The 144,179-nt window shown below is 41.4% G+C and overlaps 1 protein-coding gene and 2 long non-coding RNA genes across 4 annotated transcripts; all 3 read right to left on the reverse strand.

Annotated features, from left to right (window-relative positions):
* Positions 1 to 1,279: 1,279 nt before the first annotated feature.
* LOC119736962 (homeobox protein caupolican-like) lies at positions 1,280 to 8,197 on the reverse strand. 2 transcript variants are annotated; one of them, XM_038211009.1, is made up of 7 exons: positions 7,899 to 8,197; positions 7,102 to 7,350; positions 6,418 to 6,485; positions 5,660 to 6,006; positions 3,320 to 3,967; positions 2,531 to 2,621; positions 1,280 to 2,000 (listed from the first exon to the last, which is right to left on the reverse strand). In XM_038211009.1, exons 1-6 carry the CDS (start codon positions 7,947 to 7,949, stop codon positions 2,599 to 2,601), a joined length of 1,386 nt encoding a protein of 461 aa, XP_038066937.1. In that variant the 5' UTR covers positions 7,950 to 8,197; the 3' UTR covers positions 1,280 to 2,000; positions 2,531 to 2,598. The 2 variants fall into 2 exon arrangements, with proteins under 2 accessions (XP_038066937.1, XP_038066938.1); XM_038211010.1 differs by lacking the exon at positions 7,899 to 8,197 and adding an exon at positions 7,753 to 7,775.
* A 9,211-nt stretch (positions 8,198 to 17,408) lies between these two features.
* On the reverse strand, positions 17,409 to 98,329 carry LOC119736963. The gene is made up of 6 exons (XR_005272326.1): positions 98,163 to 98,329; positions 76,456 to 76,628; positions 68,582 to 68,659; positions 44,233 to 44,314; positions 18,547 to 21,092; positions 17,409 to 18,188 (listed from the first exon to the last, which is right to left on the reverse strand). It is a non-coding gene; the product is annotated as an uncharacterized LOC119736963 (long non-coding RNA).
* Positions 98,330 to 106,798: 8,469 nt separating this feature from the next.
* Positions 106,799 to 133,453, reverse strand: LOC119736964. Its single transcript, XR_005272327.1, has 3 exons — positions 133,311 to 133,453; positions 118,548 to 118,644; positions 106,799 to 107,010 (listed from the first exon to the last, which is right to left on the reverse strand). It is a non-coding gene; the product is annotated as an uncharacterized LOC119736964 (long non-coding RNA).
* Between the last annotated feature and the right edge of the window lie 10,726 nt (positions 133,454 to 144,179).

Raw genomic sequence — 144,179 nt, forward strand, 5'->3', positions numbered from 1 at the left:
GTATATTTATAAACCAATCCGATCACGCTCTGACGGAGGCCCCCTATAATGGAGAAAACACTGTGCCAGCTACCGTTCAGATAACCCATCAAACAGGGCCGTTGCTTGGTACTATAGCTGGCACAATGCTTTCGCCATTGAAGGGGGCCTCATCGTGTACAAAATGTACAGTGATTGCGTGCTCTGAATACATGTAGTCTAAATCCCAATAATCTTGTTAAAAGTTTCGATGTGTGTTGTGAAAAGCCCGCCATCATCTACGCCAACCAATGCCTCCCTTCAATTTTCGTTGTTGCAACTGAATGTACGTAATGGTGTGTTCTTTCTAATTGTGAGGATGACCCATGTATAAATGCATATGTAATTTTTTTTAATGCAACCCTTGAAAATGCACCTTTGTGTTTCATTTTAACCTTATTTTCAATTTTCACTTTTCCGTTCTTCAGGTAATTTTGGCGCCTTTTATGTTTTTATGCTAATGCGAATTTCCATGTTCATGAGCAAAAGTGTGATGTTGTTTTAGACAGAAACTTCAATTTGCGGCTATTTCAGCACCAAACGTTGCCAGAATTTTGAATATTTTGCTGTCGTCAATTTTCTTTTCTTTGGTGATTCGTTGTTGTGTCAGTACATGACAGTCAGTCAATAATTATGAGCAACCTTTTCTCACAAATGTCTTCGACGAGCACATTATTGGGTTCACATTTTAACAGAAAACCCCTAAACTGAACAGTGCCTTCCTAGAATGATATCACAGCAAAAGCGCCCTCAGTGTTGTCAGGAAAAGCATCGAAAATTTCAATAAAATTAACCAAAACGGGATGTCAAATAGTTTGACTAGCTGCACAAAATTTGTTCCTCAGTAAAAATTCGTTCAACAATTTGAAGATTTATCCATTCTTCTACCGAAAGTCCGTTGCGCCCTTCCTTCACCAACTTGTGATTTTCGCAGCGCACAACAGAAATGAAGTACAAACCAGTCTTTTCATGGCAAACCATGATTCTTAAACTATCAGAAACACATATCATGCATGAGTTATATTCCATTACATGTTTTTCCATACGGCATGCCAGTTGCCCCATATTGTTAAACATGAATGTATTGCACACACATAACTACTGGCGAAATTGGTGTTAAGGAATAAGGGTCCGTCTTATACCGTAACCAATGCAGGACGACGCAGCACACATTTCACTTTTCATATGCCACGATAAGGTCAAGATGTTAATTGAAAAATACTGTAAGAATATGATAAATTAATTCAAAATAAGACACAAATTTTTTCAACGATACTATAATACTTTTAATATAATTTATGAATCAAAATATTCAACAATGACTTTTAAAAGACATAATTTAACACTGAAAACATGAATCTTTCTGCAATAAACAAAACTATTTTTCCACAAAGTACATTTTACATAAGTTTGTATTTCTCCAAAGGAAACAAGCGTCAAGGTTTAGGTTCCTAATTTCAAAATAACAACTACCCACAGATTAACGTTCCTTTCAATTCAATATCATATGACGATAAACTTACAAGAACAGTCAACAGAAAGCCGGATAAAACTTAATAGACCCTCACCCAAGAAAGAAATAAACACTTCTGAACAACATTTTAGAGCGAAAGTTTTTTTTTTTTGGGGGGGGGGGATGAGCTTTGTTAGTCTGCCACTTATTTTTATGTAATCTGAACTATCAGTTCATATCGTTTTATGTTGTAAAACATTGCGGGTCGCAGTTCTTTTCCGAGAGACTGAAACTCCATTTTTATTTCATCAGTTAATACTGCACTTATTCCTTCCACGAAGTTTTGAAATTTGAAACATTTTGAAAATGTTTTAAGGCATTAATTTTCCTGCAAAGTTTGTTGGTGTCAGCGTAATATCAACGGCTATTTCATGTACACCTGATCGTTGTATCTAAGGCGGTAGTTCGTTTCAATGTCAACCACGGGTGAGGTCAATCCACGTTCGTCTATCACATGTCCGAGGCATATCTAAATGACAGGGGAAAAAGCGAGTACAAAAACATTAAGTAAAGAAATCAGCACATTAAATCTAATATCACACTGAAAACATCATCAACATTTCGCTATTTTTTTCAACTCTTCATCTTGTGTATTTGCAACTGCAATGTGTGCAAATTGTGGTTACATTGTGTTGGGATAGTACTAGATAAACGCACTAAAGTGCACAGCAAAAGGTCAGTCACAAATGACTAATACATGTAGTACGAACTTCACGGAAGACGTCAAATAAACAAAATATTCTCCCGCAAAATTTCACAGGTTGTAAAAGCTCTTAACCAATAAATTTGCCACTTGAATTCATACACTAAACACCAAATTGGTTAAGTTGCATCTGCCCCCTATTTCGGGACATCAGTCATTCTTTTTGAGGGGTGACGGGTCTGTCTTAGAGGGGTGCGAAGCCGCTTTGTTCCAGTCACGAGAGAGGTGCTTTGGCACGGTACCGCTGCAGGTGTGCCTGGAGTACGGGAGTGAAATGGGAGGGAAATCAGCCTTACCTCTTATCGCCTCGACACCGGCTAGGAAGCTGCCCCTTATCGGCCCGTCAGCCTCTCATCGACCGCCGTTATGTCGCGCTGAACCTGGCCGCTGGAGAGGTGAATAAAAAGCCAAACAGACAAGGGGTAAACTTTTATTTTAACAGAAGTAACAGCTCAGGGTGACAGCAGCTGAAATTGACTTCACGCTGAAGCCGGCATTTTCATCAAAATGAGTAAAAAGAAGCGCAATGGACGCGACGCTTCAAGTTTTATTTCCCTTGGTGTTCGAATCACCGGACGCCAGGGAGAACTGCGAAGGGTGATTTCGGCTCTAGCGCCCGGCCAACACCCCGCTTGGAAAACAGGTGTTTTTATCGTTCCAGCAGGAACTTTCAGCGTTAAGTTTTATTAGTGTTTCTTTTAAGCGGTGTGAACTTCAACAAGGTATATCTTTTGACTGGTTGTGTGCGCGTGGGGACTGATAGTCGTTGAGCAATTGCAGCAAGTGTCACTGTGATTAACGATCGTTTGATTCGCAGTGAGAAACTAAGACCTGAACTGTTGATACCCGAGCGACCGAAAGTAAACTTCTCGGACGGCGCCCTTGCCTCGCACCCTAAGGGACTGATTTCTCGGAGAAAACATCATAGGTAAATTTCGCTAAATGTGAATGTTGCCAAGTCCACAATTTTTGTGGACAATTATTATTTTATCATAAATGACCAAGACATAGCCCCGTTTGGACTACAAAACTGAAAGGTTTTAAGAGAATGAAGAAGTAAATGCCGTGTTGAAAAATGAACCTACCTTTTTCTTGGCGGAGATCGACAGTTGCAAAGCTTGGGTGAATGAAAGACGGCAATGTGCTGGCAGTCTGGCCGACGGGTCGTGCTTGGCTGATGTACGGAGATTGGTGATGTTGTGCAACGGCCGTAAGGCGCTTCATGGCAAGCCCTGCAGCAGAGTCCATGGGGGAGTTGTAGGGTGCGTACCGGCTCGTGATGCTGTTGTAACACGGTACTCGCACGAACCGCTCGGGGTTTTCCTTGGACAGCGCCGTTTCCGCCAGCGACCAGATCTTGGGTTTCTCGGCCTGCCGGGGCGGCGAGGCCGGCAGCGGTTTCTCGCACGGTGGGGATCTGGAGGTAGGTCGGCAGGTTGCTCGGATCATTGAGGGCGCCAGAGGGGCGGGGCTAGGACTCCTCCGGTGGCAGAGGGGGCTACTACAAAGTTCCCTGGACCGATGAGGATGATGGTTATGATGATGGCTGTTCTCCTCATCGTCCACCGTGATACTCACAGAGTCTCTGTCCGGGTTGGTACCCACAAACCCAGCCGGTACCCTCGGCTCAATACGCGCTAAACCTACATGGCTACTGCTGCTACAGTCTACAGGAAAGTCTCCATCTTTCAATTCTTCTGAAACTTTGTCTGGCGTTTCCTCCAAATCTGATACTAAAAATTTGGAAAAAAATGGGGGAAAAATTAATGAAATCCAAGTACATGTACTAAGAATCCTTATCCAATTCTGTTTTAACATAAGAAAGACATAATTTTCCACTCAACAGTCATAAGGCGAAGTAAAAAAACAAACATGTTTCTCGTCCCCGCCCGCTTCCTTTTTGGAGGCCGCCTGGATTTCTTATTATTTTTTTATTTTTGAAAAATGCAGTAAAAATACACCGAAAAGTCTACAAATTCATCGGAAAATAAATTGTAGACCAAAACAAGTCTAAATGACACTGTAAATATGTTCAGTTCTCTTGTCCAACTTATCTTTCATTTTAAAAGTGTCTTTGAACAGTGGAACACCAACGGTTGCAGGAAATTTTTAAATGGCGGTCATCTTGAAACAAATAAAAAATAAAAAGCCCCGCTTCCTCCTTTTTTCAAAAACCCGGACGAGAAACATGTTTTTTTATTCGGCCTCATGACCGCGGTAAGAAACAAACAAGCAAACAAACAACCCAACCATAACAAAACAACCAAAGCAAAAGGCCGCGCGTTTTCAGTGCTTCGTCTGAGTAACCATGAGTCACTCAAAATTATTGGTAGTCTATAAACAATGTGTCACCACGTTAATTACTTTCACGAAGTGTATAGCGTCATCCCGTTTATGTTGTCATTAAGGTGGCGTTGTTGATATATTGTTGCATTAAAACAGACCATTATTATATCGGAACGAATCAATAGGTCCAGGGCTGCCGGTGTAATGATTTATCGTTTCCCTTTTCGGGTAAATGAAAACTATTGTGTCGTCTCCGCTACTGAAACACACGTTGCGATACCTCACATTGCAACACAAACACCGTCATCTATACCGGTCCATTTTTTAGGTGACTTTTCAAGCCCTATAAACGCAGTCCACTCGAGAAAAATCTCATTCTATTATCGGCACACGCTGGGGAGGGAATAATCCGAGACGATTTTGGTCAGGAAATCCTCACTCGTGATGGCAATAAATATTGACCGTGCCATTGAAAATTGCAGCTACTTGGGCCGAGCTGGCCTCGGGGGTTCACGCGGGCCGCCAGCCACGGCCAAGGAAGCCCAGCCGAGCGGAAGCAAGCCTTCCGCCCGTCGCCCGGATCAGACCCCTACTCAAGTGCGGCTTATTTGACACGCTCTCATGCTAACGAAAAATTTATTTTCGCAAATTCTGCCCAATTGAGACTTTATGGTCATGAGACACAAAAAAACACGGGAGTTTTTTTTTTCAAAACCGGTAAAGTGCACTTTGCGATGCGGTCATACTACAGGCAGGAAGAACAAAATTATCTCTGATGTCCGAGAATATTAATAACTTTCATCATTTATTTGCAGAGATAAAACAAAGCATTGCTGATGCTTGGTACCAGGCGGTTGTTATTATTATAGAAACGTCTAAACATATCATTTTTCTCAACAACAGAAAGGACAAATTTGGGATACCAAAACTATCGAAGTGACGTAATTGAATATACCTTAAAATATTGATGTAATAGTTCGGGTTGAGAGATCCCTGGATATTTTAAACACGAAATTTCTCTGCATGTCTGTGTAAATTATAATACTGTTCCAAATCTGAAGAGGTTGGCGATATAAAGATCTGAAAAGTTTTGTCGGAGGAAACTAGACAACGAATTGAGAGAAAACTAAGGAACTTACATTGGTCATTGTGGCTACTCTCCAGGTCTGATCCAAGACCGTCGTCTCTATCGTCACGATCCTCGCCGTCCCCGGACTCGTAGCCTTCCTTCCGGTCGTCATCATCGACGCCACCGCTGCGGGGCGACCAGGTCATCTTATTGTCCTTCTTGAGGCGTCGGCGGGCGTTGGCGAACCAGGTGGAGACCTGGGTCAGTGTCATCTTGGTGATGATGGCCAGCATGATCTTCTCGCCTTTGGTCGGGTACGGGTTCTTGCGGTGCTCGTACAGCCAGGCCTTCAGCGTGCTGGTCGTCTCGCGGGTGGCGTTCTTGCGCCTGGCGCCGTTCAGATCCATCGCGCCATAACTGCATAATACCACAAAAATGTGTTCGGGTGATAATCACTACTAAGTATGTTTGTTGTTACGGGAATAATAACTGGAATAAAACCTACAAAATTGAGTAAAATTTCCTTCCGACAATGGCATAAATGTGTTATAAAAGGTAAGAAAATCAAGTTGGGTAAACATTAAAAAAAAACACCTCAAAAACCGAACAATCAACTTTGTGAGCTATAGACAATTACAATGTTAACGTGGCCGTACAGACGGCGTCTCCACCACATGAAATCGTTGGATTCGAGACAAGTTCAGATCAATAATAAATTTTCAACAAGTTAACATTACATTTAACATTGTAGTTTTACAATCTTTACATTACATTAAGATTAAATCATGATAAAATGTTCTAACATAATAAAAACGAATCACAACTTACCCATCGCCGTAGTATGGATATTGGGCCGGCAACAGGTCGTACGGATAACACATAGCCCTACCGCTTGCCTGTGAGTAAAATTACAAAGACAAGTTTGAAAATTACAAACATCGTTCACCAAGTTGACAAAACTTCGTGGTAAATTGTACCATAGGAAAAAAAGTTCGATTTTATCTCATTTCTAAAAAATACGTGGGTATGTCGTTCCAGCGTGATTCGACAATCGTTTATACACTTTCATGATTATGAATCTTATATGTCAATATCTAATATTAATAATGTGCAAATTTAGACAGATTTAAGTTTCTAGCAAAGATTTAGCACATGTACATGTGTTGCTCTAATGGTTTCACGAATTTTAGCACCGTCAAAAATGCACTATATTATTTTACATAAAAATGTTGGCACTTTTAGTACACTAGGAATATTGCAGTTTTGTGGCGCTACTTGTTTCATCATAACATAATCAAATACAACAAATTTGGACTGAAAGATCATGTGAAAAAAACCCAGTATTTAATACTGTTTTTTTTTTAATTGGGACCGACTGAGAACTATTTTTGCAATTTCGGCCAGAAAAAAATACAGGTAGAGAAAAACAACGTCTGTCTTTAAACCTGTATACCATAATTGCCAATTCTTATCTTTTTATTTTCCACCAAATTATGAGTGACATAATCGTACCATTGCTTGTGGGTAGAACATCGGCGAATCGGCCCCGTACGGGACCGAGTTTGCCTCGGTAGAGTACATTCCTGCGGGGACTCCGTGATGCGAGGCCGCCATCACGGTTGGGTGAAGCAGCGTGGCTGGGCGACTCTCCGCCGGGGCACAACACACCGATTGCCCGGTACGGGGATCCAGCATCACCGGTCGACCTGTCTCGGGGCACTGCCGTGCGCTCACAGGTGCAGTTGCAGTCAACGGAGAAAGCTGTACCGGACATCAAAAACAGTAGCTGTACGTTTTCTTTGTTGTTGCGTATGTTTTGACAATTTATTATAGAAATTGAGGGGGAAACCTTGCTTGAAGTTTCCACACGCTACCCAGAACAAAACCAATATTTCCGATATTTTGAAGCGGTAGTCGGAACTTGACAAAAAATTTACATACAGGAATCGATGTGCCACGAAACACTGAAACAGATTCGGAAAACACTTGATGTACACACGTGTACTTTCGCATGCTTAAACAAGACCCACAAATACCGCCAAAGCAGGCTTGCAATCATTGCGTCAAATGTTATATTTGGCAAAAGTTAGGACATGTCTAATACATCTGCTCCATTTTACATTGGAGGCAAATCAAAAATGCATATCACATCTATATTCCTACCTTCATGATCTACACAACCAGGTTTTTTGAAGTGCATCAAACCCCACTTCACTTCGACACTAGTCTTTTTTAGCATGGACCTGTGCTCTTGAACTGTTTCGAATCATTGACTGCACTTTCGGTCTGTAAACAATGTAAACACTCACCTGACTGCCAAGTTGGTGTGAAATGCCAACAAACTGCGTCAATGTTGACATAACGATCCTCAGTTTTATTTATAATTTGTAGAATAGACAGAGAGCAGCATCAAAGAAAAGCTCCGGTTTCTTGTTTTATTTCTTGGACTGGACGCAGTAATGGTTGACTGCCAAACTGACCACCGGTAGTTAAAGTCCGTCACGAATATTTAGAGAGACGTCCAGCGCAACCGCTTCGAAGAGTGTAATTGATTGGATTGCTGAGGTATAGTAACCGATTTTCACTACTATCCAGCTTTAATTGGTGTGCACACACCGACACACGGTATGAGGTCAGCTGGCCAGCGCACTCAGCCAATCATTAATGCATGAGGTCGGGAAATGGGCGGGGCCTGTCCGGCAGGGAGCCAATCACAACTCACACGGTCTTCGTGACTGACAAGCTGTACCAGCAAGTTGATGACGCCCCTGCCGATTTATGAATGGATTATCCAACTCATTTTGGCGGTGATTGTCAACTCGATGTCCTAAGTCCTTTCTTTTTGTTCACAAGCGCGCCAGGAGTTGGCTTCAAGACTCGGAATTTCTCTGAAAAGCCTTTGACGACTGCATTTTTCTCACTGCTTAGCCACACAATTAAATAAAGCCCTACAGAAACATGCCTTTGGGTTTTTCACAGCTCGGAACAAATAATGCCCGACTGCATCTTCGCGTTTAGGTCAATCGTGTCTTGTGCACTTTTTATTTCCTAATAATCGCAGCGCGAATGCCACGGGCATTAATGCCTGGCTGGACGGCCGACTGTTGTCTGGAAAGCCCGCCACCAAACGATGGGCTTTAAAACACTGGCACTCGCAGGAGTCGCAGCGATCGGAGTGATGTAGTTTTGCTTTCAGTCCGGAAAAAATGACCCTTTTTACCGAAGAAAAAACATGAATTTGAGTAATAGCAGGTACGGAAACCCAGAGATGTCATAACAAAATGTCATCACGTCAATTTTAACCAAGTCTAAAATGTTGAACCAGTTCTTCATTCTTTTGAATTAGGAATCCTTGTTCAATAGATTTTCTTGTTTTCGTTTGTATGATTTGGGAAGTGAACAAACCAAACCCCACCTCACACCCCTCCCTCAAAAACAGGGGAGGGAATGCTGGAAAAAATGATTTGCACGGACAATAATCCATCTCGAAACAGTTTGAAAAACGGGATTGGGATTTATGTTAATTTCGGAGGTGAAAGTACGTCTGATAATTATTAATTAAAATACATTTTACAGTCATTTGTGTTTTGTTTTCTGACCACAAAAGTTTATCAGGAGGTTCTCCTAGCAAGCGAGTAACTATCTTTTTTTAATGTAAGCGATCTCAGGTCGAATGGTTGTATGACCCTGTGTATATCACCCGAGGAAACTTATCGGTTGTCTTCCCGTAGACATCAGCCCAGCAAAATCCCTATTAAAAAAACATCAATTAATCAAACAAAATATCATATAAATCTCGAGGCGAGATTTGAAATATGGCTTTTTCATTCCCCAGTTCGAGAGCTGCCGCCGCGGTTTGCAGAATTGATGAACCCAAACTCCGAGTTTCGTCCAGAATGCCGCGGAGCCGTCAAGAGGTTCTAGCGAGCGGCGACGGTGGGTTAAAGCCGCGCCGGCCGGTGCGGTGCCGGCTCCTGTCGTGCTATCCACTCGAAAAACAAACCCTTCGTAATAACGGTCTCAATGACCGGTTCGTTTTTCACTTGACAGCTGCGGAGAGCAGTTCAAAACCTCGTTAATCTACCTTGATGAAGTGGATTGGAATACGAGACTGTGTTCAAATACGTCCAGACTAATACTATATCTAATACCCAATTGTTTTCAGCATTTTGTTACTCCTGCGTAAATTAAGTCTGTGGTTTTCAACCGTGGTAATTATTGGTAATTATCCATGTTCCGAGACCCGTCTTAATCCTGCATATTTTTTGTTCATCTTTCTTTTGGGAGATTCAACTCTCCTGTCTTGTCTGTCAGTATGACTGCATGTCCAGGGACGTCTGATTCCACCGTAAACCACAAGATAATTCAACGGGCCGCCAGGCGCTATCGTCCCGTTGTGCTTTTAGCTTTCCACCCGTCAGGCAGTCTCTACGTCTCCGGACTATCTCCGCTCATCATTAGCTCCTTACGTCGCTTGTCTAGTCGTACCATTATATCCCCGCCACCGTCCTGTCTGCATCATATGCACCTATCTCAGCCCAAAACTGAGACAGGTGCTTTTACTCCATAAAGCAGAATGACTAGTTTCTTTCATGTATAATAAGTCGTACTTTCCCAAATAGCAGGCTTTATTCTCTTCCCTGTATACCGAATTTCTGAATCAAACGAAATTTCGAACTCTCAATATCTGATGCTTGTCACTTCAGTATATAAACCACTTTCCTTTGGAAAATATTTAAAGAGTCCGCTGAGATATCAACTCCTGTGAAATGGCATCGACACGCTGTGTCTTTTGTTAATCCCATACAGCAAGGCATTTTTGACCCATAGTGTCTTAAGAATTTTCAAACATACAGAGCGATTCGAGCACTTTTACAACTCGCATATCTCTATACAACGTCCAGTCATCAATTCAACGGTTGGTACCGATTTTTCGGGTTGCCACATTTCAAAATAAAGGAATAGTAGGCCTAAGGTCTTTTGTTTTGTCTTCGATCAAATCAGAGATAACAAGCGTGAGGAAAAACGTAAAAAGAGAGCATCATACATGAAAGAATGGTCTAATAAAAAAAAATAGAAACACATACACGTCATAAACCCTTCGCAGACAACTCGTTGTTTTTTCAAAGAACAAAAAGTAGTTAAATCACTTTTTCATTCGATTCTCAAAGCGAAAGGTTAACTGCACTCCTTTGAAATATTAATAGACTTTCCAAAGAGGATTGTTTATCCTTTGGATTCCCCGGCCAAAATAATGGAGTGGGGGAATTTATGCGATAACTGAAGCGATATTTTCCCCTCAATACAACCGCGGACTTTATATCTAATAGTCACTTACGGACCGAGATTTATGGCGCGAGGGCCGCGCCGTTTCGTTTACCTAGCTCTCAAGGAATGAAAACACTCTACCTACGGCGCAAATTGATTGGAGTTATGAGCGGCGGTCGGTCGGTATAAGGGGTCGGTATAAGGGGTCCGTTATAGCATAGAGCAAGGACCCTTGCTATATGGTTATAGCCGGTGTGTTGGGGAGATTGGAGCTCATAGCTTCAAGTTGGTTCCATATTGCTCGGCGCGGGTAGGGATGGCCACTGCCACGGATATCGAACTGTTTCATGGTACATAAGATCATTTGCTTTCTGTGCACTGTCTGGCTCAAAAACTTAACTAGGGTGCCAAAATAAAACACCTTGTGGCGTTCAGCTCTGTGGATACCACAGGGTAGTATATGGAATAGCAAGGCTTGGTTGTGGAGCTAGCGTGCGGGCTCCGTTGAACAACATGGTTGAGAAAACAGAGAAAAGCTGTGCACAAATTTTGGGTCTCGCAAATGCCAGTTGCTATAGCACTTCATATCCAATTGCTGCTGTTGCATAATCGCCCCTCTCGTTTAGATTCCATTAATTAGCACAACGGACACTATTCTCAATCAGCCAGTTTAGGTACGTGTCGTCGAGGTCACAGTGGATGGGTAATCGCAGTATCTAATCACAGTATTTAACGATTAACGTCCAATGAAAAAAAAACAGTGCTCGCCAACACTTAAAAAACCGACCTTGTTTTCTTCCAAACGACACCATTTCAGGATACATGGCATCAGTCCCATCTTATACTTTGAAACAAGGTTTTTCTCATATAGGTTCATTTCCATGTTCCTACCTGCTTTTAATTTGAAATGCCAGCAGGGGGCATCTTACAGCCGGATGAGGGGCGGGGCAGATTCCACCTCCTTCTACGGTTCCCTCAGTGATTGAGCGCATTCCCCCCTCTACACGGCCGCTGCATGTGGAAAACCAACAGATTCCTCCCGCGTCGAAAATGTCGCATTTTAGCGCGAATACGGTTCAATTTTAAGGAAATTGGTGTTAAAAATTTGCTCTCGAAAACTCGGAAAGTTCCCCCGCCAAAAAAAAAAGAAAAAAAGAAGCGCGGATGTTTCAAAATGTAGGGGGGGGGAGTATTCTGCCCCAACCCTTTCGAAAGGTACATTCGATCATTTGCTTCTTGTTCCACATTTTTTTTCGTTTGAAGCATAGCAGCAAAACTACTCAAAATCTTAAGTATAGGCCTAAGTTTCAGCCCAGTGGATAATATACATATTGAGAAAACAGAGGACATTTTGTTTGCGCAATGTTCCGAGTCGGGTATTACTGGAATCCGATGCTAACGAACGTAAAAGAAGTGTGTCCATACGTGAAGGCACCTTATTTTAAAACCACCTTAAAAGTTACTTTTCTTCCAAACAATACCATTTCAGGCGGAATATAACTTCCCAGGGTATTTGGTACCAGTCACTCTGATCATGGATTTGCTCGTTAAATCGGTAGCCTTTTCCGGGTAATTGCAAAAAGCCTACCGGTGGCTAAATAGTACAACCTGATGGTAAAACGTGGTATGGCCTGTAAGGGCCAAGTCGCACTCGGCAATTTTCCACAAACAAGGAAACCGAATTCACAGCAGGCTGGCGGCGAGAGGGGGGGGGTCACGGGAGCACGTGCCCCTCGTTTAAAATAATTTTATTGAATTGAACACTGCACTGTTAAAATATGCCTCCAGTGTCCCCCTTTGAAAAAAATTGTGCATGCCCAGGTACGTGCCCCCCCCCCCCCGAAGTTTTACCCTTGCTACGCCACTGCTTAAGATGAGACAAAATACCTAGGTTTTTTTTCAGCAGATTTCTCAGTATTAAAGGTTCCTCCTGAAACCAAGATTGTTACTCCACGCATTTTGAGAGACAACCACTCATCCTCATTATTTTATTAGCTCCTTTCAAAAGTTGCTCTTTCTGTAACTTTGGATCGTCCAGTGTGGCACCATTTTAACCATGGCGGAATATGACGAGAGAAAAAAGACCGACACAATTTTTAAACCCGACGAAAATGTCAAACATGCCCGTGCAGTAAAGCTCTTGTTTACGGGCCAACCGGACGCGCCGTCTCACCCTGCCTATTCATCAGTGTGGCCATCTCCCTGTTGTCTCTTGTTTGTCGCCTAGGCTCGGGCAAGATGCGAGGTGACAGTGGTATGCGATTATTGAGCGGATTTGTGCCCGCAACATGTGTCTATCCTTTAGTTGTCCATTGTGGTCCGTCCAAACAAAGCCCAAAACAGATCGATGTGGATTAACACGGAGTCCTGGGTTTGAATCGGGGAAGGTTACACCACACACAAACAGACTGGACTAAGGATTACGACACTTCACCCCATTCGGCACCGCGCACTGGGGCTTAAACCGGCCCCAGATCGGCTACAGACGCCCGTCGGTGGCCGCTGAATTCCCCCGGTGTAACTGCCGTGGCGACGGCTCGCCGCGCCGGCTGGCCGCGTCACAACGACTTCTACCAATCACCCTGACTGCAAACAAACTAAGTTTTGATTGAGAAACGATTTGGGAAAGCTTCGGACGCAAATCATGAATTCTGCTGCATGGGATAAAGTCGGCTTTTTTTAACGACAGGAAACAAACAATAAAGACAGCTATTTGGCGTAGTCGGTGGGATTATGTGGTTTGATATTGCCAACCAGATTAATCCGATTCTCAAATTTAAAAGGGATATAAAAAATTGGCAGAACCTTGGAGGAATAAAAACACGTGGCAGAATATGACTTCCCCGAGGCAAAGTTTCACACTTCCTGTAGCCTAAAAAGAATACCGTACTGCCTTTTTGCGACCTATTTCAGAGTAGAACTGACGAAAAACGGTTTACTTAACAAAGGAGTCCTTCATTAATATTCTTACTAAATCAATACGATCCTCATTCATTCCAAATCAATAATGACGTTTTAATTCTCACTATAAAACTTTCCCCTCATTTCCAATTCTTTCCTGATTTCAACCTAATTCCATTCGCTAAGCCACATGTTGCACCTGCAACACGTATCTAGAGGGCCAACAACAACGCATCACGCTACTCTGACCAATGACGAGTCCCCTTTTCTTCCCCCAACATCCGGCCGTCTCGGCCCCACCAAGCAGTGATCGATAAACGCGGTGGCAGGAAACCATCTCGGTCTTTTCCCCCATTCAAATCCCTCTGACATATCCTCCCGAATTGTAAAGAAGGGTTTTAATTCGGCGAGTAATAAACACGATTAGCCTCCAACTCCTTTTGTCCCCAACCGAATAAAATCAAGATGTTCTGGACAATAAGTTGGGGCTTGTGTGTTTTTTTGTCAATGCGAAACAGGCATCTGTCGCCTTGATAATCTAATCCCCATTATGCTCCAGATTATCTTTTTCCCTACTTCAAAATGATGGCAATTTGTAATGCGCTTTTAAATTGCGTATACATCAAACATACGCCAACGCAGATCCATATAAAGCGCACATGGAGGAGGAGAATTCTTGATCCATTTCCGACTACTCGACACTTCACAACTTTAACGACGCCCGCGTTGCAATTTCGGAAGCGAATAACACGGAACACAAAGTATCGATCCCGCTTTCTGATATTGAATTACAGTGTTGATGGTGTTGCCTACGAGTAATGAAAGGAAGTTTTTAATAAGGGTAACAAAATGTTCACACAAACAAGAATGAATTGATGTATAATAAATGTTTAATCCAAAATAAATATTACTTTACCGTTCTGGAAGAGACTAGTGTGGCTTCCGACAGCGAGTTAAAAACCGAGTAGTATAAGAGGCCCATACCACAATGAAATTCCCGACCAAACACAATCATTGAAATTTGTGAAGAGCTAGCAAATACGTTTGAATTTACATGAAGTTTGACCAAGTTTTGTGGGTTTTTTTTAGTTCGGTGGTGTTGAAACATTTTACGGCAGTCCGCTGCATCACACATTTTCTTTTCAAGTGTCGACAACGCTCATGGCGCGATGTACATGTAACGTGTTCATGTTGTTTCCGTGACGAATTTGTTCACAATATAATTACGCATGCGCCCGAATGTCTTCTAACCATTTTAATTCATGAAAATTCATCGCGAGGGCAATCTTAGCACAACCCGCAGCGGGAGTCAATGCACATTTGTTTCCTAGGACATTCTGTTCGGTTACTGATGATGCTCGTAAGGCAAACCACTACGACACGTGTTTTTCTAATCATGAAAATGTGTTACATTGGCATTTTTTTCAAGAGCGCATTCGCAACATGGTAAACAACTTAACTAGCCACTGTTGTATTTAATAAAGGCATCCCCAGGAATTAATGACGTCAACATATCGGGTTTTTTTTGGGGGGGGGCGATCTGACGGCTTCAAGTTTGTGACCAAATTGTAGTTTGGTACGATTTATCTCCTGTCGGTGTTCTGCTGAAAAATTCTACTAATTTGATTTCGGACTGAGAAAACTGCTTTTCCACCCCTCCCCCAAAAGAAACCCACCCACTCCATTCGGCCCTCCAAAAATATCTGTAGGCCCTACAGAGTTCCCGGCACTTTTATGAAAACAAATTTCCCGGAGTTTTCCCTGATATTTCCCTGAGAAATTTCCAAAATTCAATGAGAAATATTAATTTATTTTTAGCGAGGCTGCGGGGAAGTCAAGAGCGGTTGCAGCAACACAACTAAGATACTTCACACTGTATCAACACTAAAAGCCACCACAGTCAATGCGCACAACTTGGACACATAGCACAAGACGCACATACGCCAAATTGACGGAAACCAAATTTCCTTTCAGGGTCACTGTCAAATTCCCTGAGTTTTCCCAGATTTTTTTTGGTGTTTTCCCGAACTGGAAATATGGAAACTCTCTTTCACGGTTTTCCTCTGATATCCAGATTCGCTGTGAACCGTGTAGGCCCATGTATTACGTGAAGATTGATTTACTGTTGGAATGAGGAATGCCTAATTCTTAAAACATATTTGATACCGTTCATAATGATGAGACCGTTTTGGCACCATGGTTCAATGGAAAGTTAATAACACGTCTATCCTTTTTTATCCTTTGCTGATAAAAAAATCTAAGGCTTGGAACACCTGCAAATGAGCCACTAACGAGGTCATTATTCTAGCTGTTAATTCATAACATATCTTGGCAGGTCGCCTTATGGTTGGATGCGGTTTATACTGTCTCGTATCGCCACATGTAGTGTATATCACTGTATCTTGTGTGTCTCATGGCTAGAGTGTGAAACGTCATGAATACTTGATGTCAATGATAGGGACTCATGGGTTGATAAGGGTAGTCCCCTGAGGAGGTAGGGGAAGGGGTCCTCCCCTGGGGTGGGGCAGAGGTGTTCCTGGCTCCTTGAGCTGTGTTTGAACATCATTACAGGGGCTATATGCGGACCTGTGTTTTTCTTTCATCATTTTTTAGGGGGTAGCTTTTGGGGTTTCCTACAAGGTGCGAACTTGATGTTGTATTGATGGCTTAATGTTTGATCGTTTCCTAGGATTCGTGTGTTTACATGAACGGCTTGCAATATGCTAAAGGGGTTCTCTTTTTTTTCTGAAAGAAATCTTATGTTAGCCCCTTTAAGCTCTAGAGCCTTTGTCGGCCTTTTGTAAGAAAAAAAGTGGATGAAGATATGCCGCTCATGATCAAAATGTAAACATCTGTTTAAATGAAGCAGTCTTGTTCATGAAGTACGATAGGTCATCCAATTCGTAACGCTTTCTTGTGGTTTGCATGGGCGTCCCCAGTTTTTTTTTTCTAGAGGGGGGTAAAGCACATTAATAAAAAAAATCCATGTACTCTCTCTAGCATATTCTCAATTTAGCATTTTTTCGAGGGTTGGCGGGGGGGGGGGGACTTTTGTCCACCCCACCCCATTGACACACCTGCGGACGCCCATATTGTTAAATGTGTAATAAATTAACAGCAATATCACTTCGCACTTCGTCGTCTTCTGTTTTTCCTCCTTCTTCCTCTTCTTTTTATGCTTTTCCGGGGGGGGGGGGGGGGGGGGGGGGGCGCCCCTTGCCCCATCCTGGCAACGCGCATGGTGATGGGAGAGTTTGTGGTAATTTCAAACACATAAAAAGACAGCAGTTTATTAAATGGTCCAGGGATTTCATTTAGGCACTAATAGCCTTGTTCACACACATAAAAACAATATTTTATTCTATTTCCAGTGCAATAATAAACACTTCTGCCAGAGGAACAAATAAACCATAATGTGTTGTGGCAATTTAACATTTAAAATAACTGAAACTCAATAAATAAAAGGATACTCATAGCTTCCAATTGACAAGATGAAATGACCTATCATTCATTATGGCATTTATACAGGGATGTGTGGAGTCAAATATTACATTCACTTCAACTAGTGAAAGTCTGTGGTCCACATCAACCTTGGAATAAAATAAACATTTTGATCACTCCAGTCCACCCCCCACTCGACACACCCCACTCGACACACCCCTCCCCCTCTCCCATTAGGCTCCACCATACCGCTACATATCTTCAATTACTCAACAGGTGGCAGCCTAACTGACTCCATATTAAAATAAAATACCGTACCAATAATGCAAGAATACCGAAACGTGAAAACAACAAAAAACAAGAGGTTTAGGGTCGGTCTGTTTTTCAATCAACTGTTTACCTAACCACGCTGCAAGCTAAACAGTTTGTGGATGTTTGTGCAGTGTTATGAGCACTACCACTCCCAAAATAATTAATTATTCAAGAAGGTAGAACTGGTGTTTGCTCCATTATTCATCAGCTCGCTAATCGCTTCCAATGTCTCTTTGTTTCCCCCTCCTACGGAATCCGTCTCCGAGAATCTGGGAGCACGTTACCAAGCTAAGCCTGTTAATCGCTGTCAGTCCTTTTAAGGGATTCTAAAATGCATCGAGACTGTCGGTCTGCAATTTTAATGATCAGACCGAGTCTGATCTTTCAAGACTGAGTTTGGCTGAACCATCCTCTACTTCTTGCTGTTTTTTTCTCTCTTTTTTTTTCTAGGAGAGCAGATCAATACCTCTGTGGGTGACTAGCTCCCGCAAGAAAGGATGATTGTGGCGTGTAATTGTGTTGGCTCCCATCAGAGGACCATCAGTCAGGCTCTTATCTCACCCTAGCATCCGGTCTCTTTTACCTCCCCTGTCTTTCTCATTGTTGGCTGCTATTGTCAACTGCGTCGGCTCCTCACACAAGCAGTTCAAGTGTAGCCAGTGGGACTGGTGTGGGAGCTGATGGATGGCAGGGAAACAAGACAGGAATTAAGGAGGAGAAGAGGCTGGGGGCAGCACACCTGATAGTCCTAGCTATGGCTTCCCTACTGTCAGTCACCATTTAGGGGGCTATTATAATGGGCTTGTGGTTTTGTTAATCCTGGGCTAATCTGTGGCATGATAGGACCAACAGAAGCCACAGGTGTTTGCAAGGGGTGTTGACTCAGACACCTGGTCACAATGAACCATTGTTGTTTAATGAGCCTAGCCCATTGTTTCTTGTCACAATATTGGTTTACCTCAGCAGTTTCAGAAGGTGATGGATATGTCAGTAATGAAGTTGGCTTATTAAAGTGTTAATCTGTTTTACTTTTACCAGAGCCACAGCTGATGTGGGGACTCCCTGCAGGGTGTTGCCAGTCTTTCGACCCGTTGCCAGTCTTTCGACCCCCTGCCAGTATCGGAGTCTATTCCATGGCTCTCTGCTAGGCTACAGGCAAAGTTTCTGCACTGTTGGTGAGAGTTTTTCACAGATTAGCAAGGAATTTGGCCTATTCAAATCAAACACGTACATCCTGTGACTTAGAATTCTGGGCTTGCAAGATTAGCGACAAATTGATTTGCTACAGTGCTATAAGTTCAGAATCTTGATCATAAGATTTCTGTGGTTAGCAAAGCCATAAAATATAGAGCCTAGGCCTAATCTTCAATTCTCCTTTACAAGTTATCTAATACAAAAATCAACTAAGATTTACAATGTCTGGCGGAAGACACCTCGTTACTTTGATGGCACACTAGGGTGGAATTTGAGACATCGGAAGGACATGGGTTAACTCCTCCCCTAAATTGGGTAAAATCCAGTAACATCCGCAACAAACCGAAACTTGTCGGCCTGTGTAAAACATCTTGTTTTGTTGTTATCGCACTCCAAAGAAGCAGTCGTAAATGTCATTTCCAAAGTGAGAAAAAACAAGGGGAGATGCCGACTGGCAAATGCAGTGATGCAAACTTCACAGGGGGATTATTTCCCCCCCTTAAAAACTGTCGGGATAATCAAGATGTATGACCGTCACACGGTCAAGCGGAAACCAGTAACTATGCCATGCAAAGACTTGTGGGACATTATATGTAGTTGGGGAACAGAATGGTGCTGTGGTTCAGCTTATCATTGTGAGCCAGTGACTGCTGACAGGGGTGAACATAAAATATGACCATGGCTGATGCCACAACTCAGACATATTTGAAGGAAACAGAAGTGGGGTCAGTCTGTGGCAGGCAAAATCCCGCAGGCCTCCCAATCTTGACTGTTTTTCTTGAATGATATTTTCCACAATGCTTTAAACAGTTAGGAAAACTCCCTCCAAACTCCTAAAAAGTAATTCTGAAAGCAGAATATTCAAGTACGGTACCTTTCAAAGAAATATATATGGAACTTTTCCAAGAAGTAATTTTATTCCTGACAATTTTGGCCAAGGACCAGAGTTGAAAACACTCCAAATCCTTTGCAAGAAGGTTACATGTACTTATATCAGTTTTTGTGTCTTTTTAAAGAATTGTTTCCCCCCCCCCCCTTTTTTTTTAGAACAAAGTTTTCTTGTGGTCCATGTTGTATTTTCACATAAGTTTGGACAACTAAGAGTTTCGAAACGTAATTAATTTAAAGTTTTAGTTGCGAATAGTTTGATCAAATCAGCAGTCCACAATTTCAACAAATCAGGATGGTAGCTTGTGGTATTCAGTCTCTTCAAACAGTTTCCAGAATGAAAAGGGAACACAGAATGAAACGAAGACTGAAACAAAGACTGAAGCTGCCCCTTTCTTAGTCTTGGTCCAAAACTGAATTTGAATTTTCCCCCTAATACAGCTAATTCCCTGACAAGTGCAGTAAAGCCATGTGCACTAGACTGAATACAGTGCATGCAAAGTATGCCCGGAATTTTCTGGGTAGCACTGCCGAAGTTCCTAAGGTTGGCTTTGATTTATCTTTTTCATGCCTTGCTCTACTGCTGCGATGCTTTACTGCACTTGTCAGGGATCGGCTGTAGTAAGGGGAGTAAATCCGAACCTCTGGTGACAAGATGAACTCTTTGAAATTTAAGAGACAATCATATTTTAGGATTCATTGTATGGCTTTATAGACGGATTGCACTCAGCTGCCATCTTTGAGGTGTGGGTTTTGTTAATTCATGAACATGAATACACAAGAGGTCTACTCATGTGTACCCCTGTTGAACAAAAGCACACACCTCAAACATGACTGCAGTGCAAATGATCTGAACGGGTGAATATTTGGTGATAGAATGTGGTGTCCAAATAAATGTGTCAAGAAGCCCTACACACATAGGTCAAAAGGGATGGTAATTCAAAACCAGCCTACTTGATTAAAAAATTGAGTAGCAACAGAGAGAGAGAGATCTAAACATGGGGCCCAGCGCGTCACTGGCTGGTCAGGTTCCCCCCAATGGCAGTAATAGCCCCTCACCGCTGCAAATTGTGTCGGCAAACAAGGGATGTGTCTGGAATTAATGATTAAACAATGCTTAAATGAGTCATTGAATAAATGATTGGGGCCGATCAATCATTCAGAAGTCGTGCGGCTTATGGACTCTCTCTCACTCTCTATCTGCCGGTCTGGTATACCCCGTTGGGAGATGTGTTACAGTCAGAGCTGACGTGCCAGGCTTGGGCTGAAAGGGAAACTCACACTGTATTACACCGTGTTATCGTGTAGACTAGCTCACCGAGGTGAAGCCCCCGCGTAATCTGAAACTGGATCTTTCCTGCGTTGTGTACCGTAGCCAGCCAGAGAAGAATGGGAGGTTTCCAAAAACACTGGGATGGCAACGTGACTTCCAACTTAGACGGCATCGCTTTCAGAGAATGTTGCGGTGAGCTTCCGTGGAAATCACAGGTTTGGGGACTCTGTAATAAGGGAAAACAAGACAAGTTTGAGCACAGAGTTTCGGAAAATGACAACTGCAGGCCTACAGGGCAAGAAAATATCTGTGTAAGCTGCACTTCTTTTATGCCACCACTGCTTTGACAATGAGCAAGGCCTGTATCTTTTAGACGACATATTTAAACATTGGAAACCCTTCAAAAGACAGGGAGTACATGTTTTCATTTTTATTTTATATAACATTTTGTTTTTATTTTAACCCATTAGCTCTTGTACTGTATTGTTCTACAGAGTATCATCTTGCAAATGTTCAATGTGACCTCACTCCTTTTAAATAAACTATTTGCTGAAAAGCTTAAAAAATAAAAACTATAGATTTTGGGAAGCCTTCATCAAATAACGCAGTCAATATTATATGAACAGCCAGCCAGGATGTAAGACAAGACAGAACCGAGCCGCAATCTGGTGCGAGTCTATAATGCTCCAATAATTGTGCACAGAACCTCAAAGACTCAATTGCTGGCCGAGGCGGATATATAGGAACCATGATAGGCCGACGGTGCAACTCACTCACAGCGTCATTGGATCATTCCGACTGAGTAAACTTCCTCAACGAGTCCGAGAAGAAGGAAAAAATCCAAACCTGAAACCCCAAAGCCCTGAGCAATCAGAAGCAGCCAAGCTGACCAGGACGATTCTTTCCACTCTACTAGAGTCTGGATCGCAATCCCTGATTGGCCCAATGGCGCTAATAATGCCATCTCCAGTGTCTAATGAGCCAGTCAGAGGCGACGTGGCATAGCCAGGGATATCTGAATGTAACAGTAGGCAGGAAATGAGGTTGGGGGGGGGGGTGTTTACATGGAGGAAAAGGCCAAAGCTTATCGCTTCACAAACACAGATCAATACGATCAATCTCGCTGGGTGACAAGTGTCCGCACCCTTGTCAGGTACTTGTCGATTCTGTTCTACATATCTGACATGATTTTTTCACTGCAACAAACAGGGTTCCATATTGTGTCCATAGCATGATCCACATTTCTGCTTTGCAGGGTCGTTTTTTTTTAAGCGTTAAATTGTCTAAGGAAACTGCAGCCACTTCCCATAGACCCGTGTGTTTTAACCAGTGCATGTTGTAGGTCTCGAGACCGGTCTCGTAGACCGAGACCGGTCTCGAGACCAGTTTTTTGTGGCCTCGGCGGTCTCGGATATTTGAGGTCTCAATATTTTTCCTGGTCTCGGGTCAAGACCTCGAAAATATAATGCAAAACGAAAAAAGAATCGATACAATGCACCAAATATTTTGCATCGCTTCATGCACGCATGGAGTCGTTGCTGTGTGGTTAACATTTGTAAAGATATCGATGGGTAGTTCATATTTTCAACCTCGTTTTTTCGTATGTGCAAAAATTGTGCATAGCATATCACGATTCAGTGTAACAAAACCTTGGAGCGAGTGTATCGTGAACCTCATCGCACGTACTACTCGTTTTCGAGTGAACGCAACGGCACGCGATGCACATGGAAACGCTTTCTTTACGTGTGTGGTCGATGTCTGTCACGTTTTCATCTGCTTGTTGCACTTTTTATTGAGATCTAGTGAGCATATTCAAGTTTTTGGAGATGTCAAGCGATTCTGCTGTCATCAGAGTTGGTTTTTAGAGACCACAAGGATGCTTGAGTGTTATTAAATTAATTCATATTGGTTTTTTGTTTACTTATTTTTTGTTTTTTGCTTGTTCAGTCTGTACCAACTGAACTATCCAGTCCTATTAGACCAGGAGCCCAGAACATTTATTCATGCGAAAAGCACCAAAGCAGTCGATCTCATAGGGTGAAAGGGTATCATGGGGACATCACAAAAATGCATTGCTGCCGGATCTAGGGCATAGCCTAAGGTTCTCCATTTTGTCAATGTCTTAGTTCAAGGGGTGCTAGAAACCATAAACCCTTCAAGTTAAATTTCCTCATAGGATTCCAAGTCTGCTAGCTCCTCACTGATCAAGTCTCTGACTTTAATGGATAAAAGAAAAGAAAATGAATTTCCTGAAAGGTCACTAACACCACTAATGAAACTCAACGTCAAGGCACGTACATCACACTTGATAATGCTGCACTACTCAGCCTAATTATCACAAAATTTATGACCGTCCATTACTGAATGCACCGTCGCTTCCTTCGTCTTGCCGATGTTCTCATTCTGCGTAATCCTTGCTAATCTGTTTACAGCGCTCATCAAACACTGACAAAACAGCCATTAGAGGAGTGATTAGTCTGCTAGATATCACTCCTCTGCGTTTTCATTTCTTTTTTCATTTCATTTTCCAACGGATAAAAAAATCCTGCAGCGCTGCGCTGGAACTTCCGGCGAATCTGAAGAATTAGTCGATTCGTCGTTCATCATCATGAACAACGAAAAAACTCACTTCCTTCTGCTATTAATCTAGGCTTCTTGAGGATGTTGGAGGGCGGTAATGGCTGCTGAGACAATCTCCTTCATTAAACTAGAAGTGGGCAATTAAGACTTGATTAATGGACAGATTGGGTGGAGTGCTTGGACATGATCCAACTTGTAATGAACGGCCCGGTACATGGATCGGAGGATGTATGGTGTTAAGTGGACAAGTCATCTCCCCAACCCTGTCTCTCCGTTTCTGTGAGGTGACAGAATGCAAATTTGTCCTGACATTTCATACATGGTTTGGTACATGCTCTGTTCTTTGAGGCACTTCATGCTGTCTTGTAGAACTTTAATTACATTGTTGGGTTTGATGCATGGATGGTGGTGTAGAACATCTGATGAAACAATCTTCATCATGCAGCGGATAGGTGTCTCATGATGGAAGAAGAGTTGGAAAGCCGGGCCCGTCGCCAGCCCTGAGAGTCAGGGGGGCCATAGTACAAACTAGGGGGCCCACTACCGTAAAAATACAAAAATACACATGTACGGCTTTTGCCGGTGGGGGGGGGGGGGGGGGGGGCCAATTGCTCGCCAAGGGTGGCCCGGCCCCACCAGGCCCCCCCCCCCCCTTGACGACAGGCCTGTGGAAAGCACACTCAACCACGCACAATACCTTTATTTTCTGTTTACATTTTCTTTTCCAATTTTTGACGGGGCTCTAAAATGTTGGTAAATAGCCTTAAAAATTTGTTAGCACCTCACATTACAAACACAAAAAAGATTATTTATTCAGTTAGAGGATGATCATTTTAGAAACTTTTGCAATTTTGCCAGAAATACATAAACAGCACATCTTGAAACTCTGGAGAATAGATCGGTAGCAAGCAGGATTTTGTCATTGTATAGCAACACCGGTTCACGCTGCCATAATCGCTAATTGTTTCAACAGGAAGAAATCAAATCACTGGCTCCCTCAATTTTTCAACGGATTAATACATACGCCAGCCAGCCCTGGGGCTATGGGGCTCAGTAATCCAGTTCTTGTGTAACCACAGACGGGACTGAAGGATGAAAACAAAGCTAGGAGGATTGGCTAGAAGTGGGATATGATTGCTGGAGGGTGTTTGGGGAGGGTGATAGTATGTAACTCGGGAAGGGCGATAGGATTTGAGCTTTTGAGCTCCGTGAAGGCCTTTGTTATTGGAGGCTTGGGATCATGGTTGGTGGGGTGGTGTTCCTCTGACAACTATCCTGTCCCAACCGGGTTGTGATCAGGAATGGAGATAAACCCCCCTACTGCTTATCAAATGAGGTTCCAGTCTGTTTCTCATGAGTATGTTCTACCAGGCTGCCGTACGGCCAACCGAAAAGCCCCGGGCACTCTACTATTGCCAACCTTCGCTTGCAGTGCACACTTTTGGTGGCAGCGGGGACTTGAGAAAAATGGGAGCTTGAACTGATTTTGATGAATTAGGAAAATTTCATTAGTCTGTGGTTAGCGCCAGACCGTTGATGATGGTGATGATGATGATGATGAACTCAAAGTAGAGCACACTTGTATGATGACATTGTTGTTGACAGTGGCTGTTCTTTTTGTTTGGTCGGGTGTGCTGGATTTTGATGAATACGGCTTGATCTTACATTAATAGAACAATACAAGCAAGTGAATTGGAAACACCAATATTGCTAGGTGTTCGTGAAAAGACAAACCCTCAGGCATCTTAGGATAGTGGTTATGTTTTGCATCAAAAAAAGACTCGATAATCACAGACTGTTCAAATGTTGGGGGGGGGGGGGTTCCTACCAAACCCTGGAGCTATGGTAACGCCTTGATTGAAATGAGGTGCAAGGCAATAGGCTGCAATATGAAGCTCTTGAAACACACACACAAACAAACAAGAAACAGCTTGGCGACAAAGGCTTCAAGAATCTGTTGAGAGAAACCTGATGAAAAACTGTTCATTTTCAAAACAAACTAAGATGATCTTAGATGAAATCCAAATTTCAGGAATCTAAAAATGTTTTGTTTCCGAATACAAAACTGTAAGGATAGGCAACCTACATCATGTTGACGTGATGCACAATGTGGACATTTTGTGCGAAACGTTTTATACAACAAGCTTACTTTGTCAAGACTAAAATCAATGACTTCCAACTATTAAGGCCGATTAATGTGCTTTGCGTGAATGAGAATGTAATACAAATTTGACATCGGGAAACATTGGCTTTATGAAACTCACCGGAGTTGAAATGTGTTGCAAATTCGCAGGTATGACGTTACAAATTTGAGTTTGCGTTTGCTTCCGCGCCAAGTACGGACCAGCTTATGCTCATGACGCGTATATAAGCAGTAACTTTGACAAAACGGATCCAGGAATTAAGCAGCAAAGGTTAACTCACAGCTTCTAAACGTCTTGTACAAGACTACGTGCTTGTAGGAAACATGCGCAAGTGAAATGAAACAGTTCAACCCGCATGTGTTTCCAGCTATTTCTGGTGACCCATTTGAAACAATAATCAATGCGATTCATGGGATCTGAATGTACTGTTTGACAAAAGTAGGTGCAAGCCAGTAGCGCAGTCAAAACACTGCAGGTGCAACAAAGAAGTAGCAATGTCAGATAGAAAGTAGAATGCCTTTCTGCACTTGTAAGACAACCTCCAACTGTGTCATCAAACCGGGACTTGATAGAATTAAGAGCGTCTTTGGGGAAATGGCGCTCGGAAAGAGAACCCCTCGCAACCTCAAATATCACTTTGTCCTGCATACAAAAATCCCAGCGCTTTAATAAGCCGGGCAAACGGACAGAATACCTGCCGCGTCTACTGGGAAATCAGCCGTGTATTAAACTCCGAGAAGCTAGCCGTAATTCTGTTACTCCTCGCTCGGCCCAGCGCGGGGTTTGGGATGGAAAGTTTGCGCTCTCCTTTCCGAATGAGATTAGCGTCCCGTGGATGTTGTTTACAGACGCTTGCTCCTGTTTTTCCTCTGGTGGAATTAATCGTAGGGCCATGTAGCTACTTATGTCGTGCTTCCATTTAGCGGGGGCACAACACGCGGGGCATCGTCGCCCGTTAATTGCGTGTCTTGGGACTACTTCAAAAGTTTCTGAGCCACAGGCTGAATAGTGCATGCACGACATGGCGTACAAGAACACAAACCTACGTAGAAAAACTAAATAAATCCAAGATTAAAGGACAGTGTAGTATAGAAATGCTGGACACTGAGGCATTCATAAAAGATGAAAGCACTCTGAATGAACATAGAAACATCACATCCATATTTCAAAACACAATGCACCAAAAAAATACCCTGGCATGTAGAATGGATTTCTTTCATAATTTGGCTTTTAATTTAATTTTTTTTTTTCATAGTAACGGAACTAATGCACCGTGTTTCAGTTGATAACTAAATTTTACAAAGGGGTTATACCTTTGCAATTCCATATAAAAATTATAAAAGTTTACATTCTCAAACTTCTTTCATCCACCTCAAGTTTTTTCGTGCAACTCTTCTTTTCGTTTCTCTATTCTTCAGCGGCATGAATTCAGGTCCTTTGTGATGGATATTAATTAATAAGCCTCTCAACTGACTGCACTTTCCACCCACCTAATAACAATTAGCGTCAAGCCATTTTATAGGCCAATTTTATTCGATTACCTGATAACATCAAACACCCGTTTTATTATAGGCAAGCTGGACAGCTTATTGGGCCATAGCATTCACCAACACCAACTCAGCATGAGCAGGATCCTCATAACTGGCAGCAGGCTAGGTTGCCCGAGGGTGGGGGACTCAACCACATGGCACACCCTACCTCCTCCAGGGGTAGGAAACTCAATCTCCTGAAACACCCTCCTTGAAAATCTTGTTTGGGAGTTGACATTAGAGATGCTATTGAACCCTGGGGTTATGTGGATTGGGGGGGGGGGGGGGGGGGGGAGTGGATTCCGTCAATTGGAAAAGGTGGTTTGCGGGGATTTTTGGGAGGGCGCAAATTATTCATGGTATAAGACGGGAAATGGGAGTTTGACTCAAAGACAATTATCCCTGTTGGGAGTAATGAAAAAGTAATCTAAAAGGCTGGGGCGACTGAAGCGGCACATTATGGGGGCTTAATCCTCACAGAAGGGGCCGACAAACATGGGGTTGGGGGAGAGGGGGACAAACAGCCTGGTACGGGAGTTGCTTTGTGATTCCTGAGGATCAAGTGGGTATATCACGCTGGGTACAATTGTCTCACAAGTCAATCCACTCCAAAAGACGTCAAACACTCAAAAGCACTAACAACCCGGTCATCCTGTAATACCCCTCTACAAAGTTCGGGTCATAAAAGTTTCAGGAATTCCTAACAAATGCAGCTTTTTCCTCCTTTTTTCATTAGCAGGTGGGGAAAAAAAAGACTCTGACGATGTTAAGTCAACCACTATGTAAGCAGCCGGACACCTTTTTCCATGTTCCTTGTTGTAAAAGTCCCTTTTCAGAGCGGGACATCAAAAGCCCCTGCCGACTACAGGACTATGGGAACTACCAGTTAATACCAGGCCTGCTTGTTTGGGGTGCAGTGACTCGGAAAATCCCATCCTGGCTTGTGGGATGTAGTGGACCCTTTTGTTGGCCCTGTGTACAAATTGGTCTTGGTGCAAGTGATAGCGGGATTAAAGGGGGCCAAGTACAAGGGACCACTGAAAAGCTTCTTTTGTGTCCGCTTTTTCTTCTCTGCAGTTTACCTACTGTGGTTTTTTTTTAGTTATTGAGTAATGCTGCTGCAGGGTTTTTTGTACGGTATTTTTTATTGCTCTAAGCTTCTAAACACAGCTTAAGGATTCTCGCCAGAAGGTTTTTTCGGTCAGGTTAAAGAACTTTTTTTCTCCCCCAATAGAGTCCATATCCTCTCCAATACTTGTGTAAAAATCTTATATGAAATCGTGTCCATCAAAAAAAAAAAGGACAAACTTAGATTTATGGGTAAGGCATCACAGGAAGATTTAGTAGAACACATCAAGAGAATTTACAAGGTTTCAAGATTTTTCTCACTCAAAATTTCAGTTTATCGGACCTGCAATATCCTGTCCCCTGCACGGAAACAAATCCTACTTTCCAACATCCATAAATCCATCAGCCTATTTTCACTGTCTAGACATATTCAATAAAGTATATGAACTATAGGACCAAACTAGATGTAAAATTGAAAGGATATCAACAAAAGAGTAACTTTATATAACTGCTTCAGCACAGTTTAATAATTACAAAAAAACATTGTGGGGCTTTACAGGGTGAGTCAAAAAGAAAGTGACCAATTTAGAAAAACATATTTTTACAAATATGTGGCTCACTCTATTTCATAAAAATAACATAAGGATAAAGTACATGTTATTGTCCTGTGAAAATTTCACATAATTTCCATACTCTATTCACAAGTTATATGTCTATTTTAATAAAAAGATCACAAAATTCAGCTGTCCACCACTGATCATTTACACCGTTCTACGAAATGATGCATACCCATTAAATACAATGAAACAGGTTTCCCGCCTCCAAGAATGAACGAAAACTTGCAAAGGAAAACAGACAAAATTCACCATCAATGCTTCAGAAAAAAGAGTTGACTTGTTCTAAATATTCAAAACAAAATCTGACAGTAAAAATAATGTAGGCCTATCAGTCTTGACTCAAATGATTAAAATCTCATTTATTTTTCAATGCACGTGTGTAATCTGTAATTCTTACTCAGCTCAATAGCTTCCAATGGCATTCCTTGGACAGCTATAAACATAGGTTCTTTTTAACATGCATAACTTCTGATAGCAAGAATCAATTTCAGTAAAAAAAATTCAAATAATTGGAAGAACATGCTCTTTTAAGACATGCTTCATTAGTGTATTGAACTTGATTACTTTTAAGAAAACAATCATTAATCCAGGTCACTTTCTTTTTGACTCACCCTGTATATAGTGCAGGATTTACAACCCAGTAAAAAATAAACGATCCAAAAAAGCACACCCAAGACCCAAGCTACAGTAAACCCCACATATTAAATTTGTTTACGCCTGTTGATCCCCACCTACATAAGCCCATTAGTCCCTCTAATCTCATTTAAATTTCATTCCTCGACCTCGCCAAATTTTTCCAATTTTCTTTTTTCGGGGTCGATCAAAATATGGAATGAATGTGTCCGAGTTGTTGAAGCAGAAACGAATTGCGGCTTGCAGGGCTAGTGGTAGTATTAGCCACAAACAAGATCTGGGATTTTTATCCCCCCCCCCAACCCAGAGTTCCTGGTATATGTATACCGGATGGCCCAGGGAACAGAGAGGGCATGGCTGGAAGATTAAGGGGCCAAATTGCCAGAAGCTATGGCTGATAGAACCAGGACTCAGGCAGGCACAGAGACAGAGAGAGAGAGAGAATCACAAAAATAATATGGAGGGTACCCCAATGTCTACGGAAAAAAATGTGATTGAGACTCCAATTCTGGGATGATTTTCACAGCCTGTGGGGTCGTTGGGATTAAGAGGGCGCGAAGGGAGGAAAGAAGATTGTTGACAAATGGAAATAATGTAATATTGCTGCAGCCGATTTGGCGGGGCTGATAACAAGAGTACGTGTGACCTCCCTCAACCAAACAGATGCTGGAATGTGGCTCGTGATTCAGGAATTACATAGTCGGGTGGAGGATCATGGGGGAGGGGTGGGGCTTGGGCTAGGGGTTGTGGAGGGGTGGGGCTGGGGAAGGGGAATGGGGAGGAGGATTATCTGCAACAGCTTTTGAAATTATTTTGTAAATTAAAACAAAATCAGTGACGGTTGATGGTTTACTGAATCAAGTTGGATGTATCATTGAATGCCCTAATGTCAACAACTGTGCCAAAAATGTACTGCCACCATGCTGGTGTTGTGAAGGGGATCGACAAATCATGCTTTTCAAATCTTGCCGCAAAGATTATCCAAAATAGTTTTTACAGACTTTATTATAGCTGTGTCTGCGTACCACAATTTCAGGGGCAATAGTTGTCACATGGCATTACATGCAAGTAAGATTTCCTTCTACAGACACCTCCCCTTTCCCGCCCAAAGTGCAAGGAATGTCAAGGCCAGTTAACATCCCATGCAGGGCCACTTCACACTCCATCAAACTTGATATCATTACGCCTTGCGCATCACAATCAAACTCCTACACACACGCCTGAAATATAAAAAAAGATAATCCCCGCTAATAATGCGAAGGGGGTTTGAGAATGATCACCCCTATCCATGCTAATCATTTCTGCGGATTTGACCTTGCGGGGAGAAACGATTTCTGCTCCGCCGCACCCGCTTAGAAAGGTATCTTCTTATTTACATTTTTTTTTCTGGGGTGTTTAAGACTGCACACCCGAGCGCTCGCAGTAATAATAAACTCTGAATGGTTTAATCGGTCCTGTTATTCTAAGCGCCGGGTATCATGGATGAGCTTGTGCGCTAACCGATCTACCGTGTTAGTTTTGCGGTGTTAGACACAGGATATCAATATTTTGTTGTTGACTTTTTCAAGTCGCGAGGATGGCAGGCCTGGGGCACTGATCTATGATCAGCATTTCTTTACTTTAAATGTTTTTTGTTTAAGGCATGGTTACAGACTTTAAATTAAGAGGAAGATGTACCTTAATTTCTTGATTAAACCATTGCAGATTACAGCCTTCTCTGAGAAATATATTTTAGTTCAATGAAAGTTTTTTTTTATATTTTATAGGTAAAATGATTCAAAACAACAAATAAACAACTACCCAACAAACAAACAAGGCAAAGCAAGTCTAGTAAAGCTGGTCACAAAGAGCACACAATTCTATTCAATTGATTCAGAATGGCTGTTCATTGGAAGTTTTTTCCATGCATCTGGTCGACACAATGGGCCTGGATTAGTCCTGCCCGCAGGTCTCTTTGGACAACCAGTCTAAGCATAGAGCAAGGACGAGCAAGGACCACAAGTCAGTCAGTCCGTCAGTCAGTCAGTAAGTCAGCTACCGGTAGTTAGTGAGATAGGTACAAAGAGGCCACCTGGCTGGATCTCTTGAACTAGCAAAAATCTATAATGGAATTAAACCTTAATCTCCCACCTCACCCCCCCCTTCCATAAAATGGCTAAAAATGTCACCTAGAATTACACACTATTCATAAGATGGATTTTGTTTCCACTGCTACATCCGATTTGAACCAGCGAACCGATCCCGGCAAGCTCGGTGGTTGACTGGTAAGACGTCTGCACTAGAAAGCAGGAGGTCGATGGTTCGATTTTCCAACTTTCATTAGGGAGGTAACACACTGAGTATACAGTGTTTACACATCGGTGAAGGGCAAAACCTTGATCTTTACACAGTTGGCACTTGATTAATCCAAGAAATAAATCAAGTTTCTACATCAAAACCTACCAAACTGCATCAACACTGGGCCCTTCCAACAGAAAACCAATTCATTCTCTGATTACAATGTTGACAAGCAGCTCAGAAACACGAACAAAATGTGTCAGACATTGTTGCTTTAAGGTTTCTGTGTTGTCTTTCTTTGGATGGCCTTTCAAGTCTGAAAACAAACTTCTTGGCAGCTGATCGGACCATTCCTGGTCTCCTTTGAAACTTTAGCCTGTGTTTTTCTAGCCACTTGGAACTGAGCACTGCAAGTTGTGTCTGAGAGGCTTGTGGCAGGGCTGGAATTGTTTGTTGTAAAAATAATCAAACAACAATAGGTTGAGTGAAGGAACGCTCCAAGGGAATTGATTGGCTGGGAATGCAAGACAAAGTGGGAGGAATTGATTCAACAAAACATGTGAGGTGGTAAGTTAAAACAAAAGAACCTCGGAATTTATAGGAATATATTTGTCTGGAGATCGCCAAATTTTGTTGCTTTTGATTATCGTATTTCAAAGGTCTAGGTCACAAGAATTCCACACAATGTACAATGTAGCTTTAAAAAACGCAAACACTATAAAGTTTAAATAAAGTCTTTATTTTATCACTTCTCTGAACCTATGTGACAACACAACTGACAACATACCAGAGGTGTCACTATGGTGGCAAAATGTTTTTTAAACTTAACTTAAAGGAAAAGGTGGGAGACGAGGGAATGGGAGATCAATAAGTTAATAAGTTGGGGCAAAAGACGTTATTCTACAAAAGGCTGGGGGGGGGGGAGGGGGGGGGGGAGGGGGGGGGAGGGTGGTGGTGGCAACCCCTTTCCCCTTTTCAGCCACACTTTCTTATAACTGAGACATTTTATGCTCTATGCTAATGCACTCAAACAATTTTGCAATATCCATATATGTTTGATTTGAAACAGATACATGAATACGCCTTAGCACCAGTCTAGCCCACATGATTGAATCCTGTCACACAAGTGTCATGTCAACCAGCCAGTGACCATGTATCAGCGCCTAGGAATGTCAACTGGATTAACACAAACCCAAACCTATCCATTCCCTCATCAGACTTCAATGATTAGTAAGCAAAGACACTGATATACCACTGTGAGACCCCTAGGGGCTATGGGACACTGATACCCCTGGTATCCCGCTGGCTGGGAGGGTGATTTGGTGTGACCTTGCCATGAGAAATGTGGTGTCTGTGGTTGATTACCAGGGATATGCTTCAGTGTGGGCCACACCCTGTGAAATGATCATGTACAGCTTGTATATGCGTCAACTACATCATTTTCCTTCCTCTATGACTACATGTACTTGTGACCGCAAAACATGCTAAATGCAAAGGCATTTCCCTTGTCTAACATTGCTCTTCCTATACCGAGCATGATTCATATTGTGCCTGTACTTGCACTTGTACCGGTACGTGAAATTCCGTACACTTCATTATTGCTCTGGCCTCATGCCTCATACTAGTCCCGAGCATCAAACTCAAGATCACAAGGATTATTCTTCAGGCCATGGGTTTGAGTTCAACATGTGGTATATCTTGTGCCCTTGGGCAAGACACTTTATCACAACTGCTTCTCACCATCCAGGATCAAAAGGGCACAAGTTACCTGTGAAGGCAGACATGTTTGTAGCATAATGAATCGCGCATATCTGTTTGCACCGAAAAAGACAGCATCTAGCTGCAAACTCATGAAGGAACTAAATTGTTACCAAGACTTTAGTGGCATGCTGAACAGGGGTAATAATGATACAACACCTTAAGCTCCAAGAAATGTGCTCTGTAGGCTTTCATAGTTACCACATTCCATCTAATGGGCAAGAAATGTTTGTACAATGATTGCTTTAAAAGTCTGACGCTCATTTGCAAAATGAAAAACTGTCAGTTATGATTTGAAAATAGCCGACCTCGGTCAAAGTCATTCAGCATATGTTTTGACAGCGCTGTCTCCTGTTTACAAGCCGAAGAGCGTCACGTCCGTAAGAACAGCATAAATTACTCCATTAAAAAAATATGACAGGATCCTTAAGTATGATGGATCCATCCATAGCCTTCGATCTATCACGGCATCTTGACGTGGCGCATTTCCAAAATTGTATTCCGGAATTTCAGCGCAGCAGTTCCAGAAATAAACATTTCTGACGATTGCGTGTGTACGCAAGAGAGTTGTACGACATAATGTCCAATGGTGTCCGGAATGGTAGGGATCTTGGGACATTCCATATAGTACACTGACTTGGTGTGTTGGTAGGGCCAGTACACTGATTTGAGAAATGTCATCATCTGCAAAAAGTGAGGATGAAGAATTTATAAATCACTTCACGAGACGCGTCATTCGTCTTTATTAATATTTCTGGCCAGTCTAAATATTTCCACGCAGGAATGTAAGACTGTTGAAGTGGAAGGAGGCCCTGTACTTTTTCTAGTGGTATCACATACTAGAATGTCTGGATGATAAAACTCATTAAAATTAGGATTTGGATGCAAGGTCCTTTTTTCTCTCTTGAACTAATGGAAGGGAGACTGTTCTCTCAGATGGAAAAAAATTGGGATGGAAAAACTTAGACCATGATACAGTTACCTCAATAGTTTAGAAGTATGTTGAATTTGAATGAATTGATGGGTGACAGTGGTTGAAAAGACAATGTTTATTAGGGGTATCCGCTCCGTTCACAAGTACCCCCTCACCGGCAAAGAAAGTACAGTTGGGGGTGACCGAACGACGCCATCTTGCCTGACTGCAATATTTTACCGCGGAGCGCGGCCACTGCGTGTACATAGTGCAAATCCCCTGGTGTACGTGCATCACACACAAGGAACGGTGCGCGCGCGTCAACCAGCGAAATGTATGTGTCCCACCGCCCATGGGATGTCGTTGCTAGGTAAAAGGGCGCCCTCTTTTGTTGGCGCACAGAGCCCATAGTGTTTGAAGTCTGGACTTTGAGTGAGTCCAGAATCAACGCCTCTTTTATAAGAGGTTTGTACAACCACTTGCCTTGGACCTGGACAGTTGTGGGCTCCAACTTCCTGAAAGATCCACGTAAAATTGTAATGAGCATGATATGAACTGAAGCTTGCAGCTTTGTTGTCATGTCTATCACAATCACAACTGCAAGATCACAAATAACAGAGAGAAACAATAACAAAGGAATGTCTTTTGTCACAATCCATTTGAATAGCTAATCACTTGATTAGAGACAGGGTGGCATGTGACTTGACCTGTGAACACAGATCTAGTAGAGCAGACAGAAGCAGACAACAGATCTCAGACAGGATAAAACACGGAACATTCAGAGAGAACTCCCCATTGCACCACACACTATACTATACATTACATGAACAACAGTGCTTGCTACAGTAACCACAGTAGCAGACATAACACGCTGTCAAAAGAAATTTTGTCTTTAGGAGTCCATAACAAAGCTGGTATTTCCTTCAAACAGCGCAGCTTTTTCCTTTTTAAATAGCAAAATCTTATCCTCAAAGATTTTAGCGCTTTATTTCTAGAGTGCTACAGAGACAGTAAATTGCTTACCATGTCGACAGGATAAAGTGCTTTGTTTTTGTACCTCATCAAAGATAATTTCATCACAACTTCAATTTTTGTCAACTTCATTCATGCAGCGTTTCCATCACGCCATCAGGGCAAGATTGATGCTCTCACGATCATATTACTAGGTCCTTAGGCTCCTGTAGAGCCCACCAAAGCCTTTGTTAATAAGAGAAAAAAAAACCTACATTAGCTGAACTTGTCCCTGTATTGCTATTTAATTTGAGGAGCACGGTAACTGAAGCGTTTGATGTCAGATTCAATTAAGTGGGCTGAGCCCACCAAAAGCAAAGATCCTTGCAAATAATCCCGGCCCGTACTTCGTATTATTATACGTGAGTATTGACGGAGCCACGACCGGGCATCAATTGACTGATGAATTAATAGCCACGCCGTGTTTGTCTTCTCTTAGCCAGCGCGCTCTTCACACAAAACTGGATTTTGATTAGTGCTCACTCTCTACTCTCTCATCGTCTCTGACGATGTTTAACTTCGGCCCTGCCTCTGCTGCTGATTTAGCCTCCCAACTAAAAAAAAATATTGAAGCTTCTTTAAAAAAAATCGATTGCAGCGATATTGTCCGGCCGCCTGATCAACGCCGAGGCTAATTGTTGCTCCAGTGGCCAAAAACACACCAATCAATGGGCTGGGCCACGGCTCATGTAGCCAATTTGCTCCCCGGTTGTGGATAGAACGGTAGATGTCAGTAAACGCTGTGGAGACGGGGGTTTTTACTCGTTGTTTGCTCAGTTCAGCTTCTGAGTAAAGCAAATGGCCATGACCGTGAATACAGTGGCTGCTGAAACTCTACTCAAACATATGTACATTGGACCAGAGACACTTAGTTAAACATGGACGTAGGATGTAAGTCTCGCACGCCGGCTTTTACATCAACCCGTTATTGATTTATAGCGTACCTACTGGTATAAGCTGCAGGGTAATCAGTTTTTCAACATTAAGTTTCTTTCAATCCCCAAATATCAAAGATTTCAACTACATGGTTGGATTTCGTGCTTGAATAGTAGTTGCCGCTGTTCGACCACTTTCATTATTTCAACATCCCCAGTGGGAGGGGCACACCGGGTGTACAGGACCGAGCATGTATGGGCTCCGTGCACAAGTACCCCCTCAACGGTACGAAAGGGAGAGTTGGGGGAGACCACTGGGAGAGACATTCAAACACATTGCTGACAATGCGTCAATGTCAAACCCTCACGCAAAGATGCTATGGCTTTTTGCACATTCAGAAAACAATAAGTATTGCATAGTTAGCTCAAACCAGTACGCGCACACGGAGTGTCCAGTACACGGGGCTCTCGAAAGTGGTAAAAAGCGCCCTCTCTTGTTCACGCACAGAGCCCATGGCACAAACTACAGGCAACTTATTTGATCCTGAATGTGTGCCAAGCAGCAGCATCTTATTTTGAGGTCAGGTGCCATCGTCAAAATGTGTTTACTTGTTTCGCCCAATTCTTGCACATATTCTCTCATTTTACTCAAACGGACTAGACTGATGAAAGAGGTACTACTCCTTGCTTGTGATTTTCAGATGGACCTGTAGGCCCATGTTTTTGAACAACAGTGTGTTCAAAACTGTAAAGTCTGTGTTTTTGAGAATATGTCATTAAAAAAAAAAAAAAAAAAAACACTTCAGGAAACCAGCAGATGATTATAGATGTTCCGCCAAGCTACACAAGGAGTACATGAACCCACATTTTAATGATTTGTTCAGCAATTTATCATTCTTGCACGCCCCTTCTCCCATCAGGGATCTGCCCCTCACCATTTAGAAATTATCCTGGAGTTATTTAAACTGGTTGTTTTAATTACAGCTCGACACGCAAAGCCATCTAACAATATTTCTGTTTTTCGTCTCCTTTCATTCATTTGCACACTCCATCACACATCTCTTACTGACATCTACCCTTAATTAAATCTTTCAAAAAGTGCACATACACCCCACTGACCACCCGAGTGCCTTCTTATTTCCATCTCAAAAGTCAAGTCACCTCACTTCCATCCCCCCCCCCCAAAAAGAAATCTCGGGTTTGAGGTATGAACAAACTGTGAGAGATTTTCATTTCCTCCGCAGTTAAATGATGTGGTTTATTCCAACTCCATCATACAACATTGGGAAATAGCAGTATTTAATATGTGTTATTGTCACCGGACGTGCTCAAGCGTGACCCTGTGAGATCTTTATCGACACTCCGTCGTGACTCGGACAAATAAAAAGTGCATTGCCTTTCATGTAAGGGGAGGTGGGGATTGCTTGATTAAAGCTTCTTTAATTTGACTTTCAATTAGCACTGATTTTTTCCCCCGACTTCTCTGCCCCTTGAGCTACGGGATTTATTGGGCTTTCGTTCTCATAAATACAAGACAGGATTGGAGTTGAGTATCACGCACGACTCCTCTCTAAAAGAAAACGAATTTCACTCGATATGAATGTTAGATGAGCGCGACGAGATTTTGTCTCGTTGTTTAGCGTTTTTGTTTGTCTGGGCCGAGGCGTATGAAATGGTAATTATCTTTAGTGATTGGTGCGAGGGTAAGCTGAAGAGGGGGTTGATGCTTGGCGTGCCTAATTCCCTGTGAAAATTGTTGATGCTGACAAGTCGGACGGAATGCCCAAATTATGAGCTTTTTTATTTTATCTTTTTGACGGTAAAATTGAATTCACATGCTTGATGAGATGTCAATGAGATAAGGTTGTGTCTTTCCCAGCGTGTTTGATTAGGGTAATTAGGGAGGATTATTTTTCAACGACTTTTGTAAATCGCTCTCAAGTATTCATTTTGTGAATTTCTTATTCTTATAATACACAAGACATCGGTCTACAAATTCTTGAAGACCGGGCATGAAAAAAACATAAGCAGCAATGATATATCTAAAAAGAGTGTTACGGGTTGAAATCAGGAATAACCCTAACTTGGGCGTGGCTAAGTTGTACATTTAAAAATGCTGTTTCAAAAATAAAGCATCCTTTTTCCTCATTTTAAATACTTTGCAGATAATTGTTCACCCTCAAATCTTTGTTAGGAATTCATAAACAGTAAGTGCAGTTCATTTCTATGTATCAACATGGCATTTTCCACTTTTTACCCCCCATTTTTTTTTCAAAATGGCAACCAAAATTACCAAAACCCTGAAATAAATCGTGGAAATATATCTATAAAGTGGACCTATACTAAGCATTCCAAAATCGTTATGAGATCCCTTCTACCGGTAGGTCTTAGAAAACACCTGACAACAAATAAGGACCCCTTCTATAATACATGCATTGTGCCAAAAAAAAAAACCACACAAAAAAACACTATAATATTCCACATCAATTCAAAGGCCATATTTTGTTAATAAAACACGGGGTACTATATGTCATGTGTCCCCACACCCCTAATTTTTTCACTTGATGCGCCCGCGATAACAATTAAGACATTAAATGGAGATTGGACGACTAGTTTACATGCTAATTATTCTGAAGGTTGTAACTAAGTGGTATTTTATAGCTGTGTGTTTACCATGTCCCCCCCCCCCCCTCAAAGCCTGTGGTTTCATTTGATAGGCAATGAAGGCCAATCAAGGGTGGTAGCAACTGGGAATTAATAAAACCAAAATCCGGTTAGGAAAGAGGTTCTTGTTAGTGTTTTTTTTCTTCATTTTTTATATTTTTTATGCCACTCTCTTTCTGATGATGAACTTGATGGATTTGAGGCTCAGCGGTGATGGAGAGGAATGGTTTTGTCGCCGCGCACCAATCAAGGGTAATTAATTAGGCTGGACGTGAGTAGTAGAGTGGGATCGTTTGTAAACGTTTACCTGATTGCTATTTACATACATGTAAATAGCAATGTATGATATGGTCTTGGATCTAGCAAGTTGGAATATGTATTTAATTGGCTTTTTTTTCCATAAGAAAAGAAATCAAAACTTAGAGGAATGAACCATACAATACTGTATGTGGATCCAAACCTGAAATTTGTGATGGCTGAGAAACTGTGCATCATGCAGTGATGCATACTATTTTTATCGTTTGGAAAGTTTGTCAGATTTATTGGATATTTATGAAGAATGCTCGACAAATCTGATGATATGACCTAAAACTAAACAGAATTTTCTGTACGACATTTTTTTCTTCTGAAGTTATGGTATGCCACTGACCGCAGGAGTAACTGCAAGTTCATTCTTGCTTTTTTTATGTTCAGTCTTGACATTCTTTCAAGACTTGATATTACTGACTTGGCGCCAGCGAACAAGGCTGTAAAACTTTATGGATATTAGTTCCAGAATCCAGGTACTCAAATACCAGTCATTAAAAAATATGTCACACTGCTACGTCACGCTTGTTCACAAGCACATGTACAGCCAGGATTTTTGAACGAGGGGCCGGTACTAGTCCTACGTTTTAAATGTAAGATTTGAAACTTTGCATGGCGGTGGTGTAAACTAGTGAAGTTGCAGTGACGCCATGTGGAACAATCTCTTTTGAGAAGTGTGGTTCTGAAAAGAAGAACCAGTTGGTTGGTATGCTTTAAAAATCAAACGACAAGTCCTCCGAAAATACATGTTATGTCAGCTTTTTTCACTCACTCATAGAATCAAATGAAATACGAAACAATAAAATCATGAAAACAATTAACAATGATTCATGAAAGTTTCTGTCCAATCTTACTCAACAGAGGGCGCTGCACGTAAAAATGTCCGCCATCTGCAATAATAATCAATTCCAGTTTTGTTATCTTTTTAAAGAAAATAATGACCTTGTTGAGGTGGTCAAATAAAAAAAAAAGATGACTGGTAGTACGAAATGTCTGAACCCCGATAAATAATCCTCTAGATTTATGAGGAACTGTGGTTGTTTACAAGGACACAGGGAGTTCTACAAGAATTTCAGCTAATGCACACCCCGCAAAAGTAATACCCAATATTCCCCAACAGATGTTGAAATAAATCACTCCGATATCTCTTTCCCCCCTTTTCATTTTAGCTGTTTACTGAGTGAATATTTCTAAAGCCAGCTGACACATAATAAATTTTCCTCTTTCTATTTCTACTTTCTTGTTATATGGATTTCATACTTGGGGGGAAATATCAGTTCTTATTTTGACAAGGTGGAGTTGTTATGGTGTTTATGTCCCCGGCGATAGCAAAATGGGACGATATTTCATTTGGGGTTGGAGGACTTGTAAGGGCTGTATCAATATTTCACGATAAATTTAGAAATGGAATGTAAATTAATGTAAATGAATGTCACCGGGGCCGGGAGCTGTGCAAAAGATGTGGTAACGGATTGATTGGCTCTGGTGAAAAATGACGGTGCATCCCACGCATTGTAGGTCCGTGACGTCAATTAAAAGCAGGAATCTATATCTAATCTATCTTTTGATAGCATTCGTGCGTGAACAAATTTACTGAACAAATGAACAAAATGATGAGCGTCGACATGATACCATCCAAGTGATGACCAATGGTGCAGCCAATATGGGCTTCATGCACAGCAGGAACAAGTGAGGGCGTTTTTTTTTACCAATTTCGAGAGCCCCGAGGACAGGACACACCGCATGCGCATACTGGTTCATGCCAATATAGCGCAAAGTTAGAATGACTAATGTGCACGTGAGTGTCATGCGTCATCGGCACTGCCTTTAAATTTCTCCTCCAGTGGTCCCCTCTAACTCACTCTTTCTCTCCGTTGAGAGGATACTTGTGCACAGAGCCCATAAGTTCTGATTTATTGGTTGAGGAAAAAAAATCTCCACAGCTCAAAGCTGAAATTTTACAGCCCACAATTTCAGATTTGTTGGTCCCAGAGAGCCATCCTGGAATCCTCTTCTACCTACCGGTACCTCACTGACTGACTGACTGACTGACAAACTGACTGACTGTCACTTGTAAGCCGGACAGTGCTATCGTATAGGATTACACTATGATGCAGCTAATAGATGGGCTATACTGGAATTCACCGAACAATTTAGAAGCCATTTTTGTGGTGGTGCCATGCCCGCATGCATGCCGCAAGCGATCTTAAAGATAAGGCGCGCACATTTTGGTTGCCCTCTTGGTCTAAGGAGCCGTACTACCTGTACGTGACTTGCACGAAGCTGGTGCCACCTCAGAAAATATCGAGTCTATATCCAGCCTATTGTGTAGACCGTAAATGCCGCATGAACAGACTTCCAAGTGAATAGCCATTCTGAATCAGTTGAGTGGAATTTTGTGGGCTCTGGGACCGGCTTTACCAGGCTTGCCTTGTCTTTTTGTTAACCACAGGAAAAAAAAGTGATTGTATAAAATCTTATTTTGTGGGCTAGCAATGAATTTTGGCTTGTGTCATATGCACAGGATTATGTGCCTTTGTGGTTAGTACATTCTAAGATGGCACTGTAACCACAGAAACGTAGACTGTACAGGTAAGCGCAGAATTCCATGCTCGACAGAGCCATAAAATTAGGCCAAGTAGCTGAAGCTCACAGAACACAACAAATTTACCATTGCTTGATTGAGATGGTTATCTCCTCTATAGATGTAAGAATGTCGCGCTGATTTCCACTAGTTCTGCAGTCATGTGACATAACACAGGGCTATGCGGTAATAATTTGGCACTCAACCTTAATTCTATCTACCCCCTCCCCAAATCTCCCTAAAACACGCCCACCTTTTAGGAAACAGTTATTATACAGATGGGACCGTAATGCCATGGGCTTAATGGCGATTAATCCTGTCCAATCATAACAATGATTATGGGCTTCGTTCGTGTGTTACACAGAAAGGGTGGCAGCTAGACAATGTACGTACATCCACCAAAAGCTGCGATATAGATGTCGCGATCTGCGTTACAGAGGAAGGGAATTTTCCTAAGCGGTTTATTTTTGCCTCGTTGTTATTTCTCTGGTCATTAGCTGGAATTTACTTCCCGCTGGAATTTAATCCTAGGGGTTTTATACAGGAAGGGATTTAAACACAAACCTATCATAGCAGAGGCCAGCGCACAATGCCATTAAGGGTAATTAATGTCAATGGAAATTAACGTGAAGACAAAAAGAACGGGATTCGTCCATCAATATTATGGCATGTTGGTTTGTCTTGTTGGTGGACAGTGTCACACTTTTTCCTCTCTGACTAACCAGCCAGCAGCACCCCAGGGGAAATTATGCGTATTACTATTTTACAAGAACTTAGTTTTGTGTTTAATTAAAGAGAGTACTGGGCAGAGAGTTAAGTGCACTGTACTTTTGTTTCAGATTTGCTTTGCCGGTTTCCATCTTTCTATTGTTTTCTTGGCCTTGTTTATGTTGTTGAAATGGCAGTGACATACAAGTAACACAATTAAGGCTGGTTTATACTTCATGTGCATGTGACTCTGAAGCAAAACTTGAAATGTGTTCAAATTTTGCAAATTTGCATCAAGAAAACTTGCCGCGACGACAAATGTTCAAGTTGACTTGATTTTTATTTTAAAGGAATATACATCATTTGATTTTGCTGTAATTTTCAGAAATAGATGGAATTGGGGGTTGGAAATATATAGCAAATATAGTTACACTGACTTTTTTGAGGTTTTGGGTTCGAAAATGCTATAAAAACCAAGAAAAACAATCATTTTCCTGTAGTCTGGTTCCCTGACTCCATTTAAAAGGAAACAGAGCAGTTTACATACATTGGGGAATTGTAAGGTCAGGGAACCAGTCTAGCTGGCTTGTACCCGTTCATAGGTGTGTAATCGATTGCAAACAAGTGCGATGGTCAACTGGGGCCAGTATTTGAAAAAAAGCCAGTTTTTTCCAACGCTGGTCGGCCGATCAGCGTTGGAAATTGATACATAAATACCACTTTTCTTGAAAATGACAGTATACCAGGTGCCATGATTTTACAGGATGCTTTACACTGACATTCACTAACAGTCCAGCAAGGTATTTCAAAATGATTTGGTAGTTTAATTTTTTTATGTTTGCAAATGTTGTATTTTCCCTTTAAGCCCTTTTGGTAAACACTACCAAAAGTTAGATTCATACAGTATGGTTGCATCTATAGTGAAGGGTTTCATTTTAAATCAAGGTATTGAACTAGTGCTACTATAACAGGCCTAGAGATTGTAAAGTGAAGCTTGCCTAACTATGACAGACCAGCGGATGCCAAGTTAGGCAGATGTTCTTCACCACGTTTGTGTGTGACACTTATCATGCAGGGTATTTAACTGTACAGTCAGTGCATCTCTCGTTTAACTTGATGTGCTCAGGTTTGAAGTAAGACTCCGCATGAACAAAGATCCTCAGAACTTACACGATCAAGACAAAATATCAATCCAACGTTCAATCTCTACTTCATTACACCTTTTTGTGTCGCATACGATCAACTAGATCATACACTGCAAGTCAGATTCAATTCTGTCCAAATTCTCATGAACATTACCCCGGCCCCCCAAGACCAAACAAAAAGGGCGGGGGAGGGGGGGGGGGGGGGGGGGGAGGAGGGAAGAAGAAGGGAAGATGTATACATGTACATAGCCCCGCATCTGATCAACACACTGAATGCAATCTCTGCAAATGGGAAGAAATTGGTTAATATCCCTCCTGAACATCCTTCCCCCCCCCCCATTTTTTTTCTCGCTAGGCTACTACAAACTATAACCAAGGACCGGAATAACGAACTAATTTCATAGAACAGGGGTCACCGGGTCAATGACATTAGGCCCTACATAATTGTTACTAAATAATTTCTACCAGGGTAATTTCTAGACGGGGTAAAACGTTAATTCCATCAAAAGTCGTTTAAGTGCTCATTTCATATAAAATTATGATTCAAAACTTACCAGATCCCACTTCTCCAAGATTCCAACGCATGATGCCCGACTCATTCCATCCAGAAAGTCCCTCCCGGACCAAAATAGTCACCTGAAATGATAATAGGAATAAATCTCAGCTGAACATAAAATAATTTACCCAATACTATCCACAGAACCCACATAATTACAGCTTGGGGGGGGGGGGATGTACATTACAAATCTGGGAGGTACATGTAAACTTTTGCCTTTGCCTGTTTCCTACTACCCCGTATCACTATTAGAATCCAAATAAAACTCACCACACACCATACAGCAGTCATTCATGAAACACAGGATAGACTTCATAAAACGGAACATCTAAACCAAACATTGATCCAAAACCCCCCAGACATTATGCTCCAAGTTCGTTTTCGAGGTTCCTTGAAAGAAAATGGGAATGTGGACTGGTTCCTGCCTCCAACATTCAGAATAAGAACTTGAGAAGCTATAATGGAAGGACCCGGAACCAGTCTATATAGACCCACGATTTATGTAGCTGCGTCTGAATTACTTGGCTACGGCTGGAAATAACACACAGATCTATGGGAAGTGGCTGCAGCCCCTTCCATGGGTGCGTGTGTAATTTCTAGCCATAGGTGAGTAATTTGAACACAGCCTTACCATACCAGTAGTAATGGCCTAACTCAGATTTCCAATGAGCACTAGAGCTGGGGTTCCCCCATCCACAGATCCTACACATCTACCGGTAGGGTTTCCCAAGCTATGCCAATGGTTCCTTAGGGCAGGGTCACCAAGATATATCTCTCATCACTGCGTTAAGGAGAGCATGCCTCCCATCAGTTGAACCCCAATGACTAGACCACCATGGGGCCCACCCATGCTACCCACCTGCCAGGAGCTAGAGTCAACCCTCCATCCCCCCAAAATGAGACCCTTGATCAATTTGCCAAATTATGGGATCCGAAAATGATTTTGAAACCGGAAGTATTAGTGAGGAAGGGTGGGTTACCTGTGGGTATGTCTTGAAGTGTACCACCTGTGCATGCTAAATAGGGCCAAGTGTATACAAAGCACAGAGATGTTCATTTTTGAATAAAGACTAGTTTGGCTGACCCCAAAAAATATTACACAGTGAAATCAAAGAATTTCAGCTTGTTTTCGAGGTAATACATGTTTCAAACAAACTATATTGTCTGAAAGTCGATTGCAACTTTGGGAAACTGACAAGACTGTGTAAGACTTACAGGCTGGAATTCTACTTTTATTAAATTTCTCAACTGAAACAAAAAATTGGTTTACTTTGCAATATTTTCATTTTAATAGCAGTTTGTGTAATTGGAAACAGGAAGACCAGAATGACTAGAATGGTTTCTTCAATAGAGCTTATTTTTAAATGGAAGGAAAGGCCTAGATGTACTTGCACTTGTATTGTCGGTTGAGATGTAAAGTAAGACTACTACAGTGTTTATCATCAAAATAAGCCTCTGTACTGATGACGTCACACTTTGTTTACTTGTGCACTTTTCTATGGGGCTACGAAGAAACTGTCGTCCCCACAAGGCTCCCATAAGAAAGCACACATGTAAACAAAGTGTGATGTCATCAGTACGGAGGCTTATTGACTCATTGCCTCTCAGAGCAGAAATGTTTTCTTTTTGAAAATGAATTTCCAGAATGAATATTGAATGTTTTGACCTTCATGTAACAAAAGCAACATGCTTTCATTGACCTTCGTTTAAAAAGAAAAAAAATCACCATACTCAATTACATATGTCAAAGACAAGTCTGAAATTCCCTAGAATTGAAATGAACCTTCATATGAACCCACCCCCCCCCCCCCCCCCCCACAAAAAAAAAATTTGGGTTGGAAAATGTTCAGCAAGCACTCATGTATCTGTCAAAGGTGGCAGCAGTAAGTCTGACAGACATAGTTATGGATGCAACAAATGGCGCAGACCATAATGACTTCCCCAGACTACAGGTCCCAGACCAGTCACGTATTTAGACTATGGCAGTTCTCTGCTAAGGCCATTCACAAAGGAGTCCCCTGACTACTCAACAGATGTTCTGAAGAAGAAATAACATGTCTGTTTTGTTACACCAGCCTTGTTAATGATGTATTTTGGTGAGGGGAGCAGAGATGCTGCGTCTCCAGAGAGACTTTGCTACTCTGGTTGAACCCTTCCGTCAAGGTTAGGGACCTACAAAATTGTCAACACAAGCATGGTAGTGAAATAACAGATGATGTTAGGAAGTTTTCTGACAAGACTTTGAATTTGAATGTAGTAGTTAATGCTGGAGCCAAGTCTTAAGGTGGGAACTGGAGTTGAGTTTTTCTATTTCTACTTTAGGTCTTTCACACTATCCCAAATCTCTGTGTATGACCCGGGACCAACACAGAGATTTTGGGAGCCACTTTCACACTAGCAAGATTTTTGGCATGGCTTCTACATGGGTCTGGTGATCTACACGGGTGATATACCGTATCCAACCATAGTTGGGACAGGGTTGAGCAGCTCTACCCAGGTAGAAAATCCATAATCTTCAGCCGACCCATATACACACCAGTGTATGTGTGAACGGTGTGCCTCGCCTACCCATGTTCGATGGGACCCGAGGTGGACCCCATGTCAATTTTCAACTCGGGTAGGCTAGTGTGAAAAGGTCTTTTGTTATACCAAGTCTCCTCCTCACACAGCTAAACTTTAGCAGGGCCGAGTCAAGCTAGAACATCACTTAAGACATTTTAGCCGTGTTATAGTTTAGTCCATCACAAGTCCTCCACAAGTCCTCCAGTCCAAAGTCAACTCACAAGCTATTCATGAACTGCGACACAGGTATTCCTTTGTTATTGTTCATACTTGTGACTTGACTTGTGATTTACTTGTGACTTCTGACTAGCATCCCTTGAACACAGACGTTGACAAATTTGGAGCCTGCCACCACAATAATGGTAGCTCAGTAATAGAAGAGCTCCTGATACTGTGTTAACATACTCCAAAATATTATCCAGCTCCCCCCCCCCCCCCAAAAAAATATTTCTACCTAAATCTAGGTATTCTTAGTAGTGCAGAGGCACCTTATCAATCGACAAGCGATTTTATTAAAGACGAGTCGTTATAACAACAGATAATGCAAACATTGAAGGCATCAAGATGAGGGGAGTATCTGGCAGTCACAGCAAGTATTCACTCTTCACATTTCAACTTCCAATAATGTTGCTGCAAATGTTTAGTGACATCAAATTGACTTCTTACTGTCATTGCCAGAAGTCAGAACCAGTAGACAAGAGAAACACAAGGCTGGTTCCACTATTCTGTCATCGATTCTGGTGTAACATTCACCAAGGTCTTGTAATACACTGCGGTCCACAGAGCAGCTTGCAGCTTCCACTCAACACTTCACCAAAACTTGTTGGTTTTTCTCATCCAACCATTTCAAGTATAGCTGTAAGTCTCCCTATTGCCACCAGCTAGACAATATGACTCCAGACACGTTCTGCTTCTGACCAGGAAAATAAACCACTGGATGGATAGATGCAAGTCAGGAATTTCTCTCTCTCTGAGTCTCAAGGATGTAGTTTTTGGTAGTGATGGAAGGGGGGGGGGGAGTCAAGTAATACATGGAGTATTTAAGAAAACAAAACTTTGGTGGTGACACAAGGAACAGATTACAATTAGATGAGCGACAGCATGCCAATTACAGTATGAAGAAATCATACAACTTTCCTTTTTTTGCTGGTCCCAGAGGGCCAGCCTAGAGTCCTCTTTGTGCCTAGTATCTCACTGACTGACTGACTGACTGACTGACTGACTGATGTCACTTTTAAACTGGGCAGTGCTATTGTATAGGATTACCCTATAATGCCAATGAATGGGCTAAATACAGTGGGTAGCAGTAGCAAAAACTTCCTGTGATAGCTATTCTGAATCGACTGAATAGAAGTTTGGTGCAATCTGAGACCAGCTTTTACTGGGCTTGTCCTGTTTTGTTTTGTGACAAGGCCAATTGGAGCCAATACAACAGAAGAGGAAGCTCAAACCTATTTTGAATTAACATGTAGTTGATGTCATGGAACTTGACTTGGAGCAAGTTACAGTAAATTACATAAATTATTAGGAGTTACTTTTGCTAAAGGTTACAGATAATGCACAACACTTGCAAAAAAATGTATGTTTGCCCATTCAAGAAACAACACAAAAATCTAAATAAATAAAAAACCTGTCCAAATTACAGCTCAGTAGATTTCACACTTTTGAGAAAACTGTTCAAATGCATCTTCATTTTACTCGATGCAAAGCATAAAGGTTTCCATTGAAAGCGTGATGATTTGGTCCTAACCATCGTGAGGAAATGGTAATGAATTCCACTGTTCTCAAAACATGACAGTATACCAGGTGTAATGATTTCACAGGATGCTTGATCCTATTATTTACTTACAACCAAGAAGAATATTTCACGACATTTTGACACTTTAATTTTTGAATTTTGCAAATGGCGTCCACCACCTTTAAGATGGGAGTAGAAAAGGAAACTAGGGCAAACTAGCAATAAAACTGAATCCATAATGATTTTCAATGATAAAAAACTGTCCACCACAACATCTTCAAGACTGTGCCCCCTGCAAAACTCTCCAAACATTACTGACAGGGTTCAACCAGCCTGACATGATCAGGTAAAAGTACAGTATCATTACAGCAAGTGTAGGCGCCCATAACAAATCAACCTCCTACTGGACAACCCAAAGCATCCATGGAATCTGCATAAATCACTCTCCACTCATCCTCCAACATCCAAAAAGACAAGCCTAATGCAACATTTATTTTGACAGCAGCCTGTCCCAACATTTTTTTTTCTTCAGGATTTCATTCCTTGTTGACTTTAAACTGACAACAACATTTATCTGCTCCATTTTCTGTAAGAGGGACCCTGGGCGATAAATTAACTTTGGGATGGGTAGGATTTAGATCAAGGAGGGATGCCAGCATGCACTGATCATTCGTCAATCTGACAGGATGCGTAAACTCTTCCTGCCACTTCTTGTAAAGATCTTCAGTTGGAAATCTGGCTGTGAGTCCAACACGAAGACACAAATCACTAGATGTCTAGCAATTAAAAAGAGACTGTGGGTCTAAGAAACTAGGTTGTCCTAAAACGAAGATTTGACAACCAAATAAACTGATTGTGAGTGTTTATGGCAATGTAGGAGTTCAGAACATTGTGGCCAATTGTATGAGTACTTTTTAACTGCTAAAGGATTTATTGACTTGACTGTTTGAGTTTTAGGTACATGTCATATACATTTTCATCATGATGAAAAGAGACAATGACTCACCGACAATGAAAGCTGTGACAATCACAATTGTTTAAACAGTGGCAATGGTGACTGACAACTGCTATCATCGGTGACCCTAACAATGACAGATATCACAAAGGTGACTTTGAAGATGACAAATGTAGAGATCAGAGTAACAACTGTAACAATGACAAAGATGACAAATGGCACCTGTGACAAAAGCACAACTATGACAATAGCACTGACTACAACTACCAGTACCTACATGTAGATGTCAATCATGACAATGATAACGGTATTAAACTGCGATACAGACTGGAAACAGAAGAAGAGAAGCACAGCAGGCATTCATCACGGAAAACAGAAAACTGAATTGACAGGTTCATACCAAAGCTGGGAAAAGTGGGAGGGGCAGTTGAGAACAAAATTGGGAGGAAGGGGAAAGGTTAAGCCTCAAATTCTGAAAACAGGCAGCAAATATAGACCTCAGAGCATTACCCCTCACCTCAAAACCACACACAGTTGTGCAACCAGTTAAGTCTTGAACAGGTCAATTCAACCATTGAGCAAAGAAAAATCAGCTGGCCATGATTCAATCAAATTGTGGTTGTAACCGACAAAAATCCTAATATCGGACTTTTGATCAAGATTCAATATTTACTGGACAGAGAGCCACTCACTTCCTGGGGCGACCCACAGGGAACCATTAGGCGTCCACAGCAGGCGCCTGTCCATTCCCCCAGACAGACAGACAGACAGGGGCAGAGAAAGGAGACTTAGGAGACAGGGTGGGGAACCTAGACCCATGAAAGAAACCAGAACACTCCTCAGTGAAGGGAGAAGGTTTTTCGTCTGGACTGGAAGTTTCTGAAGAGAGGGAGAGAGAAACTGATTAATCATTGCTTTCCTCTTCACATGAATTGAGAGATCATTCTGACAGGTAGCTGGGAGCTGGGTGTGTGTGACAGCTAGACCAGGTTGTCTGGATGACGCTGATTCAGGCTGATACCTCACTGGGGCGTTGGAGAACTCCCCGACAATGCAACAACCAGGAAATTTGGACAGGAATTGTTTTAGACAGCTGGCCCAGCAGGGAATGAGTTACTCAGGACAAAGGGAAAGAATTGGAATTGAAAGGCATGACATAGCAGTGACAACTTATGTCTTACTTGAAAATATTCACTTTAAAGTGATGTCTTCTTCAATGAAGTACATGTTTTTATAATAATGTACTTAAAAGAAGCAGACAAATAAACAACTGTTTACAAAGTAAACAGGTGTGCAATTAACAAACAGAAGACATGAGTGCTGCCAATTAACATCTTGTCTTTGCAGTGGCAGGTATCAATTTAACGTGCTAAAACTGCCAGAGACCACGAATCAGAAAGACAATTATTTTTTCTTCATCTTGATTTCATCCATCCAAAGGCCTTTTCATACTAGACAAATCTCGGGGTTGACACGGGTTGACGCGGGGTTCAAAACATGGGACGTTTCGCACTTGAACATTTTCAACCCGCGTTAACCCGGAGATTGATTTCACCCTGGGTTGAACTCAACCCTGCTCCTGACCAAGGTTGAGATTTTTCAACCCGGGTGTAAACTCTCGCCCCGGGTTCAAAACAGTAGTGTGAAACAAGCAGGGTTGAGTTCGCCTGGTTAAACGGAGTGGGATTTTTCCTGTTGTGGGGTACAAAGGTCATGGCATAGCCCATGCTTTGTCTGATGTTTCTTTAATTTGCATACCTAAATGATGTGTGTATGTTTTACTTATAATATTATGCGTGCATAGTGCATGTTCTGAGAAGGCATTTGGAGTGACTTATGAAGTCAAGAAATTGTTGACCGTCTGGGAAGATGATGAAATACAGAGGCAAGTGGATGTACACAGCAACTATTCACCCCGGATTGGCGTTGCACAAGTGTGAATCATTCGTGCTCATCTCTGGGTTGAACTCACCCCGGGGCAAAATAAACTCGGTTTGCACGAAACAAGTGTGAAACTGTTGTGAAGCTCTAGTTTCTAAAGCCTCAAGTTTGTTGAGTGCAGGTATCCCGCTCAGAACAGTTCCAACACATTTCCTACCTCTCGCTAATTTTCCCAAACGTTTAACACCCTCCTCACTGTCTTCAGAATGACCAAATGCAGTTTCTCCAGAAAAGTAAAAAAGTAGTTTCATCAATTTCCAAACACCATGACCATCTCCCAAGTTTACCCAGATATAGTTATGCTTAGAATTTTCTTGCATCAGAAAGACAAAACACTTGCACAAAGCAGGCCTGTCTGCACTTCTTACTCCTCCCAAAGGATTTTAACCACACAATGCAAATGGATGATACAATGATTACAATCCACCTTTAAAGAAGTCAGGACACCCAGCTCCCCAGGGCCAAACCTCTCAGACAAGCCTTCAGGGCGCCAGACCGCTGAGGGCATTCCACACAAACACAGGGCTAACCAAAAAAAATTTATAGTGTCCAATACTTAATGTTGCATCAACATACATGACCCACATAATGCTTGGGGGTTAACTGGGATGGAACTTGATGAAAGATATCTCGCAGGTGGACTGGGTATTTAGCAAGCAATATGCCAGGCCCAATTACCACTGGGCTCCCAAAATTTACAACCACTGAGAAGTACCTGTTAGCAGGCTGATAATTCAATTTCTTGTTCAGTGGAACCCCATTTCCTTTCAAGAGCGCCCTCTGTTGATCTCAATTTGAAACCTGGCAGGCAAAGGTGGATTTTCCATTTGCAGGTCTTCAAAACAAGTCTATTTTTAGAACTGAGGTTTGGAATTAAAACTTAATTGATGCTGAAATTTTCCGGACGACTAAATTTACTGACATTAAGCAGAGTAAAGACTTGTCATTTCGGTCTCGGAGGCTTTGGCTATTTCTGTACATGGATATCAAATTTGAAGGCAGACTGTAAATTTCAAGTCCCTCAGAGGAAACAGCCAACACTTCCACTCCGCACCACAAAAAAATTAATAAATAAATAAATCCGACACCGCCAAAGGAACCCAGACAAACTTCCCACACATTTTTGTCATCATATCATTTTCACAGCTTGAAGTCTTAAAACAACCATGTCATTACAGCTTTCGGCCCATTTGGACCCGAATGAGTAAAGTCAGAAACCCTTCAATTCCCAGGTGTGAGTTTAGAGACCAGGGAGTGGCGCCAGGACCCAGGGCTCAGCAATGTCACGGGCGCCGAACCATCAACACAAGTCCCTCAAGTCACTAGCTAGCAAAAACTTTCCCCTCCACTGAAAAACCCAGTGGAAAAAAGTATCCTGGACTTGTTGAAAACCACAAGAATGGAGGAGAGTGTAAGAAAGGCAGGCCCAGCCAGACTCCAGACTCTGTCAACCTTGGAGGAGAATTGATAGCGGCCATCAATTCCAGGATACCAGCACCTGTTTCGGTGGGGGCCAGTGTTTGTCAGAGAGGGGATCAGGATGTTGTTTACTGGTAAACTTCCTCCCAAAGGAGAAGGGACCTTGTAGTTTTAGTAGTCCTTCTGTAGTACATCATTCAAAATTCCAGCGATGGAAGACATCTTAGCCCCCAAGTCAGGACAACATTAACAGGACATCATTCACTTATGTTTTGGTTCAGGCAGGGGGCATGTTACAGCCAACAAACAGCTTGCCTATCCTGCTCAGTGCTGGGTATGAGACATTGGCAACATCCCTTTTGCTCTATTTCTTGTCAATTCCCCCCCCCCCCAACAAGCAGCTGTGATTTTACACTCATCACGTCGCATTACACCCCTGACAGTTAAATGGCTGGTGTTCTGTAGAGCATCAACCCGTGGTAGAAATCTTGGAGCCTGCTCCCTGAGTGATGGTGCGCAAGTGTCAACTTCTGGAACCCCCCCCCCTTCCCCCTTCCACACCGACCTCAACTCAACCTGTTTCCAATTCCTACTTGGGTTTTTTCTTGTCCTCACAGGGTCAAGCCAAAGGCCTGACAGGGCCAGCCAAGTTGGAGCTATAAAACATGTAATGGACTGTTAAAAGTAAGTGGCAATGAATCACGGTGTAGATAGCAGTCTCCAGCCTCAGTCATCAAGCTATACACATACATGTAGACTGTGCTCCAGTCCAGCCTGCATTCATTAGGAAAGGACTCTGAACTTCCCAAATCAGTTGCACCACAAAAAGGTGTGATAAGTTCTGGGTTAATACTCTGAATGAAGGAACGTGCAAACTCTTCAGAAAATGTTTTCTTGTATAAAACTGAACAACAAACTTTTAAAAGTGTCGCTAGTGATTTTTTTCTTTATAATTTAGGTTGGGAGACAAGCAATATCCTCTGGCTCGAAGTAGGCAAATAAAATGATTTTTGAGTCTTTATTCCCTTGCTTATTTTCCCTTTACTTTCTCTCTATTTTCTTCTTTACGAGGAGGACCACAGATTATTCAAAACAGTGTAGCGTTCACATACATGTCTGATGTTCCTTGCTTTAATGATGCACTCAGAAATTACAAAAATCTGTTACCGAAATAAAACCTCCCCAACATCAGCACTGGTAGCTCTGTCAAGGGCAAATACTCCATCAGTTTATGAGATCATTGTCGCGACATTCTGACACTTCGGGAGGAAAAACCAGGAACGTTTCCTGTGGACACATCATAGTCAGGTCTCCCGTGGGTCTAGTTTACCAAGCTCAAATTCCAAAGGAGAGATTCCTGTCGGAGGACGGCATAAATGTATGAAAAACGGCCACAGGTGACGACTACAGCATGTCCGAGGGTGCCAGGGTCTTCATAACAACCCGTTTTTTAACTTCTTGCTTGACACTGAAGAATTTGTTTTCCAGATTTAAGTTCAACTGCTGGGCCCAAACCGAATTCCCCCCAAGTGGCGCAGCAGCGATATGACTCTCCAAACCCCGGATGAAATACTGTTATTTTATTTTTTGGCTGGGTTAACCTTTTCAACTCCTCCTGGGATGAGGTTCTCCGAGTGTAATTTATACGTCCCAGAGACTCATTGGGTTTACAGGGAGACGGCTGACATTATTGTTGTGTAAAGATCAAGGTCTGTGTGCGATGGGACCCAATCGGTAATCAATAACTCAAGTGTCACAGGTAGAAGATTTGTATGCGTAATAACGAACAGGAGTCAAAGTTATTGAGGTTAGGCCGCAGCATACAAAATACACAGGGGCAATAAAAGATAATACATTTTTGGAATTTCATTTTAAGAACATTACAGAGACAAGTACACGTGGTGTGAGTTCCAGGGGGCGGAGCTGGAGGGGAGGGGAGTTGTTTAGCTAGGGCAAGGTTTGCCAAATTTAGAGCACTGGCTTTGTGCATGGTGGATCACTGCAGATGAGCACAGCCTACCTAGTCTACTGCATGTCATCTGTACAATTTGTTTGGTACTGACATCATAAACAGTTCAAGACGTTTTTTAAAACCATGGTCTTGTCTTCAGCTTTGGCTTAATTTAAGGGGATATCTTGGCCCTTCATGTTGGGCACTCTAGCTCAAAATACCGGTAGGTCAATTGATGTTTCACTGCAGACACATTAAATTCTTTTGACATCAGACATTTAGAGGATTGGCTTCTGAATGATTCCATAGCCAGAGCTGCAACCAAAGTTTGGGAAATGGCTCAAGTACTTGTAGGGACCAATAGACTGTTTGCACTGCAGCCATGTTTGAGGTGCGTTCTTTTGTTCAACAGGGATACACATGAGTAGACCTCTAGTGCATTCATTTTGAATGAATTAACATAACAAAACACACCTCAAAGATGTCTGCTGAATGCAATCCCTCTATACCAACCAATCTTTTGTGGACCCATTATAAATTTGAAACTTTAGGTGTATGAAACTGTTGCTTTTTTCCCTTTTCCCACCGAACTTCTCTTGTGAAGTTTCTTACATTACCGTCACCATGCTTCCACCAACTTGGTACTCTCAAAGCACATGTTGCTACTGGTACCTTACAGTTAAATGATGAAACAGAAACGTCCTCAAACCCTTTCAACAACTGGGGTCAAGCATATAAATCTCTCCTCTCTGAGCACCCACTATATGCATGGTCATGGGATATGGACAAGCATTTAACAAGCGCTGAAACATTTACTGTCTCACAATAAAGGGGGGGGGATGTTGGAGCAGCCAGAGTTGTGTCTGGGCATTTCAATTTGGGCAACATGGAGTATTCAGTAACTTTGGGGTCCACTTTTTTCTTGTCCCTGTCACATCTGATATCTATGATTTTGTAACTCTTGATGCACCTCTTAATGTATTCTTCCTCTAAGGGTGACTAGTAAAACAAAAGACCTAATCAATTTTTTTTTTAAATAATTGTTAGTGACATTTGAATGGGAAATTACGAAGTTCAGAGCCTGTTATAGGGACAGGAAAAACTGGATAAATGTCACACTTTGGACCCTGCCGGTCTCTGTGAAGTATGCGGTTTTGGGATTTGAGAATTAATAAAAAATAATACTTGGCAATGTTTGTATGGCACCTTTAACAAAGAACAAAGCGCTATTGATTATTATTACCCCCTCCTTTTATGGGCCCATAAAACATTCCTTATAACCATCTCTGCAGCCACGGTTATTTTCAACCAAAATAACCCATCTCTGTCCTCACAGTCACAGGTAGCAATGGATTTACTCCTGGGTGGGGCGAAGCAAGTGGTGACAAAGTGCCTTGCCCAAGGACACAAGCACCACCCCCTAGCTTTAACTCGATCCCACAACCTAAACTCATTAATCGCAGTTAAAAATTTCAAAATCATTCGTTACCAAGTATCTGTATTAAACATTAAATGCAGACATTGTACCTCTAGTGTGCACTCATATAAGTATTATAAGGGCAGGGCTTTGCTTCATAATGCTCTATTTTTGAATGTGACGGCTACCTGACCTAAAAGTCAGAAACTTTTTGGTCTGGGATCCAGACCGTTTACACCAAAATTTCCTCATAAAATACACATTCAAATAAACATCTTATAAAAAAATTCCCGCAATAACAACACAATAATCAAGCTTTCAGTCAATGCTCTACAAGAATACCGCAATTAGTAGCTTAAGGGGAAATGTGCATAGTGTGTCAGAGCCTACAACCGATCTTAATTAAAGATTACCTAAAGGCCACTGTACTTTTTCGCAAACCACGTTTTGCTGATTAGGATCAGAGAATTATACGGGCGACTTCACCTCACCTCCGAAAAAAAAAGCCCCAAACCCACACATTTCTTCTTCTGTCCATTCGTGTTTACGCCAGATTTAATTAAACAAGAGGCTGCACAGTGGGCACGTACATGCTTCACGAGTGCGGATATTAACAGCGAAAACAAATACCACAGATCTCTCTCTCTCTAAAAAAAAATGGTATGAAGTCAAGAATCAAGGAGTCAACTTTACCTCAGTCACTCATGATCGGTGACTCATTTATTCAGAGGATTCCCACAGCTCCTTCGTCAATTTCTTCAAAACACAGAGGGAAAAAAAAAATCTCCCACAAACTTATGCTCATTTGGGATGGTATTTTTGCTGTGTATGGACAATTTCTTGTATAAAAAAAAAAAAAAATTCTGTTTTCCTAACCTCAAAAAAGTTCTTCAAATCCTTTAAATCTTACACCAATTTGTTGAAAACTTCACAAGTTAACTACTAGAGCTGCATTTCCAGTGATGTTTACAAGGTAGTCACAAGGAATTTTGTATTATACACATCTGTGTTTTTGAATATTCACACAGTTAGTTTTAACAAACTATCTCTGGTTTGATATCTAATTGTAAAACCAGATCAAAGTTCCTGGTGACTGAAGAGCTTTCAATGGCAGGTCAATTAAGGCCCATTCTTTAAAACCGTTTGTTTAAAATTTATTATTAATTCATCATGCCAAAATGACAGTCGCACTACTTAAAGGGAATATACAACATTTGCAAACATCGAAAAATAAAACTACCAAGTTTTTACGAAAAACCTTACTAGGATGTTGGTAAATGACAGCCTCAAGCACCTTGTAAAATTATGGCACCTGGTGTGAAGTCAATTTCAAGAAAATGGTATTTTTGTAAACATTTCCAACGGTGGTCGACCGACCAGTGTTGGAAAAACCCAACTATTTTTCAACTACTGCTCCAAATTTACCATTTTTTCAGTCCAAATTTTGTTTGCTATTGGTTACATGTTCATGAACGGGTGCAGGCCAGCTAGACTGGTTCCCTTGCCTTACAATTTTCCCTCATCTATAAATTGATCCATTTTATCTTTTGTGGAGTCAGGGAACCAGACTACTTGAACATTTTTGTTTTTCTTGGTTTTTCCAACCTTTTCGAACACCAAACTTCAAAAATGTCAGTGTAACAATATTTGATCTATTATACTAACCTCTCAAATAGTTCATTTCTGAAAATTACAGCAAAAGCCAATGATGTACATTCCCTTTAAATATCTGTGAGTGCAATGTGGCCTTCCTAGCAGAACCATGCATGACTGACACATTTGTAGTAGATTTCATCGAATCTGATATCGAATCAATTTCCAGAGAGAGGACACGACAGTGCATAACTTGTAATTTTAAAGTAATATGTTACATGTAAGGGAACTTTCAGTCTGAACAAAATTATGAAAATGAACCTGTTTCAGAAAGTATCTGAAGCCATGCTTGATACTGACAGCACCAAGTCTGTATTGATACCACACAATCTCTGCTCCTACCAGGGGTAAGATTGGGGGGAAAATGAAAAATCCGCGAAATAATCAGCAGAGGGTTTGGGGACCGCCGATATCCCAAGAGCAACGTACCGATAGGGCCTATGGCATGTGTATTTGCCTAACGGAACCTCTTTAATACCAGTACTCATTTCTTTTGTAGTTAAAAACACCTTTGCAGTAAAACATCAGGGATTCCAATCAAAAGGATTTCTTAACAATCCCGAAATCAGGAGATATCCTGACAAAAAATGCTGTTGTCAGGACAAATCCGGACAAATCTCGCCCCTGTCGTACACATGTTTGAACAGCGTTTTTTGGGTCGGCAGCCAATAAATGCACGATCATGGCCATTTTTGTATACTCGGAACCCAAGCCAAGCAAACACTTAGTCAAATCCCTGTCAAAAAACCTCGGCCCCCCCCCAACAAAAAATTCATGATCATATAAACCGGGGAGCAAATTGGCTACATGAGCCGCGGCCCCAGCCCATTGATTGGTGTGTTTTGGCCACTGAAGCAACAATTAGCCTCAGCGTTGATTGGGAGGGCAGACAATATCGCTGCAATCAATTTTTTTTAAAGAAAGTTTCAATTTTTTTTTTTAGTTGGGAGGCTACAAGCAGCGGAGGCAGAGCCGAAGTTAAACATCGTCAGAGACGATGTGAGAGAGAGAGTGCTAATCAAAATCCAGTTTTGTGTGAAGAGCGCACTGGCTAAGAGAAGACAAACATGGCGTGGCTATTAATTCATCAGTCAATTGATGCCCGGCCCTGGTTCCGTCAATACCGCGCGTGGGAAACCTTGGGAAGGCACTATAGCAAGGTGAACAGGGGATGATTAACACTGGATCAGATTATCCTCGCTTCAATTACCCACCTGAAGGAGATGGCGTATAAACGGGGGAAACAAAGGCTCCACGCGCCAAAAGCGGCTGTCGGGATGTAATCATGCACTTATTGGAGGATTCCCGTAATTGGAAACCGAGGTTAAAAGAAAACAAATAAACAAACAGAGAGGGGCAAGGCATAAACCTCGGTCATACTGGTACATGTAGTGATGTTTATTTATATATTCATGTACTTGTCGACAGTGTTTTTGATTTGATACAATTGTGGGTGTTTTTTTATTCTCTAAAATGTATTCTATCATCTCTGCCATCTCTGCATATTCATACTTAAAATAAAGTTACATTTGAAAGAGATTTACGTGGACTAGTCTGAGATTTATGTCCAAAATTTGAGGCATGAAGGAAGAGCAACACACATGTATGGTGCCAATATGTTATCTATAATATGAAAAAAAAATTCCTGAAATCAAGCAATTGCAGGAGGATTTACATCCCTGACTGTAGACAAGAAAATTTGAAGAATTATATCACAAATAAATTTAAATTTACATATAAATTTATAGCAAAACACTAAAATAATTAAAGTCATTCATTCCAAAGCATCTGTCTCACACACAAATACTTCAGAATAATCTTTCAGAAAGGAAAAGAAATGATGAAGAACGAGTACCTGAATTTACTTCATGGACAGTAAAGTACAAAATACCGGTACTGTTGTCAATGAGCAGGCAAAAGTGACTCCGGTAGTACACTGTATGCTCCACAGCATGAACAGTTAGGCAAATTCCACATGTGCACTGTGCATATAAGCATCACAGTTTAGGCAATAAGGCATGCCTGAGTTGTGCAGAGTTAGGCAGACCAATGACAAGCATCACAGTGGAGGTAAATTTCTAATATCTTAAAATAAAATTTAAAGACCTTGAAATAAGACACTGGTTTCCCTGGAATAATAATGTCAGACCACAGATTTTTTTGGTAAATCACAATTCTTACAACCTTCACTATAAAATGAATTGAGTTCAAACATAAATTTGAAGGGAAATTCTGAATCAGTTCTCCAGATGAAACATATATACTCATAACAACATGAGTGTAAACGGCAGGCTGAAAATTTATACTTGACCCTTAGCTCAAAATGTTTACTATTTTTACTGGGAACAAAATACCTGACAGATGCCCTGCATGTTGAAAATTCTTGGGCAGTATTACTACATCTGTACTCCAAAAGTAACCAATAAATTACAAGGCCAAAAATGCAGATGAACTGGCAACAGATGTACATGTAGGCTACGTGCGCAATGTAAACTAGATCTAGAAACTAGAACGCCACCATAAGTAAAACATCAGACTTCCTTGGAGTAAACACACTGCAGGCTGCACATTTAGCAAGAGCCTTTTACTTGTCAAATGTTAGCGAAGCCTGGTAGTTGCTGTATTTAATATTTGACTATTTTATCTGAATCATTCGAGTCCATTCTTTATGGCAAAGAAGATGCACCTTTGAAAGTACAATGTTGTTTTTTTCCTTCACCAACATTTTATAAACACTGTATACTCAGTGTTGTTTGGGAGTATGCAGGGAAGAATTCACAAGCTGGCTCGGGTGGAACTCGAACCCACAACCTCCTGCTTATAAGTGCAGATGTCTTACCGCTCGACAACCGAGCTTGCCAGTGTCAGCTGGCTGGTTCGAATCTGATATAGCAGCGGGTAAATGTAATCACAGTAACCCAAGAATATCAGAGAAGAAAATGATGGAAATGTCAAGCTAAGGTACGATAGGGAGTTAAAAGAGCTAAGGCTTAGTGCAAAAGTATGCAAAGACACAAATTTGTGTTTCAGAAAATGCACAAACATAGAGCTGCACCACAAGCCTAAAACTGTCCAAGCTCAACAGAACAGAAATGTTCGCTGGTGAAAGATCTACCAAATTTATGACAACTGTTACAACATCCAGTATCATCTGGAATAAGAAGCTGTAAGTTCAAGAGGAATGCTGTACATTTCTCTCAAGGGCAATGAAACCCTTACTAATATTTTTTTTCGGGTCAGGTGTTTTCCAATTTGTTATTTTTTTAAATTGCAAATGGAATGACAGTCAGCATATGTCTGTCCTAACCTGACTAACTCACTGCCCGACTGACTGACTGACTTTCACTTGTGAGCCACCATCACCCCATTAAACCAATGAATGGGCTAAATCCAGCCCTAAGATAAAGGTTTACAGTAGCACCATGTGACAGATCTCTTTTGTGAGTTTGTTAGGTTCTGAAAAGAAACGGGGGAACTCAACATTTCGGACAGGACTCTACCATTGTCAGGAGACACAGCCCATTGTGTAGACCAGATACATGAAAGAATTCAAAGTCTGCGCACTCCTGGACAAGTTCCTGGTTTGCCCGTATTGTGAATCTCAAGAAAGGCGCACAGCAACAGGAAAAACCCACAGTAACTTTTCCTAAAATGCTTGGCAGAGGTCTCCATGACAAACTTTTAGGTCAGACTGACAACCCCCTTTGAAATTGATCACAGACTCAATGCATGTTGAGTGCTGACAGGTAGAATGGGACATACCAATATGGTTTGGATTGCAAGACAGCTCTTTCCACTTAGGTCTCTGGAACAGAACAAATCTCTTGGCAGAATATTGGGAGTTTTGATGGGCGGAGGTATGTTTAGAAATTGACAGGGAGAATGGTTAGAGGGAGGAGTATGTAAAACCCTGATGGAATTTTACTTTGGGAAGAATGATGAAGTTGTCGACAAACAGATGTCAGGATTGGTTATGTAGGATGGGGAGACAAGGGAGGTTGGTAAAGTAGGAATCAATCTTTCTGCAGAAATGATGATTAAAGGTGACAGACACCATTTGCAAAATTGAACAATGTATTTTTGCCCATTCAAGGAATTATAATGAAGCAGGTTATTAACAAAAACTAACCTGTCAACATTTCAGCTCAGAAGATATACTTTTTTGTTAAACTGAAAATAAATCTTCATTTTTCTTAACGCAAAGTCTCCAAAGCATGGTTTCCTTTGAAAGCCCTCCCTTCCATTATGCCCACCAACACCTTTTGACTTGCACCCTCTTCTGGTATGATCCCCTGTTTGTCACTCAGGAAAAGTACTTCTCTTTCACGGATATGTAACCCTATTGAATTTACATCATCTGGACACAAATTCCATCTTATGAAAACTGTAATCTGTCAAGTAAAGCTGACATATTAAGGTGCTGAAGAATTGTGACCACAAGATATTGGCCAAAAAGAAAAAAAACATGCTTTCTAGGGCCAGGAAAAAAAGTTTTCGGTTTCTGGTATGGAGCTTGCCCCAAAAGTGGTGCGGCGACGCGGCTTTTTTTTTTTTTTTTGGCTTGTTTTTTTCTTCAAATGTCGGCTGATGACTGCAAATGGTCCCCGACTAAATTTAGTGCAAAATGTATCGGAGCCCAGAGAGGCCACATAAAGCTTATACTCGACCGTAACCCCATCTAAAAACACGTTAAAATTGTGCAGCAGCAGGATTCCAGTCAAACCAGTGAGTTTGGCGGTTTTGAGACATCATCTTACATTGAAAATTTCTTTTTTTTAAATTTTGCTGACGTGCATGGCTACGGCAACACGCGCGCAGACCAGAAACCGGAGCCTTTCTTTTTGGCCTAAGTATACCACATGGCTATATTTATGTTATGTTTTTTAAAAAACTTTTTCTTCGTGATTTGACAAATGGCCATGACGCGGTTGGCCATGTTTCAAGGTGGGCTACACTGTTTTTCAGCCCTAGGCTCCAGCAAACCAGCAGGCCTAAGGTGCAGAGACCCTGTCATTCCTACACTAGATGCAAAACCTTAAGGGGGAGAGGTGTCACTCTCCTTACAGCGGGCACTAATTAGTCTTGGCACTGATCAGGCTGCAACTAAATGGGCTGCACTGCAGGTAGGAATTCCTGAAATAAGCAATTTTGACAGTTGTAGGTCCAATTTGACATCTCTGATTACTGTAACCGAAAGAAAAACCCTTATTTAGAGCAGAAAATGTTGTGCTCAAAATAAAAGCCAACAGTACCTCTGAAGAAGTCCTTGCTAAGGATGAAATATCAGGACACTCTTATTTTTTGATTAGCACAGAATGGTGATAAATAACGAATGTGCTTGCTTAAATTTTGTGATGTAAATGCACTCTAAATTAATAACACACTTTCAACCTTATGTGACAGTTTGAAATGGATTTTGTCACTGCGCTGTGCTACTTCTGAAATCTTCCTATGTCCAATTTCACCTTCTGCAAGCCACTGTACGACAAGCATGTCCCATTTTCACCTCACACCTGTTCTAGCCCTGCCCCTTTCTGTGGGCGGGGCACCATCTAATTGAACAAAGATCCATCCATCAGAGCATTTTGTTGCAGACCACATACTCCAGTTTCCAACTAGTCGTTACTGACCGAGATTTCAATCAACAGCGGGTGGTACAGACTCCCAAAAACCACCCCAGAAAGAAAAAAAGGGTTACCAAAACTCCTACCTCCAATTACTAGAAACAAAAATCAAATTTACTTAAGCACTTGGACAACTGTAATGATAATAAACGGAGGTGTCAGGTGGAGAGACAGTTCCTGGACTTGACGCTGACGGTCGGCCCAGTTGGGGGTACCTGTAATGAGTATCACGACACCAACGGTAGCTTGCTGCGTTGGTCCCCAATTAACACATTTGTTAGGGGAATTGTAACCAGGAGGGCTTGCTGGCCTTCTGGCACTGGGAGGCAGCGGGGAGGCTCCCGACTTCACCAAACCACCATCCACAAAAGAAATAAGGGTGTTTTTACAGTGTTGTTAGCTGACAACGGAATATCTGTTATCTGCGGGATATTGAAAGGGTAGTGTAGTTGACACAAAAATAACACAGGGTGTGAAATTTTGATGAGTCTGGGCATCAGCAACTAAGTCCAAATGAAGAGCACATTCAGATAGGCCTATCAACTATTAATAATATAAATTGACACAGAATGTCTTCATGACCGCACCTAGTCTTATTATAAAAAAAAAAAAAAATAAGAAAAAATCTAAACTACAACACTTTACACTTTTAGATCAGATGAAAATCCAGTAATTAGATGGGAAGGGGCTTTTTTGTGTTTAGTTTTGAAAATAGTGTTTCAATAGAATATGTTGAAACTAAACAAATTTGCATTAAAGAGGTGTTATGGGCAATGGCAACTATATTGAAATCAGAAAAACCCAAATCATGATCCAGATCCAGTTTTAAATTCTGAACTAAAACGTGTAAACTCTCTAGATAAATAAAATGTTCCCTTAAATGTTTGTAACCATCCTGCCCCGCCCACAGGTGGGTCTTGAAGAGCGGTTTTTGGCAGGCGAGGTCATTTGAGGTCAGCATGTATAACAACACAGGGGAATCGGCAGGGTGTCTGTGTATCAGTGTCACCCACCCCAGGGGAAGGTTTGGACTGCTTCTTGACAAGATGCTTAAAGATGCACTGTTCATGCTTTTTTCTTCTAAGAAGTTGTCAACTAATTTGTTTTATCTGTAAAAAAAAAAATTAAAAATAAAAAACCTCCCTTTTTCTATTTCAGGTGTTTGAACCCTCTGAAAAAAGCCGGTACACTTTATTTTGGATTGCTAATTAAATTAAAAATATCCACCCTGCTAGAAGACTGGTTCCCCGTCCCTACAATATCAATTCAGATAGTGACTGGGAACCAATTCACCTTGTGAGAACTGACTTATAGTAGCTTGAAATTTGTCAAGTTGAAGTAATTATTCCAGAACTGTGGACTGTGAAAAACATATTTATTTTTTTTTAGGGTGAAACTCGAAAACAGCATGGGAAGTACATCTTTAAAGAAAAGGGGGAACAGCCAGGAAGACAGAAAAAAACGTTAAGGCAATATAAGATGAGGGCTGGGTAACTTTGGCTGCATCAGCTTACATTCCTTCTGGTGACAGAGAGAGGACATAACGTGTCGCTCAGTTTCAGTGGGGATTGGAATTCCACAAGGGAGCAACAGAAGGTATAGAGTTTTTTAAACGTGTAGCTAGCCGGAGACCATGACAAACTGGTGCTGAGGAATTCTTTTTCAGTGTGTAAGGGTTTTAGGAGTAACGTGGACTTCTCAGCAGGGTCTTGTCAGAAAAAAAGAAACTTTGCCTGTCACCTTTGGGATGTCAACAATTGGGGAAAACCAGAACAGTTGTCACGACGATTAAGGAAACGAGGCACCTCGTGGGGTCTTGATCTCAATGATTTGTTTTATCACAACAAAGTTTGTATTTTTAATTATCTGCATTGGTTTTGGGGCGATGCAGGGGTTCTCCTCAAAAAATCCTTTTTCACTTGCCACCACGTCACACTGTCACAATTTGGGAAAACCAGAAAAAGATGCAGTTGTAGCTGTGGAACAGTTAAACTGTTTCCAGCTGTATTAAAGGTTTTTTTCAATACAGATCTGGGGACATTATGGTTCTGTGGACTTACACGTAATACCGTAGTTCACGCAAATGCCAATGTGACGTAAGAAAATATTCGCAGTGAAATTCTGCCAGAGTTAAAACGTCATCAACTTTTGCAAATTTGTTGCGTGAAAACTTTGCGCGACATCACAAATTTGCTTCGTGTTGGGTATGAACCGGCCCTTACACATGTACATCAAGCACATGCTGTTGGCGTGGAAAAAATAACTACTTAACCTAGCGATGCACAGAGGCAGCATTTTATAGCATGATGCTTTCTGATGACATTCCATAACATATAGAAAACAATTTTTCATTTAAGAAACACCTAACCTTGTACATGTAGGCTGTAGAGTTGACCCTGGCTTAATCCCCATTCCATTTCTATTTTCAGTCAAAGGGAGAGCCCGGAAATTTCTTGTTCAGCTGCCGGACAAATCTCTGCAGCTCATTTCAAATTTTTTAGAACTGTCCCCCCCCACTCCCATGCCTCTATTATGTCACATCCTAGCCCTTTTGACGCTGCCCAAGTGTTGACTTTTGAAACCAATACAACCCAGTTGTCTGCAGATACAGTATCTCCCAACAAAAAATATCTACTAATACTAGTATTAATACACCCCTCCGAGACCCGAGACTGGGATTGGTGTATCAATCCCGGATCACGACAGGCGGCGTGTTTCTAGAGCTTCTTACGTTCCGTTCCATCCCCACGTTTGTCCTGGGCTTCCTGGCTTTCAATTCCGGAGAGACCAACACTTGGCTCCGACCATCCAGAGGAATTCTCATGCCTTTAAGAAAAAAAACTCTATCCCCACTTTTATTTTTGAGTGAGCCATATATATTGTATTATCGATCCTGTCTGTGAACCAGTTTTGTGTCTGGAGTTTCAGGGGCATCTACTTGTCGGACGATGACCTCATATTCTCGCCAACACTCTGGCAAAAATGTAGGATGCCAAGAGCTAAGAGCTGGGTGGAGAAGTTTCGGTAAGCACAAGGGCTGGAGGTGCAACACATGTTGCAAGCTAATTAGAGACCAGGTGGAAACATAACTCCAGAAATGACATTACAGAAATGGCTGGGGCCTGTCCACTGCGGCGACACATCAGCGGTGGCCGTGAATACCGATATCACTAGGATGCCCCCAGCTACAGCTTGCTGCGACAACTTTAGGGCGTGGTACGTGTTCTACTTAACAGCACCACAACAGCGCCTACTTGTACAGCATGTCATTGCCTTCCCACAGAATCAAGCCCCTAGGTACAAAATTGACAACACATGACCCAAAAAAGTGAGACTTGTTTTAAGGCTCTCTTCTAATTTGACACAATTTACAGAAATGAGTCCTTATTGAAGAGGTGCCAAGCATGTATGTTTGCAAACTTAGTATAAGTTCAATGGAAATGAAGTACAATGATGTACCTATCAACTTTAAATGGAATTTGCTCCGGGGCCAAAACATTTGATCAATGCATACAAATGTGTCTCTTCACTGTTGTAAGTTTATAAGCATTTATTTGAAATTAACACTGAGAAAAAGCAGTTACCGGTAACTTGGGAACATCATAACCACATCCTTCAGACACCTTATCAACTGGATGTCTGGCAAGTGCATTTGCTGCGTTGTAAAACATCTACAATTGTAAGCAGGAGGTCATGGGTTTCAGCTCAACCCAAACAATTTGTGAATCTCAGAAGTTCTACCAAACTCAAAGACAGCACGGAGTTTACAGTACATTATACAAAATCACCTCAGGGTTGTTCAAAACCAAAGTCGCACTAAAGATGTATTATTAACTGCCAATTAAAAAGCAAAGAATAGCCATGCCCCGGCCTGTGTTTTGTCCCATCTAAAAGACACCATTTTTCCATTTTTATGTGTGGATGCAACAGGAACCCCGTAAAAGATCACACACAACAAGGCCCCCTACTCAGATGCACATGTGCATATATATGTAAACCGCACATATTTCTGCATATAAAAACAACAAAATAACGGGCCTACAACCCGAATACACAATACCACCAACGGGAACAACCTTCAGATATTTGGCGTTAATTGGAACGAAACACCACAGACAAGACTTACTGCAGCCCTGAGCTGTACAACTCTCCTTGTCAAGTCTCACCTGCATAACCCTGGGGTGGGGTTGGGGGTTGGAGGGGGGTGTAGGGGGTGTAGGGGGAGGGGTGCATGTTTTTGTACCTTGTTGTCACCGGACTATTTGAAGGTGTTCAGGAATGCCATGTTTTGACAGCTCGGTGCATACCTGGGGTTGATTGGTATTGGGTTGGGAGTGGAAGGTTTACTGTATGTTCGCAGGTGTAGTATGGCTCAAGGCCAGCGGTAGAAAGTAGGGGGAATGTGGAGGCTCCGCCCACTGTCCACACGGACAACAACACATGCCCCTCTCAATACCAAACTGCATGTCTCCAGAAGTGCGTGTCATATGCACGTGCATGTATATCTGTGTATTATTCAGCTCTATGATTGCTCAAAACGTAATGTGTCCTCCAAAGTGGTCAGAAAGCGGCATCTACATGTACTGTGCACGCAAGGAGTCCACACCCAAGCGAATATCTGTTTCATGAGTATCCATAAGTTGGGATACAATTTTTCAATAATGAATGGGGGGGAGGAAGGGGGGGGGGGGAGGAAGGGGGGAGGAATGGGGGGGGGGAAGGAAGGGGGGGGGGAAGGAAGAGGGGGGGGAGGAAGGGGGGGGGGGAAGGAAGAGGGGGGGGGGGAGGGGGTTGGTACGCTTGGGCCTGCCCAATCCTGAGAAATCCACCCCACCCTTCAAGTTTTTCCCATGTCGAAAAAGTTTGAACATATCCAAAAAAATCACGCTACCGCCCAGTTTTATGACAGACTAGTCCATGTGTTGCCCAATTAAATTATTCATCACAAAAGCCACTCAGTTGGCACTGCCCAATCTTTGTCAATGAACAATTTCACTTACAAGGAGCCTGTAGATCATTCCTACAGATAAACCTGTAGAATTATGACCAGAAATTAATGTATCGGGTAATAATATTTATTAACTTACCAACTTAAAACTGTTTCCAACTTGATATCCAACATCTGCAGAGATTTGTGGATTTACCGCAGCATCATATCTCAAATCCTGAAAGAGCAAAGAATAAAAATTGTTCAGATTTATTTGTGCAAGCTTTCAGGGTATTACATATTTCATCTTTGGAATTTAACATTGGTTAGATTGGGGTACACATTGAAAATAAATAAATAACGTTGGTATATATATACGTGCTTTTCCAAAATTTTGATTTTATTTTCCGAACGAAATTTTAAGGAATATAATTAACACCCTGCAGCAAATAAATTTGCTGGTTTATTTTGCAGGCCTTTATACAGTTAAAAAAAAACTGGTTTTAAATGGCGCACCAGTTCAGATATTGCGCACACTATTCAGAACAAATTAGGAGCATCCTGCTCTTAATTCACAAGTTGAAATTAATTAATTGGTAACTTGTCATGGGCTGATTTGTTCATGCCACGTCTCACTGGAAAGCTCATAACTAATGTAATGCTAGAAAATGATCAATTCAATTTGAAAATCTATTTTTCAAGGTGCCAAGCCCAAAAAGCACCAACTTAAAAAAAAAGAGTTTGTGACTTAACATTTCAATCTTAAAATTTAAGCTTTTAGAAGAAAGGGACATTGCACCCCCCCCCCCCCAAAAAAAATTCTGTTTGCATTTTGTTGATCTGAGCTGTGAACAAAAGATATTTTGTGTTTGGCTGTTAATGTTGGATGCTGTTTGTTTCAGCAAAACTCTTACAAATCCTGACTTGGAGCAGTGTTGAAGATACACTAATTAAACTGTCCTTTATGAAGCATTTGTTAAGGGACTTAGGCCCTATTTCATTTACCAGTGTTGCTCAATTCAATTTATTAGCATTGCTAAAAATCTGATAAATTCCAATTTTGAATCTCAGAATCTAGGAAAAATGCATGACCAGAAATCGCCACGAGGCATTGTTGTCCAGTTTACTTTCCTGCCAGTATTTGAAAGAGACTGTTTTGTCATTGTGCCATAGCGGTCATAGTTTACAATACAATTCATAATTTATTAAAGTCAAGGTCTCAATCACAAAGGTGGGAATCAAAATCTGGACTTTTCAAGAGAAACAGAATGTAAATTATTCAGGTTATTTGAGCGGCAACTGCAAGACATCTGCTGAGAACCATGAGTTCAAGTTAGGAGGCAAACTGACCACTCTGCGTTTCTGAGAGCAACTAGTAGTGTACCACACACGTGTCGAATCCAAACCCACTCACAAATCGTGATCCTTTTATCGCGGTCCAGCAAACAGCGTAAGTGATGCTATTTCCATCAATTTTTCATTTGTAAACACAAGCAAAGTGTAATCAAAACCGTGCCGCACAAACACACACAGGGACTTACTTTGGCCAAGTGTGGCGGGCTAGGCAGGCAGGGGATCGAGACCCCCTGTGCTATTTGGATTAGAGGCCAACTCTTGCGGAAAATCAAACACCAAAGAGCCGCTACTTTTTTCGGCGCGTTTATTTTATTATCCCATAATTCCACCCATTGTCGGCTGTGTTTTGTGCCTGCTGGCCGATAAAAAAAAAAGCGATATGAATATGAAATGACTTTTGTGTTTTTTGGCCGGCAGCTTTTTACGAGAGGTGTCGCGCAAAGTCACTGTTGTTTGTATTTGAAATTACTACCGTTGTGTACAAATGTACACTGAGAGTTCATTTAGCGAAGAAAATACCCTTCACATGTGACTGGCAATAACCACCTCATTTTGGGGACCAAAAAGAATGGATATGAATATTTTAAGATTTAATGGACTCCGTTGTAGGAGTTGCAGATGGCGCATTGGCGCTGTGGTCTGTTAGCGGCAGATATGGATACACCACGGGCTGGCGCACACTGGTTTGCGCATAATGGCAGAGAGTGCAATGTTCAACCGAATGTGCTGAAACATGAAATGTTTCATCCATGTGAGAAGAGAAAAGAGGCACATGTATTTAACATCGTGCTCAAGGCGCTACATCATTATTACACCTGCCAATAAAACATTCCAAAGACAATCTCAGCTTCCTGGGGGTATACAGCTCGATGCTGCCATTTCGGAGCAAAGCAGCTAAAATCAATCACAATAACCATCTCTGCCCTCACAGGTACCCATTCTCCATGGTAGGGAGAGAAATGAGTGACAAAGTGTCTTGCCCAAGGGCACACACACCACAAACCCAGGCTGGACTCGAACCCACAACCTGCAGCATCACCCACAGATCATGAGTTCAATGCAACAGACCACGAGGCCAAGATGCTCCATACATGAAGGCACCTGAATGTGGGTTCACATGTATTACAGTTCACGTTTGTGATGGTCCCAGAGAGTCCTTGTGTCCTCTTTGCGGCTACCTCATTGGCTGAGTGACTGATTGACTGACTGCCTTGTTCTATGGACTGACTGACTCTCACTTCTGAGCCGGGCAGTGCTTTCGTATAGGATTAATTTTAAGGTTGAGATGAAAAAGTGGGCATGATCTCATACCAGGTTGCAATGATACACAACTGGTGTGACTGCAATTAACCTGACATTGAACAATTCTTGACTGTTGTGAAGTGTGATGTAGGATATGACGTTTTTATTACCTGAGGGGCGCATAGCACCCGAGGTGAAGGGCTTTGAGGGTGCTATGTGTTCTGAGGGGGTTAAAAGGGGGTTCTTTTCTACGTTCTTCTTCCCTTGTCCAGTAGTGCAACGGTAGCTAAAGTACATGTACATATGTACAAACAAAGGAGTAAATCCTACAGTGGAAGAGGATTACGTGAAGAAATAGTGTTTGAATATTACCTCCCATTCACGCAATATAGACCTATCGCCTTAGTTTAATCTCCAAGACTTAATCCAGATTAATCTGGATTAAGACCTTAATCCCAGCTTTGCAATATTTTGGTCAAAAAGTCTTGAAATAGTTTTACACTGATCTGGTCTTATAGATTACAATGAAAGTATGTACGTGTCAAAAACTGTTCTCAAGGTTTTCTAAAATTTTTGAACAACTCTGCATGTACACGTCTGTGCATGTATTCTTTTGGAGATCTAACGTGTAATATCACAACATATCAAGATGTGAAATGTAAAAAGGCAAACAAAATGTACAAACCACTACTTTTCAGACTTGCAATCAGAAGTTGAGGTAACAATAGGCACTGCTGGGGGGTGGGGGGGGGGGGGTGGGATGTGGTAAGGGGAGTATGTCTACTATCTAGGGTTCAGATGTACTTTGTGCAATCATTGTATAGCCCCAGGGCTTAAATAAAGCTCATACGGCCCACCAGGATTCGACAGATGGGGGTTGGGAATGTTCAGATTGACATTCATATTGATGACGTCCTGGTTTAAGATTCATACGTTCTAGATCATGTCAAAAATGAGATAATGAATCTATAATGATCGTCATGCTTCGTTTCCTACGGGGTGAGTAAAATGCATGCAAAGGTGGCCTAAACAAAATTTGGGGTTTTTTCAGGACATGCCAAAAAATAGTTTGATAAAAGAATTTGTTTTCCCCTTTCATGACGTCACATGTATCCAACTGTGCACTTATAAATTGCTTGTGTCGAAGTGCATTATGCATTGCCAGATCTCAACTTAATTTCTTTTTCAGGTACATACATCATAAAATGCGCATAGGGGCAATTCCACACCAAAGTGGACATGACACCAAAAAATTCAAATACATGTGACTTAAACAAATTTGGCATCAAATGAAAGCTAAAAGTCTATATTTTCAAGATTTGAAGTCGGAATTTTATTTTTTATACATTTCGGTACCAAAAAATAGGATTATGTAATAATCCTGTTTTAATCCTAAAAATGTGATTAATAGTGATATGAAAGTATTCTACCAATAGACACACAAAAATATGTACTAATGCCATCAGTTTCTGTCATGAGAAAGTATTGGTCTTGAAAAACCGACTAAAACTTGTTTTCAACATTTTGCGTAATTTGTTTCGCTTCAGTGACTTCTAATATTTCAGCCTTCGAAAATGTCCTTCCGTTACCGAAAAAATACATATTTCTAATTTATTTTTAAAACTTGCAGTATGAATGCATTGAAAGTTATTGTGCAAAGCAAGTTTAGGTAGGCCTTCAATATGACATTGTAACTGACACTTCTGTACTTCTCGTTTTTAATTACAATTAATTAAATCACGTCCTTCCGTTACCAAATTGGTAACGGAAGGACGGTAACGGAAGGACAAATTGTATTTTTATCAAATGTTACGACATTTGCGCTCATGTTTGAAAATTGAAAATCACTGCAAATACATGCATGTATAATGAGCATTGAAAGGACATTCATGTGACCCACCTTCACAAAAGCGGGATAAGCAGGGCAAGGTGTTTATTACAAAGGAAGGCACAGGCATGTACAACATGTACAATCTACATGTACATATATGCCGATGTACCAGTACTTGTACATATGGAGTTGTTGCAGAAAATCAAATCATAAAGTTGCTGCCATCAGCATTCATGGACAATAGAGAAAGATACGAATTCTGTGAAGCCATTCCAGAAGCAAATTAAGTCCAAAATGAGATGGCAGAAAGTACTGCTACTTTGGGGCACTTTCATTCAATTTACATGTGTAAGACATGTGAGGTGCAATCTTTGACAAATTATGCCGAAGTTAACAATTTCAGTTTGGATGTTTATAAATTAATTGTTAATACTCTAAATCATTGTAATTTGATTTCAAACATTGATTTTAGAGTTCAATTAAAAGCAACACCTAACTGAAGCCATCAGTTCTACCGGTAGATGTTTTTACCTTAAATGTACATGTAGGCTGGTCGCCCCCCCCCCACCCTTTAGGTAAACCTTTGAACCTACCCGTATTATTATTAAAAGTTGTTGGTGAACATGTAACCAATATACTCAAAGAGTTCAAATACTGTGTATTTAAACTTTTAAGGATTGAGGTGATGGGTTTGAAGTCTATTTCTGTAGTAGTCCTGTGTTTGTGAATTATGTGTTTTGGGTTGTTTTCGTTTTTCTTTTGTTATCATTAATTAGCAGGCTTCTATCTTTATCTCAATAGTTTCTTGGGTATAATTATTTATGCCAGGTCTGCATATTGTTGATTTCACATTCAGTTACACATTTCAGCAATTTGTTTCACTTGTATAATTAGTGTAAATTCACATTTTGTTCATGCCATAATTGAGTAAACCTTTTGTCCTTCCGTTACCGTCCTTCCGTTACCAAATTATAATCTGCTTAAAACGTTGTAATTATATTACCGAAACGCTTAAAGTCAAATGAAAGGCGGTATAGTATAGATAAAGCTTCAGGGATTCCATTTCCTACCTTTAAAATATAATTGCCCCATAAAATTCACAGAGTTTACGCAAAACGCGAGTAAGTTGGAAAACCCTTGTCCGTTTTACCGTCCTTCCGTTACCGACCTCATTAATATTCATAATTCAAAAACGGGAGGCATTCTTTCCCCCTCAAAAGTGTGGAAAATGAAAGTAGCATTATAGCAATACAATGGTGACATTTGTTTGCTGTAACTATTAACAGTGTCTGTGATACACACATTTGAAATTTTGTTTAATGAGTGAAAACGTCCTTCCGTTACCGTGGAATTGCCCATAGGCTAGAGTTTTAAAACATTCATTGGTTAATTGTACTAAAAATAGGCAAAAACTCCCCTAGTATTAAAAGACAAAGATTTAAGTTAGGTGCAAATTTCACAACTATCACTATTCAACCAAAATAAAAAAATCTATTGGTAAATGTGATTCATAATGATTCATAATCAAGGTATGCTTTTGTTAATATGGGGACTGTTTATTACTGCTCATAACAACCTTAATGGACGCAGTGCTCCAACCATAGATGGCGGTGTGTGACCACGTTTGAATGTCTCTCCCAGTGGTCTCCCCCACCTCTACCTCTGTAACCATGAGCGGGGTACCGGTACTTATGCAAGATGTCCACAAGCCCCATAAAACAAAAACAAGCTTCTCTTGAGCCTTATTTTCTCCTCGACTCTTCCGACAGCTGAGATTTTCCCTGATGAACTCAAAATTATTTTTATCTTCGCCGTCATTGACACAACTGCAGACTGAACAATGATAAGCTTGCCAAAAAGCAATTTATCAAACTGACACCTTTTCTTCCCCAGAAAGTGAATTAAGTGAATGATAACAAAGGCTGGGACAATGTTACCCGACACCCCGTTCCCTCCCCCCCCCCCCTCGCCTCCCCCCCCCCCCCCACCAACACACCTCGATTCCAGCCGTTCTTTCCATTCATCTAAATCTCCCCATCCCACAATTTATTATTCATGGGCGAGTGTTGGGCGGCAATAAATGTTGATTACATATTCAATTTGAAAGTCAAATTGAATCACGGAGACTTATCCTATTATGGCATTAAGAGGGGGGGAAGGGGGGGAGGTGGAGTGCACCACACTGTGCCAGCCGGCCTGCCTCCCAAACTCTGCGTAGGGTCCAGATACTGATCGGCAGATTGTTGCTGTAGGGAGGGAGGAAGGGGATTGTCTCACTACACGCCTCGCTGGATTGCGGAAAACCAGCAGATGTTCCGTACTCTGGAACAAACCCAATATTCCTTCTATTTTTTCTGGAGTACTTTATTTGTTCAAGGAAAGGACAGCTTTAGATGTTCTGTACACAACATGAAATTCTAGAACAGTACACACCGAGTTTTATCAAAAGGCGGCATTCTTATTTGGGTTTTGTTCTTGGTGCAGGCAGTGCGAAAAGCAAAACTGGCAAAATAAACATAGTGCTGGCACCAAATCTTACGTCTAAAGAGATTTTTAACTTTCCAAAGATGAAGTCTTTTGTATACCAGCAGTAAAAGCTTTTGATACTAAGCTCCACAGGAAACATGAAACATCCGTGTTCGAATAAAACATGAAATGACCTTCAATGAATATGTCTGGAAAGATAACAATAGGTTGGGTTGACAGAGTTCAAATTTTCCCATTGACCCAGTAAAGAGGTCCCAAAATCCCCATGTTGGGCCCCGTTGACATTTTTTTCTGCTGCCCAGTTAAAAAATCAGGGGTTTACAATAATAATGTGGTGCTTATATAGCGCTTTATACCAAAGGTCTCAAAGTGCTTCACAATTATTACCCCTGTTCATCAGGCCACGAGACCATTTTTTTTATGCAGCAACTCGAGATCAGCGCAGTCTGGTCTCTACCTTCTCCCATTTATAGTCCTAGGTGGAGTGAGGCAAATATAATAGTAAAGTGCCTTGCCCAAGAACACATTTGCCATGTACCTCAAATCCTCATCATGGATCGAACCCACATGCACATGAGTCAAACACAGTAACCATTGGATCACGGCGCTCCACAACCCAAAGCAAGCCAAGAGGACGAAAGACCCATTCAGATTGGATTACATATTCATTACCTAATTGACACTTTTCATTGAGGCCATACAAACACTTTTCCCCCACTTCCAACGCGGTGGGAATTGCTGGGAGGGATCATGAACAGCACATTTATGTCCACTGAATAATTGAATGATCAGTGTTTCATGCTCTCAAAACATTTTCCCTTCATGAGGTGTGACAATCAGTCACCGCCCCTATCTTCAGTAGTGCGAGTTCACGCAGAGCGTGATTCATATGACCAAAATAATTATTCCCCAATCGACAAAAAAAGAACAGGGGTTTCAGTTATGTTCCTAAGAAAGAAAGAAAATACGTACATGGGAAAAACGTGTCCATATCCACAGCTGTGGCGTTACAATCAGCAAACAAACAAAAACGAGGAAGGCAGAGCACATTTTCCCTTTCTTTTCTGTCAATTTTTGGTTGGATGCATGAGGGAAATTTACCAAGTCACGCCGATTACCTTTTTTTTTTCTTCTCGGCGTACAATCAAAGTCCCGTGGCAACCCTTCAGGGGGTTTGTTTTATTTTGTCCCGACTTCAACAGATTAGCACATTGTGCGGGCCGGGCCAGTGTAAGCAGTCGGCCCCGCTTTGACTTTATGCTTGAGTTTGTTCAGCCATTGTTCCCTCCTCCTGCAACAAGAAAAAAAAAATTTGCCAGATTTTGAGAAGCGAGGAAGCCCCGAATAAATTCCTTTTGCTTGGGCTGCGACGCTGCAGGGGCAACAGCTTAGTTTTCCCAACAATGCAATGGATATGTTTACACGACTCTAACAAATCCCGATGTCTTTATTTTCCTCTTTTCGTGTGACCCCCTCCCACTTTTTTCGTTTTTTTTTACAGTGCCGACAATCAACCAAAAATGCACGACATAAAGTTAAAACATGTTAACACCCGGGTGACTGAAAGTTCAGAGCACAGTTTTGTAGAAAGTTGTCAACCAACAAAGGTCCTGTCAAAAGCTATTGCTTTATGGCTTTCAGCATCGTAAAAAAAAAAAAAAAAAATGTCGTCGTACTTTTAACCGCTTCTGAAAATTCACATCAATGTCAATTTTGGAATGTAGTATCATTTTAGTTTGCCTATTTTTCAAAGAAAATAACCTTTATCAAGCAACTAAAGATGAGTTTCAAAGGGGAACAGAAAAATAATTGGAACAAGTTTGTGATCTTGTTACATGTAGATTTGTTACTACGTTAATTCATTAGGGATGCTACAAAGGTTGGAAAAGTGAAGTAGATATGTACACAAAGACGGTATTAAAATATAAATTTGGGGGAAAAGCATGAAAAGCATGAAAAAAACTTAGAAAAAAAAAAAAATTAAAAAAAGAGAGAAAATGCTATTTTATATGATCACATATTTCCGTGCCATCACTTCTTGTTTTCAAAGTGAACAGTGCTACAATTTAAAATTCAAAACAGTTCAAGATCAGTTCAAATGATTCAACACTCAACAATTCTTTGACAAATTTCACCATCAAATTTTTGGCATTTCTGGTCCCTGGTCCCCACCCAAGGCACCTGTGCCCCTGCAAACCCCCCTCCCCCTCCGCTCCCCCCACAGCGGGAGACAGTCTTGATGAGGTTACCCCTCCAAAACAAAACACCATGTCAATGTCGCTCGCCCGTCAATCAAAACAACGATTGGCAGGCACTAAAGACAACAGACCAAACTAAAGCTTGGAGGTATCAGGTGTGTTTGAGGGTTGATACAGGTGTGGAGATACATGGGTAGAAGCACAATATGCCCAGTGAGGGGTCGGTATAGGGGGGTTAGAGGGGGGTGTGTTTGAAGTGGGCTCAAGGCAATCCCACAGCAGGTTTGATGAGGCCTTTTCACATTATCGTTTCGAGTACCAGTATTGACATCAATGCGGGTCTACAGGTTGAGTGGTACCGGGTCCGATTGATACACGGGTCGACAAGGCATACCCTTCGCACTCAGGTCAATTGTATACAAGTTCCACCCAGGTTATAGGCATCTGCAACCCTCAACAAAAAAAGGCTTCAAGTTCCCTTCGAAAAGGCTTCCCTTCTGAATTATTGACAGGCAGCAAATAGTTTCAACCATTCAACTATTTATTCCATAACTAAACGGATGCCTCACTCAAACGTGAATTTTCCTTCTGTAAAGGTATAGAGAAATAGGAATTGAAAACTAAGCCTATTTCTTTTTTGGGGGGAGGGGCAGTTTGAAACTTCCAAGGGTAGTATGTCTATAATGAGCAGATTTGGAGCGAATATACAAATTTGGTTCGCATTTTCTGTACAATCACTCCTTTTGACGTAAAAAAACCACCTCGTAGAAAAAAATCCTTTGAAACAATTCTGACGAGTTAAAGGGAATATACAACATTTGCAAACATCGAAAAATAAAACTACCAAGTTTTGGCGAAATACCTTAATAGGATGTTGGTAAATGACAGTCTAAAGCATCCTGTAAAATTATGGCACCTGGTATACTGTCATTTTCAAGAAAAGTGGTATTTTTGTATCAATTTCCAACGCTGATCGGCCGATCAGCGTTGGAAACAACTGGCTTTTTTTCAAATACTGGCCCCAATTGACCATTGCACTTGTTTGCAATCGATTACAAACCTATGAACGGGTACGAGCCAGCTAGACTGGTTCCCTGACCTTACAATTCCCCAATGTATGTAAACTGCTCTGTTTCTTCTTATATGGAGTCAGGGAACCAGACTACAGGAAAATGATCGTTTTTCTTGGTTTTTATAGCATTTTCGAACCCAAAACCTCAAAAAAAGTCAGTGTAACTATATTTGCTATATATTTCCAATCCCCCAATTCCATCCATTTCTGAAAATTACAGCAAAAGCAAATGATGTATATTCCCTTTAATGAGTATTACTAGTCAAATACTGATAAGGCTAAGTCACACCAGGTGATTTTTTCACATGCAACTCTGAAGCAACCAAAGTTCACTGCAAGCTAAAGGAATCCCGATCAAGAACCAACAATTTTCTCCAAAAAATAATGCAAATTCCTGAGAAATTAATGTAAATTGAAGTAGACCTGTAAATTTTCCTAGCAGATCCAGAGACGAAACTGGCCTACAGGAAAAAAAAAATTGGAAAATAGGCCGAACAAAAATCTGTATCCAAAATCTTGTCCACGTCGCATATACAATACACTTCGTGCCCAATTTCTGGACACCGTCTCCTGTTTTATTTTAGATCAAAACAAAATTTTATGATGAAAAAAATGTTGTGTTTTCATAAAGTTAAAAAAAATGAATTACGATTAGAGTAATGGACTCATCAATAAAGAAGTTGACTTTGCGGGGAAAAGATCGTCAGACAAATTAGACTTTTGGAAATATATTTTTTAAAAAGTCGGATTCTCGATTAAAATCCGAGAAATTTCATCTCTGCAGATTGCCTGAAACTAGTTGCGCCTTGTACATTCTGTCTAGTGTCATACGAAGTGTGCCTTTGAAGTTTCTCTTATGACTTGCATTTCTCATTTATCAGAAGTGTTGTAGGACTCAAGTCCAGGGCTTAGCCTTGTTCCCATCGCGAGTCATAATTTTGGTGACTCGGACTTGACTTAAGTCACATTGGCAAAAGACTTGGGCTCGAATTGACCATGACTCAGACTTGATACTTATGACTTGAGACTCCGGAGCCACACATTTCTTTACCAAAACAAAATAATCTTTGAAAACATAGTTCCCATGTTTATTTCCGAAAGTAACGCTAAAGCAATGCTAAAGAGAACGTTAAGCACACAAACTGTACCATGCCACTCTCCATGTGGTGTTGCAAATAATACGTAACATTTGTTATGAAATATGCACTTCCCTACATCCCATGACAGCGCATCACTGTTATATTGCTTAAATGATGATGTGCGTCCATGCACACCTACCGGTAGGCCTATGTCTTACATATGTGACTCGGACTCAGAGTCAGTCTTGAACCAACTAACTTGTAACTCAGACTTGAACCAACTGACTCGAGACTCAGACACAAGACTCGACTAAAGTGACTCGACCACAACACTGTAGAGGACACCTCCATAGGAACAAAAATGACATGCTCCATGTTCCATTGTCAACTGCCCTGAAACAAGCCGATTTTTAATACAATTTCATTTTCAGTCAATGTCAGAATTATTATTATAAATGGCTTTTCGAGAACACAATTAATAAAACTGTAAATAAAGCGGGACAACGTTATCTGATCCAAATCCGACAGATGCAACTATTCGTTACCAACCTTCCCGGTTCAAAAACTGGTTTCGTTTTTGAATGGGGACACGTGCGTCAAGAACTTCACGACTTACTGCTGTAGCACTAGATAAAAAAATATATATAATCGATTGGATGATTTATTGGCTTGTTTTAGTTCTTTTTTTTTCGATCAATTATGTTTCATTTCATTTCTTTGTCGGCAGAATGACCTAGCGATTGTGGCCACTCTGCTCAAAAATTGATTTGGAATAATTGTATTTAAATAATGTATACACAAAGACTACATAAGACCACAGCCACAGGAACAATTTCATTTTTGAAATTGCTTGAAAGTTGAAACATATACACGTACTTATGTACTATTTTGAAAAGTGTTTTAAGAATGAAATATACAACTTCTTTGTGCTAAAATTTGGAGTAATGTTAAGAGTAGCAAAAAATATTTGCAAATGGATAAATATTATTTTTTTTTAAAAGCTGCAAACAGATTTACAAACATCTTCAAAAATCAGATGTACACTGTGCGAGAATTTAAATGAGACACACATTTCTAAAACAAAATTTCGACACTGACTGAGAATGAAATTAAAAACATTTCCAATATTAACATTATTCATTTAATCACATTTTACAATTGTCCACAGCCAACATTTGCACCTGGACTTTCTGCTGAATCCACATTCAATTAGAAACTCATTCCTGAATCACATCTGTAATTGGAATATTCAAAACGTAATGCCCCCGTTTTTCCCCCCAATTTTTGTAACAAACCTACGCCGACTTATAACTGAATCAATCACCCCCGTTGCCTCATTAATGCAAATAAATATATCAAAAACCTTTGATCGGTTTTCAGTTGCTTTGTGGCGGGCCGCTAGAATAACACCTCCCACCGCGTGGACCGTGAGATAGTAACGAGAGGGGGGACGCAAGCGCCGGCGGTGCCTGTGACACACTCTGAGAGAGAGAGGGGGTGAAGGGGGGGGGGTGGGGAAAAATATCGGCAATTTACTCAGCGCTATATAATTGATCAGCTTATAGGCACGCCGACTGTTTATTATCCCAGCTACTCGGGTGGACGGGATTGCGATCGCACGGATTCTTTTCCGGATTGGTAAGGTGGGCACCATGCTAGGACGGCGCGGGATAATCGCTTTTGGGTGGATGGGCAGTAAGCTGCTGGGGTAGTGGAGCGTAAACTTGTTGGAGTGTGGGTTTTTTTTTGGGGGGGGGGGGGGTGATTTTAGTCAATTTTTCTTTTGTCGGTCGGCGTTTTGGGTTTATCAACCTACTGAATGATTGGCCTTGACAGGGCTTGTACTTTTTTTTTACAGTGGATGAATAATTCAACATGTCTCAGAAAATAAAACAGAATTTTAAAAAAATGTAAGATTTCATTATGATTTAACTACACAACCTGTCATTTTGCTTAGTGTTGTGAGCATGTTCGTTTCTGTTTCACATGTTGTGTTTTTTTTGCCAAAATAAGGTTTGACAGCTACTTGCGTGTAAAAAAAATAATCTGTGTGTATAAGTAGAGCACTACATAGTCCTATGGTTATGATGTCTGATACGTGTGCAATGGTACATGGGTTCAAACCCAGATGGGGAAACATGGTGCTTGTGTTCTTAGGCAAGACACTTTACTACAATTGCCTCTCTTCACCCTGCCCATAAATGGATACATATGAGGGTAGAGACCAGAATGCGCTGATCTTCAGCTGCCGCGGAAAACTGGTCTCTTCAATATGGCTTTAAAGGGAAGATACAACATTTGCAAACATTACAAAATGAAATGATCAAATTATCACAAAATACCTCGCTGGATTGTTAGGGATTGACAGTCTAAAGCATCCTGTAAAATCCTGGTGTGCTGACATTTTCAAGAAAAATGGTATTTTTCCAATGCTGGTCGGCTGACCAGCGTTGGAGAAAACTAGCTTTTTTTCAAAACTGCTCCTAGTTTCTCATAATTAGTTATATTCCGTGTTTTCTTTGCAATTGATTACACAACTGTGAAGGGGTACAAGCCTACTAGACTGACTCTCTGATCTTACACTTCCCCAAAGTCTATAAATTCTCTGTTTCATCTTAAGTGGGGTCAGGTAACCAGACTACAAGAACATAAAACGTGTAACAAGTCATTTTAACAATATTTGCTATAACATACTAATCCTCCAAATCCATTTATTTCTGAAAATTGCAGCAGAAGCAAATGTTGTACATTCCCTTTAAGAACAGGGGTTAATAATTACGAAGCACTTTGAGACTCTGGCATAAAGCATTGTGCTCACCACATTATAATGATGAGTGTGAGCACATGATACCTTTTTGCACACATGTACATGATGTGATCAAGCTAAATGAGTCGTTTATCAGGAACTTTCATTTGGAGATTCAGGCCAAAATAAGGTCGCTTCATCACATCACTTCATCACATCTCTTGGTGTTCCAACTTCCATAATTTTTTTTAACTAAAGATGGTATCAGCATGCGGTTTTCACAGCATTAATGTTGTTTTTTTAAATTTTTTTACCAGGGTCGACAAACGACTCATTTAGCTTGATCGCATGACATATGTTAGAGACCAACGTGCCAGGACAATTTTACAAAAAGGAGTGCACATACAAATCGGGTTCTGTACTTTTCGTTACATCCATTCTCGCATAACTTATCATCTAACTATTCGTTCCACATGCTGAATCGATAGTTTGCTTTGCGCACTGTACATTTTGTGTAAGCATATTGTTATTCATATGTACATTTTATAAATTTTACACTGCAATATAATCGATACTACATTCTGTTTCCTACAATTCTGACTACAAGTTTGGCATGAATGGGTCATATAATTCAGGGCACAGACAAACCCCGTTTGTTGACTCTCTTCCGATTGCAAACCATCTGTGCGCTGTAGTTTTGCTTTTAATTTTAATGGGGTGTCAACAGAAATATAATCCAAATAAACACAAATACAATTTTTATTTTAAAATGAGGATATTTTCAGCCTTGCACTGCAGGATGGATCGGTAAACTTTTCATTTTGCCTGAAAAAAACAAATATTAACAAAGAATGATAACTAGATAAGGGTGTACACGTGTACTGCAGAACGGGACAAGCAAGTGTAATATACGGAAGGTTCCAGATAACGGGCTTTGAATGAGGAAAGAAATATTGTAATCCGACACCTGCCTGATTACGGACGGAAAAATATTCATTGACTTTGGTGGTATTGGTTTACATGCAGATACCGGGAGTTGTTTGCTTTCCTTTTCGGTTTGTGCCACTTTACGCTAATTTGGCCGTGACGTTAATAAGCAACACAAGTCTGTTTTCCCAGTCCATATTTTAAACTAATAAGAAAGGTGAGGGAAAAAAAGTGAGCCAAAAAAAGAGAATTTGCATTTTGGTACTACACATTTCAGAATCTATTCTAACTTTGGTTGTCACTAAAAATGAAAATGTTTACACAAATATAATGTAACATTGTGTACATTTGTAACAGAATCATTTCAAACTGAAGTTTTGTTTCAATTCACTCAGAAAAGATGTGGCTGTTTATTTGAAATTGTCAAATAAACCATGAAGTGAAAACTAACCAAGTTCAAAATATTTCTTTTCCAGACTCTAGATCTCTGCGATAGACACCTGTAATCTAGACCAGCCAACTCCACAGGTACTGAAAACCCACCTCCTCAAGACACAGTGTATGGCCAGACTGTATGCAATCGCTCTAATCCCTGCCGAACGTTAACATCGTTAGCCTCATTGAGAATCATTATCATTGAGGTTTTTGCAAATCAATTCCAGCCCCTAACCCTCCCCCCCCCAACCTGAAGCACCGCTGGGGATCATCATCATCACCAGTGCCGCAATCGGTGAACGTGCAAGCAGTACAATGACGCCGATAAAAAAATTCCTCGCAATTTTTTTATCGCATTATTTTCATTTTGTTGGCAAATACCCCTCTTTTTCCGGCAATGGATTCATTTTTTAATCCCTTCGTTGCTCGAGGTGTTAAAAACTGATGGAAATAAAAAATAAAAAAATCATCTCCGAAATTGAGTCTCAATCGCATTCGTTAGCTGTATATCTCATCCCGCGGTTTTAAGATCTGATGCCGTCAGTTTGTGGCAATTTTCTTCTCCTTGCCGGAGCTAGGGTTCTATCCCCCATAGCTCCTGGCGGTATACTCCCCTAGCTGTGAGAGTTTTTAATCTTCAGCACTGCCCTCCCTGTCCCCTGGGCGAACTGCGTATATCTCAAAACCCCGGGTTTGGAAGAAAAAAAAACCCCAGATCTTGTTTGTGGCTAATACTATCACAAGCCCTGCAAGCCGCAATTCGTTTCTGCTTCAACAACTCGGACGGAGGTTCATCATGACATTATCAAAACCTCCTAGATCCTGCCCCCCATCTCCGATGCCTCCCCCTCCTAAACAAAAATAATAAGGAGAAAACTGGCAGAAGCAGGGAGAAAAATACGGATAGTCAATCACCAGTTTGGCCCGAGGACTGGAATTATGGAAATGGCTGTTCAGATTAAGAGGGTACGAGGGTGAGATAGATGAAGATGGAATGAGATTAAGTATGTAACAGGCTTAGGTGCAAATCAACAGGCAAGCTAGGCTGTCCAGTTTTTTCATCCATTTTCTGTGACATGCAGCGATAATCTCACCCCTGAACTAGTTTACCTAGCTTTTTTTTTTTACATTTCCTGTTTGCATTTTGATGTGGATCACTATTTTGTCTTTGTTAAAGATAGAAGTTTGCCGCCCTTGCAAAAACAGACAGAGCCGTTAGAGTTTGACAAAAATGGAGTTTTGAACATCTGCAAATATTTATGATCCTGCAACATGTTTGAGTTACTTCATAAAAGCTGAAACACAGCAGGTGGCTTTTGCTTCTATGGTTGGGAAAAAACTGTAATCACGGAGTTAATACAAGTGATCAAGCATTATAAAAACCAACAGAGGGGTTTTTGCAACTTGCCAAAGGCGCTTATGGTGATACAACGCAATAAAGTAATGGATGGGAGGCTAAGCTTGTGCCTCAAGCTGTATAGTAACCCAGAGCATAAAACCAATAAAACCCAGGCGTAAATTTTAAAAAGATCAAACCGTCGGAATACAAAAAAGAGGGAATAATAAAAAGTGGGAGTCAACTTTGGGTACCGAACGCTGAAAAGATATCACTGGCACAGGAGTCGGTAGACTCGGTATCCATACAAAAAAAAAAACCGTACAAAAAAAATAATTTTACAATGCCTATGGTTCTCGGGGTATTTTGATTTGTAATTGAACACCGGAATGGAAATCCAATTTTATTGCCGTCTTACGCGGCTGTACCCAAACTCAATGGAACTTCACAACTCCAAACACGCAAAGTGGTGTACCATACAAGTTGTCAACAAGGGCTGGAACATGGCCTGGTCGGCACGCTCTTTGAAAAGAACTTCGCACTTTTGTTGGAAACGGAAAGCACCAAAAAAATATTTATAGGAAGGAATTTGCAAACCGGAGATGCATTCAATGTTGGGTTTTACATTTCGCCGATGAATTTCTATAAACACTGTATTCTCGGTGTTGTCCACCAAGGATTGCAAGAAAGAAAATTTACAAGCTTTATCCAGGGAGATTCGAACCCATGGCCTCCTGCTCACTAGTGCAGATGCATTACCACTCAACCTACAAGCTTGCCGGGGTCGGCTGGCTGGTTCGAATCCTAAAAAGGAGCGGGTACTGCAACCAAACTATATAGGATGAAATTTGTGACAGGGAGATGTAACTTCAATATTTCAACATAATTCTGTATTACATTCAATTTAAGGTTAGAATTTGGTAATGCATTCATAAATTTATAAGAAATTCTATACAAAATTCACACAAAATAAAATAGTACAGCATTTTGCTGCCGTGGAAAACTGACGTTAGCGGTGAGCGACCCCCACCCATGCCTGGCTGTTTGTTCCCCCAGAGCCCCCCGGTCCGTCGTCGGCCCTTCTGTGGGGATTAAGCCCCCATAATGTGCCGCTTCAATCGCCTCAGCCTGCCTCACAATTAGATTACTTTTTCATTACTCCCAACAGGGATAATTGTCCCTGATTCAAATTCCTATTTCCTGTCTTATATTATGAATAATTTGGGCTGTGGCCGGCCAGATTACTGACGGTATATTTTTATTTTTTTTTTTTTTTTTTGATTCAAACTTATTGTCCAATTGAAAAGAGTGCTATTTTTGAGTGACTTTGATTCAGAACTAGAAATTAGTCTACACAACTTTGAACTTTGACTCTGACACGTATGTAGAGTTAAACCTTCCTGCTGTGTGAACAGTCACAGACAGACAGACAGATAGACAGACAGACAAATCAATCCACTTCCCCCACCACGCCTTTACACACACAGGCTAGTCACCAGTAGCCATTTTTCCAATAAGCACTGTGACTCGTCAAATTCCATCAACAGACAAAATCAAGTAGCTGGTGCATGTACATTGTAGATACAGCTTGCTTTATCAATCTCCTACAGTCAAGGCAAAGCTGCAACAAGTTACATTTAACAGTCACAGCAAGTCAATCCTGCTTTGTGTAGGCACTAGGCAGGGAGTTTTCAACTGTTAAAAACAGACATTTGGTTGATTTTTACTGCTGGGACGGCTTCGTGGAATTTGCAAGCCAGGGCAGGTGATGGGGAAAAAAACAGGCATCACATTTGGAAACTTTTAAGAAGACTCAGAGCAGAGGGTTCTAAATACTGTGACTTAAACTTTCCGACAAAACACAAAGGGTAGGCTCAGACTCATATAGAAGACTCACTTTAATAGAGTTTGAGACTTTGACAAAAATTGTGAACTCAAATTTTGAGTTTAAATTGAGTCAAGGTTTCATCCCTGCACTAACCTTAGTAAATCGATTCACTCACTCTGGTTTACAGAACTCAATTTGAGAGTCAACTTTGAGACAAGTTTGCGGTGTGCGTTTTATTGAGTGCCCTATCCCTAAGGGGAGAGGGTGTGCCATGTGGTCCGGTCCCCCCTTCGGGCTAACCGGCTGCACGTTTGATCACAATCTTCACACAGGATCATACGCAAAGCGTATAATGCTACCACCAGCTTTCTTAGTTTCCTAATGAACCGGTGTCTGATGTTATCAGGTAAATTGACTTATATTGGGCTAAATTGCACTGACTATTTTTACTTTATTTATTAGGTGGGAGGACAAACAATAATATCCCTGAGATATGGTGGGAATAAGGCAAAAATGGGGCCTGAAGACAAAAGAGTTGAAAGGATACGATGGACTTGACGCGAGTTTCCAATGAGAAAAAAAATATATACATTTTGTATGCAGCTGGTTTTCACGTACATCTTTGGTTAATTTTGTGTTAAGTGGGCACTGCTTCATGTTAATAGAATGTGCCTTTTGTGCCACTTTAATGTTGTAAGTTTAACATCCTTTGTAGCTTATGAACTTCAAGCACTAATATACCTCCTCAATAATTAGAGAGAGAAAGAAATGACGGCCAATGCTGAGGTGCGCCTGGGACTCATGTGATTACAAAGGGAGAGTTGGGGGAGAACATTGGGAGGGACATTTGATCATACACCTGGCACTCAAGCGAAGATTTCTACATGTTTGTGCACATTCGAATTATACGCATAGTTTGCGAAGTGTGCTCGCAAACCATTATACGAACTCACAGTGTGACACTTGACAGTGGTCCAAAAGTGACATCTGCTTTTCATGCATGGAGTCTGCAACTATTAGCTGAGACAAAAACGAACTATTCCGTTAGCCACACAATTCTTTTGTGATTTGCTCTTAAAAGGATGAACAGGTTAGGGCAGAGCACACCAATACAAACTACCCTTTCTGTCAGCTTTTTGTTGTTGTTGGTCATTCGGCAATTCTTCATTACCGGTAATTCTGAGTCCCTTTTGTCTAAGTATTGAATTGCGCAAGATGAGAAAGATACAGGCAGTCTTGCAGCGCAGACCCCACATCACTATGTTGGCTTGAGACTTTTTCCCAAAAGAACCCAATTTCGTAATAGAGCCACCGAACAACATCACTTTTTTCTCATCAATGCATTTCAGCGGTTCATAATCCTATTAAATTTGATGACAATTACTGCAAGATTGATGAGGTTTTTGCACAGTAAGAGAGTCTATTTTCAGACATGGGATCTGCCTCGGAAAAAAAAAAAAGCGGACCAATTATCTTTCACCGAATCTACCCACTCAGAGGCGTTTTCGTCCCAAGACTACGGGAGGGGGAAGAACGGTTGTATGATATACCTGCACTTTGTGTTTGTACATGACATTTCAGCCCTTCTTCCCGTATAAGGAAGCATAACATAAGTAGCTACATGGCCCCGTGATTAATTTCACCGCAAGAAAACAGGAGCGAGCGTCTGTAAACAACATCCAGAGACAGTAATCTCATTCGGGAAGGGGGGGGGGGAGGTGGTGGATATGATTGCGCGCATCTCGCGCTGCGCCGTCGATGAGTAACAGAATTACGGCAGCCTTCTCGGAGTTTAATTCGCGGCTGATTTCCCACAAGACACTGCGGATATTCCATCCGTTTGCCCGGCTTATTAGGAGGGGATTGTGTGTATGTACACCGAGACACGCAAAAGAAACGCGAAAAGCGATCTTTAAGCTGTGCAAAGATACCGTATTTGCAGCGATATTTCCCTACAGGTCGGCAGCAGATTCGGTTAAATGCATTCTGAGCATGTCCCCCGTGAGCTTGACAAGACTAGCGGACATTGTATCGGCTTGTGCGAGTCTTACTACACGCTGTTACGGCACTAGGGGGACATGATAACTGCGCTTGTTGGTGCATCAGTGTGCGCGTCATGTCTCTGGCCAGAAGGGCACTTCATTAAATTTCATGGACTTAAGTTCTTGGAAAAATTGTGTAGAACAGGAAAGTAGCACAAACCACGCATGACTCTACACGTACACGAACCGGTACACTTCCTTGGTAGAAATGAGAAAATAGTATTCTCCATGGAAGTCACCTTTTTGTATGTGTTCAATTTGAATATGGGCTGAAAAGCGGAAAATTCATGAAATCTTCAGAACTGTATGTACATGCACCACAACCTCCAATAAGGTATCAAAATAAAGGGGACAACAGGACCTTTAATTTGAGTGGTACGAAAGTGAGACAAAATACGGGCAAGTGTACTATTAACAAGTTATACATGTAACGGTACCAGTATGAGTTACGAGTATGAGTACAAGTACAGCCAGTCCATCAACCCCAAACCTCCTTTTCCCCTTTCCAAGAGATTCCAGCGATCCTGTAAAACCAATCAACATGGCCAGTCCATCTTTTCCCCTCATCATCTGGATATATCTAGAGCGATAGCCGGGGTGTCCAACCAACTGGAATTAATACCCTCCACTGCACCCACAGACACCTATAAGCCACGTTACGAGGGAAAGCAACCTACCAACCACGAGAGTGCAACTACACTTTTTTTGGTCAGACCCTGTTCCCATTTCCGTAATCAGATATTGAAAGGGGGGGGGTGCTTGAACGGGGTGTAAATGAGGAGGGGCTTAGAGGGGTATCATAAGGCGTTTAAGGCCTTTCCGTTAATAAATTACGTTTCCAGATTAACTGGCCGAGGTGGTAATAAGTTACCTCGATTGGGGTGATGAAAATCAGTGAAGTGCGAGTGCCGATTTTTTCCTCTCCGACCCAACTCCCCCCGACCCGTCATATTTTCTAGACTGTCTCAATTTTTGTTTTCCTTTCTATACTCTTCCCGCTGTTTCACAGCTGTGAACCAATCAGGATTTTTCAAACTGACTACGACCTCCGTTGGGAAATCACCTTGTGGTTGATCAGACGCCTAGAATTTAAGAACTTAACCAGGGGGATATCTCGTTGGCGGCCGGCACGGCGCGAGGGTGTGTGTGCATTGGTATAGGCTGGCGTAATCGGGGCACAAAACAAATGTTTCACATTGTATGTACAGGTGTCGGAAATACATGATGGCGTGAACCGTGATCCAATTTTTTTCTTTGGTGTTTGGGGGGGGGGGGGTTTGTTGGGGGGAGGGGGTGTAACACAGAGTGCACAAATATTGGGTCGCCTGCTGCTCCCAAAAATCTTTTGTCAGAGGCACGGTTAATGGGCCTTCATGATTAATTCATGATTCCGGCGGATAATACAAAAATGGGATTCCGGATTTCATAACACATGAATGATTCTTTCACCGATTAAATAAGAAACCCTGAAAATGGAGCATGAAAAACCGCATTGTGATTTCAATTTATATTAGAATAAGTGCAATGTCACACAGATGGGAAGAGACTGATATCTTCTCATCTGATTTATTGCTCATGTACGGTATTCTTAGTACAAAACCTTATAAATGACAAAATCCAACTATTTTTAAAGTGACATTTATGCATTTTTCCCTACATAATGAAACAAGGCTTTCATGCTAGCTGTTTATGTTGATTTAGTGTAAATATATATAAATGGGCATAACATATTGATCCGAGCAGAACTTTAACAATTTCAATGACTCAATCGTTTTGTTTCTCTTTTAAAAAAGATCCTTCGAAAGTGCTGGGATAAAAACTTCAATCCTGAAACTTTTCAATTTTTTTTTTATCAATCAAGACATTATGTTGTTTGCCACAGCGTTTTACTTCTCATATTTTTAAAAACAGAGAAACTTTCTAACATATTCCTTTTAAATGTACTAAGAGTTTAACATTTTAACTTGACCCCCCAAAAAACTATTTTCTATTGCCTAAAAAGTCTTACTGGAACATAATCCTTTGGCTTTGCTTCAATGCAAAATCACAGGACATATTCTACATGTACATCAAGAGTGCGATGCAATATTTCAGTGATATTGTCAATCACAGGTGAGATTGACAATGAAAATCCTCAACTACTTGTTTCTTTGTTGTATATAAACTTTTATACATGTAGGTAAAAAAATATTTTCAGAAAAACCTTGAGCAGGAATTCCAGATTTCACAAGGGATTCTTCAAAAATCCTGAAATCATGAAAAAATCCAGACCAACCCCCCCCCAAAAAAATCCTAAAATCAGGAAATATGTTGATGAATTACACCCCTGCTTTAATGCACAGTAGTTCAAATCCTGCCTTTGTTGGACTGGATTTTCTGAAGCTTGCTTCTGTGAGAGCAACAGACGATGCAAAAGTACATGTCCAGGGATGTTTGCCAATAAAAATGAGAATGGGGTGGGGGGGGGGGGGTGAAAATAATCATCATCCCCGTGTCATAATCTCATTCAGTTTTAATTTCATTTTAAGCCCCGATTATGATGGCACTTGAAGGCCCTCGGGGGGTCCAGCGGGAAACGGGGGTGGGGGAACTCCAATGCCAGATTGGGAACTAGTCCGACATCATTCTTTCGTCCTGTGCTTTCGCCCGTGATAGAAATGGATTTAACTGTGCACCAATCCTGTAGGCTACACATCTTGTACCACAAAACCCATCCAGTAACACCTACATGTAGTATTGGTTGGGTACTGATACCCTTCCTATGTTTACATTTCTCCCTAGAGCAGCATCAAGCCCCCCCCCCCCTTCCAGAATTCCGCATCAATCTTGGCAGCTTTTGGTATTTAGTTCTACAGGCCTGGTTTGGCCGGCTCCAACCACTGACACATAAGAACTGGATTAAGCCTCATAGCCGCGGGGCACCAACGGCTTTGTTACTCTCCGATGCAAAATTTCATCTGAGCCCTCGTGACGATCATTTCCCAATTGAAAACAATTAGTGCAAATGCACTATTTTCGTAGGACAGTAAACGGGCACGATAACCTGCACACCGACAGCCCCCCCCCCCCCCACCCTTTCCCCCATGACACTTTGGTTTGTGTTCAGGCATTGTTCGATCGCAATGATGCATGTTGGTAGTAATTAATTAAAACATCCATCTTATGAATAATATAAACGCAGTATGAAAAGGCTATATGCAAAACATATTGGTGTATCACTGTGTGTTCATCATGAAAAGGCATGATTTAATCAGGCCCACATTAATACAAGATGACCTTTATAAATGCGTTACATGTTTGTCTCATGTCCAACACGTGTGCAAATTGTAGAGGACTAGCAAAATTATCGCTATAAATCATACAAAACGAGCAATAAGTATACTTATTGGCACTGTGACCGGAGGCACAATTGGAAAATCCTCATTTCCACGGATATTTAACAACCGCCGAAATGGCAGTTTGGAGTGGCCCCAGCACCATTAGTCAGACAGATAATGACGTATGGCCAAGGATATCCAGGAACACATGTTGACCAGATGCTTAACACTTGTTAACAGAGGTGGCCAGGAACGACTTAACTTTTTAGCTGGCGGAGTGTTGCCTGCGCCGTTTGCACGCGCGTGTGCGTGTGTGCGTGCAAACACGCATCAAACATGATATCCAGACGTCTTATTGATCCGTGTTTGCCTAGCGATCAGGCTCATCCCGTGGGCCCCCACGGCTTCAATTTCCTGCCCAGTAGTGTTACATTCAGATATCCCTGGCTATGCCACGTCGCCTCTGACTGGCTCATTAGACACTGGAGATGGCATTATTAGCGCCATTGGGCCAATCAGGGATTGCGATCCAGACTCTAGTAGAGTGGAAAGAATCGTCTCCCGGTCAGCTTGGCTGCTTCTGATTGCTCAGGGCTTTGGGGTTTCAGATTTGGATTTTTTCCTTCTTCTCGGACTCGTTGAGGAAGTTTACTCAGTCGGAATGATCCAATGACGCTGTGAGTGAGTTGCACCGTCGGCCTATCATGGTTCCTATATATCCGCCTCGGCCAGCAATTGAGTCTTTGAGCTTCTGTGCACAATTATTGGAGCATTATAGACTCGCACCAGATTGCGGTGCAATCTCTTTATGGTCATCAGTGCATTATTCCGGTTTACTCTCCAATAGTCACACGAGGATCTCAGGTGCTCAGATTGGAAAATATTAGCCCAAGCAAAAAAAAAAAGATCTGATTAAAGTAATCGTCTTAAATAGAAACTGTTTTAATCTTTAATAGTGTTATTAAAAAAAAGTTGGAAATTATTCACAGTTCTACTTTAATCAAATTTTATTCCACTTCAGTGTCACACACAGGTAATTTTGATTATAGGACACTATTTCCTTAAAGAAATAATATGCACAAAAAATTACGTAAAAATATCGCAGGCGCATCAAAATGGAAAAATTTGTGATGAAGGTTTTTTTGTGTGAGAGTGCTGTGTTCTGGAAAATGGAGCACCATCAAATTTTTAAACCTATGTAATACAGAGCCAATAATTTTGTTCCAAACTCTACTTTCCAAATTTTGAATCCTGCTTAAAGATTAGAAGAATGGAAGGGGGAGAATCCCAATATGACGTATTGCGTAGTTCACAGCGGTGTCACACACAAACAAAAACAGCTTAATAGAGTGTTATCAATTCTGCCCCCAAAAATATTCAAACGATTGAAACATCCAAAGTTCTGCCAGAGTTTGAAATTAAGAAGTTTAATACATGTACATCCTCTTCCTTTTTTTTTCTTTTTCAATTTGTTTTAATGTATGAAGTTTCGTTTCAGGTCCCAATGAACAATTAATGCATGTATACAGCTTGCTGTAGAAGCAAAATTTCTTTTAAGAAGGGGATCTTTTCAAATTCCGTCTGTTTTCCTCCAAAATGCTAAATGATTAGCCAGGGCTACCTTTGGTAGTGTGCACAGAGGTGACTTCGGCCATGTCCAAGTATGAATCCATAGAAGAAATAGCAAATGTGCAACTAACTTCATAACATTATCTGTGACCCATATTCATTACTACCATCTTAAGTACAAGAATCCTTCAGCACAAAACATTGGATTTCTGGGGCCGAAAAGATGCTATTTAGTACGAATCTAAGTGTTGAGTTTGGAGTATTTCTTATGTATACGCTAGGGTGACAACAGCATAGATCTATGCAGTATGCACATCAAAGTCCCCGCTCCCCCCCCCCCCCCCAACCTTGTCAAGGAAGGACTCAGGTGGTTGGGGTACGCTGACGTGTGATGTTTGCGCACGACCGGAATACCAAAACATGTCTGCATTGGCACTGCGGGGGAAGGGCTCGGTCAAAGACTCGGTTACGATCAAGGAGTTGTAGAGAAGCTAGTTTGGGATTCCTGATCAATGCAGTAACGGTGTACTGCCCGGTGTTATGTACACAGTGTAGTGTTGGGAAGGCATCCCTCCGAAGTGTTACACACGTGTAAATATGCAAACGAAATGCATGTACTATACATGTATACTCTGTGTTATTTTTTGAGACTACTAACTTTACACCGAGCGGTCATAGTAATCAATACGTGTTCAATGTAAATTGCAAAACACGGGGAAACCTTCTACTTTTCAGTGAGGTATCTTTTTTTCACAAGAAACAACTATAATTATATCATCAACTTATAACGGAGGAATAGTCCTGGCAAGGACTTTGTGAAGTGGGTAACTTTCACTGTCTTCTAGAAAATTGTCAGACGTTAGTCAAAATCCTTGAACGTCCACAATGGAGGTTTGGAGGACGTTGCAGGACTGAGGAAGGTTAGAGCCAAGTCGATTATCATGAGATGGAAGACATTTGAAAGTTGAAGAATCAGTTTCCTACACAATGATGGATTTATGAGGATTCTGGACTGTCTTTAAAAATGTCTCTAGTCTGGGTATATTCATATGCACATGCAAATCAGTGGCGGATCTGGGAGGGGGGGTGGAGGTTGCAACCCCCTGTTCAGCCGCTGACTAATTTTATAATACAAGTAAAATGGAACCAAAAATTAATAAATACAATGCTAATTTATTCCCAAATTGCCTTAGAATGCTGGAGAAAGCATCTTAGATTTCAAATTTTCCACCGTGCTTTCCCCAGACCCCCTAGCAGGGCATAACCATCCCCCCCCCCACTTCATATCTTCCCCCTTTCCTGAAAGCCAGATCCGCCCCTGCAAATGTGGAGCTTTCAGTACAATTTCTTTAGCTTTTAAAAATTCATCATTCTCAAATATATTCAGGGGAAACGACTTTACGAAACATTTTTTGTTTGTAATGACACAAGCGGCGATCATTATGGCATTTCACACCAACGTGTTTGACTCAAATGATTCAGCGACTCACGTATTCCGAGTCGCGCCTTCAGACTTAATCTGTATGCAAGTGACTGTCTTCCAGCTTAATAATAACACATGGGCCCTGACAAGTTGAAGATAGGGTTTCAGATTTTTGCCGGGGCTTCACCTCGGTGAGCTAGTCTACACGATAACACGGTGTAATACAGTGTGAGTTTCCCTTTCAGCCCAAGCCTGGCACGTCAGCTCTGACTGTAACACACCTCCCAACGGGGTATACCAGACCGGGAGATGGAGAGTGAGAGAGAGTCCATAAGCCGGACGACTTCTGAATGATTGATCGGCCCCAATCATTTATTCAATGACTCATTTAAGCATTGTTTAATCATTAATTCCAGACACATCCCTTGTTTGCCGACACAATTTGCAGCGGTGAGGGGCTATTACTGCCATTGGGGGAACCTGACCAGCCAGTGACGCGCTGGGCCCCATGTTTAGATCTCTCTCTCTCTGTCGCTACTCAATTTTTTAATCAAGTAGGCTGGTTTTGGATTACTTTCCCTGCTGGCCAGTCGAGCCCAGGGCTTCTGACACGTGTTTCAAGGCTTTGTGACAACCTCACGTTTATAGGAAGTATCTTTCCCCCGCTTCGGGGATGGGTTTTCAAGTGTGAAGACAGTGCAATAGCCCTAATGTGGCAATTAACAATGAGAACGAGTTTAATACATTTTTGTACACGATCAAAATTTTACTCTAAACTGCTCGTACATTACAGAATGGGTTGAGGCTTTAGCAATATATGAAGCTATCCACTCAATGTTACATTTGCAAATGCTTGGCAGTCAAATATGAGAAAGATGAAGAGCCTGTCAGTGTTCATCCATGCTTACTTCTAAATCTTGAACTGTGACCTATCCTATACTATATTTGTCTATATTTGGCTAAATTGCGACCTGTCCTGTGCTATATTTTGCTAAATTGTGACCTGTCCTGTGCTATATTTTGCTAAATTGTGACCTGTCCTGTGCTATATTTTGCTGACTTATGACCTGTCCTATGACATTTTGCTAAATTGTGACCTGTCCTGTGCTATATTTTGCTAACTTATGACCTGTCCTATGATATATTTTGCTGACTTATATGACCTATCCTATGATATATTTTGCTAAATTGCGACCTGTCCTCTATTAAATTTTGCTTATTTGTGACCTGTCCTATGCTAGCTTTTTAATGATTTGTGAAGTAATCTTCAAGTTTTGGTTCTTTTGAAATGATTGCTTGTCCCGAATTTTGGAAAGTTCGATCTTAGAGTTTATGGCAAGAACATTTGTCTGGGGAGTCAGGTTGACACAGTGCTCCTTATCTGTGTCTTCCACCTCACATCTGGTTCCACGGGTTACCCAGGAATATTCTTCTGGGGTTTTCCTCCCACCTCTAAAACTGTATTTTCTTCTCATTGTCTTCTCTCCACAGGTTTCTTCAGGTCTGCAAGCTGTACAGTGCCTAAGGTGCTTTTGATGAATGCTTGGTTTCATTAACAGAAATAAATACAATTTTTCTCGGATCAGAAGGAATTTTGAAGACCTGCATGTACTGTACATTATATTTGAACATCCCGTCTTTGAAGTTCTGAATTATTCCCTCAATAGAGATGGAATCGTTTTCTTTGAACTACACATCACAGGCAATTTTCAGCAGCAGATGTTGAATGATTAACGGGCCGTCCTCATGAGAAATGATGGCCAGAAATCCTCTTAAATCCCACAATCTCCAGTGATACCGGTTATAAGGGATAGGGCTGGCGGCAAGCCGGTAGCTGTAACCCCAGGCCAGCTTACTTGGTCCTGACAGCAATGTCGGGTGTAATCACTGAGGTTACAGACTTGAGAAGTGCTAACAGAGGCATCTCACAGCTTCGTCTCTTGCAACAGTACTGGTATCATATCAGTGTTGTAGTTGAATCCTTTCAAGATCTCTTTTTTTTTTTATCAATCACATACATTTTCAGAGACGAAATAAACCAAATAACTCACCTAGTTTGATGCAAAATACTAATATTTGCGTCAAAATTTGAGATATGTTTACTGGCATTTTCAGAGCCAAAATCTCAGGCCCCCCCCCCCCCAAATTATGTGTTTACGGTAAACTGACCTACATTGGTTTTTTAATTGCCGATCTCAAACCTTTTTATTGCCATATTTGCCAAAAAATTGTAAATGACATATTCGGTATATTTTGAAACAAACAAGTCTGCTGTATTCAAGTTTGTGTGTGTGTGTGTGTTTTGAAATGTGCCTGTGCCAACTGAATTTACACGTACCGATGCACTACATTTCTCACAATAAACCAACAAGTATCCAAAGTGCATTGCACTTTATTTGATTCTCCCCCCACCCCCACTCAATAACATTCCGAGGCTCCGCCCACCCCGGAACACTCTGACATCCCACGAGCGCATCTTTACACAACTTTCTCAGTCACTGACGAGCGCCGATAAGGGAAAGTGTGACCCAGGCACTAATCCCAACCAGAGCCGGCTAGTCTGTACTTCACACGCCCTGTTTCCGTCAAACATCTAACGCAGTTTATAAGGACCGCGCTATCATTCTAATTATTCTAACGCAATTCCAGCCGCATTCAGGAAGTTGGAATTTCAGCCAGAGCTGAGCCCTAATTGACAAAAGGGATCAAGGCACGTGTTGAAATATGTCCAGTTCGGTCATGTTAAAAGAGGGTACAGGATTAAAATACTGTCAACAATCAGTGCAGCTTGCATTCCACAGTGTCCATCAATTTATAGTTGAGGTGAAATATGGAATTTAACTTCAAACTTACATTTAGTCATTTTTCTTTTTAAAGAAGGTGCCCCTTCAAGTGACCTGCATTGGGTTGTCAGACTTCACAACAGCAAGAACATGTACTCTCACAGACGAGCTTGACCCTAGACAAGTTCTGCCAAGCAGCCATCGAGCGCAAGGATTTAGTGACGACTTCTACATTGTCCTGCTAAAATTTGAATCAAAGAGAAAAAAACTCTTGTTTTCTTTAATTGAATACTCTACTAATGAATGAGTGAATGTATGTCTACTGGAATTCAAAAGACCTTTTTAAGAGACAACAGATACTGATTTCACACAAAATTATAGAAGCTACCGGTACTTCGGTTTAGGTACTAAGTTGTAGGAGAAAAATGTTATTTCCACTTTGGCCAGATAACATTACTTGAATTTAACATTTATCCATATGTTGCTGTTGCTGGTTATTTTTTGGTCTTACTTCCTAAAGTGTATTGTACTGAATCAAATCCTTTAGGCCTATTTAGTATTTTTTTTTCTTGTTCTCACTTTTTTACATCGTTGAATAAGAACATGACTTCCCAAGCAATCCTGAACATCCTAGATACATACATGTACTTGTTTTAAGATTAGAGAATTTTTAAACAAAAGATTTTTCAATACATGTACATTAATCTCCACAATTTCCTTAACAATATTGGGGACTGCGCAACCACTTGACAAAAGTTCAGATTTCCAATCGAAAAAACAGAACCAACTTTACAATCCAAAAATCGCATGCAAGTCCCATGTGTACGTGTGGATGTCCGAATATCTACTGCAGGATTTTGTGACATCTAAAAAAGCAAGCCCTTTTGCATACCGACTCAGAAGCAGTCAACCCTGGGATACCTCAGTTCAACTTGCACAACTTGCAGGTTACTGTACCCTGATCACAACCCCCCCCCCCTACTCACTAGCCTCACTTTCTACCTGATTACTCCAGCCTAATGACATCTTGCACTTACATCTGCCTTTGGGAGTATAAATATCACCTCCGATAGGCGCACGCTCCGTTGGTGATACCCTCCGAGGAGCTGGTTGAATCTCCAGGGGGACACATAGTTCCCTCTTTTTTGGAGTTTCGGTCAAAGCCTGAAAGAGTGCATCTAGTGCATGAAAGATAAAGGTGGACAGGGGTGTGTGGAAGCCCGACTATATCGTTGGCTGTGCGCACTATGCGGACTGGATGCTGCTAAATCATGCACGCAGACATCCAAGCTGAGACACATACAGCTGGGGAGTCACACCAGATTTCTTTTCAATCAAGCGCATCCGAGGACCGAATCGAGCCAAAATGAGCAGGGAGAGAGGGAAGGAGGGCTGATGGGGGGGGGGGGGGGGGCATGATACAGAGATCCCCCAGTACAGAAGTGATTAGAGTCAATGGCAGACGATGAATTTATGGTCCGACATCAGATGAGGTTCCACATTTTTTTTTACTAAAACAAATCAGCTCAGTCAGTTTTGACTGCACCATACATGTAAGTTCATTCTAAGTTGAAAATGATTGTGCTAGGTGCATGTGTAGCTGACTCTGATGATAAACCTTTTAACATTTTCTTATCAGTAGGCTTACTTTATAGGCAACAGATAAACTGACTGAAAATATATGCATTTAACATGGAAAGTCAGCTTGAAGCTTCCATGCCCTTTTGCAGGGACTATGCGACCAACCTATAAACGGTGAACCGAAGCGTTAGCTTTTGCCCTGGCCTGAACTTTTAGCAGTGTCTTTCCCTTGTATGGCACAAGCCTTCCTTGGCAAGTTGTTGTCCGCATAAATCTGTTGCCTCTCTGACCCGTTTTGAGACCCCCCCCCCCCCCCAAATCTAGTTAGCCGAATTGAGTTTCACATCAAACCAATGTCCGTACAATCTTCGGCGGCCACACAAACCATTCCAACCAATTGGTTTACTTTTTTTTTTAGCCTAATCACGGGGCTGTCGGATATTACTGAGCTCCCAACGCTGATATAATCCAATCAAAACCACTGCCCCGAGGATTGTAGCGAAAAAGGGGGAAGATATTACCCACAACTTGAATTAATTTGATCTTGTTAAGGAACGCTTTTCCCGGGCAAGGCATTATGCCCCGGCAATTGGTGGGGGGGGGGGGGGGGGGAGAAGACATTTTCAATCGCTCGGGTTGGATGCATCACCCACGTGTTGGGTGGGGTTTATTGGATATTTGGGTAATTCATACCTTCAGGTGCAAAAAGGGCACTTTCTTTATGGCCAAAGTATGTAAAGTGTGTTTTACACGTATGTGAAATCAGAGTATACATGTACCGATTCATGTATGTTCTTAGCTGGCAGTTTGGATGCAAGTGTAACAACACAATAGTCTTGCAAGACCAAACTTGGTGCCATTTTTTTTTTGGGGGGGGGGGAGGGGGGGGGGGAGAGGAACACAACTGTGCTGTTTTATTGAGAGAAAAAAATCAATCCCCAAAAAGTGTCTCATTTTCAAATGTTTAATTGGAATACTGTATGCATGTATACATGCTATGATATACATGTGTAGCCTATAGGTACATGCAAGGTACGCAATTGCCAAGAGAGACAACATGAGATGCAGATACCGGTACATGATGAAACATTTCAATAGGCCTACACGTACTTGGAAGTTTTGAGTAAAAGAGCCTTTTTTGCAACCTCCAATCATACAAACTGGATAAAACCTGTCACAGTTGTAGACTATGACATCCAAAGATTGGCAAACTCCTGGTGGCCGTCATAGCAAAAGCACAGGTACCCCCTCAATGGTTACATGGAGAGAGTTGGGGGAGACCACAGGGAGGGACTCGTGCCCGATTCTGACACTCACATGAAAATGCCATAGGTTTATAATTCATCCTCCACACTTTGTGTCTCTCCCGGGCACTGAAGCTCAAACGAATGTTCACAAAACGTCATCTACTGTTGATACAGAGTCTATAGGTGTTGGGATAGCCAAGAAAGCCACAAACTTGCTGGAAAGTTGGTGCAATGAACACACCTGCTCTTCCAGCTAATTCCTGCTTCATTATCTGCCAGTTAACCAAACTGACACTTGTAAAACAACTGAAACAATGAGGCAAGTTGACTGATAGATTCAACGAGCTGGGGTGTCACTGTCTTCTGGTGTGACTGACAACGTAAACATCACCCTCCATATTGTATAATGTAACAAAACCCCAAATCAAGCATTGTTTGTAATGACACCCAATGCACACAGAGTGAATCAATATTGTGACAAGAAACAATGGGTTAGGCTCATTAAACAACAATGGTTTATTGTGGCCAGGTGTCAGTGTCAACACCCCTTGCAAACACACTGTGGCTTCTGTTGGTCCTATCATGCCACAGATTAGCCCAGGATTAACAAAACCACAAGCCCATTATAATAGCCCCCTAAATGGTGACTGACAGTAGGGAACCCATAGCTAGGACTATCAGGTGTGCTGCCCCCAGCCTCTTCTCCTCCTTAATTCCTCTTGTTTCCCTGCCATCCATCAGCTCCCACACCAGTCCCACTGGCTACACTTGAACTGCTTATGAGAGGAGCCGACGCTGTTGACAATAGCAGCCAACAATGAGAGAGACAGGGGAGGTAAAAGAGACCGGATGCTAGGGTGAGATAAGAGCCTGACTGATGGTCCTCTGATGGGAGCCAACACAATGACACGCCACAATCATCCTTTCTTGCGGGAGCTAGTCACCCGCGGAGGTATTGATCTTGGAGATTCCATCCTGACTGGGATGTGAGTCTCTTCTGAGTAGCCAGTTAGCTGGCTTCAGACACCCATCTGGGCAATTATGGGTCCAAGGTACGGCATCCTACTGGTAAATAGTGTCAAAAGCAGGGGTATTAGTAGCAACTGTGAGGTGCTGGTATCTTTGTTTCTTAAAAAAAGGCCAAATTCTGGGAAGGGGGGTGGAGTTTGGAATTGGTGGGGGTGGAGTTAGGAATTGGTGGGGGGAGGTCATATGGGTGTTATACTAGATGTCTGGAAAGACACTTGTAGTTAAATGTGAAGGAAATAGTGAAGGGAGAAAACACCTGACACCCACTGAAAAAAATCCTAGGATAGGAGATATTTTAATATCTGGCAGGCAAATCTAAAAAATAAAGTACCGTAAAAGTCCCACGAACAGAGCTTTGTCAAAAAGCTTCAAATATTCCACTGTATGGATTTTGAGAAACAGAAATTGTGAAGTTTTTTTTTTACAAATTAGAATAGGTGGAGTTTGTCTTGACAGATTGTGTGCAGTCCATTTTTAGAGAGGGGTAAATGTATGTGCTGGATAATGTTTAGAATGTACCTTGCTTGAGAATAGAAGACGAAACCATTCCTTGACAGCCAACTAACTCAATACTTGTTTCCTACCTACATGCTTCATGTATACTGAAATGCCTCAGAGCAACTTAGGTGAACAGTTAGGCAACTGTTGAGTTAGGCAGATTTACAAACACTGTGACGGTGCCAATACAACACAAAGGTGCACAAGCAAGGTCTACAGTACATTGTGGTCTATATGGGAGACGAGAGAGTTAGTCAGATCACTATTGGTACACATACAGCAGGATGTTTTGCTGTAAATGGGATGTACAGCAAAGCGCACACATGTACAACACATAAAAGTCATATGTAATGCATCAACTAAAAGAATTCCAGATTGACTGTGCGTACAAGTTTTCATCATTCCCCTACTAGAAATATACTGCAAGTACAGAGGAAATCATTCATAACCTTAAAAAAAATAATAATAATCTATCAAGACACAAGTGAATCACTGAGTGCATTTCAAATTCAATCCAATGTGTGTAGCGTGTTTTTCAGAAAAAAAATAATTAAGACAACTCAAGAGGTTCAATTTTCACGAATGTGGTTTCTACAAATGGCAAATTCTTTGAATGGGAAGTTGACAGAGTTACACGAAACCCCCCTGTCAACTCTTGTAAACACTGATGGTTTTCACAGTGTAAACGCCTTCCTAAAGAAAAAGATGGTCAAAGAAAAAACGACTAACAACTGGTTTTTCCAAGACGATTGATAGCCCACCAAGTCAGCACTTATACAAGTGACATTACATTCCTGCACCAAACATCAATTACCAAGCCCTGACAAAATACACTGAATGACCATTGACAGTTTCTTATTATAGAGACAGACTTCTTGGCATCAGGCATCTATCCCTGTCTGGGATAATGGATAATCCAAACTAGGAAAAAAAAAAACCAAGGTGTGAAATTGTCGCTGGGGCAACGCCAACCAAAACCTGCCAGGACAGCAACAACAAAGTCCAACTGGCACTCATCCTTTAATGTCCCAAATTCCTGCCTATTCATGTACCTGTGGTACTACATAAAATCCATGGTCATTTGATATCACTTATCCTCCACATTGACAAAAGTGCACATATATCATGTCCGGTCCGTGGTTTAAATCGGTTACCTTGGGTAAAAAATTACAAGTCCAGACAATAAAGTCCTCCAGAATCGGACAGGGCTTTGTTCTGTAATCTCCCTTGTCTAGTTGTCTCAAGAAAAGAAATTGGCTTCTTGAAGAGGGTCTGGTCGGCATTGTTTCTTTGATACAAAACAGAGCCCTGTGATGGTTCTATAGCTATGGTTCTAGTGAGGATACTTCAGGATGTAGAAGAAGGCGTCGGAATGGAGGCTTGGGCTTTAAGAGTGTCTTAAAGGAGGGGGGGGGGGGGCCTTGAAATGAACTGTTCAAACTTCTTGCATCCAGGGTGGGTTTATTCACACTTAAGCCGCGTCCAAACTATATAGGCCTATGTAGATGTAATCAGCGATGGCTTTCAATTACACATTACACCTACATGTACCTGTATGGAAGCTATTTCCCATAGAAACATGCGTAACTGCTAGCCGTAGCCGCAATTCAGATGCCGCCTTACATGTGAACATGTACAACCTACGGAGGCTGCTGAAGCAACTTTGTTACTGTCTACCGTAATTCGTATACATGTGGCCTTACATATCGTCACCGACACCACGAAGTAACACTCATACCGGTAAAAATTAGCAATCGGAGAAAACGGCATCTAAAGTTGAACGCCTTCTAGAACAACACTTTGCGTCAAAACTACAGAGTATTTTCAGTTAAGTTTCTCGTTGTAGACACTTGATGTATTGATGTTATTAAATTTGCTGTTTTTGACCCATTTGTGTATTAAAACAACAACAAATAAGAGAAAAAAAGATGAGTGCTAGTTCGTGAAACCAAAAAAGCTGCGAAACTGTAAAATTTCGTTTTCACAAAGTAGCACGCTTCAATGTATTACAACACTAGAAGAGTGTTACTTCGTGGAAACGGAGGTCAGCGTGCGCGTGCTCAAACAACAAGAGTGTTACTTCGTGAAAACGTTTTTGCTCGCATTTGAGCAGAGTGCGCGCCATGCATTGCAATGGTAAATGGAACTTGAGTGTTACTTCATGAAAACGAAAATTGTCACTTTTGCGCAAAAGTCGCCATGGATACTTAGCGTAATTATTAAAGTAAAGCTCTTGAAGCTTCGAAACTTCGTGCAATGGTAGGCCTTGATGAATAATGTTTAAAAACCCAAAAGACTGGAAATCGAAAAAAAATATGGTTTAACACGGTAGAGTGTTACTTCGTGATGTCGGTGACAATATGTGGCCTTTTCCAAACCTTGGTTTTGTCTCTGGTTTTGGCTCCGGCTCCTGACTTCAAATTTAATATCAAGCCTCTGACTGGAAAATGGTAACCAATGCTATAAAACTGAAGTTTCTGGGGTACAAATCACATTTTGAACGTTAAAGTTGTTATCCCCAATCTATTTTAGACTTTCTACCCAAAAAGTAGATTCGGTTTTTAAACTGCTTTATTTTCTAGAAATACGAAAGTTATTAATTTTTTTAATGAGACATAGTTTGTGCAGTATGGGTGCAATTGCAACCCAAAATAAAATAGAAAAGGGTGTTTTTTTTTTAGTGACATGTAGAAGGGGAAAAATCTAACATGTTTAAGAGCAGGGGGTAGACTTTACTTCAATGTAACCTTCAAGTTGCACACCCAACCTGAACTGTTCGCATCATAAATGCCTTAAACCTCAATACCCATATTAGAAACTGTACCAACTATACTACATTGTATTACATTGTATTACATTGTATTACATTGTATTACATTGTATTACATTGTCTTTATTCACTGATGAATTCATACAACCACAGAGAACTTGGGCACTTTGGGGCAGCACAGGGACTAACAAGAATAATGCGAAGATTATGCCAAATCCTCACAAAGACCAACTGCAACATGCCAATTGATATTCACACTGTGAAGTTGTTTGAACAACAAGCATTCCACACAAGTAATCAGTTTAAACATTAATGATAATCAGCAATAATCCGATAAATAGTTTAACAACTGGCTGACAATGTCAACAAGTAGGGAAACAAGGTGTTAATGGTTAGACAATAAAACCTCAGGGATTAACAGCTGGATGATATCACAAATGATGATACTGGTTGGTCAACAGACAAACTAGCTCCCCACTGGGTTTTTACCTAAACCAGGACTTTAAAGTTGATGTACCGGTACGTGTATTTAAATTGTTTTTGCATTCTTGTAATTGACTGTTAGAATGTGTGGGCGTGTTCATCTATTCAAACCGTGGAAAAGAAAATCCAGAGAACAAAAGAGAACAATATCGTCCACGATTCCCAGCATAGGTCCGCGATTGGGGTCATGTACAAAACCTATGGGAGTCTTCCTAAAAAGTACAAACAAAAGAGGGACAATAGGACGTCCACGATCGATAGTGTGAACGCGCTTGGGTGTGTGAGTTTGTTTCTGCATTCAATAGGGGATGTTGAACAACAGAGGACAATAGGGTCCCCAATTCCAATTGGATTCGTGTGCAAAACATATGGGAGGTCTTCCTAAAAAGTTAAGGTACAAACAAAATAGGGACAATAGGGGGTCCCCGATTGCAGGCAAATACACACTTGGGAGTGTGTGTGTAATTTTAGCATGCTTCCCCAGAATGCAGACAAAAAAATCATGGAGTATCCAGAATGTTTCTTTTTATGACATGGAAAAAAAATCTTTAATAATAGTAAAAAAAATAATGTGGTGCTTTTATATAGCACTTTATACCAAAGGTCTCAAAGCGCTTCACAATTATTACCCCTGTTCATCAGGCCATGAGACCATTTTTTGCAGCAGCTCGAGATCAGCGCATTCTAGTCTCTACCTTCACAGGTACCCATTTATACTCCTGCTTGGAGAGGCAAATGTTGCCCAAGAACACAAGCACCATGTTCACCGTCAGGGTTCGAACCCACGTACCACAGCACACGAGTCGAACACCGTAACCATCGGACCACAGGACTACTGTTCTTCTTAAAAACTAAGGACTGAAGCATATAAAGTAAGTAGCCAGGCATCTGAACAACACGCTGAACCGAACGCCTTCTCTGCACACGACCACTTGCACATGGCGCGCTGTATGCGGGCATGGCTTAAACCATCGGGCAACAGCCCACAGCTTACATTAGACTATATAGGTCTTATCGTAATGGTTGAACAACGGAAATCACAGGTGCCCGAATCCAGTATATCTAGGTAATCTTGACAATCAGATGGAATTACGGGGATTATCTCGAGTTACACATACCTGCGCGAAAGTTTTATCTGTAGCCATGCCAGCATTGCCTAATACCGGTTGGAGACTTGAAGGTCTGAGTAATAAGTTAGGAGACACACCTTGATGGAGTAGGGGCGTGGACGGAGGTGGCACTGAAGGAAACGGGGGTGAACAGGTGAGTGCCCATTCCAATAACCGAGGGGCGAAAAGTAGACTCCCTCCCTACAACATGAAAACAAAAAGCTCTTTAGATTTTGAACTCATAAATCCATGTACATGGGAACATGATGCTCTTATTAAATTCATAACTTGAAACTTAATTACATATTCAACAAAGTAATTGACTGGAGTGGGGTTTGAACCTTGGACCTCTGGATTGCCGTTCCGGTGCTCAACCAACTGAACACTCAAGCCCTATATGTTGGCGGTTCCCAAGTTTGTCAGAGTCTTAGTGCAAGAGTGCTAGTCAGAAGCCATGAAAATGACAATTTGAAAAATGTTCAAATGAAAATAGAAACTGAAAAAACAATTGATTCCCCCCCCCCTTAAAAATTTAAAAAATTCTCGCTGAATTTGGTTGACCAGCCCTCCCCCAAAAAACTACTGGTGAAGAAATTAACATAAAAGAACAAATCCTTACAGTCGCTACACCAATCCCCTGGAGTTGCTTACCTGGCAAATGGTAGGTGGGTTACCATGTTCTACTTCAACAAGACGTTCATATTTGACTCTATTGTTGGGGGATTAATACCCCAAGTTGTCCTCCCTTAAGATATAATCCCCTCTGATCCATGTTCAAACCTTGTGTTCCTATTTGTCCAGCCTGGCTTGACATACCTGACATGTGTATTGACAGGATTAGTGCATATTTCAAAACTCAGAGCTTTGTGACAACACTGAACCCCCAAAAAAATTTCAAAGGGAGGATTATTTCGTCAGGGATTTTGGTAGTCTATCTCTTGAAGTGATATGGCGTAATGGTTTGGATTGCATTGTTTGGGATCTTGTGAAGTAGTATGCGTTCTGGCTTTGACAAGGTTGCACAAACATACGGGGGGGGGGGGGCAGAGGGGATTGACTATTGGAGAGAGTTTGTCTATGTGTCTGAGAGGCATAGAAACTGCATTCCAATTTCATGGAGAAGCTAACCTGCAATTCTTCATATTTTAATTTCACAAAGACTGTAAGAGAGTAAGCACATCAGCAAAGTTAATTTCACAAAGACTGTAAGAGAGTACAGCGCAGTAAAATGCATGCAAACTTTACAGGCAGAATTTACTGAATGACAGAGACACACCAATAGGGTGAAACTCTTATGAAGCCCAACTTTCCCTGAAATACAAAAATAAATTAAGTTAGCTAGTGTTGTACCTGCTAAAGTTACCAACAACTTCTGCTTTATAATAAAGAATGTCTGGTGCACACTAAAATGTTACAAAACAAAAAGCAATGCTGCAGAAAACGGCCAAGTGTCCTGAAAGTCCTGAACTGAAGATGTCCTCAGTCTGATGACATCTGACTTAAAAACAAGACAGCGAGCATTGTGGTTTTTTATTTTTTTTGGGGGGGGGGGAACTTTGCACTCAAATATTTAAGATAAATTTGATTAAAATGCATATTTATTGCAGTAACATATTTATGTGATATTAAACCAGGCGGGAAAAAATCAAACTTTCACCAAAACTGCCAAAATTTGGAGGTGGGAGGACTGTAAAACCAAAATATAGAAATTCAGTGAAACTTTGAGCTGCATTCAGTAGGACAGGACTACAAACAAATGAATTTCATAAATTCTCAACAATACCGGCACACTAAACTCTTTAATCTTTCATGTACAAAATTCACACACAACCACTGAATATCATTCATCTCCATATCAAGTGAAATGTTTATAAAAATGTTTGTTTCTTAAGAATAGAATGTACGATGCAGTGTTCAACATGCGAGGTTTTACAGATGAAAAGGGATTGTCTCAGTTTTTTCCGGATGGAGAGGGGAGCAGGAATGTCTCAGAGACTGTGTCTACAGGCGCCAGTTGCTCTTCTCAAGTTGATGTCAAAGACTTGTTCCTTTCTTATAAGTTCTTTACAAGATGTCTGAAGTGGATGCAATTGGTTTGCCAAGAAGCCAGCAAAAGTGGGTGTTAAAGAAAACAAAACCGTGAAGGACCCTGTGGGAGGTTTGGTTACAAGCTAGTTGAAAAGGTGTCATATTTGTACAAGTCTGGAGACGATGAACCAACATTGTGAACATTAGTCTCCCAAACTGGTGCAAACACAGACCAGGCTCCTTAAACGGGTTTAAAAAAAACCACAACACTATACAAGTACTGTACCATCAGCAGTAGGTGTATCGCATTGTGACCAGAAGTACATGCACTAATCATCTAACAAGACGTTAACATTGCTTTTATCCCCTGTTGAACATACATCTTTTTTTGTGTGGTGGTTGACACTGAAGTCTAGTTTTATCTTAGACAGCCACAAAAAACAACACAGCTCACTTGAGTGTTGTTGAACCAGACAACACCATTGTGCTTGAGACTGCATCAACTACGGTACTTGCACATATTCCACTTTGTTTTGGCTGGGACTGAATTATACTTAGGCAGTGCGGGATGATGTCACCCAGTGCAAACATCTTTTCATTAGCACATGCGTTTTCACTGGTTGCTATGTGTTACCATTTAGCACTCCAGCAGGGTTCGACGTTAGCGGTAGCATGCTAGCCAAATACCAGTGAAAACAGCGGATGGCTAGTCAAACTATTCCTTCAGTAGCCTTGCTGGCGAGTCAAACATTATAAATTGGGATACGGCAAAGATGAACGGCCTTGTTGTTCGATGATACCCGGTCCTGCTTACGACAGGCTCATGTTCATTTCAACATGGTAGGCCAGACAATCGGGTGAAAAGACCTAAAGTTTGTTGAGAGATGTTTATTTTTTTCTCTTTTTAAAAATAGTGACCCAACAATATGACACACATTGGTACTGTCAACATGCATTATTTCCTACAAGCATTATTTCCTCAAAGCACAATATTAGAAAACACACTTTGAAATTAAACTTCTCCATAGATTACCTGAACAGAATTAACAAATTTGAAATTTACATAACATTAGTTGAAATGCATTTTTTAATACCTCTTGGTTGGAATTTTCTTCTTGTAGCACTTGCACAGCACTGAGAATACAGTGTTGGCATTGTGCTTAAACATTGGTGAAGGGTTTATTACATTTTATCTCCCGCTTAATTTCACTGACAATTTCATCCAGTTTTAAAATTAGTTAATCCTGCCAACAAATTCTCTTTCTTTTTTTCTATATCAAATTATTTGACGTCCTTAATGACTACATGTATGGAGATTGAGGAATATTTCTACGCAGATCTCCAAACACGCAAAACTAACAAGACTTACATGTTGTCGGCATTCACAGCTTGGCTATGATCACATACTAATTCCAAAACAATGAAAGATTAATTCATCTCACCAACAACTGCATCTGCGGCTATTTTTACAAGGTTCTCCCGAATCTCCCCTCCTTCCCCCCCCCCCCCAACACCAAACTTTCCCTGCATGAATGATGGAAGTACGCAATAGTGTCCGTACATGTCCGCGACACCCTCATGTCCAAGACAAGAGAGTCATACGGTATCAACAACAAACTGGAGGACTAACGTCGTACCAACACGTGTTTCCGCACATACTGACATTTCACTGTGTGCGGGGGCAACTTCATGCACGCAGGTGATTTTGCTTTACTTGTTTTTATTTTTTCATTCCTTGCCCCTCATCAACACGTCTCGAGACTCGGCGCTTGCAAATGCCTGTCTGTATCGTGCCTTGGACCCCAGGCCACGGTCGCGACTAGAATTGAAAATCAGGTCTGCGGTAGGCACAAGCAGTGTGTGCGCATCATCACATCTACACGTACATTTCCATTTGTAATCAGAAGTCAATGGACTATGACCGGCTCAATTCAATGCGGCACACGGCAGATAGAGCTGACCGATCGACGGTGTATGCGGGAACCCGAAACGATGATGGGCTTTTGAGTTGCGACAGGCTTCACTGAACCTACTGAGGCCAGTGTCAGTCCCCCCCCCCCTCTCCAATGCCCCATTATCGGTTATTGATGATGACAGCTATTTCATTACCAGTAAGAAATATGAAGCCAAAGCGTGCTATGAATTCATGAGGAGTTAGCGTGGCATAGTCCTTGGGGAGTGTCCATACTACCATCATGAATAGCCCCAAGATTAAAAAAAAAAAATACTTTTGGGTAGATCAGTCCACACAGTGAGATACAATGGACCTACATCGATTCTGACAATGATTTGGGGTTTTTTTCCTTTATATTTATTGCCTGATTTAATGCAAGTTGGCTGCAAGTGGGAACAAATTGGCACGGATTTACTGGAGTTAATAATCATCAAAAAGATATCATGCTGATCACAGCTCACTGAGCGCACAGACCCAACACCTTGTGTATTTACAAAAATGTATCTACAAATCTGATCCAGTCTATACATTCGTGTGGGTAGGTGTGTGCACACTGTACAGAAATTCAAAAGATGTTTGGAACATACAATGAATGTAATGTATCACTGAGATTCTATTTTCCGATTGGTTTGACACAGAAATATGCCTGAACTTTGAAATTCAGTCATACCAGAGTGCACGACAAGGCCTTTTCCAACGGTTACACCTCTATGTTCCGACACCCCTATGTTCCGACTGCACATATTCCTATTCCTAACCCTAACCCTCACCCTAACCGGGAGTAACACAATCTAGGTTGTCGGAACATAGGGGTGTCGGAACATAGAGCAGTCACCTTTCCAACTACTGTCTCCTTCACCCATGTTGAAAACGGTCGACCCTAAGTGAAACCGTGTCCCATCGAACATTGCACTGGTAGGCAAGGCATACCAATAACCATTTACACTTACAACGTTACGTACACAAGTTAGCTATAGATATAGGATTTTCTTTCCGTGTAGTTCAACCTCCCAATCCTGGTCCCAACCAGGGGTTGGATTCCACCTGTGTAGAGCACCAAACCAATGCAGAAGCCATGCAGGATTTCTGCTAGTGTGAAAAGGGTTGCTGAAATCTCTGTGTTCTGGGTCCAACACGGAGATTGAAAGGCCCAAGACACACAAACGTGTGTTCACCGTCGATCGTGGACGTCCCATTGTCCCTCTTTTGTTAAGTACTCTAACTTTTTAGGAAGACTCCCATAGGTTTTGTACACGACCCCAATCGCGGACGTATGCTGGGAATCGTGGACGATATTGTTCTCTTTTGTTCTCTGGTATTTTTCGTCCCCGGTTTGAAAAGATGAACACGTACATACACATGTAGGTTAATACAACAAGCTTGGTTAAATGCAGTGTTTCAATCCTTTCGTTTCTCCACTGGACTGATTCACCACCAAATAATGCTTTTCTTTCACTGTTCTTCATTGACAGGTGTCTGAAGCGGGTACAAATTAGACACAAAGACTTGTTGGACAAACAAATTCACACAACAAATTTCAACTGTTGCCAACAAGTGTCAAATTCCTTTACAATAGATGCCCTCACCTACAGTCCGACTGTGCATATGAATTGCTTTATTTTTTACAATAAGGGTTACAGTCTGAAAATGACCCGCGCCTACCCTAAATGTCACCCCTTTGTGTCAAGTTTGTCAAGTGGTTACAGTAATAACAGAAAGTTGTTGAACTGAAAACCTATGTTACAATTTGGCACACCTACCTCGAACAATTATAGGTAGGGGTGATGAAATAAAATTGTCTTAAGAAACATTTCAAGATAAAAGGCAAGGGGCTGAAAAACAGAGAAAACTGCCTTCCAAATTGAACTCCAAACAAAGTTTCAGGGCTGTCCGACCATGTTTGATGCACTAGCTGATAGAGATTATATGCTGAACCAGAATTTGTTTCTTTCTTAAATTGACCATTAAGTGTTCTCTCAACATGACCCTGACGAGGCATATACACAGGGCCTTTACTTAAGCCAGTATCCATTGCAAGTCCTCCGAGTTGAGTTGATGTAGCTGAGGATGCCTAGCGGGCTTCCTTGATTGTGATATCTCCTTGAGAGCTGTATGATTCTCGCCTCCAAAGAAGGATTTGATAAGAAGGGTTCGGCCTGGGGGAAACATTACTACTCCAACCCCACACCCATTTACAGGAAGGACACAGGGTCCTGAAGGCCTTTGGTTTTGGAGTTTCTTCACCTCTGGTGTGTGGTCTTACAGAGGGGGGGGGGAGAGACTTGTGCCTGACAAGCACAATCACACATTAAAAAAGAAATTTCTCTTTTTTTTATCAAAAGAAGGTTTTTACTTCACCCGTAAGACTGTGACAAATGACCATTTGCCATATTTGGGGGTGCGGGATAAAGAATCAAGATCTTGAAAACTGGTTGCCTAACTTTCACACCCGCCTCAAAGCGGAGGCAAACAAGACAAAATTCCTAGAGCTTTTGATAGCTAGAGCAAGGCACAAGAATCACCCAGGTTACATGGTCATTTATCTCTACCGATGTGGGAAATGTTATCTCAAATCTGGGGATCAAACAAGGTAGACAATGGTGCTTGAGGGAATGAAAAAAAAAAGTAAAAGGGGGTCGTACAAGGATAGAGAGTTTGGCAGACAACTCGGGGGGGGGGGGGGGGGGAACGGAAACAGGGAACAACAACATTTGCTCATGCGGGGGAACGTAAGCGGATCAAGCGTGGTAAATCCCATGGTGACTACATTGGGATGGCACAACAGAAGCCTTTCAGGTTTAATGGAACATCGCTAAACTGCACCTGTGAAACAGGGCTGTCTAACTGTCTGTCCCGGCCGTCGGCTCCCCCACCCAAAGAAGCCAAGAAGAATAGCCGGCTTATCTCAGGTAAGCTCTTGTTTACACCTCCGGGGAAAAGCAAAGCTTTTTATCTTCTTACGATTGGCATTGTGTTGCTTCCACCAAGGAATCCCAACAAAGTTTTTTTTTTCAATCCTTTCTTGTCTTTTTTTTCCCTTGGAGGGGCGGAGATGAAGTCTACCCGAGCAATAAATCTTCACGGCTTTGATTCGGGTTCATCTCTGGTTGGTGGAAAATCGGACGGAACAAATGTTCCACCAAGGGCAACGCACAACTTCCAGTCACATCATATTTGTGTCGATGCGCACGAAGCATGCAAAGCTAAATGCACTCATTTACAGTCCTGTTATTTATCAGGCGTACAGTTTTGAAAAAACAAATCCGTTGGAAAATCTTCTGCTGGTCTGCTCAACCTGATTACTGTCTGCCCACTCGATCAATAAAAACCCATGGAACGAAGAAAAGAATGTTGCCGATTGTCTGGATTAAAAGTTTAGCAGCTTACGTATTTTGTAGTCACTGTCTACAGCCCTGTTTTTTTTCCAGATTTGTCACAAAGTCAAACCGGATATGCCACGTTTCTGGTCAACTTCTTTTTTTGGGGGGGGGGGGGGGGGGTAAACAGTACCTTAATAGGATACAGTTTGCGTTTTGGTATGTCATTATTTCTGGACCCAACCGTGTTCAACTTATGTTCATTCGCAGCCAACATTTCGCCGTGACATCACAAATTCCTGTTCACGTTCACTTTTGCACCGCGTATGAACCGGCCGACCGCTAAAGATCGATGTTCTCTTCTAGATATACCGAGTACATGTTATTTCTGTTCTGTTCTCCTCATTTGCAACCTACTTGAAGTTGTAGGCATTATCTGTGGCCGCTGGCCATCACCAACATCATCATCAGTTCACCTGGGTGCCGTGACCTGGCCCACTTGCTAAATAATTCACACTGTCTATTACAACAAAAGCCATCTTTCCCTTTTCTACCTCGAAAAGTTGGGGGGGGGGGGAGAAAATTTATGCATGGCATACAAGTGATCAGTTTCAGATGAGCTACCACAGTTGTGCATTATTAGTATTCAGGATGGGTAATGGAATTACTTTCTAGGCTACTCGTCCGTCCGATGAACTGTGGCTTGCCACGCTCCGTCGGCCGTCTATTAATGTACATAATATAAAAAGGACTCTGTTCTTACCGGCAATAAGCAAGCTGTCGTTTTGTGTATAAGCAGAATGGATACGGTAGGGCAAAGTTACTAAACTGAATGGAAAGCGCAACCACTCGGTGATTTGTCACCAAGGGATGAAAAGAATGTCAGACAAACAAAAAGCATTTGCTGTTTGTTGATTTATGACTTCAGAAGTTTATTTTATTTCAGCTAACCCAGACCGGCTTTTGCTGGGGGAACAGTTCCAAACGGGTATTGTTTGCCACCCAAACTTCGCATTAACTCCCTATTATTAAGTCATTTGTATACAGCTTGAAGTAATTTGATATTTGATGGATCGGTTGGGGGATAACCTGCCCGAGGCGTGGATTTGAAGTTTCTTAACAAAATAAAAAAGATCCGGATTTGAATAGGAAGAGTACACAAAGCAGCCAATGCAAAGAAAAAACAAACTTGTGTGTCCCTGTAATAAATGAAGTCAAACCGGTACAGAGTGGCATTGTTCCATAGTGCACTATACTTCCTTTGCAAAGTTCTGCAAAATTTATTACCGGTTTGCCCCTGTTTTGAGGTTAGATTTAAAAGCCATTAGTTGTACCGCAGGTTTTTCTTCTTCTGGTCCATCTGGTGATTCAGTCGACTCGTTCCATTTTCTTTTGAACTTTTGAAAGTTGAATATTCTACAAATTACACAAAGCCACGGCTTTCCAAAGAATGGGAATTTTTTTCTTGCAAGGTGTGCTACCAACTTCAATTCCCTTTCAACTGCATGACTTATTAAGTGTATTTTTGCCATTCCTGGGGTTAGTCTTAAAAAGCCATGAATTGTACTGAACAATTTTGGGAGCACAAAAGAGGCCACCCCGGCCTCTATTTTGGATTGAATGTTTTGGAATTTCACCAACATACAATTACATGGATACACTTGTATGCAGTACTTAGCTGTACTGCATCCACAAACAAATTGTTATATTGGGCATCATAAGGAAGCCAACTTGTCTATTTGGCAATGAACGCTATCAAAGTTTTCATCCCACAATTTCAAGGTTGTTCATGAATGATGGATGTCTGTTTCATCTAAAACAAATGATTAAGTGCTTATTCTGTGAAGTCATATTGCCTATTATAGCAATATTTGACCATTATTCCAAACAAATTCCAACAAAAAAAGTAACCTACCGAATTATTGAATGAAAAGGCTTACATGGATTGGGGAGTCAGGTTGGCGTAGCGGTACTTTCCTCGCCTTCCACCGCTGTGACCCGGGTTCGAATCCCGCCCGGGCCAATATGTGGATTGGGTTTTCAGTCCCTACCTGATTCCGTGGGTTTTCCTCAGAATATTCTTCTGGGTTTTCCTCCCACCTCTAAAACTGTAATTTCTTCTCATTGTCTTCTCTCTACAGGTTTCTTCAGGCTTTCGAGCTACAGTACTTAGGGTACTTTTGAGGAATCCTTGGTTTCATTACCAAAAGAAATACAATTAAACATCACACTGGTACCAAACACCCAGTGAACTTATTCCGTCTGACTTGCTGTCATTTCGATGAAATCAAGAAACATACATGCAGGGGATTTCCAACGATCAGTCAATTGACTGATTTCTGAAACAGAGTGTTATTGACGAAATCGTGTTTCGCAATCAAAATGAAGATGGTTTTTCACTGTCTCTTGAAAAGTGTAATTTCAATTTTCCACTGAGCTGAAATTTCAACAGGCTAGGTTTGGAACATCTTCTTTGGATTGTGAGTGCTGTTATTGGAAATGAACAGAATGCATGAAAAGCAACCAATCCTATGAAATCCTGGTTAGACTGCTCATGGCTGGTCACTTGAGCTACTTTGCACTCAGTAGTACATGAAACTGAGTTTCTTGCACCCCCCACTCCCCCCTCTGCCCACCCCCCCCCCTCCCTCATTGGACCATCTGTTTCCATATTGTTTCCGCAGCGATACAGTGTCAGAGATAGCAGGCCAATGATGGTGAGGTGTCACAGCAAGTTTCAAGTAACACTTTTTGAGGGCATCACACTTTTTTCTACCCATTCTCAGATCCAGATACAAGGAAACACAGTTAACCTTGTACAGTTTTACACGTTATTTGAACTGCTGAGTTTTACACACTAAACTCCCCACGGTGGATTGAGGATCCTTTTCATAAAGAATTAAGATTAGAACACTAATCTTTTAGAGACTTGGCATATGTGTTAGGTTACTTGAAAATACTTGCATTTTTGTAACTATTGTAGGAAGAGCACTGAGTGCATGCTTGCATACAACCTAAACTTGTGCAAATTTGTGGTTCCATCTCAATTCAAGAAACCTTAACCATGTAAAGTCTCTGAAAGTTTAGTGTTCAATGCTGAATTTGTCTGTTGGTTGTCTCCAAATTTGTTGATGTCTTTAATCATGGGGTACCATTAAAGAAGAAAGAAAAAACAACTTACAAAAGTACAAATAATTAAGTACAGTTTAAATATGGTAAACAAGAAATCAATTCATTACTACCAATACTAATTTCAGCATGTGAGGGGCGGGTTTTTATTTCTTTTTGAACTCAAATCTACATTCCTGTCACATCCAACTAATCCAGCATTAGTCTTCTCCACCCCAGTGGTAGCTCAGACTAATTAATGCCGCTCACAACTAACTCATTCTGACAACTACTACAGCCGTCGAGAGTTCGACAAATCACCCCATCCCCATCCCCCCACAAACACGTTCATCGTATACACAATCTACCTCGGACAAACAGAATCATCATTACCGAACACAGTGTCTACAAAATCCTGTCCCAACATAACAACCCAAAACAGACCACGGCTGACACTTCTGTTAGAGCCCCCAGGAGAGCCTCCCGGTCCGCATTTAGTATTTATTACATTTCACACGGCAGTGGCGACATGCAACGGGGCGAAGCGAGCGCCACGCAGGTATTCCCCGGACATCTGCTGTACAGAAGTCCAGGCGTACTGCTGCGACGCGCGACGGACCCCGCGTGCAAAGAAACGCGCTCATTACAACCGCTAATGACAATTTTTCTGCTGTTCTGGTTTTCTGGGGCGCTATGTGTGCATCTAAAGGAATCGGGAGGGCAGCCGTAACGGGCCAGCTATGACGTGTTAGAGGCCATTAATACAAGCAGAAAATTAATTCATAAATGAGTAAGTGCAATCATTATGGGAGATGATTGGAATGATTATAGGGATCTGAACAAGCCTGGATGCATGCGCGCGTGTGTGTGTTTTCATGGTTTGACGTGTGAATAAGCACTTTGGCATTGTCTCCGAGGTGACGTGATGCCTTTTCCGTATTGCACTGTGTACTTTATGCACGCTGCCACATCACTGTTAAACTCTAATCCAGTTGCCAGACACTTCAATATACACCATGAGGGTTTTTTAAGGATTTTTGGAAGGATCAAAGGTCATGGACAAAATTTGTAAAAAAAAAAATGTATTTTTGCCGATTTCGGGAACAATTTCACTATGTCTCAACAGGTTATTGAAAGATGGATGTGTCATGCTTTTGAGAAAACTGTGATATGCATGTGGATTCATTTTTCTCAATTGATGCAAAGCAAATTTCCATGGAAGTCCTTGTTTCCAGAACCTTTTGACTTTTCAGAAGAGAAACTCCTTAGAACCAGGGTGTCCATAACTTAAATATTTAAACACCTATGCGGGATTTAATCTAGATGTTTACCTTGAAAAAAATCTTGTACTCCTGCTCCTTTAACAAACGTTACCCTTTCATCTTCAATAGTTTCTCTGCTGTATTTCGTCATCCTATCCTCAAAGATCTGTTTAGTGCACATAAAAGGAGAAATTAATGCATATTATTATTCTTTTAGCAAATAGAGGACAATGAAGGAACTCAAATATGATTTATTGCAGGAATAAAGAAAAAACCTTTTTGAAAGAGAAATTTTTCAATAATTTTTCCATCAATGTATTTTTTCCACATATTCTTTGAACAGCCATAGAACAGATGAATAATCAAATTCTGTGGGTTTATATTTTCTTTGAGATTCTGTGTTACATTGTTTTCTGATTTCATTATGTAATCCTTGTTGAACTTCAAACAAACAAACAAACAAACAAACAAACAAACAAGACAACACCCCCAAACCAACAACAAACAAACCATGACGGATCTCTACTCCCCCCTTTAACTACCCCCGGTATCTCTAACGCGGAGCAAAACACTTGAAAAGGTACATCCTTTTTCAAGCCCACTCTAATCTTGTTGCAAACGTGTGAGACGAAGCCTCTTGAGAAGAATTGAAAACACCAGCCTCAATGGATTCCAACGACCACCATTTTTCTCCCCTGTTCTTCCCTTTTCCATTTTGCTTGACGAGACCTGCCTCAAAGACCGCATTATAGGATTAACGACACTACTCGATAATGCCCCCCCCCCCCCACAGCCCACCCCCGCCTTTCCTCTCGAAATCTATTTGCACCAAAACATTTGTCCCCTTGTTGACTATTATTTAGGTGTAGGCGGCGAAGTAACGGTGAACATCTTGTGGGGGGAGCAAAACAACACGCTCACACCAAAAGGTTGGAATGCCGTTGAAAGGGAATGACATTTGTCACGGCTGATCCCCAAATAATTGCCAATTGTGATCTGAGAGAGTTCTTTCCGTCTTTTTTTTTACGAGTTGGCGGGGTGTTCTGAAGTAGACACAGGTTCTTTTCTTGTGTGTGGAGAGGTGATAGTAAAACTGTGACTCCATTAGACGGGTAATCCTAAAAGTATTTTTGGAGTTTCATTTCAGTATTATAATGAATTCAGGGTGACGAGATTGGCACTCCTTTACACTGTAAAGTTTAAGAGTCTGGTTCCATCAAAAATACAGACAACAACAAAAAAAGAAGGTGAAAAAAACCAGCTTCCTCATAAAAATTCTGCATAAGTTTACTTGCAAATCCAAGTAAAATTGTTCTTTTCGGAAGTTTACCGGTATGTCGAGCAGATGGCGCTGCAAGTTTTGTGACTGAACGTGCTATCACTTGTTATCAAAATGGAAGAGGATGAACATATCACAATGTGGCACTGATACAGGTTTGTAGTAATAATAGCCAGGTTTCAGCCCCTTTCCAGCAGTTTCTACTTTTCTGGTTTCTGTACATGACAACATTGGCTTTTAGCCTCTTCTTTATTTTTCCCTCTTAGTTTCATTTCTTGGGGGGGGGGGGGGGTTCGAACCATCAGTCTTCACCCCTTTCCTTCTTTTAGAGGATAGGGGCTGGGAGTTGGGAGATGCACCCTACATAGTTGTTTTGCAATGGGGGAAGGGGGGTTCCAACACCTAAACCCCCATTTTCAACTGTACCAACTCCCCCCCCCCCCCCCCCCCTCTCCCGGCATCAACAAAACCCTCACTTCCTAGTTATCTGCCCACCACTTCCCAAATGTCAAACACCATCAATGAACCTGAAGGTTACATTTTAAAACAAGTCAGGTGTGTTTACAAACACAAATGCCCCGCAACCGTGACTGTTCCCATGACATAACACCACTCTTTTAACATCAACTTACATGTACCTTGGTCACATGGAACATTCATTGACAGCATTAGTGTCTTCTGTAGGTTTTATATGAATTAATCCCTAATCCCTATAATCTCAGAATAAATACAAGATTTCTATTGTTTTAGCCACTGTGAACTTGACCCTTGACCTTTTGGCCCCAAATTCAATAGGCTTCTTAGGATTACCAAGAACAATCCACAAACCAAATTTGAAGTTCATATGTTAAGTATTTCTCAAGTTATCGCGCTGACCAGATTTCTATTGTTTTAGCCACTGTGAACTTGACACTTGACCTTTTGACCCCAAATGCAATAGGCTTCTTAGGATTGCCAAGAACAATCCACAAACCAAATTTGAAGTTCACATGTAAAGTATTTCTCAAGTTATCGCGCTGACAAGATTTCTATTGTTTTAGCCACTGTGAACTTGACCTTTGGCCTTTTGGCCCCAAATGCAAAAGGCTTCTTAGGATTGCCAAAAACAATCCACAAACCAAATTTGAAGTTCACATGTAAAGTATTTCTCAAGTTATCGCGCTGACAAGATTTCTATTGTTTTAGCCACTGTGAACTTGACCTTTGGCCTTTTGCCCCAAATGCGAAAGGCTTCTTAGGATTGCCAAAAACAATCCACAAACCAAATTTGAAGTTCACATGTAAAGTATTTCTCCAGTTATCGCGCTGACAATATTTCTATTGTTTTAGCCACTGTGAACTTGACCTTTGTCCTTTTGGCTCCAAATGCGAAAGGCTTCTTAGGATTACCAAGAACAATCCACAAACCAAATTTGAAGTTCATATGTCAAGTATTTCTCAAGTTATCGCGCTGACAAGATTTGTCCGGACACACACACCCACACACCCACCCACCCACACACACACCCACACACCCACCCACCCACCCACCCACCCACCCACCCACCCACCCACCCACCCACGGAAGGACAAGGCGGAAACAGTATGCCCCTTCGGCTTCGCCGCGGGGCATAAAAATAGATAGCTATTTTGACAAAACAAATCCTTAGGGAACTACGCGGCTAACCGAAATTTCTAAAACCCACAAACTTCTTTCTTGGGGTCGAGATGAACTCTGTATGGCGACAGGGGCAGATAGGAAATCCAGCTTTGCAGGGGGCTTCAACAAGTTAAAAGGAATCATCTCGAAGCCAGTTTTGAAAAAAAATGACAAACAGCCTTTCCTCCTACTTGGAGTGTTCTCATCATCGGTCAAGGTTAATGAGAAACGAACGCCTTAATCCACCCACTAACATTCAAAGTAAATGCATGTGGTTCCCATCAAGTATCCGATGTAGCAAGACTTTCCGGGGCTGTATTTTTGGATGTCCTGTATGGTTCTCAACGTCAGGAGACTGATGGATGAGCATTCATGATCTTAATGTAGTCCTCATGTAAGTAGTAAGCCCCTTCGATCATGAGTCTTAGTTTGGTGTAGGATGTAAAAGGCGATACTTCAAGGCAGGAAAGGGCAAGAGGGTAGGAGTGGGAGGGGCTGCATTTAGTGCTTGCAGTGTCACACATTAGTTTGTTGTTATACAATGTAGCTGGTGGAAGAACACAGTGTACTCTGCATGATTTTAAGACAGAGGGGTACTTCCTCTACCCCCCCCCCCCCCCCCCCCATCCCATACACACTTCAAACAATTGTTACCTAACATGTCCCCCTAGATATCTCAAAAGAATTCCCGAGATCCAGGAACACAATAATATTCAACCACGTTGCAACTTAAATGTTTACCATTGAAAATCACCAAGCTGATGAACTATATCAGCAAGCTGGACAGCATTGAAAATAACGTGTTTTTATACCCATTCGGTCACAAGACTGAATGTTTAAGCCTTGACTGCGATCTTATTCTTCAACTCTTGTTACAATGCTGCAGTTATGGAAGTTTTTCAAACGAATACATGTCAAGAACAAATGTGTGAGTTTTTGCCCCCAAAAAACAAACAAGTTGAAGTTCCCATTAAGTTGATGACCTACATGTAGAACATCACAAGCCCTTGGTACATTTAGGTTACTTTGGGTTACTTTTAGGTTACTTTGGTAAAAAACAATATGCACTGGGAAAATTATTGGGGAAAGAATATCATCATTTACCTCTGCCATCCCCCAAAATGTTGGGGGGATCATCACATACGGTACCGGTACATATGCACAAAAAGCCTAACTGAAAACATGTGGTTGAAAGATAACAAAAGAATTACTGTTTCCAACTACAGAATCTAAATTTCAAAGCAGTGTGACTGTCACAATAAAATCCAAAACAAATTTCCAATATTTGTGAACCTAACCTAAATGGATCGCGACATGGAAGCGCACTTGGCGACTAGTGACTCACTTTTACAAAGGAGGAAAAAGCTGGTCGCATACCGGCGTCATGAACCATCAGATCTGGGGCATTTTTTCACCCTGGTCCCCACTGATGTTGGATTTTACCTGTGTAGAGTGCCAGCCCCGTGTAGAAAATGTGTTGGATTCTAGCTAATGTGAAAGGGGCTCCTGTACCGGTATCTCCATATTGGACCTGGCTTCAACATGGTGATTTGGATAGTGTGAAAGACACTTAAAACTACTGACTATGGGTTCCGTGCGCCGACGAAAAAGGGGGCCCTTTTACCTAGTAACAACGTCCCATGGGCGGGACATTTCGCTGGTTGACGCGCACCATTCCTTGTGTGTGACGCACGTACACCAGGGGATTTGTACTATGTACATGCAGTGGCCGTGCTTCGCGGCAAATGAATTGCAGTCAGGCAAGATGGCGTCGGTTGGTCACCCTCCAACTGTAGGCTCCTTGCACGTGAGGGGGTACTTGTGAACGGAGCGGATAGTAGGCTAGCCACCTTTTTCATTGGACAAACGTATGCATGCGCATGTAAGTGGCAAGGAAGTCTGCAATTACACCAATGAAAACTAAAAACATCCAGAAAATTGTTGTCAGTAATCAGTCCCGTACATGACCATGAATTGCACTTAAGCCCAACGTTAGGATGTCATCAAGTTTCACAAAAATCGGCGAAGGTGTGCGGCTTAATAACCCTACAAATTAGCTTACCCCTCTGGGGAGTTTCTGCAACTGCCTAAAAATGGCAACGGATCTGTCAGAACGGGATTATACCCATTGGCCGAGTTAGGCACAACCCTGGCAAACATCTCCAGTGATCTTAATCCGGCCTTTCGTCGCGTCTAGGGTTCTTGGCACCTGTGAAATGCCCCATATCCTGTGCGCTGAGCACCTGTGCCGAGTGCCAGCCACGGACGGAGGGAGGGGCAGGGGGGGGGGGACTAGAAACTACACCTCCTGAAATGAGGCATCAACACGAAGAACTTGCGTGCAGTGCGGGTTACCTCCCAAAGTGTATGCCTGACAAAGATAAGAATGGGATGCGAAAGGCAGACGGATGTGTCATTGGTGTTTAGGTCTCAGCTGCAAAAACGTGAAACAACACACACTTCGTGTATGTCCAAAATCTAAATCCACAAGTGGCTTTCAGTGTAAAAGGGTGTCACTTCTGTGTATAATTAATTACTCATACTTAAGTACTTTGGATGCCAGATTGTGTCCCCCCCCCCCCCCCCCCCACCCATTCCCCACCAACTTTTCCCCCAAATCAACTTTTCAAATTCACTATCATTTCCCCATTCACCCTGGTAAAGAGGTAAAAAAAATCAACACTTCTTTCCCAATGACACTGCCATAAAAAAAAGTGTCTGGTATACATGTACTTCATACAGTTCATACTTGAGATGTCAACTTTGAAACGAAAGTGGAAATCAAATTCCTACCACATTCCTACAAAAAAACCCAAAATGTTCCCCAGGTTGAATTAAGTATGTAATATTTCAGGTTTTACTTTTAAGTGCAACCAAAACAAAATTTGCCTTCCTGAGAGAAACATGCATCACACACCATTCCCCCAACCCCAACAAACACATGTGACCCACGTGCTTGCACATGCAGCATTGGCCAAAAAAAAAGGTGGAAACACATGTCAACTCTCACATCTAATCCCCAATTACGGAGAGATTAGCAGCAAACCCAAAATATCTGATTGCCGTTTATTTTTGCGTGCAGACACCTGTGTAACTCATACTCTGCCCTTTACACTCGACGATTCAATCAAGTTTCGTTTTGCTGTGCACAACGTCTAAATGTTGCAAAATCATGCTGGGCTGAGCAGTACATGTACCTTCCAATGTAAGATTGAAAAATCTGAAGGGGGCAAAAATTGCCAGTCACCACTACATATCATGTGACTGGATCATGTGATCACATCATGTGATCACAGATGATGCCCGATCACTCTCTATCACAGCATCACTGGATTAGAAACGGGACTTTTGGGGAAAAAAACAACAACCCAAACAAACAAACATTCCTAATTGTGAACATTGACCGCATATTTTTGAGACTACGCCACTGTTAGAATTTCTGGAACTTGACTTACAGTAAATAATAAATAAACTGATTCAAAAGGTACAGCCCACTACATAAGTTTTTAGTCTGTTATCCACCCACACTGAATGCTGTATTTACACCAGTGTCGTTGACACAAGTCATTGACTCGAGTCGTTGACTCAGACTCGAGTCCAACTCGGATGCTATTTGTTGTGCTTGAGCCTTGACTTGACTTGAAAAACAATGACTTGTGTCTTGACTTGAAAAAAAAAATGACTTGCGACTTGACTTGACTTGACTAAATTTGGCTTGCTGACAACATTTTTGTTAACATAAACACAACTTTTTGGGCAAATGCAAAATTTGTTTCACAGAAAGCCAAGGACCTGATGTACAGTTTGTACATGTAGCGAGCTAGACATCTTGCACAATTGCTAACTTGTATTCAGATATTGCAAACTAGAGAGTTTATTGTCAATAAGGTTTTCAGTGAAAGGAATAGGATCGTCAATAAAGGATGTCAGTGAAAGATTACATGTGTCATGTGAATTGTGACTTAACATGTTCAAACGGACTTGAAAACATTGACTTGAGACTTGGTTTCAGTAAAAAATTTACTTGCGACTTGACTTGACGTGAAAAATTCACTTGGATACAACACACTATCTGAAGAGTAGGAAATTTAAAAAAATGCACTAAAGATGTTCGCTTTTCTTGGGTTGACTGTGCTTACATAACTACCGGTATAAACACGTACATGTAGATGGGCAATGTGGAACTGAACCAAGTCTAAGCAATCCACAGAGTTTGGGTTAGATAAAGAACATGCATTGCGTCTTTAACTTTTGTACGATATGGGTATTACATGTATATGACACCTAACTTTAATGAAAGGAGCAGTCTGGAAATTGTTACCAATTGAGATTAACAGAGTAAATGGTAGGGGTCTTTGCAACGTTATCGCATCTGGACTGGGTGGGCCCCTGAACCATCTGGCTTGGGCGTCTCTTGAGTTTCCACTAGGGTACCATCAGCAGCAGTCATCTACAATGCCAGTCTGATTGGCTTCACATCCTCCGCTTCATAACACATATCCTGCAATGATCCCTGACGAAAAACAAAACACGAAGCCCTTCCTCTTTGCAAATTACAGGTTATATCTTCATCTGTGTTTCTCACTCTCACAAACGTTGAGCCTTCCCAGAGACCGGAAAAGCCTGACCAAAAACTTTAACCAAAAAAGCGGCAAGAAAAACTGGGCAATGGCCGTGATTGATTTATGGCCATGAAAAGGTTGATTCACGAAAGGGAATTCATTAAAGGTTGCAGAAGGACCCTGGTTGCACTACTTTTTTTAGCTTCGGGTTTTACATCCACTGATGACGAAGAGTGATTAACGTCAATGAAGTTAGCGGCTTCTCTTCATGGGATTTCCTGGGGTGGATTCCCCAAGGAAATTACTTTCAAATTTGAGTGAATGGTACTTCTCACCTCGACCCACATGTACATGCGAAACCAGTTGAGCAAATTATCGCGGGCGAGGCTGATGCATCGCAAGTTAACTTTCACTTGTCCACTGATACAGTGTGCTATCTTGTCAGCGCCATGCAGTGACACCGATGCTTTCAGAAGAGTTTCTTGTGAGAAGAGTTTCCTGTGGGAAGACGTCTTGAGGATGATGCTTTCATTTTGCCCTGAACATGTTATCTCTCATTCAACTCAGACTCAGTCGACCTGTGAAAGACACACGGTGTAGATATCTCGTCATCCCAACATTATTGTGTTGATGCAAACTGACAGATCATGGGGGAAAAAAGGTCATTTGACCCTTCTCACATTCCTAACCTTCCTTTATAAAATTATATCAGAGGCAAACACGAACGAACACTCTCAAATTCCCAGTTGTACCATATTCTGGAATCTAAAACTGTAACACATGATGTACATGTATCAGGTTGTATGACCCTCTTGCAAATTGGATCCAATTGCTGATATTGTCTTGAAATCATGTCTAGTAAATGATCTCAGATCTTGTATTCACTACTGAATTTTTATTAGAATTGCATTTGGTTTGGTATCAACCCTCAGTGTGCTCAATGGGTCAACTCAACTGTCTTATTTTTTTTAACATGAATTTTCCTGTAATACTTGATTGAAAAATAAACCTTTTTAAGTACTAACTAGGGAATATTTTTGTATAATGATTCACCCTGGCTGTTTGATGGTTTACCCATTGACATGGTGTAGTCTCCAATCATGGCACTGCAGTCAGTCAATGTTGGTTAGGCCTAACTTTGATTGATCGTCGTTTCACTTGCTCTTTCACTGGGCTGCTTGTCATTTTTGCTCAGACTTTTCTCTTTACATTGTAAACGTGTCATCTAGGATATTTAATCCTAAATTTCCCAGAGCAGAGCCCGGGACGTCCAACTTCTTGATCCAAACCTCCTTGACATCCCCCCTGATGCCCCCCTCCGATGTTCCCCCTCCCCAATGTTCCCCCCCCCCCCTATTCCCCCCTCCCTGATATCTCTTCCCCTCTCCCCGAGCAGAGCCTGAGCCTCAAACTTCTTTATCCAAACCCCCTACACATCCCCCAACAACTCCGCCTCCCCCAGAACAGAGCCCGAACCTCCAACTTCTTCACCCCCTCCCAAACAAGTTAAATGGCTTCTTGAAGAGGGTATCAGCAGCTGGGATCGCCCCCCCCCCCCACCCCCTCCACAAGTTAATGGCTTCTTCAAGAGGGTACTATATAATATCAGCGGTTGGGATCAGTGCGGAAGGAAACTGCCATGATTCCTGGTTGTACCACCCTAAGCCAAACATCTCCCAAACGTCTCCACTCCAGCACCAGACTGGCTGCCGGACCAGCGGCACGGTTGGGCCCGCTTCCTTCCCCCTGCCTGCCTCCCTCTACACCTGTTGTCTCGCATCACCCAGTTAAGAAATGCCTTCCTCCATACCAAGAAATTTAGAAGTTCCAAGACTATTATAGACAAGTAAATAATGGACCAAAAAGTGAACTTCAGTTAAAATTCTATTTTCAATTTTTATCTATTTCCACACTTCTATGGGATTTACATGTATCTCTAAACTAATGAAATACAACATACCGGTACAACAAAGAAAAATCTGACAACAAAACACAAATTAACAGACATAGTGTACCGATGTATATATATTTTACAAAGTACTGGTAAAATATATGAAGAAGGCAACAATGATGTTGGAATTGAGAAGGATAAATGGATACATGTAATGGAGACTATGAACATACAAGATGAGTTTTCAAATAAACTACAAAGCCAAACTGACTCAGAACAGTTTAACAATAACAATCTTAAAGTTGAACAAAACAAGTCAGGTGTGTTTACAAACACAAATGCCCCGCAACCGTGACTGTTCCCATGACATAACACCACTCTTTTAACATCAACTTACATGTACCCATGGTCACATGGAACGTTCATTAATTGACAGCATTAGTGTCTTCTGTAGGTTTTATATGAATTAATCCCTAATCCCTATGATCTCAGAATAAATACAAGATTTCGATTGTTTTAGCCACTGTGACCTTGACCCTTGACCTTTTGGCCCCAAATGCAAAAGGCTTCTTAGGATTACCAAGGACAATCCACAAACCAAATTTGAAGTTCATATGTAAAGTATTTCTCAAGTTATCGCGCTGACAAAATTTCTATTGTTTCAGCCACTGTGACCTTGACCCTTGACCTTTCGGCCCCAAATGCAATAGGCTTCTTAGGATTACCAAGAACAATACACAAACCAAATTTGAAATTCATATGTAAAGTATTTCTCAAGTTATCGCGCTGACAAAATTTCTTTTGTTTTAGCCACTGTGACCTTGACCCTTGACCTTTCGGCCCCAAATGCAATAGGCTTCTTAAGATTGCCAAGGACAATCCACAAACCAAATTTGAAGTTCATATGTAAAGTATATCTCAAGTTATCACGCTGACAAATTTCTTTTGTTTTAGCCACTGTGACCTTGACCCTTGACCTTTCGGCCCCAAATGCAAAAGGCTTCTCAGGATTGCCAAGGACAATCCACAAACCAAATTTGAAGTTCATATGTAAAGTATTTCTCAAGTTATCGCGCTGACAAAATTTCTATTGTTTCAGCCACTGTGACCTTGACCCTTGACCTTTCGGCCCCAAATGCAATAGGCCTCTTAGGATTACCAAGAACAATACACAGACCAAATTTGAAGTTCATATGTTAAGTATTTCTCAAGTTATCGTGCTGACAAGATTTGTCCGGACACACACACCCACACACCCACCCAGACTTGTTTCACATGACTAGTGTGGACTTTCCATTGCTTTCGTGTAGTTAAGAAAAACCAGTGAAAAAACTCATTTTTCTCAAACTGTGAAAACTCTTTCAACCCAATTTTTTTTCTATGATTCCCTTTAGTGTTTCTCTTCATTCTGCTACAGATAAACCTAACCCATAAATGCCTCTAAACCTGTTTTCCAGAAATGGGGAAACACTGTGTGGACGTGGGGTAAGTCCACACAACGTCGGTGCTACCTACATTATGTGGACGTCTTTTGTTCGGAAGTCCACACTGCGTATGTAAGACAAACTCACCCACCCACACACACACCCACACACCCACCCACCCACCCACCCACCCACGGAAGGACAAGGCGGAAACAGTATGCCCCTTCGGCTTCGCCGCGGGGCATAAAAATTAACTGGAGTGGAGTTAGAACCTGGTACCTCCAGATTGCAATTCGGGTGCTCTACCAAATGAGCTATCCTGCCCTGTGACTGACTAGCTTCCCCCTTCAACAAAACCATATTGACAAAATGGGGACCCCCCAACATAGAGCTGGATAGCTCAGTTGGTAGAGCACCGGAATGGTTAACTGGAGATTGAAGGTTCAAACCTCTCTCCATTCAATTTCTTTGTTCAACTTTAAAACTATAGAAGATGAGGATAGTATACAAAGAATGGATGTTTGTGAGTGCAATGGTAAGAATAATTTCATGAGGTGACAGATGAAATGTTCCATTCCACGAGGCGAACTTAAACAGTTCAATAAGTTCAGAACTTTTATTGCCAATTTAAACACCACAGCACCACCTTCGGCAACATGTGCAGTGACAGTGCAATGGTACTTCTAATCACAGTGCAATAGTACTTCCATTGCATACATGCGCTGCGCACCACGCGCACGCCGTGCATTAGTACGAATAATTCAATGACATGTGATCACGATCCACCAATCAGATGACAGGATTTATTCAGGTGTTGTATAAAAAACTATGCTACATACCGGTACATGGTCAGTAGTTAAAAACCAAAGCAGTAAAGGTCTACTGGATAATGCAAGTAACCTCTGCAAGGGTCATTGTCCAACACAGGGTGAGTATACATAGATCCCTGTATATCCTTGTGGAATTAGTCATTTTAGGAGCTGCAAATTGGCAGAGCAGGCCTGGCTCCATCGGATCCAGCCCAGACAAATTAGAAAAGCCAGGGGGGATTTAGGTTAATATCAAAGCAAGAGAATAAACAAAAAAAAACTGTAAAGCGTTTCTCAACCCCTTTATAACTTAAGTAGGATGCACGCAATGCAAACTTCTCATTACCGTTTTTAGGGGTTTATTGATGTGAACAGAATTTGTATTTTTATCAGTTTTTCTCACCTGTTTTCAACAGCTGTCTACGGGATCAATCCAATTGCCATAAACAGACCAAGACAACATTCTGCGGTACAGCAAATAGGGCCTACATGTATCGTTAAATTTTTCCCCTTGACAATTTACAAATCAATTGGGCAGATGTGCTTTGAAGCCTCAACCCATTTGTGATATTTTTAAAACAGATTCTCTGTCTCTCACCATGTCTTCATGAAAACAGCAATGATATTTGTGTCACATTTTATTATAAAAATAAAAGAGGACAATTAATACTTCTGCCGATTTTGAATTGAACCACAGGCTTGACAGGAAACAAGTACCAAGTGGTACAAACCACCGCGTGACGGCGGCCGGGTAGCAGCGAGGCCGGGCACCCAGGCCGTACCGGTACCTCGAGAGTACAGAAAACAAAAAGGAATGGGGCGTGATCTAATATGCAACAAGTATGCAAATTAGACGCATGCGCAACAGCGTTTGCAAACCCTGTCTTTGAATGCAAAGCTGTAATACTTGCAAAGCTGTAATACCGTACTTGAGTTGTATGAATACAATATATGGCCGAGTAAAGTGTCCACCAATCAACCAACCAACCCACCCACCAACCAACATAAGCAGCTGAAGCCCATGGCCTGTTTCACACTGCCGTATGAAGAACGGTATATGATTTTGTCCCTGTTACGGTACCTCTGAACTTTGCAATTCAAGTACATTTGTATCATTAATTAAGAATGACTTCAGACAATTTTCTATTTGTTGGTTAGTTTGCTATTCATAATCACTCTTGGAGGACAACTGCATAAAGGAGTGCATCAGAATTATCAAATCTGAGATGTGGTCAGATGTAACAAGGATAGGAAAACATGACCCCAAATTTATAGAATACCCCATCTCTAAAACGATTTGGGGAGGGGGGGTGGACTGATGACATTTTAAAGACTTACACAACACAATGTAGCTATTCCTTCACCAGCTACACAATTGGGTATAGAACAAGTCTCGTTAAGTTTTCTTTAAACCCTCATTACTCTACAAGTATCAACATCATAATGGTCCTGATTAGGAGCCGGTCTCAAGTGGACTTTACTTCATACAAAAATTACCAAGACAAGACATGTGTCAAATGCATCTTGTACTTAATGACAAAATAATTTCAACAAAAGGCTGCAAATGGAGTCTTTCATTTCCAGCAGTACAGTAGGGGAGTACAAATTTACTCAACTTCTCGGCTGCAGGAAATTTATTATGTACAGTAAATTAACAGTTTGTAACAAGAAGCGGCCAAGGCATGCCTATCAAGCTACATGTGTTCAAATTGATAGGAAGTAATTTCTCTTTATCAGGAGAGCAGCATGCCACGCAAACTTTGTTTGGAGTGAACACAGCTAAAGCCGTCAAAATGAGTGATCTAAGCGGTTCAGTGCCGAGCCAGGCATTGTAAACACCAGTGTTACCGGAAATGAAGGTTTGTGTACAGATTACACCCTTAATCACAAACATTACAAGAAAGCCTTAGAGAAATTATATCAAAGCAATAGCTGGAGAGCCCATCTCTCATCGCCTAGGCAAAGGCCTCGCTTCCCCGCGTTGCAAGAGGGGTGGGCGCGAGTGTGAAGTAACTCGTAGTTGTTAGAGGCTATGTATCTACCGTGACCGGCACTTTGGGCAGTCCGAAAATAAATGAGGAACTTCCTCTGTGAAGGCAGGGTATGTGTCATGCATTGCCAGTGCTTACTCCTTAGGGGGGGGGGGGGGGGGGGGGGAGGGGGAGGGGGGAGGGGGTGCAGAAATAATTCCGTTTTTGGTGGCAGTTGTGCCTCCTGATATCGTAAGGAACTGTATTGGCTTAGGAGGTTGGAATTTTCCGTCAATTGGAATGATTTAGAGGGTTCAAAATCCTCATCCATGTTGGGATCAGATTTCAGAGAAGTGTGTATTTTTAACACCAAGGGATGATAGCCTTTGATAATAAATTCTACAAATCATTCCAAGTTAAGTTCATTATTATGAAGTGGAAAAATGCAAATTTCTTACAGTTTTGATTGACCGGGACTGGCTGGATGAGACCAATTGTGTAAAGTAATTTCAAGAACAGAAATTTACTTCTTTTTTTCCAAAAACAGTTCAATTTGCTAAAAATTGGCCTGTACATGTACTTGACACTAATTGTCTGTTGTGCATTTTGGAATGATTTTAGTATTTGATCATTCCAACTTGGATTTGATTGCAAAATAGGTCTACTCGAAACGTGGTGATCAAGTTTTACATGCGCCAGCTTAAACTGGCTGTCATAAAATTTGCGTGCGCCTGCACTTGTTGAAAATGCAGAGCTTATTACAATAATATAATATAAATATCATCGTAAATGCATCAATCTATTTTTTCTACAGACGCATCATTGGAAATTTCCATTAGTAATTCGTTTTTTTTATTCGGCGAAGCGCACGCAAGCGTAGACACGTTGCACCCGTGTGGGCGATTGCTATAATTTGTCAGTTAAGTGCGTGACATCACGTAGCTGCAATCGTGTGAGAATGTGAGAACGTGTCTCGGACGCTGAATTCAGGCCCAATTCAAAACATGACAAAAACATTTTTGACTCTAGTCTAATTTGATCAAAACAAAACAGGGGCCCTACACTTCACGATCGCCACATTTTATGGGGCTACAATTTACGAACATAATGCACAAATTACAAATGATGGACGCTACCTTTAAAAAAATCATTTGGTTCTCATGTATTTTTAGACTGACCCCCAGTTCTTCTTGACTACACGTCTAGTACACAAAATACAACGAATATGGCGTATTTTTGAAGAAAATAAACAACTTACCGAGTCATTTTCGAAGACATTCAGAATTTCCGCCCAACGACTTTCCAGGTTAGCACATGTCTGGTACCGATCTCGACAATATGGTGTACTAAACAGTTAGAGATTAAAGGCACCATGCTCGTAGACCTTGAAATTGGACTAGCAATGTCGTCAGAGGGCGCTGCGATTGGCGACCGATCAAAATCACACAGAGACGTCTTTGGTATGGTAACGGTAAACGCGTGGTAAAGGATTTTAAATTAAAAATTCTCCCCAAAATAAGAGCTGCAATTGTGGTCTTTAAATCTGGAAACATTATCAGCAGTCGATTTTAAAAGGGATTATTAATTTAAGATAGCAAAACAAACAAACAAATACAATCTTTGAATATCGGAACGCTTAAAAAAATCCTGAAGTAGCTGGAACCACAGTAAGCCAACCAGAGCATAAGCCTACGTTAATATCTTCAAAGTGATTCTAAATTCAAGTTTTCATTAATAATTCTCGTGATACTCGAGCAATACAAATTGAGGGACCCCCCCCCCTTTTTTGCATCTGCATAACTGTCGAGTTAGTATGCCGTCGTCCTATAATTAAGGAGTTTTAATTTTCGATCTGGTGTCAAGAAATTACATTTTGGTTAACACGCGTGCAAGGAAACACCTAAGTCAGATCACCAGGTTAATTAGCACCAATCATCTAAGACCAGAACACCGCCTACGACTTATGAAAGTGGCGGCAAAATTCATCAGTGAATACGTCTTTCCCGTGTTTGTTTGATGTGAGAACCTTTAGCTTGTGTGTTGAATCAAATTGTGTGGCTTCCTGTATTGATCTGTTGGCATTCGTTTGATGATTCTAACCGACTTCTGTTAGTTTGGCAAGCTAATTGTCGAAGACAATTACCCTACACAGGGTATCTCTTTCACATTTGTAAACAATCACATTTTTTCGGAACCCTCTTTTGAAAACCACAGCCCTTGGTTTACCGCCAATCACAGCGCTGTGTCGGCACACCCGCGGTCTCCTTTGTTTTGTTTTGTAATTAACACATGGTACCTTTGCTGTGGTATGGATAGTTTACAACACGGCGGTGGGCCTGCGGTCGGCAGACCCATCTAACGGGACGCTATGTTTGCTGTGCTGAAAGTGACAGCCGGAATGCGGTGTCAATACCGCTATTAGTCCCCCTGTTGTCCCGTGCACACCTAGTCGAAAAGAGCTTACCAACACGGGGGTGATTACATTGTGTCCCCCATCTCCCCGACTGAAGAAAATGTCACAACAGAGTGAATAAACCCTCCCGCGAAGAGTGTGGAGATGCTAACGAAATTAACTCGGCGCGAAAAAAAACCTTTTTGAATGGAATGGAGCCGTTTCTCTAATAAGAGCAGGTCCATCTCGAACGAGGAAAACTCGCCGGCAAACAATCACAAAACACATTAATGCGGATGTGTTTTTACGAGTGGTGTTTTCAAAGCCGCGACTTTTTTACTAGTTTACTGGATGCAGAATTAATCAAAGATTTCGGCCTTTGTGCACCGCGGCGGCTGTAAATAACTGGGCGTAATAGCCCTCTTTTAAAGCTTGTCGAGATGGATCGAATAAAAAGTGCCTCCTCTCCCTCCCCCCTCTTGATGTCATGTCTTTTGAGTGAGGCTGTCATGACCCCTCCACCCACACATCCCAAACAAAATCCAACTTTTTACACATTAAGAAAAAGGGGAAGGTGTTTTTGGTGTCTGTGTGGGGATGCGAGGGGGAGGGTTGTTTTGTTCAGTCTTGCATTCAGTCACACTATATTATACGTGTGTGACAACATCCAACAAAGGCAAAGGGAGAATCTCCTAGGCCTACATTTAATCATACCGGAACGCTGTTATATTGGTGGCGAGATTAAATCGTTAATCCCTTCCAAAAGTTCTAGGATTAGGACCCCTAATGACAGGCCTGGGGGTGTTGGGCTTTTTATGTCGCTTCTTTGCCGTCGTCTCTACTCCGGTAGGGGGTAAGGGGTGTGAAGAAAACTCCCTTGGTGGTATCTTAGTGAGGATTTGATATAAAAAAAATCTGGGATTTTCAGAAGCCGATTTCAGATGAACGATCGTTCACTTCCGCAACCACCTTTGTTTCCTGCTTCGATGTAAGATGTAACTTATTTCTAAACGTTTTCATTTATAAAAATAGAGCTGTTCCACACATAACAGACCTCTGGCGTGCCAGAGTATAACTATAAGTAGGACCGTTTCGAAAAGTTTCTTTCAAAATCCAAGATAGTGTAAAAAGATTACTGCATTCGACCCGATTTGGCCATATTTTCAAATTTCAAAAGATCTTCCTTAGATCGCATCTACGCTTGATTCATTACTCTCTCTATCCCTTGACAGGTGATTCTTATTGGCAAACAGCCCAGTTGAGGTTAATCACTTTTAAATAAACAAAGGTAACAATAAACTGCTTGAACAGTCGGTAAATTTGTTAACAAGTTTTTCACAAGAATAATCAGCAATTTGGACAATTGGAGTTCCTCCTCTATTTTAATTCTGTCCAAACGGTGGGCCCACCAGGGTTTCGCTAAAGCAGCAATGTACTAGTCAACACTGCATTGTTCCTTTTCTTTCGCCATGTGTTGTTTGTCTGTTTGTCCTTTTTTTGGGAAAAACACACAGTGATCAGAAAATAAATAGCATTTTATCAGAATGATGCGCGCTATCGGATTTGACACACCTGAGTCAACACGGCTATACATAATCGCATAGCACACACCGGCGTGATAGTTCCAGCACGGCGAGCACCTATGCGCCATGGGGGTGCTGCGAACTAATTTCCCCTCTATAAACTCCGTCAAGCTACGCTGAGCGGTTTTTTTTTTAAGCAAACGACGGGTAAATGTACAACAATTAGCAGAACTATTCGTGACTTGCCACCACAAAATGAGCACAAAGTGTGACTTTTTAAGAATTGGTATATTTGTTATTTCTGGATTCTGCAGAACAAGAGCTTTCTATAATGGTACATTGGGGTACTGACTTCTGCAACGGAACTATAGACCGCCAACTAAATTTAAGTTGTAAAAGTAGTTTTTGAAGAAACGACATTTAAAATTCCTGCTGTCGTGTTACAGTGAATGAACAGCCAACTACTCCAACGGGAAGAAAGTAGGTTATAAAGATATTTGATTGAACAAAGCAATCGGGAAACTTAGAACAGGATTTACAGATTTAAGGTTCAACTGAAATTTGAAAACAATAATCGATCAGTCTGATTTTGGTTTTAAGTTAACCCACTGTATACAGCAAAATGGTAATATTGATATTTTTGTACAAAACCTATGCGCTCTCTCGAAAGGATGACAACCAAGGGTGGCAGCCAAAGAAAAGGTTTTGTATTTCAAACAACCGAACAGAAATAGCCTACATCCATCTTGGTCTTTACACCACAGCTCCTCGGTGGAATAAAATGAAAATGAAAACATGCCCCGGCACGGATCTGATTGTATACAGAAAAAAAAAGAGAGAATACCTCAAGCATCACACAGAAGTTTGTTCAAAGTCTGTCAACAAATCAATCTGATCGCCCTGAGGTGCGTCTGACAAGAATTGGTACACACAATGCGACAATAATGACACTTGGAAATGGCCGGGGTGTTTTTGTGATTATACGGGCCAGGGGTATGGGTGTCAGGGTCCGAGGGGGCTCGCCGGAGCAGGACCGGGTGACGGCCGGTCGAGTAGTGGGGCAGGGAGCTCGGAGAGGGGTGACTGCCCGCCGAACAATCACCCATGTCACCGCTAGCGATATACGGCATTAAGAACTCAGTTTGCTCAAATGTCGGTCTCTCCGTGGTAAAATAGATTTAGGGTGAATGACGTTTACCTGCACAGGTACAGCATTTTCATGAGCATTTTTTTCTAACGAATTACTTTGACAAGCTCTTTGGGAAGGAAGTTACTTTAAGGTCACCGAACTGTGAATTTTGGAAACGTGCATTTTTAAATTGAGTGTGTTTATATTTGAGCCTCTCTTCAGTTGTTAAGATGTAAATAATGTTCCTGAATTGTTTGCAACAACTTTATATTTAACAATTATTTGAATAAGTGGACACAGATAACAACATAGCTTTAACGTTAAAAATTGTCCTCTTAAAGATGACAACAATAATGGAGGGTTAGAGCATGGACATTAAAAACGGACATCGACAAGAACATCGATTCGAAAATTTCAAAACAAACGATGTTCCTCAAATTGTTTTCCCTTTCCCCGTGAATTTTATTTTCATGTCAACCAAATGTTTCCAGGCACCGAAGTGGGCCGCCGAAATCGCCGACACATGTAAATTTGTACACTTTCTCAAAACACACGTACTAACAAACAGGACTATGTTGCAGCCAGATGTTTTACAAGCACGCCGATTGCAGCCGATACGGAGATACAAGTAATAATATCATTCATGTTATGATGTTTACTAGCTCATGCACAGTGCTGCACATGTGCTGTGACAGTCACGTTGTCCCCCACCTGACCCCAGCGTTCCGGTACCGGTGATGTTCAGGGAGAGATGCCAGCTCCCTGGACGGCCCCGTTATGGCTTTAGCGCCTGGCGTTACGGCTGATGTCGCCCCTTGATGGCACTGCCAGATTGCTTCGTGATGTGGTGCTGGTCGTAACTGCGATTTTAAAGGAGCTCTTTGACTCTTGGTTTGAGGCGACGAAGCTTCAAAGATGGATAATTGAACACATGCATGGGAAATGGGGAGAGAGATTCGTAACATCTTCCCTGCTTGAAAATACAAAATTGGTTTAGATCTATACGGATGGCCAATGAAAGGCTCATAATACTACTTGGTGAAAATGTGTGTACTACTAATAATGGTAGTGTTTCTGTCCACTTTCAGAACAAAATTCACACCTTAAGAAAATAAGCAAGTGTTGTCATTCTGCCGGACGTTGGATAAAAAACGACTACGGTGCCTATACTTTTGGGCAAATCTGTTCTACTCGAATTAATAAACAATTGAAGAAATTTTGTTTTAATTTTCGAGCAATGTCTACCATTTTTTAATTTTGGCCACGTTTAGTCCAAAACGTTGTGTAATATGGTAATTGTGCATTTGGAATCATTAATGTAATTTGTTTAAAATTCGGACCTTGTTTGAATCCGAACAGCAGGTATTAGGCTGACTTCTAAAAGTTGGAATTGAGTGTGTCTTTAAATTTCAGCTCGTGCCAGGCCGGTGCCGACCCAATTCAAACGCAGACATTAATCGTCTGTTTTCCAAATTATTCACTTAGGAGTTTTTTTTATAAATCCCAAGATATGTCTTGGATAATTCTGTGGTCTTGTTTGCTATTTGCCGTCAGACAAGGCGAGCTGGGGCCATCTATCAAGGATTTCAACCCGGCGGAGACGGGTGGCTGATGATGGAAAAACGTCGCGCGTAGTTTGCCAACGTCGCAACCAATTTTAACGAGAGTCAGAGACGGATGGGGAGTTATGAAGTTTTCTAGCGTGACTGAGCAGCACAGGTCGGCCGTACATGAGGCACTTTTCCTCCCATCAGCGCTCAAGGCTAGCCCGGTTGTAGCGAAAGCATAAAACACATCAGAGCTCATCCTCTAGTAAATAAAATGATTGTAGACTTGTTAGTTTTACAACTCGGTGATAAAAGAAAATAGCCCGAAGGAAGTAATATTGTAACAACATCATTATGCAGAAATCATTGTTTATAGAGAAATAAGCCACTGTAGTAATTTGGAAGAATAATCTACACTTTTGGAAACTTAGGCCGAATTTTTATCAGGGCACCGTTTTAAATATTGTTTAAAGTTTTACATATTGATGCCATAGAAACAAGACAACGACCTTGAAGTAAGTTTTCAAGATATTTAAATAGCTAAGAATGTTGGCAAGATGGTCATAGACGCTGTCAATTTGTAAGTCCCTCTTTGAAAATAAAAATCCAGCAAGATTCAGATGATTTTAAACCTATACCTCTTAAAGTTTTCATTGTCACAAGTCAACAGTGACACATTGTCTGCAAGACAGATGTGTGTAATTAGACTAGAAAATGTCTGCCGTTATAGGCTATTAAACCTCTATTCCAATACAACAAATTCGTCTGTTAGAATCATGCGCATTGCTCATTAAAAATGATGCCACATATCATCATTTTATTTTGTGACATAAAAATGCACTATTATTACTTCGGGTGACCGGACAATGCTGTGAAGAATATCGTCTCTGTGAATATTGAAAAAATCTTGGTGGTATAATTATGACTTTTCCATCCGTTCAGTAGTCTGGACTCCGGGACTGCGTGGCGCTACCTTGCCAGAACCGCAAACGTTCAACGTCGAAACCGATTTGTATACGCGCTCATGCACAGATGCCGGGTAAATGTGTCTTCCCGATGGTGGGCGCGTAAATTTCTTCTCAACATTTCTAGTTCTGTCTGCAGTAGTCAAGGTTCTCTTCAGGGGGCGTATGTAATGTCAAGTCGGGTACAAATCTCTCAGGCCCGTGTCAACCCATATAGCTAGATCGATGGTCACTGAGCGAGGGGGGGGGGGGGTGTCGACAGGCACACCCTAAATTCGACAAGCTGTTCATTTCAGATAAAAAATAAACTTTCAATTTAAATACAATATCATTTCCAAGTAGTTAATCTGGCCATTTTAGCCATGCCGCGTACGTTTAGATTTCTAGCAATTGCGACACTAATCGTTCTTTCTTTTTTTTTTGTGTTTCTAGGCATTTCAGTAAGCTACCGATGGTGCATATATTTCCTACCGTTGCCAAAAAGAGAAAACAAACAAGTATATACGGGGCACTTGCAAATGGAACTAGATATGGGTTGAATACTCTGGTACATTCAGGTTAACCACCCAAGCATCGGTGACCGAGAGTTACCCTCACACTCACAGAAAGAGCGAAAAAAAACCCTTCTCTTAGTTCTCTACGAGCCAGCCCGAATAAAGCTTATCTGCCGTCAATGCCACGGGGCCTACAAAATGGCCTCTTATTCCAACAAAAAGGAGACCAGAAAAGGGACAAGAAATTACAGATCCGATCCGTCAAGCTGGGTTCCTTTTAGCTGTCACTGTAGCCATTTTTTGCAGGTTTGGAGTAAGGCCTTTACAGAAACGTCCATTATGCCGGGACAGGGCCGGCCTATTCTTACTCCGTGCTCTTTGATCCTCGCCGAGAGCTCAAAAACCCTTCTCATTTTTTCTCTCTTTTCAACCCAACAATTTGAACAAAAAATAGTTGAATCAGTTTTGGTACATGGTTTTGCGTTCATTGAACAACCTCCGCCTTTTTGTCAGTATTCAACAGCGTCCCTTTAGCAAGTAATGGATTACATGCCAACCAGAAAGAAATATAGATAACAAAAAAACATGGTCGGGCAGTGTTTGCGAATTTGTTGAACTTTCTTTTAAAAAAAGAAGTAAAAAGGACACAAAGGTTTATATGATGAATGATCGTCAAGCGAAATTTCGAACGTTTTTCTAGCTTTCAATTGCAACTTCATGAATAGAGAAATTCAAGGGTTGGTCGCTGGTCGCTGGAAATTATGCCCGTTCGATCAGGGGTACATCACACAACATAATGGCAGACGCAGACTCGTCGAACTGTGGTAAATTTGGCGAATATTTTTGCAACAAATTGCAGCTCGATAGTGTTTCAATAATTCTCCACAAACGTTAAAAACCCCAATAATTTCAATTCACGATTTTAATAAGTATAGCATCTGCGTTGACACTTCTCTCTGAAGGTCTTAAGACGAATTCGATTTATGATTCCCAAAACTGTGTAACAATATTTTGAAAATGGCCTACAAGCGAAACGCATGCGGCGACTGTTGCGCACGCTGTTATGTGCATGGCGTATGCAACCAAGGCCCAATTCGATTATCAAAATACTGGCTTTTGCACCAATCGGTCAAAACTTGTTTTTCGCCATTCCTAACGTGGGCATTTCAGGAACTATCCAATTAACAAAAGGAACAAATGAAAACGAGATCGATTTTCGCATTGAAACTTGGTGCATTTTGTCGATTAGAAGGGGGCGTGTGTTACGTATGCCACTCCCACTTCAAACGCGTCATTTATTGATACCAAAGAGACAAGGGTCACGCAATGGAGATTTTTTTTTCGCGGACGTGTTTGTGAAAGATTCCCATCTCGGCAGAGGTTTGATAATAAATTTTCCTTCCGTGCCATCAAATATTTTCTGGACAATGGCTTTCAAAAAATGGCCAGTGACGGTCCCTTTGTGACCGTAAAAAAAAAAGGACACTCATCCCCCGAAACGTCAGAAGTAACCCGTAGGGTGACATGGCCGTGTTTAATCTCTTTTTCTCGGCCCGGTTGAAACGGACAAAAGACCGGCAAGGATAGAACGATGTCAACAACTCTCGTAATTATTTGTGTTCCCCCCGAACAAAATTCATCAAACTGCTGTCCGATGAGCTCCAGTGATCTCGCGAAGTTATTAATTTTTTTAAAAGGGTTATTTTTGTTAAAAGGGCACTCTTTTCGCCGGAGCATGCATGGTCAGTCGAACAAGCAATTACTGACTGATGATTCAATGAAAGAACAACCCAAAGAATTCATTCTATTGGAACTATTTTTTTTATTGAAGAGGGTGAAGAGTTAGAGGGTTCTTTGTTCGATGTGAGAGCGGGTGATTTTTTGGACAATGAATGCGGGTAAAATGGCACGCTGTTAACAAATTTCGGTGGTCAACGAAAGTACACAGTTTTGTGTGCCGGTTCCATAATGACGACTATAAAGCTAATATCTTTCGCCGATACATAGACCTAATTATGTTTGGGGACGGTGGTTTTCCTACCAAATTTTTCGTTGGACTGTTACTTGTCAAGGGACATCGAGGCCTTCTCGATCAATCGTCCACACGTTTGCTGGTATAGCTTTTGACTGGAAAAGATGAAAGAGATTGAAAACTGTGGACTATTTTAGAGCATACAAGAACTATTTTGGGGAAACGCCGCAGTTGTTAAACTTTAAACAACTCGTGAGACCAAAATCAATATTTTCGTAAATAACTCTTCGAATTGCTGAAATGTCTTAATAATCAACTAAAGTAGCATACCTGAAATTGTTGAGAATCCCAAAAGAGTTCGAACCAATAACACAAAATTGGAAAACTAGCACAAATCCGGTTACACCTCTATATTCCGACACCCCTATGTTCCGACTGCACATATTCCTATTCCTAACCCTAACCCTAACCCTAACAGGGAGTAACACAATCTAGGTTGTCGGAACATAGGGGTGTCGGAACATAGAGCAGTCACCACAAATCCATAGAAAAATCTAAAAAGTAGGTTTCGTTTCATCCTCCGACAAAATACGACCGTGACTGGCTGAAAAACAACAACACGAGAGTCGGTGCAAGTCAAGTTAAATTCAACTTGAAAATGGAAATAGGCCTATGAAAAAATAGGGACCACAGCTGTGGTTAAACACAATAAAATCCATCTCTCAAGATTAACAAAATGGAATGAGAACTGACAAGCATATATGGAAGTTTGATATGATTGATGGTCTGTGCATCGCGTTGATGATGAATGTCGAAATGGGAAAACAATGGTTATTGATTTATGTACGTTGTCGTGACGTCAGTGTCTTTTCCATATCCGCATATAGACCTCCCATATATGCCTTGCCAGTTCAAGATTGCGGCCCACATTTACAAAGCTTATTTGTAGCAAGCTTGTTGGAACGCGCGGGAAGAACATGAAAGTTAATTTATGGTCTGAGGCATAGAAACTGTCAAGGCCTATTTTCCCCCTTTTCTGAGATAAAAATCCATTGTGCATGTATTGAACAATTTTTTTTGTAGTTGTAGGCCTTTAATAGAGTTGGTTTTGCAATGTCCCCAAGCGACATGCCCCTTTTCAGCCGAAAATCCCAACCCCTTTTTATTCCCCATTGAAAACCCGTGCGCGGTCCGTACACCAGCCGTTTTGCAGCGCGGCAGCAACCACAGCAGACCACTCCGTCATTTTGGGTTTTTTTCTCCAAAGACGTAAGAAGAACAAAAGAGACAAAACCCAACAGCCTCACCTTAACAAACATAAATCTGCAATGACATTCGTGGCAGTCTGCTCCCTCGCCATCTCCTGTTCCTTTCTTTCTTTCCTTTTCTATCCCATTTCGGTTTTGTTTCGCGATTGTTTGTATTTAAGTGTACTCCAAACTCCAAAGTTTCTTTTGGGTGATGTCGAGAAAAAGAAAAAACAAGAGAGCGCCACTCCGGCATTATGTTTGCCCGAGTTTTCGGCTGCACAATGCGCCGAGTTTCTTTCAAAAACACGGCCATCATAACCCGTGGGGTATGTGCATGTTGAATTACCCCCGAACGGGGACATGTTGCCAACGACCTCTAACTATACCCAGGACCCCAAGTGTAAGTCCAAGAACACGGCCGAAGAGAAAGCTCCAGTTACCGGCACAAAAGACCAATGCTGAAAGAAAAACAAATTTCGCGACACAATTTTTTTCTCCTCCGGGCGGGACATGAACGAGATTTTAACTCTCTTTTGAGGGTGGCATGCAGGGAGTAGATAGGTTGCTCGCTTGGACGTTGACCCAGCAACTTTGCCGTGCAACTTGGTTTTTTTCTTTAAACTTCCTTCAAAATTCAACCTCGAAACTCTAGGTGTTTGTATCCCATAGTATGCATGGTTCAAAATGCTGCAGAAATAATTTACTAAACCCTGTACCGTAGATCCACTTGGATTTTCAATAACCAGAATCGACCAAGCCTTCCCCAATCAAAATACAACCATTGGAACAAAATATTTTTGTAAGTTATTTTTTTTCCCACATGAGATCATAAAAATGAGCAACCACTCAAAATAC

This window comes from Patiria miniata, unplaced genomic scaffold (assembly GCF_015706575.1).
Source record: "Patiria miniata isolate m_02_andy unplaced genomic scaffold, ASM1570657v1 HiC_scaffold_3, whole genome shotgun sequence".
In the NCBI taxonomy this organism is placed as follows: Eukaryota; Metazoa; Echinodermata; class Asteroidea; order Valvatida; family Asterinidae; genus Patiria; species Patiria miniata.

What these genes read in the sequence shown, in the direction of transcription:
- LOC119736962 (XM_038211009.1), bottom strand. Translation starts at nt 7,949, where the DNA reads ATGTCAACATTGACGCAGTTTGTTGGCATTTCACACCAACTTGGCAGT. An exon ending in CACACCAACTTGGCAGTCAG is followed by an intron (nt 7,351 to 7,898) that starts GTGAGTGTTTAC and finishes TGTCCGGTACAG; the next exon opens with CTTTCTCCGTTGACTGCAAC. An exon ending in GAGTAGCCACAATGACCAAT is followed by an intron (nt 3,968 to 5,659) that starts GTAAGTTCCTTA and finishes CCAAATTTTTAG; the next exon opens with TATCAGATTTGGAGGAAACG.